The sequence below is a fragment of the Phlebotomus papatasi genome, chromosome 3 (genome assembly GCF_024763615.1).
Source record: "Phlebotomus papatasi isolate M1 chromosome 3, Ppap_2.1, whole genome shotgun sequence".
In the NCBI taxonomy this organism is placed as follows: domain Eukaryota; kingdom Metazoa; phylum Arthropoda; class Insecta; order Diptera; family Psychodidae; genus Phlebotomus; species Phlebotomus papatasi.
The window spans coordinates 66,862,705-67,006,883 of record NC_077224.1 but is presented as its reverse complement, the minus strand read 5'-3'; the positions used below and the strand labels follow the sequence as shown (position 1 = coordinate 67,006,883).

At 33.1% G+C, this 144,179-nt stretch overlaps 1 protein-coding gene across 1 annotated transcript; it reads right to left on the bottom strand.

The window, feature by feature from the left end:
* Positions 1-40,138: 40,138 nt before the first annotated feature.
* On the bottom strand, positions 40,139-109,004 carry LOC129807260 (uncharacterized). The gene is made up of 2 exons (XM_055856407.1): positions 108,390-109,004; positions 40,139-43,284 (listed from the first exon to the last, which is right to left on the bottom strand). The coding sequence occupies exon 2, from the start codon at positions 43,014-43,016 to the stop codon at positions 40,728-40,730; it is 2,289 nt and encodes a 762-aa protein (XP_055712382.1). The 5' UTR covers positions 43,017-43,284; positions 108,390-109,004; the 3' UTR covers positions 40,139-40,727.
* Positions 109,005-144,179: the final 35,175 nt, after the last annotated feature.

The following is a 144,179-nucleotide window of genomic DNA, read 5'->3' as shown; positions in this document are numbered from 1 at the left end:
AATAATTAATTCTCTGTTTTTTTCTTCATTTAGATTACGTAGGGAGACGAAGGGCTACTTTGAGCTGTGGGACTACATTGATATGGAATTTTTCGTGCATTTCTAAAAGAAATTGGATTTTAACAAAATGTAGGTCAACATTAAATTATGGTAAGGCCTAGATTCCTTCAGAAATATGCGAAAAAATTGTATATCGATGTACTCTCACAGCTCAAAGTAAACCCACCTCCCCATACGACGATATAATCGTTAATAATATAAAGCAGTATATAATTTAATATATATATATATATACAGTGGCGGCCAAAAAAATAGAATCAGTTCCGCAAAGACCACTATTTTACCTTTAGCATTTTTGTTTATTCCAATTCGTTGAAGTAATTTTGAAATAGAAATGTTCAAATAATTATCTTACGTCAAATAAGTATTGTTTTGGCCGCTAAAGATCTCTATTTTTTTTCACAGAATACATCAATAGTGAAATTTGGTTTAAACAATACGATAGGATTATTTTCATTTAAATTAAAAAAATGTGGTCTATAAATCGAATAAGTTTAAATAAACCCATATTTAGAAACCAGAAATGACAGTTTTCCAATTTTTTGGCTAAACTAAATTTAACTATTGACGTATTCTGTGTAAAATAGAGAACTCTGGCTGCCGAAACAATCCTTATTACATGATTCTAATAATTACAGAATTATATCAGCAAATTGGGAAAAAATAAAAAAAAATATAAGCTTTGAAAAGTGATTTTATTATTTTGGCCGCTACTGTATATATCGACTTTTTTAAGGGGTCATATTTTGGGTGGAATATTGAAAATTTTAAGTTTCGATTTTTTTTGACGTCACGCTTTTTTGTCCGTGTGTGCGTCTCTTTTCGTCTCTCCGGCCGTTACTACGCTTAGAGGCGAAACCGTTAGAGATAGAAATTGGAATTTTCGAGAGACCCCTCCATAAATCGACCCTGGGACCATTAACATGCCCATCAATTCCTCCTATACCTCCCTTTCTCCACCAAAACTATGTTTCTTTTGGGATTGCTCGAAAAACGTGTCGTGCAATTTTTTTATATCGTCCATATTCGAAAATACCGTTGAATTATTCCTAATAACGGTTTTTCAAGGGAAAAGTCAAGTATTTATAATTTTTCTCAGAATGATATAATATTTGGGCTTATTGAAAAGGTCTTGGAATTTCTGAAAAGTTTGAACCGGTTCGTAACCGACAGCTGATTTTTATCCTAAAATCAATTTTATTAGTCCTAAGATATTTTGAACGATCTATTGAGTGACTTATAAATTGGTTTAAATCGGTTATGAATCGGTAAATGGTAAACGATGCTAAAGTACTTTTGAGGTATAGCATCTAAGTCATGAATTCGAGTATTTTGCAAACCATGCGCTATTTCACCACCCCTTTTTCTTGATTTAACTGACATATTTATTACTTTTTGAAAAAAAAAATGGTAAAGTTTGAGGATTGAAAACTGCCATGTGTACACCTTAAATGTTCAAGTTTGAGCAACTTTAGCGTATATAGTACTCACTTTTAAGTATGCAAATGAGTATTTGTCTGATTCTTCTTACAAAAAGTGAGCATATAAATACAGACTATTTTTTTAACTCAGTTATTTCCCCCTTGGCTATTGTGCACAATTTCAGGTAAAGCAGTATAACTTTGTTCATCTTAAAATTTTTTACTACTTCATATTAGCACAATGAACAGTTTTTCTTGGAGGAAATGGCTAAAAAAGACTAATGGGTAAAATTTCTTTTTAACATTCTCATAGTCGTTATTATTACATTGTTTTGCTCATTGAAAGACAAGAGTAGAGAATAAAACACAAAAATTATGATTAACAAAAAAAGATTAATTTTCAAAAGTTGGTTCACAAGTCTTAAGAAGTGGGATAAGAGAATGAAATAGTAGAAAGTCCCATGGTAAAAACTACTCCAGAGAATTGTTATTGTAGCACAAGAATGAATCAGCAAAGGGTTTTCCATTCTTTGCTTCAATACATAGAATTTCGATTGTCTCTACAAACTTCACTTTGTCACTTTTCGGTATTGTCCTTGTGGTTCGTTTCTATATAGACAGATGCACATAGTCGAAATGTAAACAAAGTGAATATCCATATAAAACCACGGAAGCACATAGCCCCAAAACAATAAACAAACATTAATTGTCGACTTTTTGGGCGTCGATGTCACTTCTTCCTCACCCATTGCATCGCCGAGCTTTTCGGAAGAGCTTTTTTTTCCCTTCATCTTATATATGGATACATACTTACATTCACAGGGCAAACCCGTATTCTTGTCGGTTTTGTGTAAATAAATGGAGACTCAGACTCTTCTTATGCCCTATGTTATAATGTACAAAATTTTAAAATTAAACATGAGACTCTTAAGATGGCAAGAGATAGTGGAAGAGTTTTTGGAGAGGAAAATGCCTCTTTGGTTATATACTCGTTAAGACAGAGACAAGATAGGGACCCAATTTCTGTAAAAGTGTCTTCATGTCCTTCACAAGTTTGTGCTTTGGAATAGTTATCAGTTAGTTAATTGAGAGATATTTAAATTCAGGGCTCTAAAATGAAGATTCTGATGTACTAGACAAGACGGTTTTCTCAAAAAGGGCCATGTTCTTAGCAAAACTCTGTGGTATAGAATTTATAACAGTAAATGCCTGTGTTCCTCAGACCGTAGGCAAGTTTACATGTTCAGGTTGAGGAAGTACAACTTGAACACATTTCATTTCTTACATTCACGCTGAATATTATAGACTTTCTCCATAGCACGAATAAGTCATATGCAGATTATTTCAAAGGTAGTATAAATGTCTCACAAAACTGACAGAAACATTGTATAGTTCTTTGAACACCGAGAGACCATTTCATAAATTCATAAATACATATGATGGCTTAAACACATTTTAAACATTGCTCTGTGATATAAAATACTTTTTTTTATTGCCTAGTATCCAAAGTTTTACAAAATAAATTTTACACATTTCAAAAATTTAAATCACAATTGACGTCCTTTTTCTAAAGACCTCTATTGAGAGCACCTTTTGTCTATAATTGAATTTTTGACAGAATTGTGACGATTTTCTTCAAAAAAGCAATTTTTGACAAAGATTACTCCCAATGTGAGAGAGGCCTTAATTCTGGTACTAAAAAAGTACAATATTAATGTATACCTTTCGTAGATAATCTTTGCGGTAACATTCGAAATTATTGTCATCAATGACAGTTACGACAATTTCATATTGATAATCACCTTGACAATATTATTTGATTTTAGTCCAAATTTAAGAAAACGATCCCTAATGGCCTCTACACATTGGGAGCATTTTTTGTCGAAAATTGCTTTTTTGAAGAAAATTCCCTGCAGCGTTGTAGGGGGGGGGGGAAACGTCAAATTTCTGTCAAAAACGCAATTTTTGACGAAAATTGCTCCCAATGTGTAGACGCCTTAAAAACCTTCGGAGAGAAGTTAGGATATTGGTTAGTAAAAAACCCTGATAGATTGAAATTATTATAGCGCAATTAATTTATTTATTACTCAAAAATAAATTAATTAATTTTTAGAATGGTTTGTTGAATTACAGCGATTTTAAAGCATTTACTTGCTTAAATTCAAAAACAGAGCAGTTGTATAACCCACTTTTTACCATCTTGACACCGCTCTGAAGCTTAAGTGGTAAAAGATATGAACTTCCGGTCTGACTCGCAATAAAAACATTGTCTCCAGACGTTTTTTCCTTTTTCCTCTCACACCACCCCCTACACCATCCAAAACCTTTGTTTTTTGGTTTATTTTGAAAATAGCTCTATCGATTTCTTTTATTATTTCGAATTATTAAAGGTCAAAGGTCAATAACTTTGGAGGGCTCATTATTTAATTGATTTGGTTAAATTTGGATTTTTTTGGAAAGGTATTGAAATTCCGAACACTGCTGCACCGGCGGTTTTCATCGTAATGAATCGGTTAAGTAAGGATAATTGAATCATTTTTTTCGGCAATTATTTTGTAGTTGACTTTATGTTTGTTCCCGAGGTATTCGAATTGCATCAAGTGAGATTAACTACATTTGCTCCCACATAGCTTTGGACTGACAATCCCACCCCTATTTAAAACAAAATGAAATATATATTGCAAATTTAGAAATACAGTGGAACCTCGATAAAGTCAATCCCCGATAGAGTTAATCTGCAATAGAGTTAACAGCAATTTTTTATTCTTCGGACTCTGATAGAGTCAATTTTTCCTTTTATTATTGAACTAATAAATAATATTATATGATTTACTTATGATTTTTTCGAAATTAAAATCAGTGTTTTTGTTGGTTTTGGTGTATTACTGTAACGTTCTTAACACAAGAAAAACATTTATGTAAGTGCATGGTAATATTATGATAAAATTCGTGTATTAGGGCAGAATCACATTGACAGTAAAATACTCACCGTATTTCGTTAATTTACGCATTTTAGTTGCAATTCTTATGCAAATTCTCGATTACCGTATTACCTTTTCTCATACTCAGTGGCACTAGGTGAAGATAATATAAGAAAATTGAAGAAATAAAACGAAAATGCGATAAACGTTGAGCAAAAAAAAACCGTAGGGGAGACCGGGGTAGAATTAGCCAGCAAATTAAGCTTTTTTTTCACGCGTGATTTTTGAAAAAAATGATAAAGTTTGTCTAATGTTTTTATGTTTCATAAGTAGCATTAGGATATTGGCTGTATGAAACAGTGTAGTTCAAAACTTTAAAACCCTTGGCTTTTTCTTAGAGAGGATAATGAAAAAAGTATGACACACTGGCTATACGTACCCCGGCCTGGGTAGATATAGCCACTTTTAAGGTACTAATTGCCACCAGTTTTCCAGACAAAATTTCAAATTGGAGATACCAAATAATGTTTCACTTGATTCACTGAAGCCCACTGATGCTAAATATGTCATTTAAACCTAAATAAAAAGGCTTTAGCCGAATTTTTTATGATATTTTTGTAATTGCGCCAAAATTGATGTAAACATCCTAAAAAATCTATTTCTCAAGTTGCTCATTCAAATGACAATATTGCGTGGAATATCAATAGTACTTTTTCGTCTAACTATTATCCACGTATTAGTGAAAAATCATGAATAGTATTAGACCGCCACGGAAGAGTGGCTACAATTGCCCCGAGGGCTGTTTCAGTGTTTATCATCTTATATAAAAAAGTGGATAATTATTATCCAAGTGAAAAATATTTTTTAATTAGGCTTATTAAACCAGAAACGAAGTAAAACTATGAAATCTTGACTAGAAACTCAGAAAACCAAATGCTGGTCCAAAAACTGTAACATCAAAATTACAATTTTCTACCCACTTTATAAAAATGCTTCTAAATTGTAGGATAACAAATACTTTGCTCGATGTGCATTTTAAGAAAAACGAGAAAGGTCCACTGACTAATTCTACCCCTGGCTATAGGTACCCCGGTCTCCCCTACGATTAATTTGTCTTACAGTTTTTTTTTAAATTTTAATTAAATGCTTTTAAAGAGCATTTTATTGTCAATGTGATTCTGCCCTCAACCGTGTAATCATTTTTCAACAAAAAATTTCTTTTCGTGATTTTAAAGGTTTTGGCCGATTGAAAGTTCTCGTATTTCTTGTCTTAAGATTTTTAGATTTAGCCTATGATCGCAATGTAAGGAAATTTGAGCCATAATGAATTTGGAAGTTAATAATATTATGGAACAAACAAAGAACAAGTAATGAACTCGAATTACAAAAATTACCTACAGTATGCTAGATTTTCGGAGTATAACATAGTGTTGTAACTTTTACTAAATTTAGAGAATTTATTTGTTTAAATAAATGTACATGATAAACAATCTTAAAAATTACCCTACTAAAGAAAACGCGTAAATTTATTTCAAGTTACATTATTAATTTAAAAGATTAGTATCTCAACATACATTTTAATTGATTTTTTTCCGACTCCAACAGAGTCAACGAATCCAATAGAGTCAACAGACCTGAAAATAATTAGTTAACTCTATCGAGGTCCCACTGTATCACTTGCGTGAAAGCTTAGTTTCTCTATGGGATGTTATATCAACATTGTTATTATTCAAAGACCTACATAATAAAAATGACTGTTTAGTAATTTGAAATTGTTGATTGTTGTAATTTGCAACCCTCATACTTAATACATAAAAAAATAATCCTTACTTGTATACTTTAATTTTTTTACGTTTATTTTTACAATTTATTTATTTATTTTGGAAACTTAACTTAAATAAAACCCCTTCAACTAAATTAAGTTGAAGACTAAAGGAAATATTTTTGATTCTATAGACGCTCGTTTATAACACAATTTTACCATTACGGTAATTAAAAATGCCATTAAGCACCGTGATGTGGTACTTGTTCAAATTCTTTTGATGATTTTTGAAATGGTATTTGGTCTGCACAAAAATGTGCATTAGGACTTGAGTGAATTTTCATGCTTTTAATTTCTAAATAAGTCAACTTCTTTGTACAGGACAGGAACTCATGGATGAGAAACAAGCTGTATGGTGCTAGAGTTGATGAAAAAATCGATAAATAAGGAGAGATAGGAAGAGTGAATAGTATTATCTTGGGGCCCCACTGCCACAGGGAAATCCTTCTTGCTGTCTTATTAAAGATCCACCAACTCTTTTTTCTGTCTGAGTGGGATTTGCACACGTATAGAGAATAACGAGAGACGCCCATCACGCTTCTTTCCCTAACATTAGGTATTTCTCCTTAAATAATTGTCACCAGCTGCTAGAGGGTTTCCTTTCTAATTTTTTTTCCCTGGTATTCTACATCCTGCCTCTACGTTTCCACTACTGGGAGATCCTCGGGAGTTTTTCTCGTTCTACTTCTTTCTAGTAATTGTCTTCTTTGCAAATGTACCTTGGTAAATTTCTAGGTGCAGTTTTCATTATATCTCTCTATATACATATAGTTCATACTTATATAGATTTTCTGGGAGCAACTTTTAGTTCTTTGAAGAAAGTCAAATGTATTTATCATATCTCACCATTTCTATCTACGTTCATTTTATACATCTCTAGAGCTTTTGGCGGCTTTGGCTTTAGATATTCTGTATGAAATCGATGTTAAGATTAATGGAAGTTGAGATAGTTAGTTTTTTTTTATCTTTGAAGCAATGCTAAATCATGTATATGGTAATTTTTGTTCTTTGACTCTCTCGTGTGATGATTTTCAATGGGAAACCTGAAGATTCAGTCAATTGGAAATTAGTTTCAGTTGCTGGAGGGAGCTGAAAAAAAACAGAGTAGTGCCAACTTGTCTATGTAGCACAATTTGCCATGTAGAGCTTTCACCAATTTGCGGGAGGAATCTGCTAAGCAGAAAAGTTGTGCTTTCGACATGGGATTTTTCTCATAAAACCAAAAGATAAAAAAGAGGTGGCTGACATGAACAATACTTCGCGGAATGCTTGAACTTATGAGCTTAAGAATACGTCTTATAAAAACTTAGTTTTGCATTAACACACAGAGTTTAAATACTAGAATCAATACTTTTAGTATCGTATAACTTTGATATAAAAAAGCTGCAGTACCACTGCATTGTTGTATTGATTTCTTCATTTTGAAATAAAATTAAAAAAAAAATTATGTCATGGATTCAATATGACATATTTGTTACTGCTCAAATTCTTCCGAGAGAGCAGTCTATATTGCTTCAATTTTTGACCCCTTAAAATTTGAAGCTTCCAGTTTCCAGGAACTATTATCCTTCAACATAATCTTTGGGAACCAGAAAATTTTTGAGAAGTAGGGGAGACTGGGGCAAAAAGTCACAAAACGGATATTATATTTTTTTACAAGCTACTCGAGCGCTTCAAAAATTTTTAATTAGCGCAGTTTTATTGGAAATTTACCGCTCTACAACTTTGTGAAAGTAATCTTGCTCTATTTTGTAAGGAAATACGTTTATCCAGCCAATTTCTAAAAGGTAATTTTGTGACTATTTTAAAAAATGCTGGGGCAAATAGTACCAGACATTGGGTATTAACATATTTTGATTCGCTTCATTACAGGCTTCCGTAAATTTGAAAAAATACCTAGAGGACATATTTTCAAAGAAAATTTATTCATCCACACCTTTGTAAAACACCGTTTTCTCTACGAGAAAAGCGACAAAACGAGGAAAGCGCTTTTCAAGCTATTTTAGAAAAAACACACAAAAGACTGCAAATCGTTTGACCTATGCAAACAACAAGCGGCAAGACATGATAATGACGTTTCTTTTCGCCGTGAGACATCAGAAATTGCTTCGCTTTTTTATTACTTTTTGCTCTATACCTTTTGTTACTTTTTACCCCAAGTGGCCATTTTTTATAAAAGGATTTCTGGAGAAAAGAACTTTTGTGAAATTCTAAAATAGGTAGGGGATTCGTATTCAAAAAATCCAAATTATTTAGAAAATATTCACCAGCCCACCATGATATTTGCTGCAAGGAAAATATTTCAAAAATAGGGCTAAAAATTTCGATATTTTTTATTTTCTAAATTCCTTGTTCGAATTCTAAGAAACTTACGACATTGAAGAGGGTCTATGGAGGTTATCTATAGAAAAAAAATTAAGCCGCTATTTTTTTTACCTTGGAAGATATTGAATTTTGAATTTTTCGATTTGTGACTTTTTGCCCCAGTCTCCCCTAATGTTACGTTTTTTTTCGGTCTGTCCATTCGGTCATAATAAATCCTAGAAATCTAACAATTAGAGATAGTAATTTGTTACATTGGGCGGCTCTTCCCATAAATCGATTCAAGGTCCATTAAACTTACTCCCCTACCATTACTATGTTCCTCCCAAATCAAAATTTTTGTAACCCTCAAACTCGGTCAGAGACTTCCGATCGATCTAATATTCACAGGGTTATCTCTTGAGAGATTGTTCTTTGAAAATTAGATCTTGAAGTAGATTTTACGATTCTGGACGTATAGACGAACATGCACGACGTATTAAAAAAGTTTTAGGTAAGTATTTTTTTGGCTTGCATAATTATTCGCGAATTTTCAAGTCTCATAAAATTTTTCTGTGGTCGTGAAACTTTTCGTGAATTTTTGAGACTCATAACACTGTTCGCGGATCACGAAAGTTACGAATTTCCAGTCTAACGAACCCCATAGGGGAAATATAAATTTGAGATCTTTGTGTTTTTTTTGAACAAAGCAAAAAGACGCTCGTAGAAAAAATTTTGTTTCTGGATCTGGATTACCAGTAACCCAATTGTCATCAACCCTTTAAAGACTAGAACATCGATAATTGAGGGTCAGAAAAAATCACTTTTTTTTAACTTATTAGACCAATACAGTACTTCAGAAGGCCGTAGGAAAAAAATTTGGACACTATTGCCCCAATCGCTCGTAAAGGGTTTAAGACGATTGGAACACTGGTGTCACAAAATAAAATTTTTCGTAAGGAGACTTTTGATTTAGTCTAAAAGAAGTCAAAAAAATGCTCTTTTCTGACTATATTAATCTTCATTAATTTATAGGATTATAAGCCCTGTTTATAAACACCGCTCACGCAAAACCAATCAATTCTCTTTGATCTATATCTACTTTGATTAGGAGAACGAACAGTAAAGTTTATTGTTGGGAGAAATAGCAAAATTTACTGTTCGGAGTAAATTTTCCTGTTCATGAGAACAGTAAAATTTACTTCCCGGAAACTATATTGCATTATTCTAGGCATACTAGGAATAGTAAAATTACGGGAGATTCCTAACAATCTCACCTCCTATTTTACTATTCGGGTCAGACTGCTCGTAGACATAATGGAATTTATAGTGTGCTAGAACAGTAAAAATTTCTCTTCGTAAGGCCAGTGAAATCTACTGTTTACGGAAACAGTTACCTCGGTTACCTCTAATGACCTCTATACTTTCGCCAAGCAATTTTCGAAAAAAAATACTTTGTTAAAAAAAGAATTTGACCTTTCTGTCTACTCTATGGGAAATATTCTTTAAGAAAAAAACATTTTTTTAATAAAAATTGTCACCAGTGTATAGAGGTCTTAATACAGAAAGTAGGGCAACCGAAGTGGAATTTAATGCAAAGGGGAAGGCTTTTCAATTAACTTCCTAAACGTTTTTAGGATCGCTTGAAAATACGTCGTGTGATTTTTTCATTTACGGTTATGTTTTGGAAAAAGATTACCCAAGAGAACGCTTCGATCATATTAAAATAACTGTGCATCAGTTCTAATAAGGATTCTTCAAGGTCAAACGTTAAAAAAGTCTAAAGTGAATGAAAAATGGGATCATGTTTACGTACATTGGAATGTTATTGAAATTTCTTACAATATTGAACTGGTTTCAATCGGTTATGAACCGTAATGAACTGGCAATGAGGAAAGGGGATGTGAATAGGGTAATTGTCCTAATTCAAAACCATTTCCATCAGACGCTTTAACTTTGACAGAAGATTTAACACATTAAGTTCATATTTTTTTCTGAAGAGAACTACATAAATGTGCTCCTTGACTCTTCTGGAATATTATACTGTTTAGTGAAAATTCTTTAGATATAATTTCAAAACTTCTTAAATACAAGAAAAAATTTGAAACATATTAATCCAAATGGAGACAAGGGAAAGTTTCTAAATGGAAACAAACAGTGTATAAGTAAAACCGCGACGAAAAACTTCCAAAATTTTGTTGAGTTGCGCTCTTGTGGGTAGGATTTGTTCTTATTTCTGGTCTTTTCTCCTTTCCCATCAAAAACAACAAGAAAATCTCTCCAAACAAATTATATATCCGGGGTCTCCTTTTGAAGCATTTGCAGACACTTCAGAAAACTCCATTTTGTTTACGAAATAGGTAATTATTTCATTTGAAAACTTCACGTACTGTTAACAATAAAGTTTAGCACTTAATTTAACTAAAATTAGCCAGATATATGACATAAATGTTAAACAAAACAAATAAACAACAGTCACCTTATTGTGTTTTTTCATTGGAAAACATGGTAGATCGATGAAAAATTCGATGGTGAAAGGTACACTACTTTTAAATTTTCTGAGAAATTAACAATTTAAAATTTGTGAATATAAATGGATTTTCGCTTTATTTGGAGTAAAATTAACTAAATAACGAAACTGTGGTATAGAAAATTTATGAATATAGTAATTTAGTACTGTATTTAACATGAAAACAGTAACGTTTCCATTTGGAATAGCGAAAAATTTCCATTTGGAGCAGGTTCTGAATTAGCTTAATTTACCCTAATGAAATCATGTGAATTAACTCCCGAAGATCCTGTGATAACATTTCTTATTATTGGACCTTTAGATTTCAATATATAAACACTAGGGGAAAGTACTCTCCCTTCGAATCTTCATGCCTCCGAATAATGTAAATTTTCTTTAATTTTTCCTGATAAACTTATATAATTTCTATTAAATATTAGTTAGATAATAATCAATTATATTAATAATTACGTGATAATTATGTGTAAATCTGTCAGAGAAGATAAAAGAAATTTACATTATTCGAAGGAATGAACGTTCGCAGGGAGAGTACTTTCCCCTACTGTGTAATTTTTTTCATAAACTACCTGCTGTAATTGTAACACTGCGTATTGTATTCTCTGTAGAGTTCGAGCAAAACAAGGCAGAAGATTGAGTGAAAATTGCGAAGCTTGAGCTTATGGTCACTCTTGTAACTTAAATGCATTTTAGAACTAGTTGCAAGAGACAAGCACTATGGGCCATTGTATTTTTCCCAACTTGTTGCACAGATGCAGTTCCCTGAACGGCTAAAAGTTCTTTCCCTTTTCTTTTCTAGGGCTCAGAGTTACATATTTTATCATCACTTTTGTCGTATGTTGCAGGGAGAAGGTGTTAAAATCAAGTTTAAATAATAAATTCAGAAAAATGTAAAATGCAGGTGTTGGGCGCGAAAGCAAAATATGTATCACATGAAATATTCATAAAAGATGAGATAGAAAATCACAAGATGTTTCTTTTTTGTGGAGGTGATAGCACAAGAGGATAAAAGATGAAACTTGAGGGAAATGCTGAGGCGGAGATTGAGGTTTTCCCGTTCCCTCTTTTCATCGTTTTATTTTTCCCATTCTCCTATATTTCCTTTTTTTTCCTCGTACTATTTCGTGTGATTTTCCCTGGGAAATGTATGAGGCGTTAAATGCTTACAAATATTATTCAAGTGGGAGAAAGATGAGGATGTTGCGGGTGAGACACCGGGTATACAGTTGAAAGAGAAGTAATTTGTGCCCGGTGTTTGTGGGGGGCTCCTTGACAAAATTCTCCAGGGTATTTCACGGATACCCAAGCACCAAAGTCAAAAACTTTTCCTATTGTATTAAAATAATTTTATCATTTATCATGCAGCAACTTTTCTTACATCTCCCCTCCCATCCCATTTGCCCCCACCTCAATGGTTCTTTTTTGATAATTTATATATGCATATTACGTCTATGTATGCATATATCACTTCCCATTTCCTTCCACGAGAATACTCGAAAAAAGAATAACGATAAAAACTTTTGCCACCGTCCAAAGACACCCAGTCTACGAGAAAGAAAAAACACTGAACGGAAGAAAGGGATGAAGTTGAGGGAGAAATATGATTAGACGGTGTGGAAAAAACTGGACATTTCCATTTTCCGACACTGACTCTCATGGCAAATAGAAAAGTTTTACCCCTTATCCCCTTGGCAAAGTATTCTGGACAATTGGAAAAATTCATGCGATCTCAGAGAATTTCTGCTTATGCATGGAAAATAAAATTCTTCAGATGAAAATCCTGCATAAAGACTTGTCCTAAAAATACAAAAGCATTGGAGGAGGGGCAGGACGGTTTCACGCATGTTTTTAAGTCTCTTCTGCTAACTCAACATAAACCATTTTCATGCTAACACCCTATATACCTTGTTTTTGCTGTACATAGATATTGAGGTGGGCTATACAAAAATTTGAACTAAAATTCCAAGATATTAATTAATATTTCCAAGCAGGACATACACGCTGCACGCGTAGACTTCTTAGCTTTCCCTTATCATCAATCTAAAACCTGTGATAAGCTCGGATCAGCTCATACTAGCTGAGATTCTTTACAGAGTGCTTACTACTTCGTGTGCTTGCAATGCGAAATTTGTGAAAAAATTGATTGGGCTTGAATACACTGAAGTAGGGGAGACCGGGGAGAATTGGGACACTTTCTCAAGTTTTGACTTTGAGACACTATTCCAAAAAACCACAATAGTGTATTACAATTTTAAACGGTCTATAGGATACTTATCGGTATTGACTTTATAAAAAGTACTCGATAGAACTTGGAAAACAGCTGAGTTTTCTTGGAGAAGATAAAACATTTTACTTGACGCTTTGTTCCAAACCTCCCCGATGTGGGGCAGTATGGGACGCAAAAGGGGATGTTTGGGACGCGTTTTTTCTTGCATAATTTGCATTATTAGAGCACATTAATTAATTTTAAGTGCTAGATAAAAAATATTTCTAATAGAAATAAAAATGTTTAATCTTTTATTTCATACTTAGAAATTAATATCAATTTTATTTGTACAGTAGAGTCATTTATTGTCAATCAGTAATTCAAAGTATTTTCTTCTTATTTTCCAACCTAGCTCTATTTGCTTTTTTATTCTAAATATGGGAATCATGATCATCAAATTCCTCACGCGAGTAGATTTTCTTGGAATTTTTAGTTATGAACTCATTGACGGATTCCTGTTTGATTTTACGACAACAGCATATTACTTGTTTTTTCCTTATTTCTCTGAAAAAGCTCTCGTCTTGCCTTTTCTGGAGAATTTGCGAGAATTCTAGAGGATATTGCTCGAGAAATTTTCAAGAAATAGTTTTTAACGGGATTGAGCAAAGGTCAAATATCCTCTGGAGAATAAATTATTGATTCCCAAGACATTGATGGTTTAATTGTCCATGTAGGTAACTGCTTAACTGATAAAGTTCGCACAAGAGGTAGATTTCTAGTAGAAACTGGGCATTACTCTCCATTTTGACAATAAAAAATTGCACACCACCTATAATCTTGTTGAAAATCATCGTCCCATTCATCCCCTTTCAGGTGTCCCAGACATCCCCGCATGTAGTTTTGGTATTTAAAACCTTTAAGTAAAAAACAAGAGCGTGTAATCTCTGAAACTTTAATAAAAATATGTTCCCAGATTACATTCCTAGCTATTGAGATAAAAAAGTTTTGATTATATATCGCTGATATAAAATACAAAGAACAAAACTGAGAAATCAAAAATATACTATTTTTTCAATTTTTAAGACAGTGTTCATGGAATTAAAACAATAAAACTGAGGAAATCCATTATTAGTCGAGATACATCTTAATATTGTCTACGATACAGTAATTGTTAAATCTCATTTATTTCGAAAATTAATGAAAAAATCGTCTTGTCCCACACTACCCCTGTCCCAAACCTCCCCGGTCTCCCCTATTACCTTTTTCTGGTATCTGACGGATATTCTGTTCTCTTCAATTCTTCCGGTGTTCGTCAGAATCTACTTTAATTTTCCAAAAATAAAAGGATTCAGCTTTTTCTCCAGAGCTTTCGACCCTTGGTGTGGGTCTTCTTTAGTGGGCTGAGAAAATATTTTTTATTTGAGAATCATTTTAACAATTTTACATCCTCTTCACTTCCTTAATTTTGAAAATTTTGTTTTAAAAATAATAATAAATAAAAAACAAATAAAAAAAATATTTCTTTGACCTGAGAGACCCATGTAACCCCTTAATGAACACTTATCTTTAGGCACTATTTTATTCTTTATTGGCAAGATCTGAGCGAGTGATGAGGAATTCCAGCTAAAAAAATCTATAACTTGTGAAAACGATTATTTGCACTAAATGTTGATCCAGATTGTTTTGTTTTTCGAAAATTTGTAAGACTTTCAAACAGATTTGTGGATTGATTAAAATACCGTATCACTTTCTATGCTACCATTGAATTTCAATGGCCATAAAAGTTTTCCGTAAAACTGTTTGAATTCCTAAAATGTACAATATCACTGATCGCTTTGTTGTCCAAAATTGCTGAAAATAGATGTAGGCAACGCATAGACGACAGAATAATTTCCTAAAACTCCTCTTTTCAACGAAACTTTATCGGGTATTCATGAAGTGGGTGGGATAGAACTGATATTGCGACTAATTCAAAAATCGATCGAAATTAGTATTGCTCTAAGCATGAAGCACCATGAGTTGAAGCAGTAAAAAGTTCACATAACTATAAATAAAACTCCTGCTGAGTCCTTATTTTCCATAAAACATTGGTGGAGGTGGCGGAAAACAAGAATAGAAAAATAAAGAGAGAAATCCATTCGGAGAAAAGGTCGCCACATGCCTTTCATGAATTTAATTCAATTGCCATGTCACTTTAAAAAAAAGAGAAGACAATGGATTTTCTCGAAACACTCTTATTTAAAGTTTTTTCTGTTAAGACATCCCCTTGGAGAACCTCACCTACTTCCACAGTAATTCTCTATTAGCTATTTATTTTTTTCCGAGAATCATCACTTTAGGATTTTTCCTTTTTAGCACTTTTCTCTGAAACAAAAAATACTGACTTGTGCTCACCTTGGTCCTCATTGTTTTCCATCTCTCCCTCTTTGGGAGATTTGCTCCCAATGTTCACGGTTCTGTGGGCTTTGAAGATAAATTTGGGGCTTTGTGAGATCATGACACCTCCATGGAAGGTTATTTCTTTCCTTCATCCATTGCTGAAAACACCTCAAAGGTCCAATGTATTGTTCATTGACAAGAAATACACCTATTTTTGAAGTCATTTCGTTTCTATATAACTATATATTGATAGACATAACACTTCGAGATGATGAAAAACCACTGCAAAATTTTCCCATTGAGGTGTCTCGAAACTTTTCTCCAAATTGCTTTCGTGTATCTCTCAATTATATTGCCTTCTCAGAAGCCCTATTAAATTTCTAATTTAGCCAAAAACATTGAATGAGTTGAACTTGGTGAAAAATCCATCAGGGAATAAATTTATATTTAGAATGAACTCTAAAAAAAATGAATTAATAACTTCTGTCTGAGGGTTTCAGCTGAAATATGATTAATTTATAATTCTGATTCATAATATTATGTAATTAAACCCAAATGTAGCACTAATAGGTTATATCCTTTTGGGTAAGAAGAGCTCTTTGAGCTACATATTTCTTTCGTTAATGAAGGTTTGGGAAAACAGCATAAAACTTTTCTAAAAGTAGTCTTAATTATGAGCAAAACAAACTCTTTTACACAGAAAATTATAAATAAAATAAATTATTAAAATACATAATAGTCCTGTTATAATTAAATAATATAGATAAAGAAATATTTTGACGAATTGATTTTGTAAAATGGATTAGTGGATGATGCCTCTGGGGCACTGAGAAAGATTTGTCAAATCGATGACTATGTAGGGGAAAGTGCTCTCCTTTCGAACGTTCATGGCTTCGAATAATGTGAATTTTCTAAGAGATTTTACTTAATTATTACATAATTATTAATATTTGATAGTAAACTAACTAATATTTAATAGAAATGTGTAAGTCTCCTAGGAAAAGTAACAGAAAATTCACATTATTCGAAGGCATTAACAAAGCAAAATGCAAAATTTCCCACCTGTACGTGATTTTTCCTCCACATTCGAAGTAAGAATGAAAAAGATGAAATGTAAAAATTATCAAATTCTAAAAATTGTTAAAATGTTTTGTAGACCTGATGAAGAGGACATCCATCCTCGAAACGTCGTGAAGAATTAAAGAGAAAAAGTCAAGAAAGGTCTATTTTTCCGTTCACAATCTGCTACAACCTATTAGACCGAAAATTCCTCCAAGAAGGCATTAACATTCGAAGGGAGAGTACTTTCCCCTATTGGAGTCTATAAGGGAATGTAGGCAGGCTTCGCACGTGTGAGCTTTCGAACGATGCGAATTTTCTCTTTATTTCCAAAGAATTGGTTCCGCATTTCTTAGCCATAAGTTAAGTATTTATGAACCTTATCTTCATTGTAAAAATAGGCATCCAAGCCCTTCTTTCCTAGGTGATATAGAAAATTGGCCCAAAATTGGTAATTTTGATGGCGCACATTTCATTTGATTTCTCATAGTTTATCTCATTTCTAAAAAAATCACTAATTTACACAGTGGATGAAGAGTATACTTAAGATGATATTTACGTAATAACTTTTTGCATCGGAAAAAAATTTTTCACGGTGGCGGAAAATTCGCAAGTACTACCCTGTGTGTGGTTTCAAACACTGAATGTGTGAGTATTCGCACATCCATCAGGCAAACCTAAAAGATCAGAGAACTTTTTGGTGTAGTGTGAAATTCATTGTCCATTTTACAGTTTAGTCAGAAAAAAATCTTAAATATGAAGCACGAAAAAATGTGCGAAGGCTGCCTACATTCCTCTATATCTACACGGGGTCGCGGGATTATTCACATACGGTTATGCATATTTGTCTACTAAATATTGGGAGCCAATTCGTAAAACAATTTTTGAAATACGCCCTAATGTTATACTCTATCGTATCACGCCGGAAATTTAAAAACACTTTTCGCTTATTTATCAGAAAAAAATTTTAAAATAATTTTTTTGAATATTTTTACAATTAATTAAAAAAAAACTGAGGCTTGTAATACATTTTTTTTTAACAGTTGCACCTTTTTATTCTAACTACTTTTACTCCTTGCGGAATTCGTACTACGAACGGGTTATTCGAAAGAAATCTCCTGTGAGTGAGTATACAAATGTTGTGAATGCATAGTGGCGTTTCGCGCTGTGTTATCGCTCCCGAAAATGTGCATGATTCCGGAACCCCCTGTATTTGTCATTAGGGAAAGCTTTCAGGGTTCGCACATACTCCGCCATCGAATATTTTCTTATATTGCTTTAATGAATCTGAGTTAAGATTTTCAGGAAATATGTGACTGAAGACTAGCTGTTAAAATATATTTCCATGCCATCAGGTCATATTCATTACAGGAATACAGGAAAAATATAAAGTGTTCGAAGCCAGAGTATATGCAAGGCCTGAAAGACTTGCTCTATATATACATCTATCCCTTTATTTAGCTATTATCAGAATTAAGGACTTTTTATGGCTCACTTAAGTTCAATATTGTAATTGAACGGTAATCTCAGAGCATCATTATGGAGAGGACGTTTGAATAAAAAATCTGTTTCAATTTTTATATAAAATAAGTTTCCTGAAATTGATAAAATGGATGTAACGGGCAATGGTTTTTCGGGCGATTCATGCACTTTTATAACGAATTGAATTACTAAACGCTTTTTTAATTGATAGCTCATTATCAAATAGAGATGTTCAATTGCTTGGGCCTACCAAAAAATCGGGAAAAATATTCTCTTCCTTTTGTAGAAGAACACTGTTCTATAGCGGCCTTCCGTGGTTGGACATCTAAAACGAAAGCTCAAGATGCACTAACTGAAAGAAATCCTCAGATTCGAGCTTTTCACCGATCATGGAAATTTATTTTTACACTCCCTAGCACTGTACTTCAACACTAAATACTATCTATTCCAGCTCTTGACTAAATAGGTCATCCTGGCCTTAAGAACTTTCACCAAATTTTGTTTAAACTCTGAAGAACAATTAAAAAAGCACATGCATTGAGGAAACTCGATTACATTTCAATTTTTGAGATCGTTTCACTTTCTTCTTAAAGGCTGAAAATTAAAAATGGATTAAAAATGAAATTAAAATTAAAATTTTCGTATGTCAAAGAGAAATGATTATAAATATCTGAATTGTCTTTGATACAGTAAAAGGTAAAATTTCAATTCAATGAATTTCTCTGAATATTAAAGGTATGAAGGCACCGTTATTACGGCGTTATCACACTTGCACATTAAAATTTTAATGTGATTCACATTAATATTGTCGCTTGTGAGCGTCCAAATATGTTATTTGTGTATTTGAGTCACTTAATATTTGGAGTTTTCCTATTTATTGATAAAGAAGTGGACTTGGCCTGCAAAAATAAGTTTAAATTTACCTAAAGCATAAATATTTTTCGCATTAAAAAATTAAAGAGAAAATCGCATTAATTTTTCGCATTAATGCTATAAATCAATTTATATCAAATTTTGCGTGCCAAGTCTACCTTTTTATCAACAAATAGATCAAATTTTGAATATAAAATGATTCAAACACACAAATTACACATTTGGACTCTCACCAGCGACAATCAATGTGAATCATATTAAAATTTTAATGTGCAAGTGTGATAACACACTTTCTCTAAATTTAAATTTAAATTAAAAATCTTAGCTAATTATTATTGATTTTAGCAGTTGAACAAACGGAATAAAGACAAGTCTTATTAAAAAATATGTTAATAATACCTTCTCATATGGAATGCTATTAAGAATCCCCTCTATATCTCATACACAATTGAGTCTTTTTAAAAAAAAAATATATATAATGTGGATTGAAGATTAAAATTGAAAAATAGAGATAAAAGTATTGAGATTGATTTTATGGGTTTACCCATTAGTGTAGACTGATTGGATTATGTGAACTGTTAGTTGATTTTCAATATTGTGCTTTTAGTAATACAATTGCGGACTGATTGCTCACCTCAAAAATAACATACAGAGTTGGAGATTGTTTTTACAATATAAAGCGAAGCCTACAGCATTACCATATACAATTCCAAGACAAAGATTTAATCTAGATAGAGCAACAGTCATCAGGTGATTCGAAAATCCACAGAATGTGAACAGAGATGGAGTACTTTGAAGTTTTGTGGTTCAACCATAAATCAATCTATCCAAGTGTGTGAAAATACCCTCAAATACCATAAACCATACTGAAACAGAAACTGCTATTTGAATTTCAAACCCCAAGAACTTTCATCAGTCGCTTCCAATTAAAATTCTTGCTGGATATCACCAGAAGAGCGTTCAAATTGTGTCATTGGTCATCATTGCGAATTAGTATTCACTACCTCAAATGACGTCGCTTTTTTCATCTTTGAGATATTGTTCACCTCTTAGAACTTTCCCAACCATATGATACAATAAAATAAATGTCCTTGCGAAGTATTTCCCATCCACTTGTCCCAGTGAAAGATCACTCTTGAACGGCGCGGGAGATGGTGGAGAAAGATGGGCAACTCTCGTATTTATGATTCTCGTCAATAACTATTTTGGAGAGGTGGTAGGGTAGATGTACGTTTCTCGTATTACGTGCAGACATAAAAAGAATTGTGAAGTCGTCCAAAACACTTGTCCTGTTTCACCTGGTAGTCCTTGCCTAAAAGTGTATATATGAAAAATATTCTTCTATTAGTTGAGATTTCAGAATCAGAAAGAAAACGTGGAAGAAAAAATATTACAGGGGCTGATCAATAATCAAGGACCAATAAAATATGAAAAGTAACTTTTCCAAAGGATTTTTCAATTTCGTTATTAACGTATACAATTTATATTTTGATTGATTGATCAGAATCGGAATTTCTGGACGTTTCAGAACGTTTCTGGACGACACGTAAATTTTCCTAACGTATATACTAAGTAAAGGCGCCGAAATCAAAGTTTACGATTAAGGCTAAAATTCATGTGAGCTACTCGTATATCAATAAGTGAGGCGATTTGGAGGCAAGGGAACAAACTAAGTGAGGAATATTAAACACCTCACGCTACATGAACTTAATCTCGTCTCTGGGGTCCTCCTAATATCAACTCTTTGTGATCCATTTGGCCAAGCTTATTGTTTTTGATAATGCTTCTATATTCGACCTCACGCAACACATTTCGCTTCACTCAACGTCTGTTGTTAGAACATTTTGAAGTGCGGCAATAGCCAATGCTCTCATTTATTTCCTCTTTCCTTGTTCTGGAAGTTTGGGTTTGGGGTACTCATTGATGAAGAATCAGTTTCACTAATCTCGTTTCCTATAAGCCGTGCGTTCACACCTATTGCATACGGCAAAATTTATTGAGCGTCTTGGAACCTGGTTAATAGAATCTCATTCTAGAGAAAATAGTTTTGGAACATTCGATAGCGCGGCTTCAAGTTTAACTTACCAGAAGCACTCAATCTTTCTCAGCTTTTTTTTCCATATGGGATGGACGCTAAAATAATCAGTTCCATTCCCGGATGAACGAGTAGCGTTATAATAAAAGCCTTTGGCTACACTTTTTAGTTAACTTGTACACTGGTAAAAATAAAAGGGTCACTATTTTGACACCTATTTATCTCCGGAATAAACGAATAAAAACCATGAAAAAATCATCTTAGGTGTTTGCTCAGATGAGAGAAATACGATAAGAGTATTAAATTTACGATTAAATACGATTTTTCGTGATAAATATGCATACAAAATTTCAAAAGATTCAAGTGAACCTTTCAAAGGGGCAAATATGATCCATTTTTGTTGAAAAGGGTCAATTTGACCCTTTTATTTTTACCAGTGTAGGTCCTCTTCGTTGAGTCCCGTATGAACTCTCGACAGGAGAATCTTCGAGTTGCTCGTCGCGTATTACCAGTGGATTTAAGCAACGGGAAGCGGTTGTAAAACGTTCCATTCTACACACAAAAAAATTTCATAAAATTGTTTGTAAATATTTGAATTTCTATTGTGGACTTACAAAATGTTCGCAAATCGTATAACCCACCAAAAAAATCGTAAAAGATTGTAGTTTTTCACAAACATTGCCCTCAATTCTAAGACCAAGATCAAGATCAAGAAAATTTCAAGATTTGGTATTCTGAAATCAAAAAAATCAAGATCAAGGTGTCAAATCTGTCAAATGTCTTGGAATCTTGAAATCGAAGACACAAGCCGTGTGGATATCAAGATTTGCAATTCTGGAACCAATACGTAAATTTTCTTGTTTTCTTGACATGTGGATATCAAGATTTGCAATTCTGGAACCAATATTTCAAGATTTCAAAACGTAAATTTTCTTGTTTTCTTGAAAATTCCAAGTACCTCCGAGAGGTTCTTGGAATTTTCAAGAAAACAAGAAAATTTACGTTTTGAAATCTTGAAATATTGGTTCCAGAATTGCAAATCTTGATATCCACACGGCTTGTGTCTTCGATTTCAAGATTCCAAGACATTTGACAGATTTGACACCTTGATCTTGATTTTTGATAGTAGCAATTTGAAGAGTTTCATGAGGAAATAGTTTTTGATGAGGAATATTTCTATAAGAGATGGTACAAAAAGAGAATTACTTTGAAAAATACTGTATTTAACCTTGTAATTTAATCGAAATGGTACGTATTTCTAGATGTACATATCGAAGTACACCACTCTGAGGATACCTGCAAAATTATCATATCTTGCATAAGTATTTCTTGGTTTATCACAAGTTACAAGTTTAGTTTGAACTTCCTGCACTCCCGTTTATGGCCTCTCATTAATTCTTTAATACGTTCTATTAATTAATTTTCCTAATTTATTTGGAGAAGTTTCAACAAATTCAACCGAGAAATGAAGATATTTGTCAGAAGTGACGTTTCGTTAAGTGTGGAAAATCTTGAAATCTTGGTTCTTAACTAAAACATTTTAAGTTCCATAAATACTTCGCGTCAAAATACGAAATCTTGATTGGCTCCGTTCAGAAATAACCTTTCGAAGAGACAAAGCCACTCCAAAGACAAGCCAAACCTGTTCGAAAATCTACCGGAAGCCTAAAGTGCAAGTTAATGTACTCGCCGCTTTAGCTCTGATTGTTCTGCCATTTCGAATTTTGATATTCTTGACACTTCAATCGTCAACAATGTCTTGCTCATTTTTGTGTAACTCGTCGGTTTAAACGTTCGAACTTCCAACGGCTTTTTAGGCAAGTTCTCTCTGATATACCTTCGAATCGGTAAAGGAAAAACCTCAACCGGAGAGAGCTCTCAAATCGGAAAGGTTATTACTGAACGAGAGGATTTTGGACATATCTGACAGCTTGAAATTTTGATTTTGATTTTGGTCTCAGAATTGAGGCCATTGTTCGCATCCTGATCACTTAACAATTTTTTTGTCCTTTACTAACATTTGCTCTTACATGTTCATAAACATACGGAAAATTTTTTGTAAAATTTTGTCATTTTGTTTAGTCAGACAAACAAAATGTGCGAATAGACGGTTGTAAAAGAACAAAAAACAAAAAATGCTTGTCAAGTGTTCATTGAGAAAATGAAAATCCTTGAAAATGCCATCATGGAAACCTCATTTACAATCATATTGCAAAAAAAATGAATCTGATTAATGAAATTAGCATTTAGAAGATTTAGAATTTATCATTTATGATGAATAAATGTCTTTTTATTGTCTATTTTCCAAAAATCTAGGAATTGATTTCTTTGCTTTTAAAATCATGAAATGACTGTAGAGCGTGCGGCCTATTCGACACATGTCAACCCTCGTCGACGGCTGCAACCCACCAATCCCAATTCCTTATTCCTTTAACACGCCCAACCCCTACCATCCCAAGGCGGGTGCTGAAGGTTGCTATATGGTGCTCTTGTTGCTTATGGCAATTAACATCAGTACTTCAGTGAGTGATCATCAGTCGCCGTGGACAGTCACTCTCAGGAAGTTGAAATAAGGGTGGCATACCTCAGTTCCCCATTCTCCCTCTAGAAATTGGTAATTCTATTTTAGGTGAGCCCCGTCTAGGCTTACATGACTTCAATGTGTTTTTTTTTACTTTCATTTAATTTAATTATTATTTTTTTTAATAGCTAAAAGTGAAATATAATACATTCTATTTAGTTACACCTACAGTTGCAAGGCAAAAAATAATAGGAAAGAGTGAAGAATTTTCAGTTTTAGGAACGCCTGATTTTTTAAAATATAAAATTTTAAATATTGGAAAATGTGCTGCATATTTTCAAAGAGCCAATAACTAAGAGAAGCTCCCATAGTTGATTTTGAATATAGGTCAGAAGCATTCCATAAATTAATCTTTAAAAAAAATACAGCGACTTGACTTGGACTGTTCCGTCCATCCCTAATTGCATATTCATGCTCATGAAATATTTTAGACCCATCGTGTTCTCTGATTGGCTGAAAGTTTCAATGCTATCGACTTCCAGTCAATCAGAAAGCGTGGTTGAAGAAAACATTTTATAATATTGATTTTTAATATTATAATATTCATAATATTATAATATTTGCATTGTTAAAAGAGGAAAATGATTATCTTTACAAGTAAATATGTTCAATGAAAATTGAACTTTAAAATTCACCGTCTGTGTAGATTAGTCCTAACAAAATATTTAATGATTTTCATTTTTTTTTGAGCAATTTTCTAAGATTTTTAGCAATAGTTAGGTATATTTCCTCGATTTCCTAATTATTTAATTGTTTAAAAAGTTTAAAGGATTGAGAAATATACCTAAAAATCTTTCATTGCATGCTATTTAAGAGTAAGTATTTATTAAAATTTAATAAAATATTATATGTACAGCCCAATTATTGTACTAATTTTTGTACAGGGACATGAATCAGAAATATATTATTATAATTATAAAGTAATACAGTTATTGGGCATTATCCAGATGTAAATAAATATTTAATTCTATAAAATGTTTGAATACTACCACTTACTTACTTACTTATTTACTTCTTTCCTTCCTTCCTTCCTTCCTTCCTTCCTTCCTTCCTTACTTACTTACTTACTTACTTACTTACTTACTTACTTACTTACTTACTTACTTACTTACTTACTTACTTACTTACTTACTTACTTACTTACTTACTTACTTACTTACTTACTTACTTACTCACTTACTCTGATATTGATCCTTGACAGCCTTGTAGTTAATCATAGAACACATTGCGACTAAAATATTTTATGATATGAAAGTTTTATTTGAATATGTTCATTTATTGTTTAAATTTTTCTGATAAATCTTATAAAGTCGATTTTATCAAAAATTGTTGTATGAACATTTAGCAAGAATTTCATTTTTTTAATTTAGTGAGGTTTTACTACTATAATGTAATTTTTTAAGAATATTGTTTTTTTTGTAAATATTAGTAATAAGTTTTATTTTATTTTCACGTAATTATAAATATTATTTGAATCGCTTTATTATTTATTATTTATTTTATTACAAATGATAATTTTTTTTATTAAAATTGTTAAAGTAAAATACACTTATATTTATATTTTATTAAACAATTGCCGAAATTCCTAAATTTCCATTTAAATCCACAAAATATTTCCCAATTTCCAGCTGCTGATCCCCATAATTCCACATTGAGCAGCCTATGGGTAAGTTCTTGGTTGGGATGCGAGAAGAAACCAAGAGACAGAAGTGTATTTCAATTTTATACTTACAGCTCTATAGCCACTTTTTTTTCCTAACTTGCCTTGTGTCTTCTCCTTGTGAACCGTGCTGAGGATCCCTTTCCACGTGAGTTCATCCTCTTGGCCGTGGCAGAGAGTAAAAGGAGTGTATATATATGGCTGTACCCAGCTAGTCTCTTAGTGATGGGAATCACGTAGAGAGGGGTACCAGGACCATCTCGCGCAGAGCAAAACCATATCACATATATTATAACTACGAATCCACTTGATAGCCTCGTTGTACATGGATTCATTCTAACTTGCTTTCATTCTTAGTCTCTCAACATTTTTAGTAGGTAAGATATTCCCACCAAAGCATAAATGGGGGTGATAGGTAGGAGCAGGGGATGTGGTCTCTGCGTGGTCGAAAGCAGTGTCGAATTCCATGGGTGGGAAGGTGAGATAAACTAAGTTATAATACCCTTTGAAAAATTCATGCGATGTACCATAAGCTCCACGAGCATCTCAAACTTATTGATTCCAGGGAGCTTTTTACACTTTTGCCCATTTCTATCCCGGAGCACATACAACTAGCTATTGTGATTGTCGGGATTCTCTGCAGCAGCCAATATCGCGAATGATTAACTTCTACACCTGACTAGATATTTGAGATGTTTATTTCATGTTCAATATCCATCTTTATGACTTTTTAACCCAAACCTCAGTATTTCTACCGTTTTATCTCTGTCTCTGAATTTCCAATTTTATCCCATATTGACGATGTTCACGTACAATACCCAGTCAGATAATTTATGCTGAAAAACTTTATCATATCGCACTTTAGCAATCGAGTGGGCAACATCAACTTTAATTGCGATTGGTTGATTTTTTTCTTTATTTATTAAGTCTACTTAAAAACATTATTATTTCTTTAATGAGTCATTTAATATATCTTTTGTTTTTAGTTTTTTCGGAGTTTAGCTTAATTTTTGCTATATTTTTTAATAGAAGTGCTGATTTATTACTTCAAGATCACTGAACTTCAAATATTTAAAACTCAAAATTATACTACAAAAACTTTGCGACTAGAAAAAATGGTAAAAATAAACGGATCAAATTCATCAAAATTTGATTCCTTTGAAAAGGATGGATCAAATTCAGAACTTTGAATGCATATTTATCATAATAGAACATGTTAATTTGATCCATCCTTTACAAAAGGTTCAATTTGATCCTTTTATTTTTACCAGTGTATAGATAACAACATATTGACCAATTTTATTGTTATACGGTCTTGCAAAATTGATTTAAATATGACATTATCAAAGTTGCTTGCATTACAGAAGAATATTTGAATGAAAATACTGTTGATGTTGAATTTTGTTGCGACTTTTATTATTTTTGTTCTGAGCTAATGATATGCTCTACATTTAGACATAAATAGTTTATTGAAAATTAAAAAGTTTTATTTATATTTAACTTATAAAGCTACAAGCATTTCGTACAGTAGCCGTACTCACTATGGCGCTGTTATCTTGTAATATCGTTATCTCGTTATCTCGTTATGTTCTCGTAATGTATTTTATAAATGAAAAATTATAACAAGATAACAGATTACGGAGATTACGAGATAACAACGCCATAGTGAGTACGGCTAGTATATATTAAAAAATTGTTAATATATATTTGACAAATAAAAATATAATATAATATTCTAGTCATGCACTGTAAAATATAAAATTTTTACAGAATCAAGCTAATTTTTATTAACCAACAAATTAGGAGTTCATGTGATAAAGTTTCATTAATACAAATTTAATTATTTTGGCACTGTACTATTTAGGGCTGTATTAAAATAAATTCAGCCTGCAAAAAATCAGATTAATTCAGTACTTAATTTAGAGCCTTAAGACCCCTGCACACTTTTTAGATCAGGTTAATTTCATGAAATCAAAATTCACATCCCGTTCATTCTCACATGCTTTGCATAATGTCTGTTTCATTCTTTAACACTACAAATTCGATTGAGCCAATGTGAATTTGTTGTGATGTTTGAAAGAAGAAGTAGAGTGCAAAAGAATGAGATAGACTTACGCAAATCTTTTGAGAAAGATCGGATTTTGAGTTTCAACTTCATGAAATTTTCCTGATCTAAAAGGTATACCGGAGCCATTATGCTTTCGGTACACCTTTAAGTTAAGAAATTTTCATGTAATCAAAAATCGTATTTCTTTCTTTCTTAAATACTTTGCAAAAATACCAAGCTGTGGTACTTAAATTAACCCTTTAACGACGAGACACTTTTTACGGACTGAAAATTAACAAAAAAAAAATTAAACTGAGAAACATAATCAATGATAAGTCTTACATCTACCCTTGGAAAGTCTAACAGGGTCTGATTCGATGTATTTTGTGCTTCTATGAACGATAGGAACAATAATAGCCCAAAAATTTAAGTAATTTTTCTGACAATACCAATGAATAATATTTTTCGCTTTAATGAAAAATATTATGTATGAGTATTGTAGTTTTTATTGCCAGAAGGGTTTTGCTTTAAAAAAATTGTAAGTATAAAAAATAAATAAAATCAATTATGAATTTGAGAATTTAAAAATTCGCCACTTTTGAGCTTAAATATTTATTACATAGCAAATAGCTAGAGACTTGCAAAAAATATTCTAGATTCCTTCAACCTTCTACTTTACAATTATGTACAGACATGAGAAAAAAATAACTTTAGAGGTAGTCAGGAAAAATGATTTTCTTTATGGGACACCGGTGTTTCAATCGTCCTTAAAGACTTTAACTATTTCAATCGATGTATTTTTTCTATAAATATTGTGGCTTGATTAATTTTTTAAAATCCAAATTTGGTATTGGAATTTGGAAAGTTCTGTGGAAAATTTAGCCCAAGTCATTCCATTTATAAAAAACTTCCAAAGTCCGCAAAAAATATGGGAATTTAGACATTGAATTCGGTTTTGAAGGACTACGGTAAACAAAACGTAAAGATGGAGAATGAAAATGACAATTTTAAAATTTTTACAAATATTTATTGACTAAAAGCAAATAAGCATTAGGGAATTAAATTTGGTCTGCTAAATAGTTACAGTCTGTTAAATAAGAGCGTGATCGATATAATATCAGTTGATTTCAAATACCGTACTACAGTAGAGTCTCGCTATAGTCCATATTTGGTTTCAGATTTGACACTATAGTCCATGTCATTTTTTAAAATTTAGTATTGAAATTGTTCGACGGGTTCCACTTTCTTTGCGATTGTGGTACTTGTCCTCGCTCTCTTCATTATAGATCATAATTATCACAACTAACTTAATAAAGTTTGCCAAAAATATTAAAATAATTATGACAACATTGTATTTGTATGTCGCGTACTAAAAAAACATAACCTAACTTAAAATCAGTGTTTTGAAATCAACAGTCGATAAATTGTGGACTATAGAGCGATGGCCTATGGCGGGGTTCTACTGTATTAGGTTAATGTCGAATTCGAACTTTAGAAATACGTTATCAGCCATGTGTCCATGAAAATCATCATGCTAAATAGCTTTTTTTCAGTTTTTATCCGAAATGACCAAAAATTTCACATGTAGTGACCGATAAATACACCGGAAGCTTCCAGCTCTGTGCGTTTCCAAAAAATTATTAGTTTCTAAGCAATTGCAGATAAAAATGTCAATTATTTGTCAGAATGTGACTTAAGTCAAAGTCACATTGGATATGTATAAACAAATTTTTAATTTATTTAAGTGGAACTTAACCTTAACGGTCCGATAAGGAGCAAAAAAAATATTTTGGGAAGTTATAGAAGTATGATACATAAGTCATTCAAACTCATCTCTTTGTACATAACCTCATATATCGAGGCGCAATTAAGAAAAATCGCTAAAAATGACCAAAATGTAAATTTTGAACTTAACCTACTGTTTAATGACCAGTAAGAAATAAATTTCGAATATTCTATAAAGATGGGACGCTTTGTCACTTTTTTTTCTATTCACTAAATTTGAAATTATTATTGGAGTAAATATCGTACAATTTTACATCAATTTATTAAATGGATCATCGTCATTGTAGTTATGGCTGAGTTTGAACGCAACATGAGACCCTGTTCCAAGCAAATTTGCCTGCTCGATTGGAAAAGTTCGATATATCTTTTATCATTATGTCATTTTAGTATACAGAAAATTGATAGATGAAATGAGAGAAGCAAATTGCAGATATTAGTTTAGAATATCTAGTCGCATGAATATTTCGTACGAATAAATAATATGATGTGCATTGAAAGTTTAATGCTCTTAATGCTAGATAACGTTAAAAGTTATACTGAAATGGCATCATTTTTGGCAATTCCACCGTAACCACAGTCCTAAATATACAGACGTGTTTGACAGATTGACGTCATACCCTAAACCAAATTGGCTTCAACTTTCTCTGTTGCTGATGCCAAGGCCATATATCGTTTTTCCTTTACATAAGTGAAAGCAGAAGGGTTTTCCGTGAGGCACAAAGAATGGACTTAAGAGTATGAAAAATTATCTGGTTATTTTTCATAGAAACACCATTTAATATATAAGAAAAAAATTTTATTATTTCTCCAACTGCTACCATTTTCACTCACTTTTCACATGTTAAAACAACACCTACACACAATTGATGTCATATTCTGAAATTCTACGTAGGAGGATAAAATTAAAATTGAATGCCATTTGCCATTGTCAAAGTAATGTAATTGGAAAACACATCTATTTATTTCTGTATATATTTTTTTCTCTCCTTGAAAACCACTTTAGTTTTCCTGGCTTTCCTCAGGATTTATGTATAATTAAAAATTATTAATTGCAAGCTCAATATTTGTGGAGAATGATAGTGTAGTAGGTGGTTATATCTGGTTTATTTAATAAATTAATAAATGAGAATAATTTTGAAAAATAATTGGTTTCAGCCCAATTTTAGAAAATGACGTTTTGCGAAAATTAGTACGAAATCCTATTAAGAACCTCATTTCAATATTAATGGCCCATCGCGAGGATTAGAGTGAATTTGACAAAACATTAATCTTAAATTTTTAATTGTGTAGTTTGACCTAGATTAGGTATTGTATTTATTTGTTTGCTAGAAATCGTTATAGTGGTCATAGTACATGTTAAAAATCAAATGGGAGAATCCTTTAAAATGTTAATAGTGCATCGAATAGCATTCCAATGGAGATGAAATTTAAATAAATTTAAAAGTAAATTCGTTTCAAATTAAATTAGCAATCGATTTTTTAAATTTACTTGAGTGTAAGATAGGAAGAAGATCTATAAAATTGCAAAAGTTAATAGTAATTCTTCATTGGCAATTTTTTCAATTAAAGCACCTTAATTATTCTTTTTCTTTCAATTCCGATCGGGTCATAATATATCGAGACTTTAAAAAGTCTTTAAATTTTTCCTAAAACATATTGCGAAAATAACAAATTAACCGTTTTATTGTATATTTTTATTCGATTAATAAATGTGATATTCCGTATCAGTTTTCGGTAAAAATTGAAGATTTTTGCGGACTGTTCATAAGAATATAAAGTTTATTAAGTCATAACTCCACTCCACACGAAAGTGCAGGCTAATTTTTCAACAGTTTTTCTGTATATTCTTTTATATGTAGTAAAGTAAATGACTTATTTAAGGAGTGTTAAAAATAAATGAGATTCTTAATAATCTCATATTTTCTGTTTTGTGCATTAGTATAATTATAATTATATTAAAACATTTTATTGCCAAAGTTTTAATTCGAAACTCTACGTGAAACTTAAATAACAATAAACTTATTCATTTTCATTATAGTGCATATTATTCAATTCAGCGGAAACATTTTCAAATTTTAGAGCGTTGGAATTAAATTAATTATTAGTTTGTTGTCTCACGATCACGAATATATTCCAGTTTGAAGACATTTATTGTTAATTTCCCACTTTTGGAGGTAAATAATTTAGCTAAATTAAAAGGAAATATATGTACAAATTTATTTAATTTAACAAATTTCGATTTGGAAATTAAAATACAGTCAACTATTTGTTATCTGGATGATTAATGGTAAATTATGACATTTAAAATCCCACGGTCAACGAGGATTTTTTTATTTTGATAGCTCTTATTCGGATGTTGAAGAGTTGAGCGTATGCATTTCTAGTTTTTCATTGAATAATTTTCCAATTTCTATTAATTATGATGTTTTTTTTTCAAATAAAAAACAGGTAGTTTAAAAGAAAGTATTAAAAAACATATTAAAAATTTATAAATATAAAATTTAAAAATAACATTAGTTTTCGGGTCATAAACGGGTCATTGCCGGTTCACAACCGATTTGAACCGATTTATAAATCACTCATAATGTTGTCCTAAATACCTTAAGAGTAATATAATTGAATTTCATATAAAAATGAGTTATTGGTTATGAATCGGTTTATTAGGCCTTAATAGCCGATTGAAATTGGCTCAAATTTGACAAAAATTCCAAGACCTTTCCAATGTGCCCAAAAATGATACTATTTGGTTCAGAAATGCACACTCTGCAGCTTTTTAAATCTTTGACTTTGAAAAACATTTATTAAGAATGATTTATTTCAGAATAGAATGTCCTTGAGGTGAACTATTAAACACACAATGTACTGGAATTTTCGACACCTATCGTGTCTTCCTCAGTGGATCTTGGTTTTTCTTTCTTTCGATTTTAGAAAAGTTTTTGTCCTTATCCTCGCGCATCAGTTTTTGGAAACTAATTAGGTAACAGTAACAACTCTTTTCTTCCTTCTGTTTAGTGAACGGCTTTGCACTGGCTTTTTCTTTATTAGCAATTATTCAACGATATTTTCGTACAAGGAAGAAATGTCCGCCTTGGTAATCTATGAAACATATCCAAAAAAACTGCAAGACGCGTTGTCGAGCAGTCCAAAAACATGTTTTTACAGGGGTCGGGAAGGGATAGGAGAAAATTAGGGGTATGTTAATGGTCCCAGGGTCAATTTATGGGGGGTCCCCGACGGTTACAAGACTCTATCTCTAACCGTTTAGACCCTTGACGTGGTCAAAGGGACAGACGAAAAAACAGCGTGACGTCAAAAAATGCAAAACTTCAGATTTCTAAAATTCTACCGAACACTGAGAAAAAAAGGTGCGATTAACTTTTTTTCGTCATAACTTTAATACTTTTTGGACGTAAAAATATATCAACATTTATTAATGTTAATTTTACACCTTTTAAGGGTAAAATAAACATGAAAGAAGGGTAACTTCAACCCATAATACACCTAAAAAGGGTAATATTAGATAAGATCATATATTCTGTCAGTAGAAGAGGTAAAAAGTTTGGAGTGGTATATCTCAGCTCCTGATGAACATAATTGGATGAGTGAACTATTGTTGAAAAGCTTGGTTCATTAGCTTTCAGAATCTGGTATATGTAATTGGCTATGGGTAAATCATGGTCATCCAGAACCATTTATGTCGAAGAAGACACTTTTTGCAGCGTCATTTTTGACCATCTACTGCTGGGACCAGGAGTGACCCACAATTCTCGCACTTGGACTGTTCGTTAGAGGAACTCAAAGGGTATAATTTGTGGAAGAAACTTTTTTTTTTGGACGTCTTACTTTTTTTTATTCATCGACTTTTGCAAGAATTTTAACATTTTATACGCATAGAAAAAATTGCAGAAATCCTTCTATCTCATTTTCTGGACAAACTAATGAAGATATCGACTTGGAATGTTCTAAGTACTCCCCCATAAGTTGATCCAAGGAATCCAAATATCATATCAATTTCATCCCCACGTCTATCCTTCCCCTCCAGAAACCACTCTTTTAGGATTTTTGTAATTTTTTCCTTGCGTGTAAAATGTTAAAATTCTTGCAAAAGTCGATGAATAAAAAAAAGTAAGACGTCCAAAAAAAAAGTTTCTTCCACAAATTATACCCTTTCAATTCCTCTAACGAACAGTCCAAGTGCGAGAATTGTGGGTCACTCCTGGTCCCAGCAGTAGATGGTAAAAAATGACGCTGCAAAAAGTGTCTTCTTCGACATAAATGGTTCTGGATGACCATGATTTACCCATAGCCAATTACATATACCAGATTCTGAAAGCTAATGAACCAAGCTTTCCAACAATAGTTTACTCATCCAATTATGTTCATCAGGAGCTGAGATATACCACTCCAAACTTTTTACCTCTTCTACTGACAGAATATATGATCTCATCAATATTTACACCGTTTTCGGATCAATACTGCAGGGTAAAATTAACATTTTCGGAATGTTATTTTAACTTTTTTGGATTTCTCTCAGTGAAATACGACCCCCTAGATACTATGGAATAGAAAAATATAACACAATATTGAGGGATTATACATATTGTTCGTTCTATATTAAGTTCGATAAGTAACAGTTTAAGAAAAATTCTTGGTTATCCTTAAAACGAACTTGTGTATGAAACGTAATGGGAAGAGGGGCATCTTTGCGTTGGGAAACCTCTAAAATTAGGCTTTTTTCTCTTATTTTCGTCACAAAGTAAATTGAGCTTCACAATTGGTTTGTCGAGCTAAATTATATCATGGTAAAGTTCCCTTTTATTTCAAAATAGGAGAAAAAGGGCCTATTTCAAAGGTGCACCACTTCCTCCTAAATTTCTTGAAAACTTTGGTTAAATTTATTTAATTTGCGTTTACTACCTAGATTTCAATTTATCAAAATTTTTATAGATAAAAGTGAAATTTTATTTACAAAACTAGGTATTTGATTTTACTAACTTTCTAATCATTAAAAAGCTAGATAAATAAATAAAAACTGTGAAGGTTTAAACCTGAAAACATACAAACTGAGTAAGGCTTTTCTAAAATTTCCGCCTTAGAAGTTGGACACAACGGAAAGACAGCGATTGCCACAAGGTAAGGTGAGTTGTTTTTGAATATTTGCTGATAGGAATGATTATATTAAATTAGAATACAAAATAAATTTTAGAAACACAATATTTTGTGACCTATAGATTAAAAGAAACATCCTAATGTTCTACGAACTTTGATAAAAATTATTTCCTAAGCTATAAAAAAACCTGATTTGGATTTTGCATTTGATATTAGTGGAGTAGAAAACTTTAAAGAAATAAATGCATATAAAATTTTAAAGCTATATTTATTAATAGTAGTTTTATTATTGAGGGATTATAACAAATGAGATTAAGATACTCATCCAGTAGAGCGTAATTTTGAATTCCAGACAAACTAATTTTTAATCTGGATAAGACTCTGAAAACTTGATAAAAATGCAAATAAATAACATTTAAAGTAGGGTAGAAGGAATATTATTGGATGAATAAAAGTGAATAATTACTAAATTATCAAAGTCCGAACGTAAAAACAAATTGGTTTTACCAGAATTATGTTATGCATCATTCAGTATTCAAAATTTTATTTGTCCTATGCCCTTAGCCATGAGAGGCCGTATATCTGGAATAAGGAACGACAGTTATTATTATAAAATTTTTACCATTAAGTGTAGAGCTCGTTCTATACTTCCAAAGTAAATCTCCCCCTTAAGTTGTCGGAGAAAATCCAAATATTTACTCATGACCACTCACCTTTTCCTTCTGCAAGAGTAAACTCCATAATTTCTTTCTCCGACCACATAGAAGATCTTCAACAAGAACACTGGAACTTTATGTTACACTAGTATCAACTTTGAACCCTATTTTTATACATTTTGTTAAAAAGAAGAATGTATTATATAGCGTGTAGCGGAAACAAGAAAACTCTTTCAGGAGAGTAAATAAAATTTATTGTGAGGTCTGAAATATTTCCTCTCACGCCATCGTCTTACAATTGACAATACCATGCAATTCATGCGGTATAGTAATTGGCATTACTTTACAACATTCACACTCTCAGTTTGATGTTTAAAGCGTAATGGATCTTATGTACTTTTCCTTTGAGAGTGCTTTTAATGTGAAAAAGGAAAGACATTAAATCATTAGATCATCAGTTAGAGACAACAATGAGGAAACTTTGAAAATTAATTAGAGGTTTTTGAGAGAAATTATCAGCTTCTCAGAGGAATTATCTTCTAATCTTTAGAGAAATTTCTCGCTAAATTTCGATCCATTTCATTATTTTTCATTTTAGAGCACTATACCATTACCTTTACTCGATCATTTATTATCTCATCAGACAGCATCTTTAGTGGTTGTTTTTTTTTTCATACTTTACCACTCAAGTATCCATTTCCCATCCATATCTCCCAAGTGCAATTGCAAGGATGGAAAAGGGGTCGGAAGGGCAAAGAAAAGGCAACTATTAATTTTTCTATCATTAGTCTTATTTTATTTTCTTTCTCATTTGTCTTGACTCCTTACACAATATACCAATTTTCAACTCTTTACATTCTTCCTACGGGTGTCTTTTTTTTCCAATTAACTCAACAGAAAATGGGTTAACGGAAGGATGTTGGCTTTATTAATTTTTCTTCTACTATAAAATTAAATGCTTTATCGTCTAATTTAGAGACTCAATCCTTAAGAATATACCCCTCTACTATGTACATATCTCTCACTAATTTTCGTACTTCCTTCATGTATATTCATTACTCATAGGTACAAATTACTAATAATAAAAATTATGTTACCACTATTAAAAGTGTTTTCATGTATTACTCTGCCTTTTTACATTTACCATAGCAGTTTCAGTTGGTTTTTTTTTATTATTTGGTTCATAAGTGTCCTCAATATTTCATTGTTTATCGTGTCAACATGTTCCATATTCCGTCGTGCTCTTTTTCCCTTACGCAAGGAAGTGTAATAACAAAAGGAAGTTAGTGTCGATTAAAGCTTTTTTGTCGCCCAAAAAAGAAATCTCAGAGAAGTGCTTGAAGAGAAACAGTGAGGGAAATTAAGTTATATCCACTCCAAAGATTAATCAATTTATCTTTATCGAAACTGTGCATTGACGAAGAACTCCACAGATTTCACAATTTTTCAGTCTGATTCGATGCAATATCACAAAAAAACTAATACTTATTACATAAAAATTATTACGACAGAAGGTTATCTTGAAAAAACTGACGAGTATTTAGAAACCACTGAATATGATACATTTTCAAGACATCTTCTGAAAATTTAGCAAAAATATAAATAACTTTGTTCGATAGTTGACTTTTCTTAAACTAAAAACAACACCTCTTGCGATCGTTCTTACCAATTTTTTTTTATTTTTGAACTTTTAAAACTTCGAAATGTCTTACCTTTTCAGTGTTGGGTAACTTCTTCGTTTTTTTCACACGTAGAAATATTTTAACAATTTAATACAAGTTTTTTTTTGTGCAAATACCCTCAACATTAACATCAAACGCTACATTTAATGAAATTATTGCCTCACGAGAATAAATAAATTTACCCTGTAGATCCAAACTTCTGAATATGGATTAGACATTTCGAAGAATTCCAAATTTTCAAAAATTTTCTACTCAAATTTAGTTAAACTTTTGTTCTTACGGCTATAAGAGAATTCTGATGAGTACGAGAAAATGAGAAAACTTTAAGTAAAATTTAGTTAAACTTTTCACCTGGCGCCTTTGCATTGAAAGATAAAGTTTTAAACTATTTATTGTATTTTGTGGTTTGAAATTTAAGTATTTCCTATGTTTGATATTTCCTTAAAACTTTGGACGCTTGAGGAGGTTCATGAAGGCTACCCAAGGTAACTATTCAAAGTTTCGGTCGCTTTTCTTTTGGAAAGTATTTAATTTTTAAATATTTTGACTTTTCACATTTTGTCCAAGGTTTAAGTTTAAAGTTTGGTTTTGAATGAAAATAAAAATGAAAATAAATCCTTTTGTAACGGTTTCATGGGAAACAAATTCCATGCAACAAAATTTTGGAAAGACCGATTTTTTTCAAAAATGTTCACAAAATATTAAAATTTAATTTATAATAATTTTCAAAGTTATAAAACAAAAAAAGAATGTATTAGAAATAGTAATAGTATTATGAACGTACTGTAAGTGTGGGTGACTATTTTTTGCTATTTCTCATCTTTGCAGATGGATTTTATGCAACAAGTATTTATTTTATGAAATTTTACTACGTTAAAAAAATAAAAAAAAGCTTGCGATGCGGTTCGAATTACTTTTCCCCTCTTAAAGAAATTCCACAAATCAACAATTTCTAATAAAAAACAATATGAAATGTCTTCTAATCTAAGGGTAATTTGTTCGAGTTCTACAAGATGGCGTGGTCGCCATCTTGGTTTGACGTTGTTGTCCGCTATTTTGAATAACTATCAAAATCTAAAACTTATCTAATTGGATTGAAATTTCAGTATGTTATAACTGATGTCAAGACCTTTTCAGAATGTATCTATGTTTCGGTTTTGGTTAAGCAATTACCTAGGTACAGAAGCTCAAATTCTTAAATTTTGAAAATGTCATATTTCCACGGTCTTTATTGTTTAATCTTGAATATTAGAGCTTGAACGAAATGTTTTAACAAGAACTAAAAATAGTTGAGGCATTTTTGTATATTAAATTGCTTTTTAAAATAAAATAAAAATAAAATTAAAGTTTATTTTTTTTTTAATCCTCGTAACAACATTTTGCAGATACACAAATAACATGCTGTTATAAGCAATAACATTAGTTTTCATTTGTTTGTCAGAGCTTATCACATAACGATAACCCTGCTCTTTTCAGTGATAGTTTCAGCAAAGGAAGCGCCCCATATTTCTGTATTCATGAGCTTTTAAAATTTTCAACTTATAGCGCCTGTATCTAGGCAAATATTTGACTACTACCGGAATATAGATATGTTCTGAAAAGGCCTTGACATTAGCTACAACACAACTAAAATTTCAGCTCAAACGGTTGAGTTTTAGGTTTCGACAGTTACACAACATCAAATCAAGCTTTCGAACACACCATCTTATAGATCTTGAGCATTTTCTTATCTTCATATGCAGTAGAGTCTCGCTATAAGCCATCACTCTATAGTCCACAATTTATCGACCGTTGATTTCAAATCACTGAGGTTATGTTTTTTAGTACGCGACATGCAATGTTATCATAATTATTTTAATATTTTTGGCAAACTTAATTAAGTAGTTGTGATAATTGCGATCCTTAATGATGAGAGCGAGCACAAGTACCACAATCACAAAGAAAGTGGAAGTCGTCGAACAATTTCAATACTAAAAGTCGTTGATAATTTAAAAAAAAATGATATGGACTATAGTACGACCCAAGTGTCAAATTTTGAACCAAATATGGACTATAGCGAGACTCTACTGTAATTGGATAATTTTTATTCAACTGTTTTTCTAATAAAACTTTAGAAAGACCATCATGTGCCACCATATGACGTAAATCATGTGTCTATAAGAGAAGAATTGTAAAAAAATATTTTAATATAAAAAATTAGCAAAATCGAAATGGATTAGTTTAATCAGATAAATTTAGAATAGGTTTAGGCAATTTACTCCTCTGAATTCGATTTTGGAATTATGCTTTCAGATAACTTTTCGACGAAGTCGATTCTTGGCAAAATACCAATGTTTGCATTTTACTGATTATTACTTAAACTACAAGTATCCGTGTGCAGATCATTGTATTCTATTTGGTACATAACATATCCCTATTTACTTTAGTATGGTAGTCCAGATCGGCGAAGAAAATTAATAGGTCTTAGAATTAGAGGGGATAAAGTCATACACACTCACGGTAGATGAATATTTCTAAAGTTAAAAATAAAACACGCATTCACTGAAGCTACAATTTAGGAAAATTACTATAATTTTGAAATACAGTAAAATGTAAAATTATAAATATGTGCTATTTTTAGGCTTTTCTATAATATAATTACAATTAAAAAAATAATCAAAAAATAAAAAAAAAAGATTTTTTTTGTAAATTTTGTGAAGTTGATGTTAAAAATTTTCGGTTTATACGAAATGAAGACATAAATCTCTAACTGTTTGTTTTTAGAGCAGAATCACATTGACAATAAAATGCTCGCCGTAGCCTTACCGTATTTCGTTAATTTACGAATTTTCATTGCAATTCTTACGCAAATTCTCGATTACCGTATTACCTTATCTCATACTCGGTGGCACTAGGTGAAAATAATATAAGAAAATTGCAGAAATAAAACAAAAATGCGATAAACGGTGAGCAAGAAAAACTGTAAGAGAAATTAATCGTACAGTTTTTTTGCTCACCGTTTATCGCATTTTCATTTTATTTCCTAAATTTTCTTATATTATTTTCACCTAGTGCCACCGAGTATGAGATAAGGTAATACGGTAATCGAGAATTTGCGTAAGAATTGCAATGAAAATGTGGAAATTAGCGAAATACGGCGAGCATTTTACTGTCAATGTGATTCTGCCCTTAATATTAAAAATTTTTACACATTAAGTTACGGACAAGTTTAAATTTGGAAATGTGTATAACAATTGTGATAAAATGCAAAACTTTCATAGAAATTGATAAGGCTTTGTTGCTCAATGTGATTCTGTCATCGCGCCGTTTTCGCCAGTAAAATAATTAATAAAGTAAAAAAAGAATATGAAAGATAAAGGTTTTACTAGAAAAATAAAAAAATCGTAAATTGAATAACTTTTTTCTATTAAATAATACAAATATTCCGAAAAATATCAAGAAAATCATACGTATACCAGGCGCCTCCACTGCAAATGTTTCAAATTAAAAAAAAAAAATGTTTTGAAAATAATACAATGTTAGTCACGAGGATAACAAAATCATTCAAAATCGTATTCTCTGGAGTATAGAATTAGGTGATTTATCGAGTTTTCTTTTCTACTTTGTTGAAAATCCATTGAATTTGTAGAATCACCAGGCGTCTCCACATGGTAATATGATACGTGACTCTAAAACCACGCGTTTTCACATCATTTTGTTTAGAACATAACAATTGAAAGTCAATATTGTCGGTATGTTCAATAAATATTGATTTCAAAGCCACATTGAAGGCTGCAGGATAATACTGTGTTGTTATTTGAGCATAATTTTATTTTAAACCTGGCGCCTCCACTGGAGCAACCTTACCAGGAATGGCTTTGAGAATTTTGAGCAATCCCAAGAGGTGTGTCCTTGACTATGTTTAATGCTTTTTCTTCTGAGGTGGATTGACATACTTGCTAGGCAGTGTAATTATCGGTGTGTGTGTGTGTATACGTGTGTATAGGGTTGTGTTAGAAAATTAATTACAGTGCCACAGCGTCATCCTCAATAAGGACTCCAGCTGAGTTGCAGTACGAAAAAACATTGAATGATGTGGAAAATTTATTTGAAGTGGAAGTTGTACCATTTCCTTGTGTTCGTCACATTCCCTCTTGACTCATGTCTTCATATCCTTCATCGGGACTATCAGCCAAGGGGAAGTGTTTCAATTTCTCTTCGCCGCATTCACTATCAGTATCCCTCTTCATTTGTGCCTCAGCCCTCTCCTCAGCCTCTTCACTGGGATCTTCGGCAATGGTTTCGGGAGCTGTACACTCAGGCACCTCGGGGGGAGGAATTGTTTGGGCCGAGGCGGAGCGTTTCTCAGTCATATCGCAGGCTTTTACCTTTATTTGGTAGGCTGGCAGGCATGGTGGCCAGGGTTGGGGTGAGGTGGTGTACCAGGCATTGTAGGACACAAGGGGATTGCACAGAGTGCTGTCGTTCTTAAAGGGTTCAGGTGGTGATGGGAAGTGACTGTCGTTTGTCTTGTATGCCACCATTTGAGTGCCGTAGGGATAACCATCTACGGTGCACCGCAGATTGGGTGGTGGGGTATACATATCGAAGGTGCGCTGTTCTGACTGCTTCAGGAATTCTGCCTCCTGGGAATAGCGAAGTGGTGTATAGGTGTGCATTTTAACACGCGATGGATGGGGCATGGTGCCAAAACGACTAAATTCTGTGACCTGGAGAATCTTTTCTGGTGGCACCATTGTAACTTTGGGACAATCTCCATGTGCACTGAACAGATTGATGGGATTGAGATGGACATCTGTGTCGTAGTACATATCGCGATTGACACTACGCACTGACGGTAGACAAGCCATGCGTGACGCATTTAATCGTGCATCATTGCACATCTGACCCTTACTCTCGGCATCATTAATTAAGTCGGGATTTGGATCAGCAGCACCACAGGTACGCCCAGCATTTCCACCAGACTGAGGTGAATCTACCCTACGCATGAAATTATCATCAGTGATTAGGAGCGCTGTTGAACTCTTGATGGTACCATTGGGTGCTACACCACCATTAATGCCATGCTTATTTATTGTATTTGGGTCAGGTGATGAAATATCGTGGTTTGTATGGGTCTTGAGCACTTGATTTTCCGTCGGTGAAGTATCCAAATTCACTTCATTAATGCGGATGTCATTAGGTACCTTGGAGCGTCTAACATATCTACAGATGATAATACATCCAATGATGAATAAAATTCCACCAGCACCACCGCCAATGCTATACATCATGTACAAATGCTCATCTGTGAGGACAGTAGCATCTTCAACCACTTGCTTCTCCTTCACTATGACACGTATTGTATAGTTGGCCTGAGAACGACCAGCCGCATTTTCAGCTAAACAAGCAAATGTACCATTATTCTCAGCATTTGCATTGTAGATGAATAAATCACTGCGCTTCTCCTCAATTCCCTCATCAATATAGTAGTAGAGATGCAAATTGTTTGTTACCATTGATTCATTTTGTAGTATCTGCCCCTGAAACCACCATGACACCGTAGATTCCGGTATTGAGGTTATTTTGCAATATAACGACACATTTCTACCCTCTGCAATCTCCAAGTAGAGCGTTGTTGGTGTTATATGGGGCAGACATGCCAATTCTTCAGTTGAAACACTCTTTATCGGAACGCCCATGAGACGGACCGGGGATGCACATACAGGATCCTCGATCTGCGGGACATTTGTGCTCATGAGCCAACTGTGGATGTCGATGAGGTGGCAGTCACATCGCCATTGATTGCCATGCAAATCAATTCCATGGAGCGATGTCGGGAGGATGTTGTCACCCTGTATTGTGTGCATACGATTCCCATCCAGTCGCAACCACTCCAAATTATCCATCCCGATGAAGGCCTCATTTTCCACCATTTCGATCTGACAGTGACTCAGTTCTAAGGTAGTGAGGTACGACAGGTGCCTAAAAGAAGCTGTCTTGAGTTCCCTAATGGGATTTCGACTGAGTGATAGTCTCATGAGTGACGAGTAGTCCTGAAATGTCTCCGTTGGCACACTCGTCAGCATATTCTCACTGAGATCCAATTCAACCAAATTCGTGAGACCCTTGAAGGCTCTACTATGCACCTTCATGATGTGATTTCGGGATAGGTAGATTTTCTGTAGATTGATCAGTTCCATCCTGAGAAATCTCTCTGCGGGTAAATTTGTAAGGCTGTTCCCCGAGAAGTTGAGCACCTGCGTACCAGGATCCATACGTTCTGGCAGATTGAGGAGATTCCTGCCACCACATTCCACCGTTTGCTTACCACCTTTCCATTTGCATATGCACACCTCTGATGGACATGATGACATTATTCGGCGAATGATGTAGCAGAGGAATAAGATAAACACCAAAATCCACTTCATTTCTTCCTGCCTGTCACACCCTTACACCCCCACACTTTTCCTCTTTTTCTTTCTCACCCCGCCCCACTGGAAATTGTGTGTTCAAATGGAAAATTTACCCCCCAATCAAATATGCAAATTTGCAAACGCTGGAAATCTCCTGTCCATGTTCAATTTACTCCATCCAATTCTATTACTCAATTATTGAAATGTTATGTGCCAGGGCCCTTTTGTTATCCTTCAATGTCCACATTCCCCAAGCACCGAGCCACTCCACGGACTTGGCCACCTAAAGGGGTAGAAAAGAAACGAAATAAAGTTAATAAAAAATTAAGAAATCCAACTGCAGAAAATTAATTAAAGATAAGCTAAGGAGATAGCTTGAAATATATTGAAAATATCTTGATTTATGTAAAGTGTAAAGTGTTAGCAGATGAATTAATGATTAGAGGAAAGTACTCTCCCTTCGAACGTTCATGCCTTCGAATACTGTGAATTTTCTTTTATTTTTCTCAAGAGACTTTACTTAATTATCACATAATTATTAATAATTGATAATAAGCTAAGTATTATTTAATAGAAATGTATAAGGGAAACTGGGGCACCGTGAAAAACACTAATTTGATTTCTAAACTACTTGGACTATCTCTACCATTTCTTTAGTGGACAAGCATCCCCATAATGCCTAAAAATTTCTATAGGTTTTGTCAGCAGAAGTCAAATATCTGATTAAAAAATAACAGTGTTTGGTACTACCCCACCCCGTGATTGATGGTGCCCCAGTTTCCCCTAAGTCTCCTACGAAAAGTAAAGGAAAATTCGCATTATTCGAAGACATGAACGTTCGAAGGGAGAGTACATTCCCCTACTATTTTTTCATACCCTACTTTCGGGTCAGTTGGCTACAAACGTTTTTTTTTTTCACGTAGGGGGAAGTGGTGCGCCTTTGAAATGGGGTACTTTTGAAATTCGGGTAAATTACATCTTGGTTAGCCTCAATTTCTTTTAAAAATATGAGAAAAAGGCTCAATTCCCCAGATATCAATTTATTTTTAAATTGTTACAATATCTGTTGAATAGGTCTGTCAGATGGAGTCCCTTACTAATAAAATCTAAAGTAATTGTGCTACATTGGTGATTAAGATCAGTCTTATTGACTATCAACATAAAAAAGCTATTTCTTCTTACACGTGAAGGGAATTCTCTTCAACAGGTTTTATACCGGCTTCAGACATAAGGTTTAACTAGGGGAAGGCTCTCCAGCTTCGCACGCACTCTGGCTTCAAATACTTCATGTTTGTTCCTATGCTATTTTAATAAATCTCACCCATTGTAATATATTTTAATAGTTAGTATTAAGTAGCACATTTCCTGACAAAAATAAATCAGATTCATTAAAGAAAACAGGAAAAGTATGAAGTGTTCTAAGCCAGAGGATGTGCGAAGCTTCAACTGGTCTAATTTCGTCTCAGTCAAGATTTTTTTTGGAAAAATTTAACTTAGTAAGTTTTAAGGGCAAATCATGTATTAGAATCTGTGAACTCAATAATATTGGTTGCTATTTAGGATTTTGAGAACTTCGGGAACTGGGCCAAATCCCTAATTTGAAGACCGCTATAAGGCCGAGTTGTGAAGTACAAGTTCAAGAGAGATCTATATTTTTTATTGCTTAAATTGGTAGATATACTGTCTAAGAATATACCCTAAAAATTTCAGAAGTCAATTCAAAGTACTTCCGAAGATAGAACACCGAAGCCGAGGGAAAGAAGCGCCGAGAAGATTTGCAAATGGTCGAGAGAATATCCAAAATTTTGAAACACGTTTTATCTACTTATTTTTACAATTTATTAAAATGGGCGGGAAAGATTAAGAGAAAACTGACCACAGGAAATGAATTAAGGCTCATTCTCTGCAGCATTAAATTTTCTTATAGTTGATCTAAAAGAATTATTTGAAAACTTATTTTTCTGATTTTTTATTACATGTTAAAATGACAATTTTTTCCCCAAAAATACATCTTTTTTTCAAAAACCTTGAAGAAAAGTTCCGATTTCGCGATTTTCTGCGATTTTCTTTTAAGTTTATTATTCAAATAAGGATTACGAGGTGTACTTGCACTGCTAAATAAGGAGGACTTTGACGAGGTGTTTTACTAAACTACTGATTAGTCCATCATTTTACATTATTTTTCGAAAACAATTATTTGAGCCCTTTAAATATATTTAAGCACATACCAAGATATCCAAAAAATGTTTTTCATTTCTTTGTTTAAAAAAAAAACACTAAAAATAGATCACTTTTGAATTCATAATTCAGGACATTTTAAAGAATTATGAATTACAATAATAATTTATTTTCTTTTTCAACTTTTGTGGAGAATTTATTGAATTCAAACTCTTAAGCATGTAAAAGACAATATCGGAATATATTTTCTGAAATTTCATTAACAATTTGTAAAACTTAAGCCGCTGCTGGGAAGTGATTTTCTCCTACGAGGTGAGTAAAGCTCACATTTCAGTGAAGGATCTTTTAAAAAATGGAATTTGGAAATTTTGGGAGAATTTCATGCAAAATTAGGGGAATGTAGGAATGGTAGGAATAGTTCGCACAGAGTGAACCTTCAAACAATGCGAATTTTCTCTTTGTTTGCAAAGAGCTGACTTACCATTTCTCACCTCGTCTCATGAGCTTAATAATTATCTATCTTATGGCTAAGAAATGACGAACTAGCTCTTTGCAAACAAAGAGAAAATTTGCGTTGTTTGAAGGTTCACTCAATGCGAACCATGCCAACATTTCCCTAATAATTTGCCTTTATTATTTAATTCTTATACAGTATTCTACCAAAACTTTTATCTCTCAACTTAAAAAACTCATGATTTCTTCTAAATATTTTAAATATTTTAATTTTATTTCTTATTCATTGGGTGTATCATTCACTGAGTTCGCCAAATATTGTATTAGTAGTAGATCTGCATATGCAATTAAAAATAATATTGTACTTTAAAAAAAAAATTTAAAGTGCTTTTGAACTCCTGGTTGGTGGCTATTAAGGGTGTGCCTAAAATCAAAAATTTGTGTAGATATTCTGTTATTCCATGTAATTTCAATCTATTCTGAATGTATGATTCTTACAAAAATAAAATGTAGTTTGTGATTCTGTTTATTTCTGTATTCAAATTTAGAGTATTTTAAAGTTTCCCATATACAGCCGAACAAGAACATTTGATCGTTGATGACTTATCGGTTGCAGTCGATTCTAGAACTATCTATGGCTGCGTGACGGAAGTTGGATCCTTTGTTTCCATTTGATTCGAAAGATTCTGTAATTGATTCCATTTGAGATACTATCAAGCACTCTAGAGTAAATTTATGGTTTCTATGGATTGTGGCAGAAAAAATGTGTTGGTATTCTCTAAAGAAAAAAAATTAAAAACTAGAAAACAATTCAGTAATAATGGGATTAAAAATTATTGCCTCATGTCAAACATTTGTCAATGTCCAAAGCAACACTATAACCATGCAATCACTGCAAGACTAATTCCATGTGATTATATTATGGGAGGAATGCTACACACTTGTGACCAAGAGTTCTGATACGGCGCATTGCCAAAGGAAGAAAATAAATGTGACCTCTGTAGGAGCTTATGTTTGTAAGAAATGAAAAATTGTAGGGATTTTCTTAGAAAATAATACATGTTAGGTAATTATTATGAATTGTCTTCTAATATATTAGTGTCATTTCCAAGCCAGACACCAACCACCCATTAAACACCATCCCAAAGATAGACAGTTTCAAGGAGGGTCATAAAGTGGAATTTGTCCCACTGAATCGATGAACTTGCTGCGAATTATGGCCAGAGAGAGCCGATAAGACGATTTCACGATGTTCAGGATAAGAAAAAGTTGTTTGTGCTTTTGGGGCAAAAGAGAGAGAGGAAAAAAAGCACAAAACCAATGAATCCGCATTGCCATATCGCGGATAATCGCATCTGAAATAGCTTAAAACCTCCTCAACTCACGAAAGAATTTGTATGGAAATTTGCCGAAAAAAGCTCCTACGCAAAAAACATTACGGATAATCTTAATAGGAAATTGACGGAAAAAATTCCAAGTTGGCAATTGCGAGTAGAATGATTTTCCAAAATAAAACCCAATATAGGCGAAAGGATTACCAGTGACAATAATTCTAAAAAGTTTCAAACATTTTATATTTCGAAAGTTTAATTTCTCTCTCTTTCGTTTCAATTTTATACTGAATCTATGTATGTTGGATGGTTATGAAAAAAAATGTTGGAAAAAATTAGGAACAAGGAAATTATTAAACATTGAAAATATTTTCAATGTTTGTATTTGCAAAATATTTGCAGAACATTCATACAAATTTCTAATATTCTGTGATATTTTGATTGTTTGCAGTTTTCACGAAGTATTTCTAATATTAACGATATATTACTCTATATTTGAAAACAAATTCTAAATTTATATCATAATAAAGTCAGTTTATCTATTTTGTAGAAAACTTATTTCATTTATAGTTTAATAATACTTAAATGTTATACTAATTTCAACATAAAGCATTACAATTTAATTACCACGCAAATAAACTGAAGATTTTATAGGAGTAAATGCGTATCAAATTAAAGAAAAATTTCATATATACATAAAGAGTAGTATGACCCATTTCAAATTGCGCATAAAATGAAATACAATGTTGATAATTAATAAAATAAATTCTAAAATTTAATTTAGCAGCGCAGGCAGTCAAAGCAATATTCTGCACAATGCGGTATATAGTTTACCAAAAGCAGAAGGGATTTTCTCAAGCTCAAATGTTGTCCATAAATAGGAATTTGTTGTTCGAATTGGTGAATATTAATTTCATTTGTATTTGAAATGAGTCAAATGGAACAAATTTCGGGAAATCATTGGTTATTATGGAACTAATTGAAAGATTCATTAATTGAGTTAATTTATAAATGAGCATTTTACTCGTTTCCATTTTAGATAAATATTTAATTTCTTTAATTTGCCGACATTTAGCTAAATTTTACTGCTCGAACTCCATTGAGAGAGCACTATATAATCCCTTGATTTTGAGTTATATTTGTTATCGACTGCATCCTAAGGCGTCATATTTTTGTAGAATTTTGGAAATCTGCGTGTCGAGTTTTTTAATGTCACGCTGTTTGTCCGTGTGATCCTTCCGGATTTAGACAGCTTTGGACGCTAAACGATAGAAACGATTGAGTTTTAAGGATACACCCCCCAACCGCCCTCTCAATAGATCAAACCAAGAAACTAACATTGCTTTCAAATTTTATCAAGTTCCATAATGTACAAGTAATATATTTAATTAATATCGAGAAGCTAGTGAAACTCATCTTTTGAAAAAAAAAAAACTATTTCGTAAATGTTCATAAATTTTTGTGAATTTTTACTGAGGGCTTACAAAATGCTCGTAAATCGTGTAATCCACTACAAAGTTCGTAAAAGTTTGTACTTTTTCACAAACATTTCTCGAAACAAGATCACTTACTGGGCATATTTTGTTTGGCTAGTGATAAACAGTGGGCCTATTCTGCTGTTGAAACGGAGCTTATCACGCCTAAAAATCACGATTTTGCGTGATGCAAATACACATCATACACAGAGCTTTGGCTCTGTGTGCGTGGAGATTTGGCGCTTTCAGCGACATAGCATGTGTAGTAGTGAGGAAAAATCGTGAAAATGGCTGTTATTTTAAAAATCACGCAAATTTTATCTCGCGAGCTCCTGGAGGTCCCGAGATGAAAAATTAAATGCATTTGAGGTGGAAAATTGCTGTTTAACGCAAAGAAATAGTTAATAATATTCTTTCTATTAATTTTAAGAAATATATAATTCCCAAGTTTTCCAATTTTCCATATAAGTTCCATATTAGTAGTTATATTTCGATTTCAACGTTAATGTATGTTCAAAGAAAAGTCCTAATTTGTGACAATATGTTTCGTAAAAAACATGGTTGTTTTGTAAATAAAGGAGAAGGAGTCAAAGGGCAAATCCGTGTTCATTTTTTATCTAAAATATAAACTATGAAAATCATGGTTAATTCCACCAAGTTGATAAATAATTTCAAAGAAAATAAGCCAAGCTTATTTTAACAGAACAATACCTTGTGGAAAGTGGTGAAAATTTATAATATTGTATTTTCATACAATGCAATGATCGGAACCATCTTATAGAGTAAATTCTACAGAATTCAGCAAAATTTGCTGGATGGGTGACTTTGTAATTAACTTTTGCGATGGTGGCGACGGTAGATGCTTCGATCTGACTACTTACTCCGGGAAAACAAATTTTCTTTCACAAAATCTACGAAATTTCAGACCAATCACTCCATAAACAATACCCATCAAAACTTCGTTCTACAATTCCGTGTTTTTTCTTCTTTTTTTTCCAGCGACATACTCAAGAGCATAAGTTTCATGCTGTGAAAAAATTACTGCTAAATTTATGAATACTAATTCTGACACATCCGTCTAAAATATTTGCGACAATTCATAATTTATATGAATTACTTTCAAAATTTGTACACCATTTCCATCTTAATATTTCCTCCTTGCCTGTGATTTCTCGAGGTTTTACAGAAACACATAGTGAAAACTATAGATTAAAAGAGAAAATCATTGAAAATTTGAATTTTCTTGCTTGGCACAGTAGTTGCAAGAAAACTTATTAAAATTGGCTAAATTTATGAAATAGAATGTCCAACGGTAATTATTTTGAAATTTCATCACGCAGCTAAAGAGCGAATGAGAGAGTGCGAGCGAAAGCAAGAGTGTGCTCAAGATTGACAACTGCAGTGGAGTTAAATGTAGTTGACGGATTTTTCCAGAGTTTTTCGCGAATTTTCTTAGTTGGTAAGTCAAAGGACAACAATTTTAGTCTCGTGAAAGGTGTTTGTGTGCTTTACTGTGATTATTTTGTTCACAATTTCATTTAATGTGGGCCGAAGCCAGCCTCACACACACAAGCACTATCACGAAATTAGTGATAAATCTGCGTTTCACAGCAGAATAAGGGCCCAGATGTCTAATCAATATTTTGATTATAATTACGTTAAGTCGTCTCTTAGCTTAAGTCGTAATTGTGTCTAGGGCATAAAACTCGCATTTCTTAACCAATTTTCGATTTCGGAATGCTTTAATAATTAATGAATTAGTTTAATCAGTAGTAAACCATTGTTATACTCAAGACCCATGTAAAAGACTAATTCATGGAGACTAATGGGAACCGGTCAACGTCGGAGAAAAAAGAGGTCAGCTTAGAAAATTCTCGATTTTTCCCAAAGCTTTCGGCTCAGACTCCAGGCCTTTCTCAGACAAAGCAAGAAAAGACAAGATTTAAGTGAGTGGATGCTTACAAAATTGTAAAATGAATTGAGAAATAAAAAAAGTGCTCTTTCCCGCCAGCCACTGAGGAGGGTTTGGAGTCTGAGCCAAAAGCTTTGGGAAAAATGCAGAATTTTCTAAGCTGACCTGACCCCTTTTTCCCCGACATTTACCGGTTTCCATTAGTATTAGATAACCCGTCGGATATCACTTTCAATAATTCATGGAGAGTTCTTTATCGCAAAATCGTGTATTCCGCAGAGCTGGGATGTTTTGCCATCATCTTTTTTTCACTGAAAATCCATTGTAATTCCTAAGTTATGGGTGATATTTTTATTGATTTAAACATTAAAATTTGTGAGTGCCTTTGAAGACTTGAATAGGAATAACTTTAAATGTAGAATGAAACCTTAATGGACGAACAAAGAGCTTGATGTTTTTTTTCGGAAGTCGTCCGGTTTTGGAAATTGTTTCTAAGTAAGGGTTCAAAATGGTTAATACGTGTATTATCTAATATGTAGCTGCCGCATAAAGTGGATACCTCTTGGAAGAGAAGCTATTCTCAATAACAGTGGGATTTGGAATATTCGTTTAATCGTGAAATTGCACTGACCATTTAAATCTATAAAAGATCTTTTCTGTCAATGCTTCAGTCAAGTGTGATTGTTTAAATTTCAGTATGGATGCAAAATTAGTTTTATCAGACAAAAGCTTTTCTGGTATATTTGGAAATTCCAAAATGGAATTTCTAGTGAATTGTAAATTCAATTGAAAATGAAATTTTAATTGAAAATTGTTACTCGAAAAAGTCGACTAAATTGTTCTAATTGCTTTTGCCATTGGTGTCCCTTTTTTGGCGAATGAGTTTTATGTAGGTATTAATTAATGTTAACTCTTTCATAGCCATTGATTTATTGTTATAATCTATTTCAATGCGTTTTATTTTGATATTTTAGATTTATTGTACTGCAGAAATAAAATGTTTATTGTGATGCTGCTTGGTAAAAGTTTATCAAAAAGTCGTGCTTTCCGTCAATTTGATAAAGTTTTTCATATTTGGCAAAAGTTTTTTTTTATTGCCTGACGAATAACATTTTTCTTTACTTTTAAGAAATAACACTAAAAAACTTTTTCACAGCAAGAATTTCAACAGCTATAATGTGTTTGTAAACTTGTCAATCAACTTGTCATCAATCTGGAGCTTAAACAATAAAATATATTTATTTCCGTTCTTCTTTATTCAGAATATGCTCGAACTCTCTATAAATAAATATTTTGAAAAGGTTAAACATGTATTACGGAATAAGAGCTATGTTGTTCTTAAATTGAACATTGAAAAAGAATATCAAGTTATATTGACAATTGCCTTGACAAGTGCCCAATTGGAGAGTGACCTAAAATTGCTTTCGGGTTAAACGTATTTTATAAACCTTACAAAATCTTTAATTAACAGTTTACAAATCTATTTATTAATTCTCGTAACTAGGAGATACTATCGGAAAATTGTTGCAAGCCGAGTAAGTAAGTTGCAACATTAAGGCTGCCCACTAAAAAGTTCGTCAAAGTTTGTACTTTTTCACAAACATTGTTCGTAACATGATCACTTGACGGACGTTTTTTGTTCTTTTACAAACCTTTGTTCGTATATTTTGATTTATCTAGAAGAAAATCAAGAAAAAATGACAAAATATTACGAAATTTTTGTTTGTTTTCAGACATTTACAAACAAATTTTGGTAAAAGGACCAGAAATGCTCATCAAGTAATCATGTTACAAACAATGCGAAAAGTACGAACTTTTACGAAGTTTTTTGTGAGCTATACTATTTTCAAAGATTTCGTAAGTTCCCAGTAGAAATTCACAAACATTTACGAACAATTTTACGAGATATTTTTTCTGTGTAGGAAAAGCTGTAAAAATATTTTTTAATACTGCCAAATATAGGGGGAAGTGGGGCCACTTTGAAAGTGGGGCACTTTTGAAATTGGGATTTCGTTCTATATCCCCTACATAAAGTGGAACCAAGCCATATTATAATTCAATTTAGCTTCTCAATCTGTTTTAGCAACCAAATCATATCACGATAAGGCTCAATTTTATTTAAAAATAGGTAAAAAATCCCAATATCAAAGGTGCCCCATTTTCAAATATGTCCCATTTTCAAAGCTGCCCCACTTCCCCCTACGGATTAATTTCACAAGTATCTGAGAGCCATTGTGTGTTACATGCAAAAGCGTTCAAAGTTTTATGATATTTAAGCAAAGATTGCTAAAAATAGAACAATGGAAAATTGTACGAGTTCCCTTTTTAAAATATTTCCCATACAAGAGATATCATTTTTAATTAACTTATTTTTGACAATATTTATGAATTAATGAGAATATATATTCTTAAATTACGCAAATAAATAATTTTCAGGATTGACTATCTCTGTTCCTGTAATCCACGAAGGGTTAACATGCAAAAAAATTGTATTTCTGTGTGTGAAATTTCTCTGACTGGATATGTTGTCCCCATGTGATACGCTCTAGAGCGGTAAATATTTGCAATCTTCTACCCATGTCAAGTCCATGTATATGTATTGAATGGTTAGGCTATATATAAATAGGGTTTTTCGTTTTATAAAAGACAGGGGAGAAAAAAATGTCCAACGGGGGTGAGTGTGTGTCTTATGGCAAAAGCCAGAAAATATTTCCGGAAACCTCAGATTTCCTCAATCCTGACATCTTCAAACAATCAACATGAAATTCGTTCACTTCCTCAGCATTTTTAGGCCTAGTTTGCATTTGATTTTTCTTCTTATCCCTCACTCACAACCTCAATTCACCCAGGAAAATGTATCCCCCTCACAAAAATGAAGGTTATTTGAACATCATTCTACTCCAGAGGGGTTCATCACTTTTAATATGGGATAGACATTTCAATCAAAAGTATAATTCTAAATGGGGATATAAATTGGTTGCAGGGCGGAAAACGTGACCGATTTTGCTTTAAATTTTGGGCTTTCATTGAAATTGGATTTAGGGTATTTACCATGATACTTAAAAAAGTTCAATAAAGTTTTTTTTGCAGTATTGAATAAATTTTGTATTGAAAACATCCTGAAAACCCCTGATACTTTATTCTTAATTTATTTATTTTTGCTCTAACTTAAAATGAAAGGAGAAATATTTATCTAGAAATTTACTTTTTAATTTACTTAAAGTCATATATCTTTGGTTTAAATTACTTTATTTCAGTTTTATTATCTTGACTGTCGAGTTTTACGGATAACGTTAATCATTGGTGCACATTTTTTCGTTTGGTTTGGTCAGAACCAATAAATTAAATTATTTACTATCAATACTTTACTCAATGGATCCATGTGAAATTGCTTTTTTTTAGGGAATCATTAACAAATTTAATGATTATTTTTATTACCGACTGGATAATCATCACACTTTTACAATATTATATGTATTTTTAAATGCTCTAAACAATTGAGCAGTAAAAAAATCGGTCAGATATAATTTAATGAGTAGTACTCAATTTAGAACTCTAAAAGTATTAATTTACTACTTTTAGGGTTCTAAATTGAGTACTACTAATTAAACTCAATTTTGAGACCGGTACAATAAAGAATATTTTATTTTACTTGCAACCATGTGAGATACTAATAAATATTAGACCCTTTTTTGCGCAGATTTGGTTAATTTACTGATCAAAATTTAATATTTTGCTGACGAAATTTATTTTTTTTGTGCATTTTGTATAAATTTTATCTTTATCTTTATTTTACTTATTTTATTTAACTCCATGCTATTTCCTTTAATTGAAAATTGTATTGAACTAAATTAAAATTCTTGTGACATTCAATAGGAGAAGAAGAGTTGAAATGAGTGGAATGGATATACATTTGGTGTCAAAAGTTTGTTGCCTTATGGATTTTTAGGAAACCTTGTGGGAAAAATGATAGAAAAATATTGTAAAAGTAATCAAACAGGCTTCTGTTCGCTTGGTACGTAATCCCAAGAAATTTTGTGTTTGTGCACAGGGAGCGATAAATCAGAACAAGTAATTCTCAATCCACAAATTTAACTCTATAAAATAAGGAAAAAAATCCTGCCTTCATCCAGGCTTGAACTGAGGGCCTTTCGCTATCTAATCGAATAGTCTACCAACTGAGCTATGGGGGCACTAGCTCTGATTACCTTTGCCACTAAACTCAACCAATTGCCATGTGCACTTCAACTCGTTTTCGACTCACTACGAGCCTTGAGAAACGGTATCATGCGTACAATTGAACCAGAAGTCCATTTTTTCCAGAGAATTAATGGATGGATGGAGAATTAATTAATTAAATTAATTCTCCATCTAAATTAATTCTCCATGGAAAACATGAGCTGCTGGTTCAATTGTACGCATGATACCGTTTCTCAAGGCTCGTAGTGGATCGAAAACGAGTTGAAGTGCACATGGCAATTGGTTGAGATCAGTGCCAAAGATAATCAGAGCCAGTGCCCCCATAGCTCAGTTGATAGACCATTCGCTGCTGGTTCAATTGTACGCAATTTCAGAATTGTTTCCGATTTTCGGAAACCTTTTTGAAAGAGAAACATACTTTTTGGTAGAAAAGATAGTTTGAAATTGGTTTTTCTTTTTAAATTCAATAAATCAAATATTTCCTGTTATCTGACGAGTTGAACTCGTAAGGTAAAGTTCCCTCAAGTGTACCGGTTCCTCAATTCGACCGGTAGAGTTATTTATTCAATTTATTTGTATTTGCACTAATATTTAGCGTATGATCTAACATTAATAGGTAAATTATTCCATAAATAAATACGAATCAGTGACAAATTTATAGAAATTCACCATTAAAACATTTAAATACTGACCGCTGGTCGAGTCGAGGAACCGGTCGACTCGAGGGCACCTTACCTTACTTTAATAAAACATTTTTGAAAAATATGAAATTTGATTGTTTTGGGAGGGTTTAATACAAAAATACCATTTTTGACGCATTTTACACCACGTTTCGTCTTATAAAGTAAAGTTGTGTTAAAGTAAAAATTAAGTCCTTCGTTTAAGAACGAGCTAACAGTAAATATTTGGTTTTTGGAGTCCATAAACCAATTCCAAGAAACCTTGTTCACTGTAAAGTAATTGTTTTTTCAAAAAATCTTCAAAAATCAGGCCTTAATGGCTTAACAATAAAAATTTTATATGAACATTTTAGAAAATATATAGTTTGTTGTGCCTTCATATTTCTGAGAGATTGAAATAATTAAACTTCTAAACTGCTAAAACAATAGAGAAAATATTTTGTTTTTTTTTGTCTTCTTGACCCATGAAATCCTTTAACGCCTCTACACATTAGGAGCTATTTAAAAAAAATGCTTTTTTCTGGAAATTTTCCCCTATCTTTGTGAGCAGAAACTTCAATTTTTTTTGTTAAAAAGGCAATTTTTGACTAAAATTGTTTCTAGTGTGTAAACGTCATTAAGAAAACCAAAGACATGACATTTCCTATGTTTCCCATATGTTTCTAGCGAGCCGAGAAAACTATTCAATTTATTAGCTGTTTTCTGTCATTGTATAATGCATTGTACTGTCATTGTAGAATGAATTAGCAAAAAATACTAATACCAAATAAGAGCCAATTTAATATAGAATAGGCAACCGAAAACCCTAAATTTGCAACCTGCGTAGTTTCGGAGATATCTCGTAAAATGTGTACGAAAACAAGGAAAAAATTACACTAAACTGGTAGCATTTTTCAGAGCTAATGTCACCCCCTTGAAGAAAACAACAACATCCCTGTGACTACACCCCTGGCTAATTCTGCCCCTGCTTCTTCTATATCTCTTTCGACATCGAGCATTCAGCAAAGTCTCTCATACTGTTTTTAAATGTTCACCCTAGGCTCGTCTACCTGCCAATCTTTCTCTGTAACAAATGTCGGATCTATTGTGAAAATTCTCTAATAAATATTTAATTAAGCCAAATCTCGGGTACTCTGTGTCAAGAGGACTCCAGCTTGAATAATGTAATATGATCAAAAGTTGATGGATTTGTGAGGTGTTCTGTGAAATGTTATGTGCAGTTTCAGCTGAAATTTACAACCTAGTGATCTCTTTCTGCTGCATTTTGTACAAACCTAACCCCGAAAATCCATCTAGTTCATGAGGATTACGTGGTCATGGCTTTAAAACCCACCCCATGGATTGGGTTTTGGAATTGGAGGTTATTATGTCAATATTTATGAAAGTTCCCATATAAAAGTTAGTCATGTGGGGGAGATTTTTGTTACAATGGTGCGGTGTACGGAAACCATTGATTAATTTGCGAGTTTCGAAGTGTACCAATGTGTTTGGCATGCCTAATAAGGCTCTCTGGGTATGCTACTAGTATCCCAAAAGCACAAAATTCCTTCGTTGCAGCGATAAATAGTTTTCTAGTTATATATGTATAAACAATGTAATAATTTTCGACAGTTTTCGATGTTGGTGTGAGGATTGTAACATGATGCATTGCCCCATAGCAATGTTGCTGGCAAGTTACAGAGGGTTCTTTGTAGAATAGATAGTTTGGTGAACGTGTATCCGCATTAATGTTAATTGAAGAAACCCAATTTTGTCAAATAATATCACTGGTTATAACAATATTAATTATGAAAACCTCAAGATTACAAGTATAAGTACATAACTACGGTGGGCACTAATAAAAGCTCGGATCCTAATGGAACTTGAGAGAGAGCATGTAGCATTTCACATGCTTGTTATTTGCGAATAGGCATGCTTCCATATTGAGGGATATCCGTGGGACCAAAAAGGGGGCATATCCCCATGTTATATAACGCAATATAAATTGAGGAAATTCATACATGCAGGACGTCGTTAGAAATATTAGGGTGATTTCTGCTTTTATTTCATTTCGACACATTTTCTCCCACATCCCTAATAAACTTTCTAAAAGCAAATTGAAAAGTCCATTGTCAGCTAGTTACAAAATTAAATCACAAACTTCCGCACAGAAATTCACACGCATATTCTTCCTTAGGATTATTTTTGTCTATCATGCATTGACCCATTTTCTGGCAATACTTTTGCCTTAAGTATTTCCTCTGTAAATAAATTTCTCATTGTATAAAATAAAAGATTATTAAGGCGTAACATTGTAGTAATAATAAGAATACGGACGCAATATCCCGTGGAATAACTTGGGCTTTTCATAAGCGAAATTTCTAGAAATATATGATATTATTTATTTTTTTTAGGAGATGGAGTAGGATTCAAGCCTTGGAAAGTTACATGCAGTAAAGTCTACTAAATGTTATTTTAACATCTAACACAAAATGTAATGACCTTTAGGAAATTTATACCTAAGGCCTTAATTTGAATTATATTAATATTAATTGTGTTGGGAGATTCATGAGTTGAGATAGTTCATTAATGTATTGCCCCAGGTGCTCTGCATTTTAAAACTCCAAGATTTCCTTACTGGTCAAATCTTAAGTTTTTCTAGCTTTTCCAGGAAGTCTGGAGCTTCAAAAGATATGGGATTCAGGGACTGACCTATAAAACATAAAAATAAAAGGGTGAAAAAATGGATCATATTTGATCCTTTAAAAGGATCACTAGTGTTTTTAGTAATTTAGTATGGACATTTTTCTTTTCACGGTAAAACCTGTTTTATCCCAAACTTCCTATTCACAACGTATTTCTTAAATAAGTTAAATAAGTGTCAAAACAGGGACACTTTCAAGGGATCCTCAACGATCTTCATTTTTAAAAGTACAAATCTACTTTATTATTAATTTTTTGGTGGTATAATTTCTTTCCTTTCTTCTTTTGACTTCTTTGTGAGACCAAAGAAGCTAGGATTATTAAGAAAATTATTTTAAAGCGCAGTTTACAAATCCCAAGCTCTGTGAGGCCTAAGACTTCTTGACAAAGCAAGAAAATCTTAATATTGTATTGAATATTTAACCGTTAAGTCAAGCTTGGAATCCTAGCCGGAAGCTTTGGGAAAAATCTCCTTTTTCTGAGCTACTTCACACACTTGCTAACCGGTTCTTATTGGGCAACTGAATCAAATTTCGTCCGGCTTCTAATTTCGGCCATTTCTTGTGTTCCTCAAATTACCATAAATTTTTAGTTGTTGCGTACTTTAGAGATTATACAATGCAAAAATGACGAAAACTGTCGATTTGACGAAGGAGATAATGTGAAAAAGACTTTAAAAAAAATTCCGGAAGGACAGAATCTATGAAAATCAAGGTGTTCGAAATATTACCCAAAGTTTGAGAGGGACTTTCCGGTGTTCGCCAGTGAAAAAAAGTTCACCCTAAGATGAAAACACTTTTTTCGTCTTGTCCAGAGCTTTCGGTCCCGATGTGGACCTTCTTCAGTGGTCGACTAAACAATGTTCTCGTAATTACTCTTAGGGATTGTGACGTTCAAGTGGTACGTATCACCCATCACTATCAGGATGTCAATGTGGGTTTGGTTTTTTGCTTTTACGAGAACTTTTTCCCTAATTTTTTTCAACTAATTTTCATGAATTTTAGGAAGGAAAATTTGATTGAAACTCTGGCGTCTGTTACATAACTGTCTGTTACAAATTATTGTAACAGACGCCAAAGTTTCCCATCAAATTTTCCTTCCTAAAATTCGTGAAAATTGGTTGAAAAATTAGGGAAAAAGTTCTCCTAAAAGCAAAAAACCAAACCCACATTGACATCCTGATAGTGATGAGTGATATGTACCACTTGAACGTCACGTTGCCTAAGAGTAATTACGAGAACATTGTTTAGTCGACCACTTAAGAAGGTCCACATCGGGACCGAAAGCTCTGGGCAAGACGAAAAAAGTGTTTTCATCTTAGGGTGACCTTTTTTTCACTGGCGAACACCAGAAAGTCCCTCTCAAAGTACATTCCGCCAGTCTTTCATCATTTATTACCCAAAGCTTTATCTATATTTTTATTCATTTTAAAATGTATTAAGATTAACAATGACTTTAGAGCAAACAAAGACCATAAACTATATACAAGGTTCCAAGCAACAGTTTCTAGAAATAAAGTATCGAAAAAATTCAATTTGTATTAAAAATATTGTTATTACAGTTGCACTAGGATTGAATTATTCATCGTAATTCTCTAAGGGAAGATTTTCAAGCTTCTCACACACTCAGACCTCGAACACTTTCTTAAAGGACTAAAGGAGAAATATGAAGTGTACAAAGCCTTAACGCCTTATGAGATTAATTTAAAAATAAACTGAAATAACACAAAAGTTTTGTTCGAGAATAAGGGCATTACCAGGTTCACTAATGAGCCTTAGAAATATTTTGGGAAAATGCTATTCAAGCTCTGTGGTTTGGAAAATATTTCGGAAACTACTCTTCGAATTCTACAATATGATATAGTCTTTAGATTTAGACCATAAATTTCAACAATATCTCTCTTTAATGGACTTAATGTAAGCTTTTATTCGTGGAAAACGAATAAATCCTTATTGAGTTGAAATTCATATTTCTACGCATTTGGGACGTAATAGGAAAATTTCTAACTAAAATATCACATTTCTGCAGAAGCATATGATTTGAATGAACAAATACCTCGCTTCGAAAAGGTCAATAGTTAAATATGAAAAATATATGAAATGGTGCATACCAAGGTTTAAAAAGGAAGGAAACGCATAATGGATTTTTGTGCGATTTTTAAATTAAGCCTAATTTCTCACACTTACCCTGGGCTTTAAATATAAAATGGTTTCCCTATCAAACAACAATAGAAGGTTCGGCCTTATTTTTCGGCGAATTATTAAACAAAACAATATTCCACTCTTAAAATCGTGCAAAACATTTTTTTCCATTTCTGTGTTTTTCTCTCGTCTTGTATTTTTAGGCAATTTATAATTTCGAAACAGAATTTGTATTTATATTTCTATTACAAAACACAATATTACTACGCTACAGCTTTAAGTATATATGTATTATGTTGGAAAATTGTTTCAATACATAATAAATAATAACATATTTGGTTTATTTATTTAAATATTTCTTATGTATTTCTCCATTGAGTGTGGAAAATTTAACAGGAATAGTGAATCTCAACAATTGCTGTAGTTTGCAATGAGGAGTGAAGGAAAACTTTAGGAAAATCTCTAACAAATGAAAGGAATATGCTGAATGCTTGTTTGCATTTTCTGTACAGCAACTCTATCCACTGCATTGCATTAATTGCAAGCAAAGAGATTTCAGAACAAATATAAAAGCAGTATTAAGTATTGTTGTGCTTGTTAAATCAGTGATTCTCGAATTGTTAATTCATTTACAAAATCCTAAGAATGGCATGATATTCCAATAGAGAACGATGTCTCAAAAAAATAGACGAAACTTTAATATAATAAGATTTGCAGTTGAATAATAGGGTTAGTGTAATTAACCTTAGTTTTGAGAATTTCAAACTTGAGACTTTTTTAGATATAGGTTTGTATAAACTATTCGTTGATCTGAAATATTTTCGAAATATTTTTTAAAAAGTTGTCACGAGGTAAAGAGGGGTCACTGGAAAATGGAGGTAGATATCTCAAACATTTTAATCTCTAGACCGATAATGACAGACAGAAGTACAGTAAAAATAAACTCGAAACTTTGTGAAGTAAGAAATAAAATCGTGTATTTCAAAATCAATGGGTTGTATATAAAACTTTTCATTAAATGTTACTCTTCCGAAAATAATTATCGAAAAAGTATTTTCAAGATAAAAAAAAGTGAACAGTTTAGTACCTCAAAATTAGGCTTTTCAGTTAATCTTTTTGACGATATAAAAATTCTAGGTCTTCTTAGCTTTTATCTCAATAAAAAAGAGATGGTAAAGCGTCCCAGATTTGCGGAATGCTCGAAGTCACGAGTTAGAGCTCTCCGTGAATTTTTTTTTTTGCATGGTTCTTTGGCGCTTACTGGTTTACTAACGATTTAATTGACTCATAAATAAAAATAGCATTTCAAAATCGAAAATTGCTTAATAAAAAAAGCATGTTCTGGCATGAGTTACAAGCATAAGAACAAATAAAAACAAATACAAATAAAAGATAAGTCGTTCACGAATATTTATCCGATTCATTACCGTTTTCAATACCTTTATTAAAAATAGGCCTTTGGTATGTATGGATGAAATGTTCACCTATAGGGGAATTCTTTAATCGTCTGACATTATCATATGATAAATTTAGAATTTTTCTGTGTTAAATTCGGGAAAACTATTCGAAAATGTAATTCATATAATTATCGAAAGCTTTACAGAGATCCTTGCAATAGCGATTTGATGTTTTCTGGCCTTTAGTGTGCTCAAATTTACCACCAAAATTTGTCATATGACAATGTCATATCGTTAAAGAATTCCCCTACTGGACTACTCCCGATTGAAGGGGGCTACTGGCATTGAAGGGGGATGGACTGAAAGAGGGTGTATGGGAACACAGAAAAAAACGTCAGAGATAATATTTTTTATAGGAGGTTACCGAAGATCGGAAGCTGATATCTCTTACCGTTTAAACTTTAGGACGGTGACAAGTGGAATAAAGTCAACTATACAGCTGCTCTCTCTTTGAGTTCAAGCACTAAATTTAATTTAATTAGTAATCAATTTTTATTTTAAATAACAAAATTAGGAAAAGTCTTTGACAGTCATCTAGGAATAACATATCGAGCTTCCTTTTAGTGAATGTTAATTTCTTTCACCAAATGTGTGATCCAAAGGGTTTCGGGATAGTAAATTGTCCTCTCTACGCGACCCATGACTACAACATCAGAAGTGGGATAAATATCATGCATAGGTGGAAAGTAAAAAAAGAGTGAGGAGAGTTTAATATAGAGTTACGGTGGAACTACGGAAAGAGTACCATCGAGCTATATGTTCTGTTCCGCATAGAAAGGGTAATTTTTTGTTCCCAGAAAGAGAGAACCTTGCATACATGTAAATGGAAAGCCAAAAAATGACGAAAGTTTAATGTAAAGTTTTAGTTGACCCAGGAGAAACGAAGCATCGAACCCCGTGTCCTGAGTCACGTAGACAGGATAATTTGTCGTCCCGAGACCCAGACTACAAATATGTAAGTTATATAATGTCCTTCTAATAGAAGTCCTTAAGCTTCAGAATGCTACGAAATTGCTTTATAGATCTTTTGCATAATTTCTGTGACCAATGCTATTTGCCAATTTCTAATGCCATCTGTCTGAATATGTATCGATAATTCCTTGGTGAAATTTAAATAATTCAGTTGATGATGGTTCTTCAGATTTAGAGTAGATGCCATAATGGATGTGCAAATTGTCCATTTGCACTTGTGTAACGCAATAAACATTAAAATTTGAATGAATTGATGAAATTACTTTGAATTATTATGAATAATATTTTGCTAAATTCCTAAAGCTATCAGAAGTATTTTACGAAGGATATTATTCAAAATTGAGTTACTTTTTGTGAAATTTCATCTCCAAACAGACTCTATGTCTCATTCTGAGTGAGATAATGCAGTGAAGGTGATAACACAATATCTCCTTCAAGAACAAAAATTTTCTGCGAAGAAAGCTGAAGAGAGAGCTTTTCTCAGGCATTTCCAAGAAGTCCAATAATCATTGTAATAATTGCCTAAGACTTTTCGCAACGTCTTTGCTCAAGGTGTTCTTCTCTAATTGGATATATTTTAATTTTTTTTCATCACAAGACGGATTTCTCTTCAATATAATTAAAGTCTCTTGCCCTATTAAATTCTGAATTCTTTATTGTCAATACACTCAAAAGAGAAAGTTTAATTGATAGAGGTGAGTGCATAAGGTAAAGTACCCTATGTCGAGCACTTAAGGATAGACTTTGTGAAAAACTTATGAAGAAACAGTTATAATTTGTGTTTTTTGATAAGGTTTTTACCTATAACTATAGAATAGATCTCTGTCTATCTAATTTTGAACTTCATTTAGCCATAATATAATTTAAAATTAGAAAAAAATAAAATATTTCAAAAATGCGAAGTATTCCTCTACTCGACCATTTTGATATCAATGTGCCTCTACTCGACCGCCTGGGGTTTCTCTACTCGACTACAAAGTTTTACTGAAAATTAAATAAATCATAAAACTAAAGGAATTATTTTAACTTAGGATTTTTGTATACTTCACGGACAACACTTAAAATTAAGAATTCATTAAAATAAAATAGAAAAACGCACTTTTAGGAATTGTTGCAAAATAGAACAATATTTCAGTGAAATTCGACCGGTCGAATTGTGGAACATCATATTTGAAATACACCTTAAATTTTAAGACTCAAAATGAATATTTAACTTAATCATAGAACTAAAATTGATGCACAGTAACATAGATAAAGTCCTTTGACTTGCGATTAGACTGAAAATTGAATTTTCTTCTAATCTTTAAGGGTAATAATTGAAATAATTCTTTAAGAAAAAAGTCAAGGATTTTAAGAAGCATGCCATAATTTACTGAAATTTACTGAAAATTATTTTCACGTTTCGCATTTTTTTATTATTTTTTCAGTTTTTAATGGTCATTTTTTACAAATTTCCAACTGATTCGTATTATTTATGAAATACTTGACTCAATGATGTTAAACCATTCGCTAAATATTATTGCAAAAATAAATTAACTGAATACATATTTCCACCGGTCGACTTAAGGAACCCAGAGTTGTCGAGTCGAGAGTCGATCGACTCGAGGATACTTTACCTTAAAAATGTCACAAAAGTTTTCTTCAAATTTAATTTCCATTCGATTTGTGTTACTTCAATATGTATAAAAAGGATATTGAATTACACAAATGGTCAAGAAGGTCGAATGTCAAAAGTGTTAGAAGACCAAGTATATCAAACCATTCAAGTTATCCACGAAAGTATCGTCTTTCTCTGAAGTTGATGAATAAAGTTTGAAAGTTAATTTAGCTCCTTTTTTCTTCAACAAAATTTGATGCAAGAATACGTTTTCCCTTTTATAATCCTTAACTCAAATAACCTTCACAACTTAACCTGTTATCTTGCATCACTCAGACAAGACTTTAAGTAAATTTAATGTTTTCTTTGAACTTTATCCATTGTTATTAGAGATGTAAGAAGTGTAGAGATTTATCATTTATACTTTATACACACAAACATTTTAGCTGATTCTTTCTTCAGTTTAAATGCGCGTAGTCTTCAGAGATTGCAGCATATAATAACTCGTAGTCTTTCAATTATGTTTCATTTACAGATTTCCATTTCTTATTTATTCTCTAATTAATCTTTAAAAATCATTTTTAAAAATCTTACTGTTTGAAAAATATTTTGAAAATATATTTGTCTGTCCATCTGGTCTTTATTTAAAGCTATAAGCTAAACGTAAAGAGTTAGCAACTTAAGGTGTTGGAAGGCCCCTGTGTAAGTTGATTCTTATGTAAGTTGATACGTAATAGGTGGTCCTCTTTCCAATCGGTAATTCAGCTTTTGTTCGAAAAACAATTGTATTACATTTAGAGCAGAATCACATTGACAATAAAATGATTTCCGTAGTATCACCGTATTTCGTTAATTTACGCATTTTCATTGCAATTCTTACACAGAGTGAGAGAAATCCGAAAAAGTTAAAATAACATTCCAGAAATGTTAATTTTACCCTGCAGTATTGATCCGAAAACGGTGTAAATATTATACTTTTTAGGTGTATTGGGGGTTAAAGGTACCTTTTTTCATGTCAATTTTACCCTCAAAAGGTGTATAATTAACATTAAAAAATGTTGATATATTTTTACACCCAACAAGTGTTAAAGTAATGACGAAAAAAAGTTAATCGCAGCCTCTTTTTTTCTCATTGTACGCATATTCTCGATTACCGTATTACCTTATCTCATACTCGGTGGCACTAGGTGAAAATAATATAAGAAAATTGAAGAAATAAAACGAAAATTCGATAGACGGTGAGCAATAAAAATTGTACGATACAGTTGTTTTTGCTCACCGTTTATCGAATTTTCGTTTTATTTCTTCAATTTTTTTATATTATTTTCACCTAGTGCCACCGAGTATGAGATAAGGTAATACGGTAATCAAGAATTTGCGTAAAAATTTCAATGAAAGTGCGTAAATTAACGAAATACGGTGAGCATTTTACTGTCAATGTGATTCTGCCCTTATGCTATTTTGGACAAGCTTTTTAGTCAGCTATAGGGGGAAATGGGGCACCTTTGAAAGTGGGGCATCTTTGAAATTGATATTTTTCTCCTATGTTTAAGTGGAACTGAGCCATATCATAATCTAATTTAGATTCTCAATCTGTTTGTGTAGCTAAATTATATCACGATAGGGCTCAATTTTATTTAAAAATAGGTGAAAATCCAAATTTCAAAGGTGCCCCACTTCACATTATAGATATAGATTGTGAAAAAAAAACTATAATAAAATACTGCAGTAGAAGAAAATTTAGTGAAATGCTCTAACACGTGAACATGAGGCTTCTGTTTACGAGTTGGATCACTAAACAACTTCAAGAAAAATCTAGATAAATGATGTGATGCTGTGTAGGGGTATATCAAGCGAGTGGCTCAGTCAAGTGTTCGAGCATTCCGCAAAGCTTGGACGCTCTGTCAGCCCTTTTTCATTCAATAAAGAAATAAAGTGTAAAGTTATAGCGAAGTGTTTTTTAACTCATGCTGTGTTCCTTTCGTAATTATTATGTTAATAGTTTGCGAACATTGTGGAAAAAACGTTGCTGAAGACCGACATTTACCATTCTTTCCAGTTGATTTAACTAAAGATCTCACAGAGTGCAGAGACAAGTATTCAAAAGAGGTTCTTTTGACTTTTTTTTACCCTCACAATATGCTTAATGCTCATGCAAATAGACCTCAAAGCGTCAAGGGGCTTGTAATTGTGGTGGCAACGGACGCAATTTTCTATTCGCAATTCAAATGGGTTCGTGTCTCCTTCCCCATAAATTCTTTTTCTCCGCTCTATACCCCGCACAAAGCAATTGCACCTCCACTTGTGGTTTATTTAATGTGCTATTTTTCTGGTATCTGACACCCACTCTTTTGTATTTTGATCCCCTTTGTTCCATGTTGTGACCATTTAAAATGTAACCCAAAGTGGAGTAATCCTTAAATTGCCTTTTTTGCCATTCATGCCCACCTATTAAACGTGATGGTTTTGTTTGGTCAGTGAAAATATTTCCGTTTGATTCAAATGAATCCCAATCCCTCCTACACTCCAGCTTTTAACCATGCGGCATTTGAGCTCCAACTTATCACACTGCAATTGATCCACTATTGTTCACCATTCATGTGCACTATCATACTTTAAATTCAGCTGAATACGAAGATTTTTCTCTCTGTGTCACTTTCATTAAAAGCACAAAAATATGCTGACAGTGAAAGAGGAAAATATCATACAATTCTCATCCACACCACGCACAAATAATGATGATCCAGGAATATTTTAATTTATACCCCATTCCTAGTAAATATTAAAGATGGGTTCTGGGGCTATGAAATCAATAAGTGCGATAGCACCGATAGCATAAGAAACTGAAATGTGACAAACATAAGCATCTTTAGGGTATGATAGCTTTGCGTTGAGATTCGAGAAAGAAATCAAATTTGTCAGCAATGTCAATCACGGCCATTTAAGCGAAAGATTAGCTCAAAATCACCCAAAAATAACTTCGAAGCTACAAAGTTGATTTTTAACTTTCAATTTGATGATATTTACAAGGATTTACACATGAATAAATTTTGAACAAACACTGAATTCGAGGAGTGGTTTGATAGTATTTGAAGGGACGATTGAAGGTCATTTGAATATAAGAACAAATAAGTCATCTAAAAAAAATATTTCGATTACGTGTTTATTTGAAAGTATTCTTAAATTCACTTTAAGATTTGTCTATGGGTCGGTTTTTTCGGAACCGCTGCACCCAGATCTCTTATTTGGGCCCATTATGTACTCCCTATTCTCCTGTTCTATCTTAACCCCCAAGGCGGGTAAATTTGTTTTATGTCACAGTTCTATGTGTGTGTTCTGATACACACAGTACCGCGTTATGTCACGGTAGACCAGCTTCGGTTTGTGGATCTGGGCAGTGAATGTGTATTTGTATTCGACTGTACTCTGCTTGTCGAAACTTATTTCCTATACCAATCTCTCATTTTTATAGGCGGTTCATTGTCAATGCATTGGTATTACTTTTCCATTCATTTTCCAGGCTCGAACCCGAGACCTCACAGTCATAGAGTCACTACTCTATCCACTGATCTACTGAGGCCCCCTATCTCCGGTTCTAATTATCGGAATTTGAAAAATTTTGGTGTTTTGGAAAGCTCTTGTGGAGTACTAAAACCCTTTTGATACTCCAACTTCATTCGATTTAATCGAATGTCCGATTGATCTACTTTATATTCACTGATCCACTGAAGCCCCTTAAATTGAATTTAGCAATTTTACATTTTCCATGTGTATCAATAAAGTCCAATCAAATTAAAGCATATGCACGACAAGATGGTTCGAAATGATTTGATATTTTTATGACAAATGTCACTAGCTTCGCATTTTCGTTGTATGTAAAAATTGTAACACGTGTTTTTACCTTTCTTTTGGTGAAACTCTCATCAAATTCTGTTCAATTTTCACTGAGATACGAAATAATAATGGAAAAGATAAGGGAACTGATCGTGTACACGCAACCCCCTGGAAGTTTCCTGAAATTTGAAGTCACTTTCTCATACTTTGATTTAACTTTATATGGGAATTTTTTTGTATTCGCTACCGTTATGCTAAATATTTAAAAAGTGAGAAGTTTTCCGGTATTATAAGATACCTTTCCGTATGGAGGGATAAATATACTAAATTTTTGTTTAAATAAATGTTTTCCTCGGAGCATTGTGAGCTGAGTCCGAGATCAATTTAGGAATTGGCTTCAATTAGCTCCATATAAAAAGGCCAACTTGCCAGGGGGTTGTGTACACGTATCTAAAAAAAATCCTGGAATCAATTATGCGGACCTTAGAAAACTTACAAATACCTCGCGCCAGACCGTCTGGAAGGTGATTCTTCGATTCCTGGACAGTAAAACCACTGCCCAGAAACCTGGATGTGGAAAAAATCGGGGTACTGGAGGTCGAGATTTGGAGAAAAAGGTGATTATGAGCTACAAGAACAATCCTTTGACATCTGTGAGGGATATGGCTAAAGAACTTAAATGTTCTCCTAGTCTTGTGTACAAAATCAAATAGAGGAATGGACTGAACACTTTTTTTTAATACTATGTAGACTTCATTTCTAAAGCATTATTCTTGGGTACATTCTTAACATGCACACGCTTTAAGAGAGTAAAGTAGTTTCAGGGAGTTGAAACTTTATTCATGCTTAGGAAAACTTTGTAATTTGGGACAGTTTATAATTTTGGACACCACAAAGAAATCGATTAAAATGATCGATTTTTCTTCCAATATTCAATCTATAAGGCATTCTATCTAAATATTTATTCTTTTTAGAAGATATTAACACTAAACGTTGAATTTGGAGTATAATTTGAATTAAAAATTCTTTATTGAAACTTTAGTGTGAGCAGTTTCTTACGAGAAATATCACAGAACTTTTTGTTTAGGGGAGGTGGGACTAAATTGAACTGGGTCTATATTGAAAACGCTATTTTTTCGCATTTTTATGAGTGAAGCTGTTTAACATAATGTGATTTTGATAGAGAAAACAATTGTGGATCTACAATAAATTAAATTATGCCTAAGTTCAGCTTTCTTTAGAAATATGCAAGAAATAGCGTTTTCAATGTAGCCCCACCACCTCTTATTTCAGTCTTACTTTTCTGTAGAAAAGCATTAATTTACTTCAATATTATTAAGTGATATTAATAAAAAATCATGGAACATTTTGCTGTGAACATCGGCGCGTCCTGGAGTGTCAAAGTTAACTCTCTTTAATAAATGTAAAGTTTCTTAACTCTTTGGGACATCTTACGGGTTCCTTCTCATAAATAGAAAAGAGACTTCGTAAGTTCATTTCTTAAAATGGACAACAATGGCCACCCTATTGAGGCGGATTAGTTGTCCAAAATTACAAACAGTGTCCAAAATTACAAGCAAAGTGTCTAAAATTACAGACAAATTCATCTCTATAGAATTTATTCATTTTTAAAGTGATTTTCTTAAATTTGGATTTTTTTTTAAAGATCTTGAAACTTTCACTTAATCGATAATGAATCGGTAATATACCCGTAAATGATACCTTTCTATGATTTACTTTTTTTTTATTAGTCTATATGTTTGTTACTCATGCTAAAATATTCTAAAATGTTCTTTTGTTAAGCAAGTTTTTATTTCGGAATGTTTCTTTTTCAAATTTATGAATCAATTTAACCGATAGTAAACTGGTGTGCACCCAAAAGCCATGCGAAAAGATAATACAAGATAATACAATGCCCAAAGTTAGAACGCTTTGCCATCTCTTTTCCATTAGTCTTTAAAATTTTTACGAGTTAACACTATTGGAGTCGTACTGTATAGAATATGAATTATATTGAGTTCTTTTCATGAGACCAAAATCTCTAATTTACCGGGTATCTAATTCTTTGGCTTTTATTTTATAAAAAAAAATTTAATAAGTTTTAAAAATATAAATAAAGTAAATGTAATAAATTTCAGAATATCGCCTGAAGTATTTTTTTGTCTGTAAATGCTTTTAATCGCAAAACCCAAGCAATTAAATATTTTGAGCAATTAAATTTTGTACAATATAATATGATTGATGTTCGATATCTTCATTTTTGTCAGCTCAATTTTAGGCTATGGGCGTCAAATTAAATTAAAATATGGCACCGTCGATATATAACAAAATGGATGAGTGGCATCAGCACTCATGATGCTGGATTTTTGCATGTTTTTTTTTCATCCTGGCAGTAAAACAATTTTTACGACTTAATTCCAATGGTATTAATCTCAATAGAAATCGTACACTTCGAAATGAAAAAGAAGCACAAGTATTTTTTATAGTACTACTGTTTCATGTGTCAAAAAAAAGTATATTTCCCGAAGAGACGGATAGAAAAGAGTATAAAAGAAATTTGGATGTTTTAAACAAATATTGATCTTACAGTTGTTGTCGGGGAGTGGTTTTATGCCATTTTATTACCATCCACAGTTTTTTTTCTGTTTTTGTGTCCGTCCCCCAAAAATTATACAATTTTATGTTTTTTTCACTTTCCATAATTCCCCCTTCTTGTATTTATTAAGAATCCCCCATTTTTTCACCAACCCGCGTAACGTCTTTCACGACGCCAATATTCAAAGGGGGAAGTCATTTGTATGGAATACGTACCAGCTTTTTTTTTTTTTTGGTTTTCACCATCGTAATTTGTTTCCGCAATCCATTTCCAATCACTTCGGCATATTTTTTATGTCCTTCCCTGTTTCTATTGTTACGCCTGTTAGCTGAGTATAGTATTGCAGAGAAAATTTCTGTATAGAGCTTTTGAGAGGGAGTTCCAAAAATTTTTTACTATTGTTCTTCTTATGGCCTTTACATATTGTGATAAATTTTTGTCAAAATGGAGCATTTGGATACGATTTACGTGCTTATGGTCAAACAGTTTACTTCATAATGCTCCAATTGAAGGAGAAAGAGAAAGAAGACCAATTTATTTTCAATGCAAGGTGCAGAAGCCCTTCAGAGCTTTTTATGCTTTTGAATTTGACATGCATTTCTAGGTATTTAAGTTAATGTTAATATCTGAACATTTGATTTAAAGTCATTTTTAAATATGTGAAAACCTAATTTACTGGCTAATTCTGTCCCGGCTACTCATGATATGATCTTCATCTTCTTCATCATTTTAACGTTCCCAACAAAATCTTAAAAGAAACCTCAAGCGCGATGATGACCTTTCATCTTGTCAAAGTAAAGTAAAGTATAACAATTTAAACAAATATTTTAGGCAGTATTTTTAAATTAGGGGAGCTGGGGCTACTTTGAGCTATGGGGCTACATTAATATGCGATATTTTCGAATGTTTCTAAAACAAACTAGGTTTTAACTCTTTAAGGACCAGAGGGTCAAAAATTGTAGGTCAGAAAAATATTTTTTTCTGACTTCTTGAAGCAAGACAGGACTTTAAATGACCGTAGGAACAATTTCATTTTTGGGTCACTGGTGACCCAATGGTCCTTAAAGGGTTAAAGTAATGTAATTTAGATAGACAAAACAATTATGGAACTAAATAAAATAATTGTAAAGCCCTGCTTCCTTTAGAAATATGCGAAAAACACGTATATCAATTTGGGCCTACGGCTCAAAATAACTCCACTTCCCCCTAGCAAAATAAAAGACAAACATGAAACAATAAATTACATCTATTAAGGGGTCCCGGTCAAAATCCCGAAAGCCAAAATCCCGAAAGCCAAAATCCCGAATGGGCCAAAATCCCGAAAGCCAAAATCCCGAATTCTTAAAAGTGTCATAACTATTCCCACGATTGCACACGCGTTTTCTGGAGGCAAAGGGAAATCTTCTGTGTCTTAGAAAATTATTCTAAATGTTTTCCCCCATATAATTTTATCCCTTAGGATTTCGAACATTCGGGATTTTGGTTTTCGAGATTTTGGCTTTCGGTATTTTGACCTTTTCGGGATTTTGGCGTTCGGGATTTTGACTTTCGGGGTTTTGGCTGCCACCGCTATTAAGATATAGTAAACATTTTTAAAAGTTTGCCACTATCAGTATTCGATCTCATGATATACATAAGTTTCGACTCACAACATTCTGTGGTCACGCTTTTTAGGTAATAAGGCCAATAGCAGTTCCATTTTATTACTGACAATATTGATAAGTTAAAAAATTTTAATTATCATAATTTAAAGTAGAATTATATGGTCAAAATAAACAAACACTTTAGAATTAATTAATTCTTATATCATACGAACTGTGGGCTAAATGTTAAATGTCGGAAACTTCAGAATTAGATGTCCTTCAAGATAAAGTAAATCAAGGTTTTAAATATGCTACACAATTAAGAAGCTGAAAAGGACAATGGAATGTGGAAATGAATGAAAACGTAATTTAGAGCTTTCTTTTTTAATGTTTGCATTAAAGAAGATATCACTAACTAATTTTCCATCTGTATTATGATCTCTAAACAGTGTATTACATATAGATATGGTCAATTTTAAGATTTCTTTGAAGGATTTTCTTTCCAGAAATTATATTAATTAAAAAATGTCACGGTATATAAAGCAGAAAATATCTTCACAAAACTGACATTAATTCGACCAACTTCTTCTCCAGGTCATCTTACCGCATTTATAGAGCAGCGAAGAAGCTTTCCTTGCCAAGATTAGCTTTTGGAAACTTTTGTAAAATTAGTACAATACATTAACAAATTATCATATAAAAATATGTCAACTGCATATTATATTCACAATTTTCACTTATACGAGACGAGAGCCCATTAATAAGCTAATCAAAATGTCATAAATCTACCAAACGAACTTTAAGAGAAAAAAAACTTAAAAAACATATTTCTTTTTAAATAGGGGAAAGTGCGCTACTTTCGAACGACACAAGCTTCGAGCAATTAATTTTTTTTTCAATAAGGTTTTAATGAATTTGAACCATTTATAATATCATATTTTAATAGCTAGTCCCATGCTTCAAGTTTCCTGATAAGAACCCTGAGTCAAATCCATCAGGAACATTGAAAAAAAGAATGTTGTCTCCTAAACTTGAGTTGTCCGAAGATACCACGATTTGCTCTATAGGAAAAAGGATGATAAAGCGTACTATACTTTGCGAAATTCTCGAATTCGTAACATTAGATGCAAAACCTCAAAATAATTTTTTCTTACGACTAATCGGTTAACAACTGATTTGAAACAGTTCATATTACTCGAAAGATCGTTCAAAATGGTTTAGGAGTAATGAAATTGATTTTCGGACAAAATCTGCTTATCCGTTCTTATGGCTCTGGCACACCTTTTAGACCAGGAAAATTTCATGAAATCGAAATTCGAAACCCTTTCTTTCTTACATGTTTTGCATATGACTATCTCATACTTTCGCATACCAAATTCGATTGAGCTGAATTGAATTTGGAGTGATGTTTAAGAGAAGAAGAAGAGTGCGAGAGAATGAGATAGACATATGCAAAATATGTGAAAAAGAAAGGGATTCGAATTTCGACTTTATGAAATTTTCCTGATCTAAAAGGTGTGCCGGATTCATTATAACCGATTTAACATAAATTTGAACTGGTTTTAAACGGTTATACGAAACATGGTTTTGGAAGGAAAGGGTAAAGGTGGAGGAAATGAGGGGCATGCCAATTTCTCCTTGAGTCAAATATGGAAATTGATGATTCTGTAAAAATTCGAAAATACAAAAACTTGCGGTAATTGTCTGAAATAAGAGTTCGCTTCTTTTCTTAAATCCAATCTATTAAATAAACAAATAGGATAAACTGTCATCTGTACAATAATTGTCCCTGTGCAATTATTGCCTATTAATGTCCCTATACAATGCAATGTTAATCACATTTCCAGAAATCGTGGAGAATGAGAACCACTTAATAATCTTTGGAGAACTTAAACTTTCAATGAGGGTGTGGTCTATTATTCAAAGATGTGATTTTTTCGGTTCTGTCGAATGAAATTTGGAAATTGAATATTATGGAATTGTTTTGTAGTAATTATTTATTTGTTCCATATTTAATTAAAAAGAAATACGTTTTAAATTCATTTTTGGGCGTAGCTAACCCTAGAAGCTAATAACTTTGTATTGTATAAAAATATGGAAATAATTTTAAAGTTACGTTATTAGGACTACCCAAATCTTTGTCAAATGATATTCCTTTCTCAGTATTCTATCTCAACGAATAATCTGATATTTGTCGAATGTGGTTGTAGTGTGGCACAAAATGAAATTAGGAGCAGGTGTCTATTTTAAAGGAATATGATTTTAGTTGTGTGTTCAATTTCAATTTGACGCAATGCTATATCCTTTTTCTTATCCCAAAACTCACACACGTGACACCACTTTGATGTGTACCTCTTTTATCCTTTCCCACCCATCGAGTCATCTCCTGGGTAAACCATTTTTTCCCTTCGGTCTGAAGAAGCCCCCCAAAAGAAAAGGGATAAATAGCATGGGGAGACATGTGGGTGAAAGTATATGTGCGTGGTGAGGAAAAATTGGAAAAATGCGTATCCGAAGAGAGAAAATATATGAATCTATTTGACAGAGTGTAAGATTTATCACAGAGAAAAAGTGTATCGACGCAAGTTTTATGCCATCATTCATATCCCACGAAGAAATAATTTTCACTTGTGACAGACTAAAGTGTTTGGCTGACAATGGACTCATTTATAAATTACAGCACTATGTGGGGGTATCTTTAACCCTTGTCCCAAGAAAGAACATTCAGTACCCCATAAACATTTTCTTCCAAATTAGAAATTTTACGTCATGGAAAAGTAACTCTTACGTGAGGAAAATTATAATCAATTTAAGTCTGCTAAAGCAAATCTTGCGTTTTTTTTTACATCAATATTTAATATTTACTTGATTCAATAGCATAAGTTTCATGAAATCTGCACTATGAACTTTATGTAATAAATACTTGATAGCCACTTATGTACCAGTTTTGTGTTACAAACAACAACAATGGCTTTGTACAAAAAAGCGTTTCTGGATATAATTTATGTTAATATTTTGTTCTAACAGGATCTCACATAATAAGTTTTTTTTAATAAATTATAAGTCTTCTTGCCCAAGGGGTAATTTAAGGTGGTGGCATTCACTGGTAAAAATAAAAGGATCAAATTGGTCTAAATTTGATCCTTTTGCAAAGGATGAATCAAATTTCAAACTGAGAATGCACATTTAGGAGAAGTGTGCCAAATTTCGGCCACCTTCTAATTTAGGCCACTTTGAGTGTAATTTTGGCCATGTATATAATTTAATTAAAATTATGTATGTTATCTTCGAATAGTCAATGAATTCATTTTGCTTTTAAATATTTATTTATTTTTGGATATATTAACACAAAGACCGTTAAATTTTCCTTCGGTGTTTTTCATGAAAATTGATTAGTTTTCATTAAAGATTGTTTCTGTTTATGTTAATAGTGAATCAATCTTTAAATTTCGGGGGAAATTTCCCAGCTGGATCCTGTATTTCGCGTGAAAAAGTATATACTTTGTGAGCGCCTCTCCGGTGAGGTAGTGTTGCCTATTCCAGCAACATATTGTGCTTTCCTAAATTTCTTATTCATTTTATGTTTTTTTTTTTAATTTCTGAGTTCTACAGTGTCTAACAGAATTTTGGAAATGTAAAATTTGAAAAAGATGTTATCATGATGTTTGTTAATTCGTTCGTTCGTTCGGTTACAGATAGCATGTTGGGGTCTTCGAAGGAACCTCCCTTGTGTCTATTTTCCCTTTACCTTTCCAAAACCAAATTAGTACCTATATATTTCTGTTTAGATTTCTATGTAGATTTCTTTCACACGATTTTTTGTTATTCTACATATATTAGAGATTATCTGGATAGATATTCGTCTGTATACGTAACGAAAATTGGCTTGAATTAATTCTTAATGATTGTGTTCCAAGGCCAAAGATTAAACAGCTCTAGAAAGCGTATTTATCATCAAATTTGAGTAAGTTTGGGTTTGTTGTAAAGGTCTTTGAATTCTAGTTAAGTCTGAATCACTTCCAAACGATTATAAATAAAATGTGATTAATTCAAACTTCATAACCCCTAAACCTCATGCCCTGTGAACCCCTAGACCAAACGACAAAGCAGGAAAATTCTAGACTTGGCCGTTGAAGAAGGCTTGGAGCAAGACTTGCAGTCTGATTAGAAAACTTTGGGGAAAATCGTCCTTATAAGCCACCCCATTCCCTGATAACACTCACCGGTCCCCCTATATTAATCTTCTTTAAGATATTCTATTTCCTAATTAATAACATGCTGTCAATGAAAAAATTTCTTGAGAGTTATAACTTAATGTCGTTATTAATTAATGTAAAGGCTTTCGTAACTTTTTCGTAAGTATTACAGTCTTTTTTTTCTATTAACTAATGTGCTACTAAAGTTATTAGTGGCTTATTTTGTTTCATGGGTATGTTACATTTTGTGGGGTGTCAACAAAATATTCTTATATATTCAGTCGTATCCAAATGGTACAATTTTCGACTTTTCCCATCATCTTTAGCACATCCCTTTCCATATACACGTTTTCCAGTTAACGAGTGGCAGAGACAAGAAAATGTTCTTTGAGATGGGCTCACACACTTGAAGCACATCCCACAAATTTCACCACAATAAATATACACTTTATTGTAATGTGTTTGATATTACTATTAAAGAGCGAGACTTTGCCTTCACATATAAAAGAGTAAATGGCTCGGGGAAAAGTTTCTTTGCAATGCGTGGTACAATTTACGAATACGGAAGTTCGACTAGTAGACGCCATCACGAGACCATTTCTTATAATATAAATTATGTAGAAAATACTAGAGACTTCATAATACACTTTCATTAAAGTGCTTGAGGGGTGGCTGAGGCGAAAATTGTGATATTGGAGAAAGAGAAGAGGCGAATTGAGATAAATACCCTTACTGAGGGTGAGTTTTTCATGTTCTCTTGTTATTCTTTTTTTTTACCTACCATACTTGCTACCATAGCTCCCTTAGTGGAAGTCTATCGATCTGTGCAGTACACTCGAAAGTCATCAATTAGAGATGGGTACACAGTGCAGTGTTATCATGTGGAAAAATTCAAACGGGAAAAGTGTGTATGACGCGAGTAAAACCTGTGCACTTAACACTACTCGAAAGCCACCAACCTCAAAAGCATCTACTTGAAATTGTGTTGGTAAAATTGGTGTACATGTATGGTCGTGGATGTTGATGTAATTGATAACAACAGCATAATATCCAGCAAATATGTTTGTAACAACTTCATTAAATACCATGGAGTTTTATTTCGATGCCCATCTCTCGAATTGCCACAGAACATTGGATGACTAATTAACTCAACTACGTGCATAGCAAATTTCAAAGGTACTCTAACATTACGTATCCATACAAATTCCATATATATAATCCCTGCATTTTCAAGTTAAAGTTTAAAGGAAAATTAACATATTCATTACATATCTGTGCCACATAATAAGGTACGAGTAAATAGACCCCTTAACGCTTAAGAACGCGAGGGTTAAAAACTGAGGGTAAGAAGAGTTTTTAAAGCAAAAAATAAGATGGCCGAAGGAAAAAAATAGGTTAGTGACCAATCGTCTTTAAAAGGTTACAATTGAATTGAAAGGAATCAAAGAGAAACTTAATTGAAAATTTTAAATTTTAAAAATATAAATAGGGTAAAGTGGTACAAGTTAGACAATGGTACAAGTTGGACAGGGCTTTTTTCTTGATAAATTTAGTACTTAATTTTTATTTGTATATTTTTAATGCTTTAGTTTTATAATTTGATTCCTTGTGCTTAAAAAAAATGTAGTATCAAGAAAAAATCCCTGTCCAACTTGTACCGGCGAATTGTCCAACTTGTAACACTATCTCCAATTGTATCACTACCCTAAATTTAAGTTCGACCTCAGTTTATAATTGTCACATTGATCAATAAATTTGTGACAAATTACGATGCATAATATGACACTAACCGATTTTAAAGGTTTATTACCGTTTCTAAAACTCAAAGAAAATTATATATAAGAATTTTTTTGAACTTGTCATTGGTGTGAAGTTAAAACGATAAATTACAGAAGGTTCCAGGATTATGTATATTTTCGGGACCAAGAAAAACCGGAAAGATGGATTTACTAGGTCCCCATCTAAGTTCTTTTCTTTTTTATATTTGAGTTATGAAAGTAAGGGCTTCCAGCATCGAATTGGCACAAATAATGAGAAATGGATATAGTTTGAATATCCTAAATTCAATAAATTGTAGTTTTCCATTGGTCAAGCAACAAAAACGACAGAACGGCTAAATCACATGAAATCATGCGAAATTATTAATGGACATCGATAAGAACAACAACTGATCAATTTGGACCACACAATACTGAAAACATGATCACCCATAAGTACGGTAGATTGGGGCCGTCGACATACGACCATCGACTGGGTTGACATGTGTCGAATAGGTCGCGCGCTCTATAAATTTACCACCACAAAAAATTGCATAATAATGGTAGGCAAAAATGCATAAGTATGTTTGCTTAATCTCATTATATGCATAATCCCGGAACCCCCCGGTATATTGACTTCGGTAATAATGTCCTATAAGTCGATATTCTGTGTGTTTACAAATGGATTTTAGAATGATGATCACTGTCAAAAAATTTTGTCTTCTGAATAATTTCGCTAGGTGTCTCGTGTAATTTTCTATCCTAATTTCGAAGTATGGAATGTAAAGTACTTCGAATGTTAACACGTATCAGTGTTGCATAATGTTGTGAGGAAAATGAAAGCAACTTGGTTTATTGGTGCCGCGTTATAATTTCCCTCATAATAACTAAGGGAATAACTCTTTTAAGAGCACAGTAAAACAAGTTGAAATGTCCTATTTGGATTCAACCAGTTGAATCCTATATTGGTTGATGAATCAATGAGATAGCAAAGTTTAAATTTCAACTTTCTGTTTGAATATTACAAAGATTATTATGTGTAATGGGGACGATTCTTTCTTTTTCACATGATTAACGTAGTATAATATTTAACTAAATATTTGAAACTTATACAATCTCATATATAGATGGATTTCATTCATCATTAATACATTTTCCAACCGAGAATTGAATCTTACAATTTCTGTTATTTAATTGCTTTATTTACAGCTGGAGTTTCAAAAATTCAAAGATCGTTTTCGAAATGATAGATTTAAAATTTTATCCATGGGTCAGTTATACCCCTTTCGGAACCGATGTATCCAGGCCATTTATTTAGGCCAAAGAAAAGATATTTTTACTTCTACACTGAGAAAAAAGAGGGTGCGATTAACTTTTTTTCCTCATAACTTTAACACTTTTTAGGTGTAAAAATATATCAACATTTTTTAATGTTAATTTTACACCTTTTTAAGGGTAAAATTAACATGTAAAAGGGTAATTTTAACCCTTAATACACTTGAAAAGGGTAATATTTACACCGATTTTGGATCAATACTGCAGGGTAAGATTAACATTTCCGGAATGTTATTTTAACTTTTTCGGATTTCTCTCAGTGATCCTTTATAATTTCCTCTATAATCATTGGCTAATTCTTTTGAAAGCTTCTTGATATGGTAATTTTTTTTTAATTTTCTCAATTTTTTGTGAAAATTTGTCTGAAGTTTCGAAATTGGGTTTGACTTCATCGAGAATCAACAACATTTTGTGCAAATAGAGTTCCATTTACCTTATAACTAAGACAGTATTGGACAGGTTCAAATCAATACCGGAATGTCGTAAAATCGATACTTCAATGGGATAGGATTAACACCAGACCACCCTAAAATCAATACACTCAGTCCCGGCATTATGCACTTCGGGATTATGCATCTGACGAGATTGTACACATACAATTATGCAAGTTTGCCTACTTTTGGGAGTCAATTTACTAAATCAGTTTTGAAATACGCCTGAATGTATGCTATTTTGCGACGCGGAAAACTTGAAAACATTGTGCTACTTTTTCAGTATAAAACTATAATTTCTTTTATCAAGGAAAAATTTTAAATAATCTAACCATTTATTGAAGAAGTCTGGCCAAAAAGTACTGTTTGTTAATGCAATTCTATTAAAAAGTTGAATCTTTTTGTTTTTACTGCTTTTACTCCGCGCGATATTCGTTCTACGGCCGATTTATTCAAAACAATGCCCCTGCGGGTATGCAATTTTTATCGATGCATAATGCCATTTCGCGTGTTTTTTTCGGTCCCGAAAATGTGCATAATCCCGGGACTGAGTGTACCTCAATGAGATAGAATCAATACCATGAATGCCCAAAAATTAATACCCCAGGGATAAAATCAATACCGGAACACCATATTCTCAATTCTATTTCTCCTTAGAAAACGGATTTCTAAAAATCAATACTGCAGTAGGATAAAATTAATTCCACTATTTCTAAAAATCAATCCCAATTTGAGGTAGAATCTATACTATTTTGTTCCTAGAAAATAGATTTTATAAAATTATTGCCACAATTTCCTAAAAACTATCCAAATATTTCTTGAATTTATTCCAAAATTGAAAGTCAATCCAAATTCATTCCAACATTTTTGGAAAAATTTACTAAGGTTTTGGTATTAAAATCGTGGTATTAAAAGCAATACCAAGGGTATTGAATCTGGATATTTCAAACAATTTCTCTGTGTCGGTGCCCCAAAAATTTTGCGTAAAGATAATTCACGAAGAGCTTATATCTTCTGCATTCGAGCACTCTGCAATGTTGGGAAGGTTTGCCATCTCTTTTGGGTTTATCATTTGAAACTTTTGGTATACCTAAAAGCATTTTCTTGAAGAACACATGAACGAAAGAAAACATTTAAATTATTTTGTGTGTACATACATCAGATGTTTCGTTATGTTTCACCAATGAAGTGGTTGAGATAAAATAGTTTTGACGTGCTATTCTACTATTGTTGCAATATCTTGAAACATGCTTCAGGAATAGTTAACAGAAAACTTTCATGGAGATACTTGTGGTTTAATTCTTTTGATCATAAAATATCTTTTTGCAACTTTTTCTGTGAACAGGAGAGAATATTTGTGTATCCAGGGGTGTTTCTACATTTCAATACAGAATCAAATACTTCAGTTTCTGTTAAATATTTCATTGCAAATTTGTGTTTGCATTCTCCTTCAGAAAGAGTCAGTCAAGAATGTTATACCATTAAAACAAATAACATTGCTTTTAATGCTTGAGGATAAATTTGTAAAAAGTTTCCGGTATATAGATGATAGGAAGTATGTGTATTGAGAGATAAATAAAAAAATTGATGGTGTATTCTATAAAATAACTTTCCATTCTATTGCTAGAATTCACAAAAAATGTTCTGTCATTCGCATTATTTTCTCTTTTTCAACAAAAATAGTTATAATAAATGCATATCGCACTGAAAAATACAAACCTTTACAAAAAAAATTTTGCATCGTAAATCAGATGCTATTAAATAAGTTTGGTGACTTCTATTAGAAAAATATATATAGGGGTGAAAAAGCATTCCAACTTTGCACAATGTTTAAATTTGCAACATTGAAGCTGTACTCCATAAATCGGTAGCGTTAATTGTTATGTTTATGTTTAACAGTTTGCAATCGATTTCAAACAAATTAGGGTAAATGTCCTAATTTAAAACCATTTCCAGACGCTTTAACTTTGAAAGAAGATTGAGCACATAAAGTTCATTTTTTTTCTGAAAAAATTACATAAATTTGCTTCTCAACTCTTCTATAATGTTACTGTTTAATAAAAATTCTTTAAATGGAATTTGAAAACTTCTTAAATACAAAAAATACACGAGTGCAAAATGCTTCTATTGGAAACAAATTAATCCAAATGGAGACGAGGGAAATTTTCTAATTGGAGACAAACAGTGTAAGTGAAACCACGACGAAAAGTTTCCAAAACCTTGTTAATTTGCTCTTGAGTGTAGGATTTGTTCTTATTCCTAGTTTTTTCTCCTTTTCCATCGGATACAATAACAAAATCTCTTTAAAACAAATCATATTACCGGTGTTTCCATTTAAACCATTTGCAGACACTTCAGAAAAACCCTTTTTTTTCACGAAATAGGTAATTATTTCCTTTGAAAACCTCACGTACTGTTAACAATAAAAATTAACACATAATTTCACATAATTTTGGCAGAAATATTACATAAATTTAAAAAAAAATCGAATAAGGAACAATCACCTTTTTGTTTTTCATTTGAAAACATGGTTGATTAATGAAAAATTCGATGATGAAAAGGTACACTTTTAATTTTTCTGAAAAATTTATAAATTAAAATTTGTGAATATGTATGAATTTTCGCTTTATTTGGAGCAAAATTAACTAAATAATGAAACTAAGGTATAGAAAATATATAAATTAAAATTTAATACTGTATTTATCATGGAAAAAATTATGTTTCCATTTGGAGTAGCGAAAAGTTTCCATTTGGAACAGGTTTTGAATTAGCTTAATTTACCCTATAGTCTATGTGGAAAATTTATTCAAATAGTGTGGGAGTAGTACAATACAAGTTCGAGAAAAATATTATTTAGTTTAGAGACATTTAACCTTTGTCCTTTGTTTAACATTTGAGATCCTTTGGGGAGGGGTCAGGAAACAAAAAGTCTAGTAGTTATGCCAAAGTCGAATAAGGTTTATTGGTAAAAGTAAAAGGATCAAATTGATCCAAATTTTATCCTTTTGCAAAGGATGGATCAAGTTTCAAACTCTGAATGCACATTTAATAATAATAATAATAATAATAATGTTGGCACAGTATTCCATGAAGGAACTAGGCCTTCCCGCAAGGGGATTTCTAGACATGCATTATTATTTTTTCTTGTACGGGATGAGGTTGTCAGTCCCATGCCCGTGGAATCAAGTGCAGTGAAGCTCACTGGATGCAATTCAAACACCTTTAACGCCAGAAGAATTCCTGGTGACCTAAAGAGGATTCGAACCCGGGACACTTGCATCATAGAGCGAGTGCTCTACCACATGACCCATTGAGTGCCCATTTATCCTAATAGAACATGTTAATTTGATCCATCCTTTCCAAAAGGATCAAATTTGGATCAATTTGATCCTTTTATTTTTCCCAGTGTTAGTGTGCGTTAAAAACCCCAAGTCGTTCTCTTTAACTGTCTGGTTTCCGACTCTCCGCATGATCCAACGGATATAGCCAAAGGGCGAATGAATAAGCCACCGAATGACGAAACAAATTTACTCTTTTTATGAACGTTAAAAAATAAGGGGATTGTGACCCAGTGTATTGATCTATCTGTGAAGTTTTAGCAATAAAATTACAAAAAAAGTGTCCTCCAAATGATTCTTTTTGTTATTTAAAAATGTTAATTGTACATTTGAATATCGCAAACCAGTCAGCGATTATTAAATATTTCAGCGCAAATTGTCCACTTGAGTGTCATCCACAGAACCCGCATACACCTCGTATGTTTTTAAGTAATCTGGAAACTAAATTTGTATGGCATCCCCTTCAGGGTTTATTTTAATTTTCTGCAGAGAAACATATTTTTGAATTAACTGGGGCTTAAAATCCAATCGGCTTTGAGCTATTTTTGCAACTAAGAGGCAACTTTGCAGTTTTATGTAACTTAGTACTTTTAAAGCTCTATAAGTGCGATGGAGCTTTTAAATAATGGTCTATCACACTTTTAATTTACCGATAAATAGATTGAGAAATTAATCATTTTTTAGGGAAAACAAGTCGAACATACAAAGTTGTTATTTTTTCATTTGAATTTTTTTCTCCTATACAGTATGGCAGAGCCTTTTATTTACGCCTCTTACGAGAAATTTATGGACTTTCGAAGAACGTGTGAAAAATACATCGTCTAAAGTTTCACAAGCTGCAGAGAAATTTTTCACACTCTCTGTGCAAGTTTATGCCACAGCGGTACTGTGTAGAAAGTTTAATAAAAAAATCTTTTACACCTTTCATTTAGCACTTTTACGATATTTTAAGCCAGCTTCTGCGGTAATGACTTAAATTTTAATTGAAGTGACTTCAAAGGCAAACAATGGGTGTGGAATTCAATAAAATTTTGAGGGTGTTTCCCAAATGGATTTTTATTTTCAGAGGCCTCTTCAAATATCGTGGCCGGAAAATGCTTTTGAATGAAGAATGGTTATACAAGCAAACCCCCTTACAATCCTTTTCCCGCATAAATTTCTCAAAAATTCACAGTTGAGAGACAATATAAGGGATGTGCTATTAAAAGTGTTGGAAATTCACTCTGTTTCTTTTTTTCTCATCATCAGATCGGATATTAAACCGGCATATATATATCTCGAATTTATATATCTATGAGGTAGAAGTTGAAAATGCAATTCAGTTGGAAATTTCATTTTCGGGTACTACTGTGACAGTTATGTATAAGCCTGAAAAAAAATGAAATGGTTGCACACCTGACTCCAAAAAAGCTGTTCCTCGACATGACATGAAAATTATCCAATGTACTGCATTCATTTTCTCAGAGCAGAGACAGAAACATGAAGGAGAATATGAAAAATTGGACAGCAGTGATTCTAACAAAGAACAATTATATAATAAACCACACCTTATGAATTATTCTCTTGTTCTTACGACTAGTGCTTTACTTTTATTGTCCCTTTATTTAGGTAAAGACGGGGAGAGTTTAAAATGTTGTTAGACTAAGGTTTTGACACTTTAAATTAACATTACTCTCTTGTTCTAGAAAAAAACAACATATTTTTAATTAATGTATGAAGGACTGGGAAGATAGTAGAGCTTTGCAAATATTAAGGTCAGAGAGATTTTACTTTTTTCGCCAAAAGCACTTGCGTATCCATGTAAAGGTACACTGGAGAAAAATGAATGTAACTTTAATTAGTTTGCAGTTTGCATAAATCTCGTTGCACTTATACACAAAATTAACCATAAATTTACACTGTAGTAATTTATTTTATCTTGTATAAATAATTTTTGATTTGATCACTTGTGGAACACAATTGAAACATAGCCTATGAGCAAGTAGTTTTAAGGATTTTAAATCTTACAAAATAGCCTACACTGGGGACTAATGAAATACTCGTAAACCTCGTAAATTATGTAACCCATCAAAAAGTTCGTGAAAGTGTGTACTTTTTTTACAAACATTATTATTAATGATCACTAGACGAGAATTGTTTGTTTTTTTTACAAACGTCTGTTTTCCTACATTTTTGTTTGTCTGAAAAAAAATTACGAAAAAGTAACAAAATTTTACAAATATTTTTAATGTGTTTATGAACATTTACGAACAAATGTTTGTAAATGAACAAACAATTCTCGTCAAATGATCGTAACGAATAGGGTTTGTGAAAAAAAAACATTAGCTTCTACGACCTTTTCAGTGAGTTACACATGTTCCAAGCATTTTACAAGTCCCAATTATTTTCGTATTTTGTATTATTTTATCGTTAGTAAAATTAAAATTTGAATAGTATCAATATAAAACTAAAATCGTAGATTTAAAATGGCAAAAAGGAGTGAAACATTCGTTGCAAGGGAAAATTAAGAGGTTATGAACCATCTTGGAATGAGTTACTTGACTTAGAGAGATTTATGATCAAGCTTTAGTTTTTAAATCACTAAAATGGATTATTTTACAGACCAAAAATGTTTTTTTTATTAACCATTTGTAAGTTCAGATGGTCCCCATTTTCATTTTATTAACTATTTTAACGGAAAATGAGTCACTAAAAATGCTACATATCTATAAACTCATCGCTCAGCGAAATACGGGAACGATTGATTCTAAAAAGCCCTACAATCCTCAGAACCTTTCAATGGTTGAAGATTTCCATATGCTATAGAAATGTAGAATTACGATGTGGTTCGACCGTTGAATTCGGTTAACGTTTGCCAAATGTCGCTCTACAATTTTCAATTTTATATTGATGGATCCGAATTCTTTTAGTCATCAATCTACTAATTACTTGTTGAAAAGTTTTTTTTCTTTTCTAAATGGTTTAATTCAATAATTGGTATAAATGAATGGATCATTTCTGGACCAGCAACTGATTAATTGTATGACATCTCACTCATAAAATATAATGGGTCGCGGTCAAAATACTGAAAGCCAAAATTTCGAAAAACCAAAATTCCAGAAAAGCCAAAATCCTGAAGGCCGAAATCTCGAAAGCCAAAATCCCAAAAGCCAGAATTGCGAACTCTTAAACGTTTTGGGAGGACCTCCCAAAATTGTACTTACGCAATGCTAGGGTCAAAGGAAGATTTTTTTTTTGTGTTTTGGAAATTTTCCACACATTGTCCATTAAACCTTTCAGGATTTTTACCATTCAGGATCTGGGCTTTCAGGATTTTAGTCCTCTCGGAATTTAGCCTTCCGCCGAAATATTTAATATTAAACTCATTCATTCATTAAATATTAAGAGTTGTGATCTTTTTGCGGATTTTTCGCGAGATACGAATTTTTTTGCGGATTTTTGCGAGACAGGAAATCTTTTACGAATCTTTGAGGGTCGTGAAATTTTTTGTGGAACACGAAATTTTTCGCAGATTTTTGTGAGATACGATATTTTTTGCGGAATCATTTTTTCACGGATTTTCACGGGTCGTGAAACTTATCACGGATTTGCGCTATATGAGATTTTTTAGGGATTTTCGTGGGAACCGAAATGTTTTGAGGATCGGTAGAATACCCTCCGGTGATGGACAGTGGATTTGAAGTCACTTCACAAAGAAAAGTGCTTATTCAATCTTGCCCAGAGCCTTCGGTCCTGGATATGGACCTTCTTCAGTGATCGACTAAACAAAAACATAAATAAAAAAAGTGCCAAATCACATCATATTAAAACCGTACCTAAAAGAAAGTTGCTAAAAAAAAAAGTTGAAAATCAGTGAAAAAAATTCCCAAACAAACCTTCCCAATTGATAACTTGAAAGTGATGATATTTCCCAATCCCACACAAAATAACGATCCTCATAAAATACAAAAAACATAGTTTAGTCTACCACTGAAGAAGGCCCATATCCAGGATCGAAAGCCCTGGGCAAGATTGAAGAAGTGTTTTTCTTTGTGAAGTGACTTCAATTCTCTATCGCGCTAGTTCATCATCCAATTATGTTTTGCGGATTTTCGCGGGACACGAAATTTTTTGCAGATTTTTCTCGAACCGTGGATTTTTCACACACATAATTCACGCACACAACTTTTTTTTTTTTAAATAGAGCAAGGTAGCTAGAAGCTTTCATAGGATATAAAGTTTGAGTATTCTATCAGTGATAAATTCAGAGATAATCGACTGTAAATTTTTCAGATAGTATTGAACATTTTGAAGTCTCGTGCAATTTAGGAGATAGATGCCTCAAATTTGTAATTTGACTTTTTCAAATTATGGTTCTTTATAAAAGCATCAAGATCTAATTTTGAATGTCTATATAACACTTCACTTTACTTGTAATTGAGTGGTATGTTTCAGATAACTAGTGGCGCATCAAGTAACACATGCATGTGTAGGGGGAAGAGGGACACCTTTGAAATTGGGATTTTTCTCCTATGTTCAAGTGGAACTGAGCCATATTATAATGTAATTTAGCTTCTCAATCTGTTTGTGTAGCTAAGTTATATCACGATAAGGCGCAATTTTATTTAAAAAGATGTGAAAAATCCCAATTTCAAAGCTGCCCCACTTTAAAAGGTGCCCCACTTCCCCATAAGGTTAAATAACCTTTTAATTAAAATGTTCAAACTTTAAATAGTATTCCTCCTTAACTTTTGCGGTTATTTTAAAATCTCACAAGAAGTGGATATTGTAGTCCATATAGTTTCTTTTTTACTGTGTGACCTCTATAATGTTAAGATTCATACTTGCTCTTCACTATGTCTGTTCATCCCCAACTGAATCTCAAATCCCATTCAAACACTTAACCCAGAAAAATTTCCGAAAAAAGGAGCTCTTCAAGATATACCCCAGCTGAATGTCATCAAAGGAAAGCACAAGCATTGGGAGATAACAAGGAAGTAACGAAGAAAGAAGAAGGAAATGAAGACGACGATGAAGCTCACCAAGAACCTTGTAAATGAAAATAGTGTGTGGAAATAAAATGGATAATTTATTCAATACTATGCGGGAATTAGGTTGAAAAGCTCTCCACACGGCAGTTCAGGTTGAGAACAAAAAAAAATACATTTACTTTTATGTGGCTCTATCGTCTGGAGCATATGAGATTGTTACCTTTTCTGGATGGTGAATCATATCTTTCCATCTTCTCCAGATGGCTAAAAATGCAAATGCTTCATTCCTTTCATATTCACCACGGTAATGGTAATGGTGTTTTAACTTTTTCAAATATTTTCCTTTTCAATCTTCTCCTCATTTATTGCGCTTTCGCATTTTTGGGCATGTATAAATTGGTAAAATACATTTTGTGCTTTTTCACACCAACACAGTGAGAAAATCACTTTTAGGAATACATGGGTGTTGCTAAATATTGCAACAACGGTTAATGGTACTAAGTTATAACACATTCTTTATACCAATTCACTTAACGTTGGGGTAATCGACTTTATATGTATTTCTCTCCCAAAAATGGTGAACGTACATTGAATGCTGTATAATTAAAAGTAAGACTCATCTAGCCACACTATTTACTCTTATACTTAAAACAATATGTTGAGTGCTCAACAATGCGGAAGTACATTTTGGGGGTTGGTAAAATATATGGGGGGATGACGAGCAAGGGGATCTCAGAAAATGGCAAATTCAGCTCACTGAAAAATCTGTTAGCTCTCCTTCTACACTGAGAAAAATTTGAATAGTATTTTCTACAAGTAATCTCTGTAGAATTTCTCCGAACCAACATTTACAAGAAGAAAATTAAAATTACCATGATTTAAAAGGCGTTTTGTATTAAATAAAACTAATATATAAATTAAATAATAAAAAAATCATGTTGAGAATTCATTTCATTAGCATCCGGATAGCTAGAATGTAAAATTAAGACCTGGGGTTACCTGTCTGGTAAGGAAATTGGGTAAGGGGATAACAACCTCAGTAAAATGCTATAGCACTATCCTAATTTGAATATCAAATATTATCAGAACAAAGAGACGCCTCTTTTGTCTTTTATTTAAAAATATATTTTCATTTAATTTTATCATATTGATCATCATTAACTGTATTAAACTCGTATCCGTTTAAGGAAGCTTTTTATTGTGTGTTAAGTTACCAGTACACTAAACGAGTGCTGGCACTGACCCAAACTCAATCTTTATCTAAATTAAACCTCAAGGAGAATGTGCAGCTACACTTGAATATTGAGACAATTCTAATTGAACTTTGTATGTTGTAGTATAATTAAGAAGCAAAATGATTAGATACCATACGAGAGCCAAGATTTTTAAAAGTATTTTTTAAAGTTTTATAAATTTTGTGTCAAAATGCTTATAAAAGCTCTTAAACCCCTTATCAGTGAACCATTTTAATTATCAAGATAACAATTTCAGACAAAGGAGTGATAAAAAAAGACTAAGAATCCTCCAGTGCGAACGTCACCAGTTTGAGGCGAAAGAGCTAGAGTTAGTGACTTGGGGTTTCAGGGGATCCTTAATGAGTTGTTCTTCATATCCTTTGTTGTAAATTATGAGCAATCAAAATAACGGTTCTTTCGGCCAAAAGTTCAAAGTCACAAAGCCTATTTCTTAACCAAAATCGCTTTATAAAGCACAAGCCTTTTGAACTTATTTCGCTACTTGTCGTATTTTGTTTGAAGACTTGTTAAGATACGAGAAGCACATATCGACCATGGACCTTGTATCGGCCAGTTTGCAGAAGATATCGACCACCAAGATAAAATTAATGTTTAAAAATTACTAACTACGTTTTAGCAATTATCAGGGGGATGACATTAGCTATGAAAAATGTGACCGGTTTTAGTGTAAATTTTTCCCTGTTTTCGTACATATTTCACAAAATATCTCCAAAATTATGTAAGTTACTAATTTGTAGTTTTCGGTTGCCTATTCAATATTAAGTTGGCTTTAATTTTGTGTTTATATCTTTTGCTAATTCAGTCTACACTGACCGAACACAGCTAATAAACCCAAAAGTTGTTTCGGCATGCCAGAAACATAGGAAATGTCATGCCCCTGCCAATTATCATGCAAAATATATTGCGTTTGTTCATATATAATCTTCTGAATTGAGTTTTTCGTTGACTTTTTAAGAAAATGTAATTATTTATCTAATTTATTGAATCCACTGCATCGGAGTCTTAATCATAAAGCAACCATTTCTCAAGTTCTTATGATTTTTACTAGAATTTCACTGACACAAAATAAGGAATTACACCTTATTTAAATGATTTATGAATCAGTCTGAATCAAAAAAATACTACTCAATTATTCTACTTTTAGTATTCGAACTTTTTTAATTGTCTCGCTACGAATAATCAGAATAAATTTGTTAATTGAGAACAAGTATGTTTTATTCCAAGTATAGATCTCATCGACCATTTTTCATCGCATTTCGATGTTATTTTCGCGAGAAGTATAGATTATGTTTTTGTTGTGAAGACGAATATCCTCAATGTGTATTTTGCATTTTATCAATGTTAAACATTTTGAATGATGTCTTAGAAATTGCAATATTCAGAGGAAGGCTTGAAAAATGTGCTGGATGCCATGACGGCAGATGATTCCTTTAAAAAACGTCTGTTAAGTATGGAGTGCCCAGAATGACTCTGCATGATAAACTTTCCGGAAGACAATCAAAAGGAAAATCACTGGTAAGCATGCACAAAGTCAAGAAAAAGAATGGTCTACGCTTGTGGAGGATCATGAAACAAGCCGAAACTAGATTTCTTGTCGTTAAATCCAAGCTCCAGAATTGGGTAAGAATTATGGTGAAAAATTAGAAGATGCAGGCAGCCTTCACCAAACAATCTCCCTGAAAAGTGATAAAAACTGCTCCTGATGGAAGGCCAATTATCTGTTCTGATAAGGGTTGGATGACAGAGAGTGATTCTTGGAGTACATCTCAATTAAATTAGAAAAATCTTCAAATTTGCATTATTTTTAAAGGGTTTTATTTGTAGGCAGATACGTGCTTTACTCCTGGCCGATGTCTCCTTTATCTAATTTTATATGGCCGAGTTATATGCACAGTTCATGGTTGCAATTTTACCTATTTTTTTTTTACTAATTTCTCTAAATATTAAGAAATCAAATGTAGAGATGATTATTAGACTTCCAATTGGCATATACAAAAATGCCAAAAATTGGTTTAGAGCTTTTATTTTAAGCAAATTATGCAGCATTTTTTCTTAACAGGTCCATAGCTACTTCCCTTATCTTATATAAATTTTAAAAATTATCATGTGATGGTTTTATTATAAAATTGGTAACGTGTTGGGTATTCTAAAATATTACGTTTAAAATAGGTTGACATAAGGCCTTGAATCGGTTAAAATCAAAACGCTAGATTTCCGTTGTTCAATTTAAAAAAATTATATTTTTGTTAAAAGTTATATTTCAAAAGCAAAAGAGGTGGCAAATCGTTCCAAGGATTGTGAAATGCTCGAACTCTTGACTGAGATGCTATATCTCAAAAGCGCTGTCATAACCGTTTACCGGTTCAGCTAAAATCGTGCGACGCGTTTTCGAGCAATCCAAAGAAAACTTGGTTTTGGCGGGGAAGGAGAGGAGTTGGAGAAAAAATCAGGGACATGTTAATGATGCGGAGGCCGACTTATGTGAGGGTTCCTTGAAGGTTCTAAGACTCTATCTTTAATCGTTTGGTCTCTAGATGTGTTAACATACAGACGAACGGACAAATAGCGTGACGTCGTTGCTCATAAATCGTTTGTTAGTCGAAGATTATGTTGATAAAATTTGGGCTCCTGGGGGTGGAAGGTGAATATATTGCGTAATGGAAAAATCGAGCGATTAAATATACTTCTCTCTTTATAGAATTCAAGCTGTAAAGGTATTTTAAGAAAAGAAAACTCATAAAAAGGTTTTAACATAAACTAAACACAAGGTTTTAAAATAAACCATCTTCTCTAAATTCATGACTCAAAGCTATCGACTAGACACTGGTTTTTAATATCTTGGTTAATAAAATTCGCCATTAATTTTTATATGGTCAAATTTAAAAAGCCATATGTTTTTGCTGGATATTTAGTTGGATTTTCTATGAGTGTTGGTTGGCTGAAAATTTTTACTATACTATTTTCTCCGTATACTCCCCCTTAAAAGTCCTTCTTAAATATTAAATGTGTGACTGTATAGAAAAGCTGAGATAAAACTCTAAAAATTTCATGGGTATTTCACGGAAATTGCTGAAAAGTTCGCCACGTGACGAGATAGAAGCAGTCGTTTACGTGAAAATATCCAATAATTTCTGGCCTGTGAAAGTATTTTCCACACGCTATTTAATAAATCATTTAATCTACTGAAACTTTTATGAGGTGAAAAAGCTCTTCCCATTACGCTAATCGAAAAGGGAAACGACATTTCCCGAGTGTGATTTGTCACATAAGATTCGATGCTTCCAATGTTATTGAGCCACAATCGATGGCAAAGAATAGCAAATGAGCTCGATATTTTCGTCTCCTTCGGCACAAATAATATTTTTTTTCCTTCCCTTTCGTACTGGCAAATTAATCTCTATGGCAATGAATATGGAAAGTTAAACAATTCAATAAATCTGCGTATTCAGCAACAAAAGTGGAACAATATGTGGAATACCCATTCTTTACCATGAACCCAGTGACAAATTCATTAACAATCTCACTATGCAATTGGGTTAGCTAATTTTCCAGAATGAGAATTTCAATCTTGTCATCATTAAATTCCAATTCTACTTCTGTGAGTTTTACCATAGAATTAATTGAGAGTAAAAGGGTTGCATTTGAAAAAGCTTATCTCAACTGTAAAATAAGAGTTCGGTAATTGCAAACTAAGGGATTTATTTTAATTGGAATAGCATGAATTTTGTTCATTTTCCTAAATTGTTTCTTTATCACAGGAGATGCAATCTTTAAAATTCAACACAATCAGTGGCAAATATATTATCATACAGCAGGAACCATGCAGAGTAAAAGTAAATTTGACGTTATTAAAATGTCTTCGAGCGAAAGTAACTCTACAACCGTATCTTACATGTTTACCACGTTTATGAGTTACGTTAAGATTTAATTAACTCAATTACACAATATTTCAAGTGTACTCCTAAAGCTTGCGTAAAGATAGTGTTCAGTTTTAGAAATACAAATTTTAAAAGGTTTTTTTATTGGGCAAATTTCCAGAACAAAATTTTTCAGTTTTTTTTTAAATTTTCTTCAAAGACTTTCCTTCCCACAATCGTTGAAAATTTTTTATTCGTTTGATAAAAATTTATGCGATATGTTATAAAAATTTGAATATCCAGCAAATAAATTCTGTTTTTGAACTGAAGTTCTTGAAAGCAAATTTGTCAGGTAGATGTTTTACAGGAATTCATGTTTGCTTAAGGGGTTACGTGGATCTTGCAGACTAAAAACACAGCATATTCCTTTTACAGCATATTTTCTTTTAATACGAACCCTTAAGCATACAAAAGCGCAATATATTAATTCAACTATATTTTCTGATATTTTCATTTCAAAATTTTAAAACTTCAGCCTATAAGACTCATTCCGGGTACTGGGTGAAAACACCTTTTTCACAAATGCCGGTGATCTTTCCTCTCCGAAAATAAAGATCTCTTTGGATATTTCATGGCAAGCCAACCTCCCTTCCTTACCTTTAATCCTACACCCGATACTCTCTTCTCCTTCCACCACCCGATTCCCATGAAACATTAGTTCTCCACACAGACATTTCTTCAGACTTATCTATCTCCCACTTTCCCCTTTTATTCACCAGATTCCCCTCCATCGGCCCCGATCACTTCACTCTCCACAGAGGAAAACCCCTTATTTTGGCTCATATAAACATGAATTTAATTAGTTCATTTTTCCGGGGTTTATAACATGCATGGGGGGGGGGTACTTATGATTTTTCCGGTAATCCAGCTGATCTGATGAGTCCGCCGGGAGATACTTCTTTGCCTGACAGCTGATTGTGTTATCAAGACGTCTAGGGGCGCAAAACTCCAATAAAGTCCTCAGAACTCCATATCTGGGTGTCCCGATTAATCCCAGGCATATTCTCAGAATTCCGATGACTAATTCCTCCGGTAGTGAAAGGGAAAGATCTCTCTTCGTGGTGCTGCGGCATTCTTCCACTTGCCAAGCGGTGTCGGTGGTAACCAGGCTTCCTTCCGTGGGAAATCTAGCTGGTTTCCGGAAGACAGATGTCCTCCAGGATAGAGGATCCTCCTCTCGTGAACTTTCCATCGGCACTCCACCACTTCTCTTTTCCTGAAGGGAAAAGAGGTATTAGCCACAACACTCTGTGCCAAGTGCACTCTAACTCAATCTCACCCAGACTGCCCCGTCCACTGCTGGAGGGGACACTTAAATCCCGATGGCGACACATAAAAACCCACACACTTACAACGCCACAAAACATCGAATCTTGTAGATCGAGCGAAAATGGTACTAGATTCTCCGTGATTTGTATTTTTTAAATCTCCCAACCGAAAACGACCGTAATAAGCCGTTGGAATTTGATTTTTGAAGACGGTTTTTCAAAAAAAACCTAATTCTTAGTGGACCAAGTATATTCGTTTGACGTCAACAAACAAAATATTTCCTGTTAAATGATAAGTTAAACGGGTCCCGGTAAAAATCCTAGAAGCCAAAATCCCGAAAGCTAAAATCCCGAATTCTTAAAAGTGTCATAGCTACTCCCACGATTGCACCCGTGTTTGCTGGAGGCAAAAGGAAATTATTCTGCACATCATCCTCCATATAATTTTATCCCTATCAGGATTTTGAAGATTCGGGATTTTGGCGTTCGAGATTTTGGCTTTCGGGATTGTGGCTGCTTTCGAATTTAAACTCGTACTTGGACAGTATAATTTTTTTACCTTGATCATAACTTATTTTAAAAGAGAAAATGTGGTGTAAAAAACGCAAAAAAATCTATTTTTTTGCATACATTTCTGCTGAAAATCTAAATTCCATTTTAGCCGCCACACCTAGCAGAAAGCCAGATTCCCCCGAAAGACCCAAGGCCATACATCCCTCTTGTCTGATGTTCTAGACCGGATTGACTCTCTCAGCTCTCTAACTTAAAGGTTCAGTGACAAAAGACCCAGAAAGTTATGACACCGGAAAGGCTTATATTAGCGGCACTGGAACGGATTTGAATAGTAACGTTTATAACAGTTAGTTTTTTAGCAAATTTCTGCAATTAATTGGTAATACGTATACACATAAGAATAAAAATTATTTAGATAAGATGCCGTTTAATTTCTCTAGGAAGCTTATACTGAGGGTCATGCCCTAGAAACACTTATGAGTTAATTTCCATCACTTTTTGACTAAATCGTCTATCGGCTTAATCAGAGAAACGGCTTAGTTAATGGGAAACTGATAGTTATTTAGCCTAATTATTATTTTGATAATTACGTTAAGTCGATTATGCTAAATTTTATAGCACAAATATTTTCGAAGATCAGCCTGAATCTAATTGGGCCCTTACTTCTTCAATGGACTCTACTTAGAACACCGGGTTGGTAACATCGGTATGACGTTTTCTAATTTTCTCTGCTAAAATAAAATTTAAAAATATTAAGAAACTTAACAAGATGCAAACATATTAAAAATGAAGATTAAAAATTTTATCAGAAATTGCTACATTTTAATTCCATTTAACAAATTTTCTTTTTGAAAAGTTTAAAATAGTTTTAAATAGTTAAATAGCTATGTAGCTTTCAATAGTTATCAGTGGAAAAGTAAGTTATTAGTATCGGAAAATATTTAGTGAAGATTCATAAAATAAAAATAATGGAAATTTTAAAAATATTGAGTAAAGGTATCAAATTCTTTACTATTAATTATTATTATAGAATGACATCAGCACAATGTCGTATTTTTATTTTGAATTATCAAAAAAAAACCAAAATTAAACAAATCACATTTAAATGATTATTGCGCTGGCACACCTTTTCAATTGAGTGAAATTCAATCGATTGAAATTTTACTTGTTACTCATTCAAATTAAAATAAGATATGTTTGATAATTTTATTTTCAATTTCAATTTCAATTTTCATTTGACAGATAGGGACAGCTACGTCTGATTTCAGTTTGAAAGAGTAAGAGGTAAAATTTCAATCCACTGAATTTCACTCAATTTAAAAGGTGTGCCAGTACCATTATAATTTAAATATGACTTCTTGCAAACTTTTAGAAATTGTGGTATATAAATTTTCAATTTAAATTTTTAATGCAACATAAAGAATTGGATGATTCCCTCTTACAAGTTTGTAGCAGGTCAATGAAAAACAAAAAAAAGGAATGGTGATAATAGCAAAAAGTAATAAGAAGAGAAGAAAAATTGAATGTTGAAAAATTATGGAATTCTGAATTTTTCTTTTGCATCTTTTTACTACACTATTGTATCTAATTTCAAACACTTCCACACTTCGGGAAGTGCCATTTGTGACTTTACTTTCTGCATTTTTTGCACTTGTTGTACTTCCTTCACTTGTATTTAAAAGAAACGACTGAAAATCTAATGTGATTTTGGTATATTTAACTGTTTATATAATTTTAAATCAATCCGAAGCTGAAAAACTAAAGAACTGGGGTTTCATTATATTAAATTATATATCAACAAGTTCTTTGCATCTTTTTAAATTGTTCATTTTACCTAAAAGCAGTAGGATAAAATATCACCCAGATAAATGTAATATATATCCTGTAATATTTACTTATTCTTAATAGTTTTGAGTAGCTAATCGAGCAAAACCATCTCACAGAATCAAGTATTATTTGTCTCGATTATTTTCCAAGCAAAAATCCTAATTTCAATCAATCATTGAATTGCACTTAAATTCACGAACATGTCTGAATTATACTTGAAAAGTATATAAAGTGCATGTTATTAAGTTGAATATATGAATATATGGATAATATGTTTAAGACTATAAATCAAGATTTGTAGAAGCTGAAGCATAGAAATTATTTTCAATAATTTTATTTGAACTTGTACTTAAAACTGTCATACAAAGAGCCAACTTTATTAGAGTTTGCGCTAAGGTAAAGCTATAAAGTGAAGACCTTAATACATATAGCTCAAGCGATTAAAACTGTACCTATAAATTTATTAAAGTTTCAGGATCCTTTAATTGGTGCCTCATACTATCAAAGAGTAGTAATATATCTACATGGATATGAAGAGGAAAACAACTGAACATTAATCTTCTCAATATCGAATTTGATATCTTTGTAACAGAAAGACATTGTTCATACTCTTATGATTCAAAGAATCAAAACAATATATGTTCGATGTATCATTTACCCTGTCAATCAATAAAAGAATAAAAATAAGAGTATTTTCCAAGATTTATCAATTATTGAGGGTTCATTAGCCCTTTTTCTTGGAAATATATGGCTTTATTATTTTTAGATAATTTTTTTTACAGATATTCAACGCTTCTTCTATGAAGAGACTTCATCAAATTCAGGCAAATATAATATCTACATTGGTATCATTTTTGCTGTTACGTCAAGGCTTCATTTATACTTTTTGGCAGTACCAATTGGTTTTAGATATATTGTATTACTGAAACTTTCAAATTGGCCTGCTTTTTGGCATATAATCCCATAGGGATATGATATATACTTTCACAGATTTTTCTTTTCAAAGCATGAAATATTTGAGAAACTTTTCTTTCTTATAGTGACTAAAACTTTAAAGAAAACTTTTTTTTTGGCAGGAAATACCAACTTTGATTGTTGGATGACAAGGTAAGACATTGATCCATTATATTGCACTTTGACCATTATTTAGCAAAAGGTATGACTTTTCGGAACTTTGGCTCATTTATAACTATCATTACTTTACCAAGATTCATTAAAGACCTTTTGCTAGTGACTGTGACGTCTGTCAATCTAGTTGAAATGTGACCACCGACCTCGACCAGATGCTTAATTAATCTACACTAATATATAAATGAAATTTATCAAGACAGAACCATTTCTGCCAAGACCATTTTCTCAGCTACTAGTTCTTTACTAATTGACGTAAGTTAGTTAATCAATATTCGATGTTCTATTTGGAATCAACTTACTCCTATAAAAAATAACGAATGAGACCCTTGAGTCCTATATCCAGCTATCATACATTATAAATAAAGAAATCTTGCTCAATGGCAATTTTGCTTATAGAAAATCTTATGGGTCTATTTATTTTAATGATTTTCTCAATCTGTTATAAAAGAGATTTTTTTTTATTTGACATTGAATATTCTATTATACGTTTATCCAGGTGAAAGATATTTAATTGATTGTTTTTTGCGAAAATTGTTAATTAGAAGAACTTTAGAACTATTTTGAGGTAGGCTATATCTATTTTCCCGAATTTTTCAACTAAAACTTAGAAAATAGGAAGTGACAACAGTTATTAGCGCCACTCGCGGGAGAAGATAGTGCTCTCACGTGGACAAAAGCTTGCCAGTGTCACTGAATTTAGTTAGTTCAATCAATCAATTAATAAATTAAATATATTCATCTCATTTTGATATTTTTGCCTCCTTCCCATGCGGATATCGCCGTCTTAACGTCGATTGAGTTAGTTATGCCTCTAACACACCTTTTCGATTAGGACAATTTCATAAAGTCAAAATTCAGATCCCTCTCCTTCGTAAAAGTTTCGCATATATCTATCATATTTTTTTGCATACTTGTTCTTCTTTTCAACACCACACCAAATTAAATTCAGTTCAGTTCCTTAGGACCTCATATGTATCCTAGGTCTTCATAGAATTAATGAGTCTTAGCATTAGTTGAGATTCTTTACATTCTAAGCTTTTGTGGTGGGAGGTGGAATCCGACCTTATCAGATCAGACTCAAATGTTGGATTTACACGTTTTGATACTCATAGATTACGAATATCATATATGCTAAAAGTCAATTTTCGTGGATGTCCTGTACATCACCTAAATGCTTTTAGAGAGAGAATGGAAAGAGATATCGACAAGAGGTTTTCGGAAAAAGTTAAATGTCGATGGAATGCGAGAAATAGATGATCAGATCCCGGAGGCAGCCAAAAACCTGAACGCTAACATCCTGAAAGCCAAAATCCCTAAAGGACCAAAATCTCGAAAGCCAAAATCCCAAATGCCAAAATTCCATGAGCCAAAATCCCGAAAGAGCCGAAATTCCGAAAGCCAGAAACCCGAAAAGGCCTAAATCCCGACTGTTCTAAATCCTGAAAGGGATAAAATTATATGGAGGATGTGTAGAATAACTTACCATGAAACAGAAAATTTCCCTTTGCCTCCAGCAAGCGCGGGTGCAATTGTGGGAGTAGCTATGACACTTTTAAGAATTCGAGATTTTGGCCCATTTGGGATTTTGACCAGGACCCGTCAGATCCACCCCTTTCCCAACCTCCCTTCCAGCATTTTGGAATCCTCACAAATTTTTGTTTTTTTCATTAAATCAGCACCTATGGCATATGAATCAATCTCAAATTTTAGTATTTTATAGCTTAGCCTAAGAGCTCATGGTTAAGAAAAACAATTTAAACCTTTCGACCCTCCTGACCTGAGTCGAAAATTTAATTTTCAAATGGCTATGTCTCCGGTTGTGGTGCTTAGAATTTTACCATTTTTTGTGATTTGGAAAGCTCTCATTAAATTATTGAAGTCAAAACACGGTAAAGACCTTTAAGAAATCTCCTCTATTTCCTCCTCTTACAACGTTTCGGAGATGGGTTGTCTCCTTCCTCAGGTATGGGTAGGTATGGGGAAGATTTTGTCAAGGTACAATTAGCACTACACAATACATGCACTTGGACTTGGACTTTTTTCTGCACCAACAAATTCACCATAGGACGGTTTGTGTAGTGCTAATTGTACCTTGACAAAATCTTCCCCATACCTACCCATACCTGAGGAAGGAGACAACCCATCTCCGAAACGTTGTAAGAGGAGGAAATAGAGGAGATTTCTTAAAGGTCTTTACCGTGTTTTGACTTCAATAATCCATTGATAGACCGAAAGATCCACTCTTATTAAATGTTACAACTGTTTTAACACCCCATTATCATCCGATTTTATCGAAGGTCAGATTTTCAAAAATTCAATTTCGAATTTACTTTTATAGGTAAAATTTAATAAAGAGTAGAAAGGGGTGTCAGAGCATCCCATACCTTGAAAAATGCTCAAACTCGTGCCTTAGATACTATACCTCAAAAGTACTTTTGCATCTCTCACCGTTTACCGGTTCTTAACCGATTTAACTGTATTCATAAATCACTTTAAAGATTTTAAGAGTAATAGAATTGATTTTCGGATTTTCGGACAAAAATTACTTATCGGTTCAAAACTGGTTCATTATCAGTTCAAAATCGATTTAAACCGATTTATAAATCGCTCAAAACGTTTCCCAAAATACCTTAAGAGTATTACAAATGGAATTTCGAATAAAAATTAGTTATCAGTTATGAACCGGTTCATAACCGATGGGAATCGGTTTAGAATTGTCAAGAATTCCAATTATGATACAGAGCCTTTTTGACCTTTGATTTGAAAAACCGTAATCAGGAATGATTCAATGATATTTTCATATAAGGGCGAAATGTGAACTTTCCGAGCTATCCTCAAAAAATATAGTTTTAGAGAGGAAGGGAGAGGTGGGAAAAAATGAAGGGCACGTTAACGATCCTTTAGTCGACATAGGGGAAACTGGGGCACCACCAAAAACTGCGATTTTTTAATCGGATATTCGACTTCAGAGGTTAAGACCTATAGGAATTTATAGGCACTATAGGGATGCTTTTCCACTGAAGGAATGGTCGAAATAGTCGAAGTAGTTTAGAAATAAAAATTACTGTTTGGTGGTACCCTTGTTTGGTGGTGCCCCAGTTTCCCCTATAGTGAAGTTTTCCAAAGGTTCCAAGACTCTATCTCTAATAGTTTGGCCTCTAGAGCTGGCGATATTCGAACGGACTAATGAATCAGACGGCCAAACAGCGTGACATCATTTCAGTTGATTGGGAAATAGTAGTATTAATAAGAAATTCTGGTATAGTAGACTGTCTCTCAATCGGGCATATGGGGCAAAATGTCATCTAAATTTTCAAGAGATTTGGGCGTCAAAGTCATAGTTAATTCCACAAAAAGCGTTCAATTATAAAATATGTTTCAAAATGAAACATGAAAATTGTCTACAAATTTTTTCGCCCGATTGAAAAAGAACCGACTGAGCGAGAGTCTCCTGTATTTCGGTAGAACCTGAAGTTATTTTCCAACTTATTTTCTGAGGGTACTCGTTAGGACATATGTCATTAAAAGCAATATATCGCTAGTTGAAAACCAAGAGTTTATATCTATTTTAGTTTATGAAGTACTAAGTTCCTATAGGAAAGCTTTCAACAGTATAATTAAGTTTGTGACCAGGAAATTGCGATAAACACTTTAAAGGAGTCTAAGCTGGATCCGGAAATATAAAGTTTCGTGACCAACACCATAGGTGAAATTAATTAAGTATCTCACCAAATAAGCAAACTTTTGAAAATCGATACAGCAATTTCAGAGTTATTCACTTTCTTTTTCTTTTAAAATTTTATTTTTGGATACAAGACGACCTCGATAAGGAATAATGAGCGTTAATTGATTTAATTATTATGCTTAATTCATTTATAAAGAAATCAAAGGATCTTGTGGAGTTTTGGCATTAGGAACTGAGGCGTGTATAATATGTTTGAAATTTCAGAAAATTGTACAGGTATTAAAGGACTACCCCTAAAACTTGAGCCTATTTTCCCATTTGGAACGTTTTTCTCAAAGTGTAGCAAATCTCGGGCATAAGTCCTCTTAATTCCTAGTACAATGTCTCTTCATCAAGTAATTGGTATTCTTGCGCACTTGCAGGACTTTGGGGAAATGCCCTAAATTATTCTCTCAATGTCTTCATGAGACAATTTTGCTTCTTGCAGAAGAATGAAGGGAAAAAAAAAGTGTTTTTGGGGTGTTTTGAGATTGGATATTTGAATCTGAAATTTTCTCTTGCTTTAATAAAATTTCATCAGGGTGGTTCATCATCGAAACATCCACTAGAAAGTTCATGACTGGTGGAGAACTCTTGAAACTCCTCGATTTTATGTAGTTAGGCAGAATTTCTGGCTTATATTGATTTTATACTTTTATCATGTATAACACGGTGCTCACACTTAAATACATAAACACACTGAAACTCCCCATATTTATTTATGCTCTCCTCACCCATTGTATCAAGCTTGAGAGACGTAAAGAAATCACTAAATTATTCAATTGATTGATGACGTTTTACTTGGGAAATTCCTCCAAAGCACCAAACATCCCAAAGATATCTTTCCCAATAAAATTAAAGCTGCTGGAGATACGGTAAGTTGCCTATATACCGACTGGAGGATGAATTTCCCCTTTCCTAGATCTCTTTTGACTTAACTTAGATGCTATGTTTCCCTTCTTCAAGTCCAAGTTAAGCTTTTGGGAGGAGGGGTTAGGAAGAAAAAGTTTCAGATACTTCTGTTTTGGTAAACACTATACGAAAATCATTTATATTGAAAACTTTCTTCTATTGCCAATTGAAGTGCAATAATCTCGAATACAGCACATTTTTTTCGCACTATTCTCTCCCCATTCTATAATAGAGGTTTCTGCCCAGGGCAGGATGGACACACAGGAATATTTTGAGAGGGCTTTTATTGCTCGAACTTTATAGAAACAGCTATATATTATTGATACAATCTCTCAATTTTTCGGTTCCTAAAAATTTCTACCTCCACCTCTTAAACTCTAAGAACAGATACTTTGACACAATTTTGTGAGTCTAATGACCTTCGAAAAATAGCATTATGGTTTTAAACACTTGAATATTTTAAGGGTTATGAGAAATATAGAGGGCAAACGGTTATAGATAGGAACATTCCAAATAAATTCAGGCTGATTTACAGAATGGCCCGTATGTCCTCTCGGAAATAAAGTATAATGGAGTTATTGTAAATAAAGTATACAAGAGGAATACTGGACTTTTCCTGTACCTGGGAGCTCATCTTCGCCATCTCTTCGACCGTGAGACATTTGAGGGTGGGTGCGAGAAAGTGGAAGTTTCAACCCCATCCCCAGAATCGTAACACTATTATTTATTAAGAGTAAATACTTCCTTTGCGATTGATTGAAGTCATTTGATTTGATTTAAAGTCATTTCTAAATACGTAAAAACTTAATTTACTGGCTAATTCTGTCCAGGTTTCTCATGATATGATCTTCATCTTCTCCAACCGTTCAGCGGTCCCAAAAAAATCATAAAAAAGACCTCTAGCGCGATGATGACCTCTTATCTTGTAAAAGTAAAGCAAAATATAACAATTTAAACAAATATTTTATGCTGTATTTTTAAATTAGGGGAGCTGGGGCTACTTTGAGCTGTGGGGCTACATTGATATACAATTTTTTCATATATTTCTAAAAGAAAATAATTGAAATGCCCAGCTTCCTTTGGAAAAATGAAAGAAAGTCGTGTAACAATCTAACTCACAGTTCAAAGTAGCCCCACTTCTCTCTATAAAGCAAGAAAACTTACTAAAAGAATTCTATTAGAATGGAATTATTCATTTTGCACATTACTTAATCAGGAAATGGGGTCATAATCTTACCTAGCATTATTTCTATTAAATGTATTCAACATCTTTTCTTGACCTTCTCAAGTATTCCCGGCACTTTCACAATTTATATGAAAATCATCTAGATCTTTGCCCAATTTCCGACTATAGCTGTCACTTATATTCTGCACTATCCTTTAACGTTTCTTGGGTCATCTTGATAAACTATTGCAAGTTTTTTCATACATAAATACGCTTTGCGAATCTTCAAAGTAGATACTTTGACTATAAAGTACATTAATGGCCTTGACTAAGTCATTTTTCGTCGGTATAAAATATTATATAGTGTATTTCTTAATCTAATGGGATAAATATTGATTAATTTAAAAGGTCTTAGATGACTAAACAGTAATGGCGATTTTTCTATAATTTCGACTGATTTTATTCACCTATGAATCGTTAGTTAATCGATTTCCTACATAACTTAAGGCGGTAATTTCATACTTTAACTAATTATTGAAAAAATATTAATTCCCTGAATGAATAATGATTTTTTATAAAATTCATAATATTTTTTTCATTACGAAGAATATTTTCCAAAATTTTGCTATATTAGTGTCACGGCAGATCCAAAATAATTTTGAAGTTCTTATTCTTTTTTTCAAAAAGGACGGAATATGTGATGCCCTATTGCTTTCACAAAAAAAAAACAAGTTATCAAATAATCAATTTTAATATAACGCTTTGAATAATAACTCTAAAATTCTTTTTTTTTTAAATATTAATTTAATTTAGATTCTTGGAAAGTGAAGTGTAGATTATTCTAGAACATCACAAAATACTTTCCGAGACTAACTAATTAAATAACAATATTTTCCATTATTACTATTTTTAGATATCGTTATAAATTTATTTTATAAGATAGCTATATGTGCCTTGCACTACCGAGTTTATAGTCAGAAAATCAATATTACACGATTTAGCTTTAATGGAGTAGTATTCTAATAAAACTTCGTTGCTTGGATCAGAATTTATCGTAATTTAGAGAAATCTGGGGCAATAGTAAACATGGGTTAGTTATAAACACTGACATTTTTTAAGTTAGGGTTCCTTATTCACTGAAGAAATTGTCGAAATAAGACCAAGCCGTAGAGAGAAGTAAGGCACCATATTATTGTGGCAGATTTGAAATTGTTTTTTTCTCTTACTTTTAAATGAAACTGGAACATACTGTGATATATCTAATTGTTGCATTATGATAAAATTTAGTTTTATTTCAAAATAAGACAAAAAATTTCAAAAGTGCCCCACTTCCCCCTACAGAAATAAAAATCAGAGTTTGCAAAACCACTCTATATTTATACTACCGCCCCGGTTTCCCCTTCTCATCGCCCAAATCAACACTGTATTCAATTCAATTCAATTTCAATTCAATTTATTCATTAGATTACACTAAGAATTACATCACCAGAGTCTATAGATTGTTTAGTTGGATTAAACAAACAAGTCAAAATCAATTGCATTTGGAGACAAGAAATCCTTTTAAAGTATCATGATCACAGTTATGCAAGAATCTATCAACCTAACTCCGCGTAAAGCATGGCAAAAGTTAGTAGAGATGATTTAGTTTTAGAGGATAAGATAGTTGAATGATCTATTAAATACTTCGGCCATGGGCCACTGAACATCCAGAATGTCATCGATCTCACGAAAGCATGAGAGTTTTCAATTAAAATGCTAGACTGTATGCTTTCTTTAATAAATAGTAAAAAGAATTCTCTGAACATACAAATGGATCAGAGGTTTAAGTAAAAATTATGTAGCAAGAATTACTAATTTACAGGTCGATTAGTTAAGAAAATTGCAGCTCCAAGCGATGACTTATCAATTCAATCTTTTACTGTAACAGTATGTTTTGCCTTAAGTTTGTTTTGAAATAAGGAATGATAAATAAAAACACCATTTTTTTTTCAATCAAATAAAAATATTAAAAGTTTCTTCACTAAAACCTCTGTTAACCTTTGATAACCTAATAATCAGATTATCAATAAGTTGTGACATAAGGAACCCATCCTTCGTATCCTTCGTATGATCTCAAGCTTCGTAATGAGTAAATTTTTCTTATGTTTTTTTTTTAATAAATGTGACTACGCAATATATTTTAAAAATTGAACACTGTCCTCTAGATTTAAAAACATGGGTGCGATGAGCCACATTTATTGAGAAACATCAGAAAAATTTAGTTATTACGAAGTTTGGGGTCATATGAAGCATGAGCAGAGTACTTTCCCATAACAGCTTAAAGCATGATACAGTACAGTCCCTCAAATCTGAATCTTTTAAATTCGAATGATGGTTGAATTCAAGATGTCAAGTGTGAAGTTATGTTAAAAAATCGTATTGTTAATGGTTGAGAACTATTTTCCTCTGCTGTTTTCAGAATCTTTACACGCATTATAATAGTTTAAAATTCAAAGTAAATACATCACTTCGAAGATTTAAGGGAAAATATGGGAATTTAACTTAAAGTATAATTTAGTCACATAAAATCCGGTATTTTTCAAAATATTGCTCGAATTTGGGAGGTAAGAAATGTAATTCATACCCCTAAAGTGTTACAATTTGAAAAAACTTTATTGCACTTTCTATAAATTAGAGGAAAAGGAACTACCTTCGGACGACTGAAGCTTCGGACAACACAATTTTTTCTATATTCTTAATTGATTTAATAAATGGTTCTTTTCGGAAAATTTGAGGAATTTTACTAGCATTTCACTATTAAAAATATATGAAAAAAAAAGAATTGTTCCCTTATATGGATTTGTCACTGTTGGAGCCATCTATGTCAGCTACAAGACTAATTGGCTTTTTAAAGACTTAATACCATTTCTATTCTTTTTGACAACGCATTCAATTTGATTTAAATAATTCTTAAAATAAATTTAAATAATTATTCAAAATTAAGTCCTTCTACTAAAAAATAAATTTTTTAACGTTTTTTCTGAAGATTGAGGTCAACAGTAAGACGGAGAAGGTCGCGGCTAAAATCAAATTCTAAATTTACACATGAAGAAATAAAAATTGAATACTTAAATTTAATTTAAAATATATTTCTGAAATGATTCTAAGTACGGAAAAGATAAGAAAAAAAAACCAAACACAACGGAAGAAATTTTGTGAAATACAAATACCCTAACTCGTGAATAAAATGCTGTGCATATGGAAGTTATTGACCTTTGAATTGGAAAAAAATCGTCTATAGTATAAGATGGAGTAATTTGGAATAATGTCTAATTTGAAACTATGAGATTTCCTAATACGATTTTACGATGGCAAAAGGAAAAACAACGAAGAAGTACTCTCGGATGTAAAGTCTTATAGGGTAAGTGTGTCAAATTCCGGCCACTTTTTTCGTTCTTCGAATTTCCCTGAATTTCTAGTTTTTACATACTCCAGAGATTATACAATGCAAAACAATAACTAAAAATGTAGCTTCGACAAACGAGATGACGTGAAAAAGACATTTGAAGAATTCCCGAAAGGCAAGGAACTATGAGAATGAAAGTGGCCGAAATAGGGTACCAAAGCTATGTCTGTATTTTTATTCATTTTAAAATGTATTAAGAACGATTTTGAAGTAAATAAAGACTATAAACTGTCTACAAGGTTCTAAGCAACACTCCTTAAGTAGAAGGAATAAAAAAATCAATTTCTATTAAAGATATTACATCTTGAGACTTTGGCGCTTGCATGGAACTATGCCGAAATTTGGCACACTTACCCTACTTATTCGTGGTTTTCTTTTTCTCTTTGATCAATTGATACGGTGAGAAGATTAGAAAATTCCAAAATAGATATGATTTCGAATTATCTACTATCGAGAAGTGTCAAAATTCTATAAAAAAAAACATTTTTTGAAAAAAATGCTCTGAATATAGGCCTTAAGTTAGATCACTATACAACTTTATTAATCCAAACAATTAAAGAAATACCATTGAATGTTAGATCAAAATATGAAACCCATGAATTCGAGCAATCAGTGAAGTGTTTTTCATTTGACCAGTTTCGTTTTTCCGGCACAAAACCTTTCAGTTGGAATACATCGAGTCCCAAATGCGAGAAACAAGGAGAACAAAAAAATACCAACATATTATACCCAAAGGTGCAATACTTTTGCAGAGCTTTAAAAGCTAAATTGAAAAGAACTTCTAACGGTTTTTGTGGTGGGAGTGGATGGTGGTAGGTGGGGTGTGGTAGAGGTATAGGGCAAATATTGCTGAACTTAATCGCTTTGTTTGGGAGCCGCAACGGGGTTTTTGGGGGGAGGATGGGAGAAAAAGGATTGAAAAATTACTTTCCCATCAACTTTCTCTCACTCTTTGATACAATTGTTCAACTGAAGAGGTATGGAGTGGGTGGGTTTTTGGCAAATTTTCCACAACAATAGCCCAAGATGAGATGGGGGAATGGATGAAAATGGCAAATGAAAATTCAACACCAAGAATGTGTTAATTGAAAATTCTTGAGCATTATTCTTACATATTTTTTTTGTCCTTGGATTTCGGAGTTGTCGTTGAATGCCTTCTATTATAACCCAAAGTCTCCTCGTTAAACTTGAGGTGTCATTAATCCAAATTTGATTTGCATAATCGTTATTTGGAATTAAAGTATAAGCTTTTGTCACTGTTTCACTCAATTATCCTCTCTTGTGCACTTCTTCACGAGTTATCACGAAGACAGTTTATCCACCACAAGAAGGGTGGGATAAATTTATATTTGTGCTTACACCCAGACAACACGATCCATAGAGATGAGGGTGCCACTTTATAGCACTCACATAATTTAATAAACGACCAAATATGAAAAACTCTATTAACTTTAATATTTTGCACTTTGTTTTTTTGGGGGTGGAGGAATATAGGCGGCTTTAGTAACTGAGCAAATATTTTAAATTGTCCACCCCGATTTTTAGTCAATTCCAGCGTATTTTGTAATGTAATTTAGGTATTAGACACAATGTCACCGTTTAGGCAATTTCATGCAGACTGTTTGGCACACAATTTGGATGCGAACGGAAAAGCGAAAATATGAAATGAGGCAAAAAAGTGTTTCTATGAGTCTCTATGGTGCGACGACCTCCGTACATTTAGAAGAGATGCTTGGGAACTAGTCGGGTGAGCTGAGATTCTGTCCGAAGGGAGGCTTTGTGGACTGATGTTGTTTTGGAGATGATGTGCGCCGGCTCGATGGAGACGCCAATTTTCTCAGTGACGGGAAAATCTGCAAACACCAAGATCCTTTGCCACTCTCCTCCAATTCAACATCTCCCTGGCTAGAGACATTTCCCCACAAATTTTTCCATACCCAACATAGCAGATTTTTTTGTTGTTGGTGGTAAGGGATGAAGCTGCGAAGCTCATGCGATATTTCCATAATATTGGGGTTTGTTACCCAACAGCTCACTACTGCCAATTTTCCTGGTGCGCTTTCTGTTTTTTTTTTTTGTGCTTCACCCCTCTGCTAGGTGTCATCCCATGAATTCCCAGACCTAACCACCTCTGCGCTCCTCTTATGCCTAAGATCCAGGACTGTCTAAGTGCCTCCTTGAAATATATCCACCCACTGTGTCGCCGAATTTCTCAAGAAAAGAGACACACGCTTCTGGGAAAATAAGTAAAGGAGACAGCTTCCCCCATGTCGCACTGGTCCATATATAACATGCGTTCATAAATAAAATTGATGTATTAATTCAAGGGGACAAGGACTTAATTACACTTTTAATGAAGTCATTCGGATCATTTAAGAATTTTTCCTTCTAATTTATGAGCATTTTTCCCATATTTCTGGCTTCATTCTCCCACATCTCGCCGCATGTTTCTCCCAAACCCCTTCGCACATTGTCCGCTTGAGAAAAACAAATTACCATTTTCATCATTTTCCCTACGTGGAAAATTGTGTAAACTCTTCTGACTTTTTGATAACTCTGTCACGCCATCAGACGAATGGTGTGAAATGCTATTGTTTTCACACTCTTTGCATTTTTATTGTGAAATTTTTTGGCGTAAAAGACAGAAGACTTTCCCTTCTTACACCACAGAAAGACTTGGCAGTAATATTTGAGAAAGTTTTGCCGGATATCATTTTAGAACTAATTTTCCATCCACTTTTCTTGTCCACTTTACAGGACAGTGACAGCAAAGTTATAACACACTGCACCAAATAATAAAACCAGTGATAAGCCTAGATCAGCTTATAGAGGTGTGATTCCTTCGCTGCAAATTCGGATTGTGGCAAACTTGAACGATATTTATATATAAATAATGCAAATTTCGTTTAAATATCCCTCAGAATATAATCTGAACAACTCGATTTTTTGCAAAATTCGTTTTTTTTGCTTTTCGGGTACTCCTTGACACCCATTACCTTTCCGGTGAATATTATACCGAAAAGTTAATTATTTCTAAAGTTATATGGGTTTCAAATCCTAAAAATCCTATTATTAGCATGTAAAATCTCAGCTTTAAATCGCTCTCCTGAAAAGTTGGCCATTCGCGAGTTGTTCGGTTTATATTCTGAGGGATCGAAATTGTATGTAACTTATTATCGTTATTAATGAGGAAAATTGGATGAGAAATGCATAAAAGTGTCTAATCTTTAAAGTCGATTATCTCGGAAACTATGAAAGATAGAGGCCTCAAACTTTACATACACTTACAGCTTCCTTTAGGCTTGATATGTGCAAAATTTTACTGGAAAATTAAGAAAATTGGACGAGAAATGCATAAAAGTGTCTGAAAATCTTTAAAGTCGATTATCTCGGAAACTATGCGAGATAGAGGCCTCAACTTTACATTCATTGAGAGCCTCTGTCAGCGACCCGAGAAAATCGCGGCCCGCGAAAATCCGCGAAAAAAATACGCGCACTGTGAAAATCCGCGAAAAATTCGCGCCCCGCGAAAATCAGAGAAAGAATTCGCGCCCAGCGAAAATCATTGAAAAAATTCGTGCCCCTCGAAAATTCGCGAAAAAATACTCGACCCGCGAGACTCTGCGAAAAATTATGCGCCCCGCGAATATCCGCGAAAAAATTCGCGCCCAGGGAAAATCCGCGAAAAAATCGCGCCCCGCGAAAATTCGCGAAAAATACGCGACCCGCGAAAAATTTTACGCCCCACGAAAAATTTTACGCCCCGCGAAAAAATATGCGAATACCCCGCGAAAATCCGCGAAAAAATTCGTGTCTCGCGAAGATCCGCGAAAGACATCGCGTATCGTGAATTGTATATGCCACCTTACAAATCTTCGAATATAGACTCACTATGTAGAGAGGGAGAGTAAGAGAGTTCTATATATATAGGGAAAGCTTGTCCGACGCCGTTTCTCCCGCTTTTTTTCCCGCTGAAATATCTCGAGAACCGCTCGACGAAAGTCTATTTTTTTTTTAAATTGGTCTAAATTTTCTGGACTACAACATAAACATAAAAAATTCAAAATCGCATACCTAGATTTCGAGATAAACTACAAAACGTGATTTTTAATCGGTTTAGAACCGGTTTTTCAAAAAACTAATAGCACAGAAATCGTCGTACGCGCGCGTAGATATATTTAAAAAAAAATTATGAAGATATCTCTATCCAAACCAGAGATATTGCGTACTACGGACGGCTGGACGGCCGGCTGGACCCGAAATTACCTGCTCATGATTTTAAACATCAGGGATGTTCAAAACATATACCCTGTGAATTTCAACTCGATCGGAGCACTTTTAGAAAATCCGAGGATTACAATAGGTGTGATTAGAAGGAATCACACCTAAAAAAAAGTTGTCAATTGAATTGATGAATTGGTAGATAAGTGCTGCCATTGAAGCTTCGATCGATAAGTTTTTTTTTTAATTTTAATATTGTAAAAATTTTTGTTGTACTGTCAATAGAAAAAATTCATTATTATTTAGAAGTACACATCATTCACTAATAAAATTGTAGGCAATATATTTGAATTTTAAACACTGATGAATCTGATATATAGTAAAGAGAGGTAATCCGGATACTTTTCATTGAGTGCGACTTTAATGCTTGTTTTTGGACTGATGAAATATTTTTTTCGCCATTCCAAATCAATAGAATTATTCTTTGTTTAATTTAGAATCATAATAGAAATAGAATTTTAGCAATAATATTGATGAAAATTAATAAAATTACGATAATATTAATATATGCGCAAGAATGTTACTGCGATGCTTTTTTGTAACTCCGTTGAATTCGATGAAACTCGGATGCTCATTTTAAGGAAAAGTTTAATGCATAAAAATGAGAAGATATTATTTCAAAAACATTTTTTAGAGTTTTATTCCATCAATTAATTTCATTAATTTATTATTTAATTATATATATTTTTATTTATTTTAAGATTGCACTCAATTCTTTGATTTTTCCTCGGTTTTCTTGGCTGACTTCCTTCCACGTTTTTTCTTTTCAGCTTCAATTGGCATTTGAGCCTTTTCCTTTACCATGTGCTTCTCCTTTAGTTTTATCTCCTTTTCTTCTGCCCTTATATTTTTGTTCCTCTCTCTGGTCAACTTCCGTTCAGCAATTTCTTTCTTTTTTTGTAAATCCTGCCTCAATTTTTCCTCCTGTTCCGCGATAATTTCCTCGGAAGATACAATATACTGGTGTTTGACATTGCTGGCTTTGACCCTCTTCTTCTGACGACGTTTTGGAATTTCTCCTGGCCAGAAATAGCATTGTTTTAGTGTGTCGAAGATCGGTTGAGTCTCAGAAGTTGCAGAGAGTTGGTTTCCAGGGATGACTGGATCATTTGAAGGATTATTGTCGGTGGCCTGATCGTGCTGGTTATTGATAATGGACTCCTCTGAATGTTGGAAAACAATTTTCGGGAAATAAAGACCAGCATAGAAAAGTGGCTCATCTATCCAGCCACTCTGTGGTGACGTTACCATTTTCCATCCTTCTGCGTTATGAATGGCAATTTTTGGAGTAATGTCAGTTTTATGAACAGCCATTGGAGGAGCAAGTTCGCCAGTAGCTGACACCCTGAGGAGTACTGTGATACATTGCTTCGGTCCTGAATTTTTAAGAGATGGAACTACACGTGAACCTCTCCTGGACAGGACATTTCCATCTTCCGGTGTCAAAAAGAAGGCACTTTCGTCGCAATTAAAAACACGGTCTGGTGAAATGCTCAGAAGGTTGTGTTCTGTGAAATATTTAAGACAATTCTGAAACCATTCCGTGAGGTCTTCAGCAGTAACAGTAGCTCTTTCCAATGAGAAGGATTTTGGCTTGCGCATGCTGAGCTCTGGATGACGCTTAAGAAAATTCCTGAACTAAACGTCTCCGGGTCTTCCAGCTGTAAAATGGTTTGGAATTTTGTAGACCTCACAGATGAGTTTAACGCTGTCCAGAACTTGTTCCTTCCCGATGGGATGCCAGCCATCCGCACATCCCAGGATCCATTTGACAAGTTCTTTTTCCTGTTCTTTTGAAAGAATTGTTGGCCTGCCATTGGGGCACTCCTCTGGGTATTTGCCGGTCAATTTGTTGTGCAGTGTTGTTCTTGGGACATTAAATGTTTTGGATGCATATGCTATGGTAGAACCATCTCGTACACACTGCAAGGCATTCCTAATACCTTCCTTAGAGTCGGGCTTGTCCTTATAGGTCTTTTCTTTTGTTCCCTTTGGCATCTGAAACAGAAAAAGAGTCCTGAACAATGCAAATTCTGAACCAAAACATTGACTTTCACCGCATCCGACATGCATCGAAATGTAAACATTCACAAAAATCACTTATTTCTGTATGAATTATTTATATTATCAATAAACTCTTACTCACCTTGTAGATCAATAACTACACTAACTTTTATTGATAATTTTGATTGCAAATAATGTTTTATTATATAGAAAAAACACTAAACTTTTTCCAGCGACGAGCTGTCAACAGCAAAATTTTCTCAGAAATTAAATTTTTAGTACACAACCCAGCTGACCCGAGCTTAAAAAATATTTCTTTTACCCACTTATTAAACCGATAAAAATATAATTTCTGGTTTTTCTTAAAGTAGAATAGTTATAATATGATACTTCAGTAATTAATTACAGAAATAAAAATATAAATTATATTTTAAGTGGATGTATCGGAGTTAAATCGGTCGCGGCATCCGAGTTTTGCAATCGTCGGAGTTACATGGCCTTACTATACCAAAAATACTTTCAAAATAAAAGTTTTTTGAAAAAATAATATAATAAAGAAAAATGGAGATATAACCACTGTAAAACGATCAGACAAATTTTGGCTAGTTATTTTTGAAACCATTTTTTTTAAAAATATCTTGCGAATATGCAGTTCATTAAACCAATCAGTGATTTTTGATCAAAACGGAACATTGCATTAGCTGTGATTTTAAAAGAGTCGCAAATACAATCATAAAACATAATTTCATGATTTTTATTGTATTTATATTAAATCTAATTTTTGGGAATTCTTGTTAAACGATATTGTGAATATTGTACAGTGGTTGTGTGGTTAGATACATCGTTTAGAGTATGTGGTTTTTATACCTTAAGGCCACTGCACAGCTAATCTACTAAAATATGCTTTTTGAATTTGCAGAACAACACTGGCAAATGTATGGATGGGATGCGTACATAGCGTACATATATCCATTCCAAGTCCAAAGGATATTATTTCACCATCATCACACTCTTTTATCTCGCGCAAAAGCACTCGCAAAATATTTTAGCAAAAGCCTTTTCATCGTATTTTTGGGTCAGTATGTGATTAATTACCCTGTTAAGAGGTAATTTTAATGTCATAAACTGGGCTTTACGGGAATGCTCTCCAAATCAAATGGCCTATGCAAATCAAATCAAATTGACTGATGAAAACGATATTAATATGCGAGAGCAATTAATAAATCTTTCTTTCATGTAGATTGTATATAATTGATGGACTACGAGGAAAAATACAGCAAAATTGAATGAGTTAAAAGCTTCCTTTGTGCCGAAGTATATACTATATACTATAGTATGAAATACTATTTTGCAAGACTATAAAACATGTAGGATATATTACTGAAAGGGCTATATTGAGCACTTTACTCTTCAAGCCTTTAAGGGCAACTAAATTAATATAATAGAAATTTTTTTTATTTAATCGAATTTATCATTATATAGTTTCGGATTGCATAACGTTATTAACAAATGGGATATTGATACTGATAAGTTCTTTATTTAATGCGGAAATGCGATAAACAATGGATAAATAAGCAGATTTTTCCTCATCATCGAATTTGAGATAATGGTATTTCCATATGACAAAAGTATGATGACAAAGAATTCCAGATTTTCATATTGCTCTTTACAAGTGACTTTGATTTAATACTTAGAGATAGTGCTCTATCTCTATGCTACATCCCAAAAATAGTATCGCAATACTCACTAAATAAATAAAGTTCTTTAGCAGAGACAAAGGGGCCCAAGTTATATAAAAGCCTCATATTCAATTTTTTCACCGTGAAATTCTTTAATGTTTCAATTGAAAATTCATTTTAATTTTTTTCCTTTCAATTTTCTTCAAGCAAACCCGTTTTGTAAAAATAAACTAGAATACTGAAACGTAATATTTTTCATTAGAGTGAAAATTATCATTCATTGGTATTGTTATAAAAATTACTTAAATTTTGGGCTATTTTTGTCCCTATCGTCCATAGTAAAGTAAAGAATACACCGAAATCAGACTCTTGGATTTTCTAATGTTGGATGTATAACCTTTTACTGATTTTGTTTATCGGTTTCATTTTTATTGCTGATTTTCGGTCAGTGAAAACTGTCTCGTCGTTGAAGGGTTAAGAAGCATTCCGTAGAAGTATACAATAGAATAAAAGAAAAATTTTGTTTGAAATTTACAACCGTTTTATTACTAATTCCCAACTTCAATTGAAAACGGTCCAGGGTTTTTAGGAATCCCAAGCCCTCAAAATAAATATTTCAACTGGGTTTTGTTATCTAGATAGGCATGTTTACTGTATAATGTACTAGTAAGGTTATAAAGACGCTATTTGAACGTCATTGATGTAACTTGGGGTAACCCTGTGCTTTATTTGATCTCTTACCCTAATATTACTTTATTTTTACCTGACAAAAATTCGTTGGAATCAAATCAGAAAGATAATGCTAGTCTTTTGAAAGTTTCCATGTTATGATCGAGAAGAAATATCTACGTTAGAAGAGCATTAGTTTTATTATTGCAATTACTACCCAAGAAGCAAAATAGCTGCCTTAAAGAACCAAGCATTAGACAGGTCTTTTAGTGCACTTTTAAAAGACTTATAGTGAAAATTAACTGTTGAAGTTCCTATAGCAGCTCATAAAATCCTTAAAAGTGCGCCACTTTACTTGTAGTAATCTCAGTGATGGAAGCAGGAGCGTTATAAGTGAATAAATAGGTTTTTGGTTCTATAGTGCATTACTTAGGGAATTCCACAAGACTTTTTTAAGAAATAATTGCTGCTTGGGTACTATTCCCAATCGTAGTGCCTCCATTAAATTTTTCTAAACGCGAATATTTTGCTTAATTATAACATTGTACTTCATTAAAACTTTTAAGGTGGATAATTTTACTATTCTTTTTTGTAAATATTCAAGAAGATTTCAATAATTTTACCAATAAAAAGTAGTGAAAAAGAGATTAAAAATGATTTTTTATTGCTATTTAACTAAAGTAAACCTCATAAATGTGGCTATTTGTACTCTCGCACGTCATGGTTACGAGAGTGGTTTATTTATCGGTCTGTTAGAAATGATTTTCTTCAATAACAGCTAGCATAATACACATCCTGGAAAAAAACACATGAAGGTGTAAAACCTATTGCAACTATGTAATTTCAACAGCTATCTACATTGCATTAAGCTATTAGTTGTAAGCTTTGTAGGATTCCAGGAATATTAACTTTGTGCTATACCGAGACGTGACAAAAATCTTACGGCAGATAAGTAGGGGAAGGCTTTCGGATTTCACACATCGAATAAACAGCGTGAAGTGAAAAAATTCGAAACTTTAGATTTCTAACTTCAGATCCTCAAGAGCGAGGAATTACATATTGTTAGAGGGGGCCAGGACCGTCAAGGAGGACTGGCAACCCGTCAAATCATTGCTCTACCTGCCGATTTTACTCGGAGGTTTTTTGAATTTTAACGGTATATTCTAGTACATTCAGAGAAAATCTGCAGATTCTCGGCAGAATTTCTCCCTAGAAAATCTGCATAACCTCCATTACTTCACAAAAATATTGTTGATTTATGAAGAAACTGTAGAAGTTATAAAGAAAATTGTATGCTCTGCTTAACAAGCATTACCGAGTACACATTTTAGATAAGTAAAAAAACTGCGAGCAAAAATACTAATTTCTTAAAAATCACCAATCGAATGATACAAAAACACGAAATTTTGATCGACACTCTGTTTAAAGTTTTCACTTCACTTTTCTCTACTTGTAACACGGCGTCGCAGAATTCTTTATTTTATATAAACACCGTGATATCACTAAGAATAACTCTATAGAATTTTGCAAACTTCAGTGAAAAATTTTTCCATCTCTTCTGACACATCTTGTCTGGAAAGTCTGGAATGTAGAAAAAATCTACAGAATATCTACAGAAATTCATCAGAGATTCGTCATAAATCTGCCGAAATATTCTGACGAATTTTGTCCCAAGCCCAAATAAAATTCGTAAGAATATCTACAGAATTTATCTGCAGATATTCTGTAGAGGTGTAGATTTTCTCTACAGAAATCTTAAAGATATCTGCAGATATTATTTGACGGGAACCGTCTAAAGAAATACCATGCCAGTGGCCGCCATATTAATTCTATCTCCATTCTCGTTCAGATTTAGACGCTCTTACTTAACTCTCACATTTGTCATTTTTAATTGAAGTTTTTTATTTAATAAATTCTATAAAATATATATACACAGGAAAAAATATTTTGTAAAAATGTTCGTAAATGTTTGTGAATTCCTATGGAGGACTTACGAAGTGCTCGTAAATCGTATAGCCCAAAAAACAAGTTCGTAAATGTTTGTACTTCTTTCACAAACATTGTTCGTAACATGATCACTTGACGAGCATTTTTTGTACTTTTACAAACATTTATTCGTAAATGTTCGTAAAGACACAAAAAATGTTCGTAAAATTTTGTCATTTCTTCGTAAATGTTCCTGAAATGTTCGTCAGGCAAACAAAAAATTGAAAGTGGCCCAAGAAGCAATTTTTCCTTAATATAGTCTTGTAGAATTCCTTAAGTAAGGCACTATAGAACCATAAATCTTTTTATTTGCTTATACCGCTCTTGGTTCCATCACTGAGATTACTACAAGTAAAGTGGCGCACTCTTAAGGATTTTAAGAGCTTCTATAGGAATTTCAACAGAAAATTCTCACTTTAAGTCTTTTAAAAGTGGACTAAAAGACTTGTTTAATACTTGGTTCTATATGGCAGCTATTTTGCTTTTTGGAGGGGCACCTTTGAAAGTGGGGCATCTTTGAAATTGGGATTTTTCTCCTATGTTTAAGTGGAACTGACCCATATCATAAAATAACTTTGAGGTGACAAAATTAGAGAATTTATTGAATTGAACCCAAAGTCAAAATTTTTCAAATTAACTTTTTGTTCAACAATATTGCACTATTTTGTCTGACTCACATTAATACACGTTTGAAATTCCAACTGTGAATTTATAATTACATTGCTCTCTCTGTGAGTTCGTAATAAAATACAATAATTATATTATTAAAAAAAATAACTTTGCCTAGCGCTGTATTTATAAATTTTTAGACGAATTTTTCTTTATTAACTTTCATCTGAACAACAAGAGCGAATATTTCCAGAATAGCTAACAACCTAACTCGCTGGTAATAGAGGAGAAATAATTTGTGTAGTGCAAAACCATTAAAATCCAGCAAAATAAATCTCGGCAAATCGAGCAATATTTCTCATGTGTTTCAGTTTTTGGGTGGCATGGCTAAAAGTTCTACTTGGAAATTAATGAAAATTCTCCCAATAAAACTTTATAGAGCCACCCTGAAACTTATTATAGAAAGCAACATGATCGATATTGCTTCCTAATCAAATAAATTTTAATCAATTAAAATTTATTTTGCTGCCTCATGTTGATGGAAACTGTGAGGCAGGCTGTTTTTACTGCAAAGTGCCTGATTGATTTTGGCAAAAAGGGATGAAAAGGGTGGCCCCTGTTTTTTTTTAACAGTATCGATAGCCTAGAGAAATAATTAACAAAGCCGAATTGGAGTATTAAAAGCAGAAATTAAAATTTTTTTCAGATGATATTTCACTTAAAATCCCTTCGCAGTTCATGCATCCGATAAAGTGTATTTAATGTGATAATTTTTTAATGATATAACAAGGGGCTTAAATATAGCATGAGAGAGTGTTTACAGGAATAAAAAAAAATAAAGAGATTACTTACCATACAGGGTCATACGCAAAAGCTGCAATGTCCTCTATGTAATATTAATAATTCATTTTTTTTTGTTCAGTATAGGATGCTGAGTTGTGCTGGAGCACATAGCGAACATTGAGTAGAATTTTTGCTTTGATTTACTGTATATGTTTATCATATATTCGTGTAACCAATTGGGTAAATATATACCACAAAATATTCCATGTATTAGGGGCTTATGTGGCAAAGAGAGGGACAACTGAGAAAAAAAATTGATTTCCCCCAAGATCGATATGATCTGACGTTTCTGGTTGAGAAAAGTGCCTATCCCGTATTGCCAAAAAGTGTCAGTAGGAAGTGACATGGAGAGAGCGAGAGAGCATTGAATAAACATCCATCAAGAGGTATTTGAGAGCACTATCGTTGAGTTTGATCTCACTCTCGCAAAATCCACCTAAAGAATTTTTGGCATTTACATCTCCTCCACCATCCCATCCTACAACTTCCGAACCCATCCTCCCACAGCTGGATTGCCTCTGTGGTGGAGGGAGAAAATGTGTCCTCGATGTCAGGATGCGATGGTTCGTATGGGGTAGGGATGAGAGGCAGAATGTTGACAGATATTGCCTAAGCGCAGGCTCAACTGTCAGCGCCGTGGCGCCTTCTGTGTCCGTTCCCAGCAACTAACCACGGACCAGGTATCAATAATTACCCTTAACGCCGCCTCGTGGATGGTCGTGATGGCAGAGAAAAAGGATTTATGTACTGTTGAAATGCGAAAAGTGCAATAAATTTGGGCTGCCATTCAGGATAATGGGTAATTGATAAATGGACATTGTATATGTGTATGCCCTTATAAACACATGATTACGTGGACGGGTAATAAATAGCTCTTTCACGCCCTCTACACTCTCCTCCTTTTTTTTGATACCACAATGTTCTTTGGGTATATTGTTTCGAGGGGTACAAAAAAAAGGGGTGATATGGGGTATTTTGAAACATTCACTCAACCCCCCTAAAATTTTCTGGTGAAATATCGTGGGAGTGGATGGTGCCTTTTTTTGCGTAGGACCCTCCTGAGTGTTCGTTTAATATGATAATTTCCCCTGATTTCTTTTCAGCGCGCCTTGAGTAAACATTACACCCCTGGCAATTGGTTTTATACAAACACGTAATATTATTAGGTGTGTCAGAAAGGGAGTCATCTCGTGGGATCTGAGAGAGCGTCTAAATTTTCAGCATATATTATAAATTTATTTCATGATGAGTTAAATTTATAATAAGGATTCTGGTGCCGCGCACACTTCTTGATCAGCAAAGAACACTGTACCCATATTTCTCATGTTAAATATCAAATCCCAGACCAAGTTTATTATGTGATTTAAATTTAAAGCTCACACTACACTTGACTACTAATGAATTGACCTAGTTGATACAGTTTCTTGACAGATTTTCAGTAAATTTATGAACCTATATCGCAACCACAAGAGTCACCCAACGTCTCAAATTATAACCCATTGACTCTCGGCACCAATCAACCTCCTTTGTGGTTTCAATAGTCCATCGAAAGCTCTTGCAGAGAGGAATCTTGCTTTATTGTAAATTAAAACCACCTTTCCACGGTATTTCACCCTTAAGATTCCAAGCCCATTGTGAGATAATTAATCCTCCAAGATTAGAATAGATATTAATTGGCGTCTAAATAGGGTTACTATGTACTATAATGCTTCTCAATTGACCAAACATCTCGAGGCAACTTTGCCCTGTTTGTTTACGTGTTCCATCCCTAATCCAATACTCATTGCACGGATTTCCACCCATGCACTGTAAACATAATTCCATGATTCAAGCCCTCCAAAGTCCTTCAGAACGGACTCAAACACTTTTCTTGCAGTTTGCCTACATTATCGATAGTGTATCAGCTAAAGAAAGGACGTGTGAGCTGAATGGTTTATCAGTTCACAACGGACTGAGTAAGTTTATATAAGTTAAAATTAATTTTTAATTCCACAACACAAACTTAAAGACAAATCAACATTAACAATCCATTAATTGGTTTAGGGTATGATTTTTTGTGTAGGGGGAAGTGGGGCAACTTTGAATTGGGGCAACTTTGAACTTGGGTTTTTTCTCCTATTTTTAAATGAAATCAGGTCTTATATAATTTAGTTCAAAAAATCAATTGCGAAGCTAGATTACCTCATAATTAGGATGAACTATATTTAAAAATAGAAGAAAAAGCCCAATTTGAAAATTGCCCTAATTCAAATATGCCCCACTTCTCTTTTTTATTTATTAATTATTTTGTTGATGTCTTGAATGTAAAATTTGGTGTAAAAGCTAGTGATGAGCCTAGATCAGCTTATTGTACACTGAGAGAAATCCGAAAAAGTTAAAATAACATTCCGAAAATGTTAATTTTACCCTGCAGTATTGATCCAAAATCGGTGTAAATATTACACTTTTTAGGTGTATTAGGGGTTAAAAGTACCCTTTTTTATGTTAATTTTACCGTTAATAAGGTGTAAAATTAACATTAAAAAATGTTGATATATTTTTACAGGGGGGTGACATTAGCTCTGAAAAATGCGACCGATTTTAGTGTAAATTTTTCCCTGTTTTCGTACACATTTTACGAGACATCTACAAAACTACGTAGGTTGCCAGTTTGGGGTTTTCGGTTGCCTCTTCAATATTAAGTTAGCTTTTACCTTCCATTTATATTTTTTGCTAATTCATTCTACACTGACAGAAAACAGCTAATAAACGCAAAAGTTTTTTCGGCGTGCTAGAGACATATGGGAAACATAGGTAATGTCATGCCCCTGTATTTTTACATCTAAAAATTGTTAAAGTTCTGAGGAAAAAATGTTAATCGCACCCTCTTTTTTTCTCTCAGTGTAGGTAAGATTCTTAACGTAAGCCAACTCGGAATGCATGCAAATTCGATTAAAAGCTGAAGTTGGGCGACGCCATTCAGTTATCTTGAATCAAATTCGTAAAATTATACAAATTTTGTATTTAAACCAAGATAGGATGGCGGCATTACTTATGGCCAGTCTATACTTGTGGCCACCTCGCAGATATCTTCAATTTTTTAATGATGGTTTATAAATGTCTTATTAAATTATTCAAAATGGTTTATAAATGTCTTATAAAATGTATAGAATGATTTATGAAAAGTGTGTCTGACCTAATTGATTTTTTTCCATAAACTTGCATTTTATTGTAAATAACCTAACTTTTTCTCTTCTTTCCCACTTAGGACAATAAGAAATACGAAAAAAGCCTTATTTGAACTCAAAGGATGCAAGGCGTATTGAGAAGCATTGAAAACAGAATGACCACGACCAAAGTATTCCAGTCATTTTAGTTTTACCACAATCCTCACACGAGTTCTGCATTAAAGTCTCCGGAAACTCTCCGGGAGAAACATTTGATCACGGAGTCCTACATAATGCCCAAAAGAGAACAGACAGAGGAGGATATGGTGAGGTAGGTTCCTCAGGCAGCCAAACGTGGATTTTTCATCACGAAAGACAGGTTACATTACTGATCACTACTGTGCGGAGAACCAATGTTAGTAGTATGCTACTATTATGAGTAAAATGTATGAAAAACTATTAAAAATTTGTTAAAAAAAATAATACAAACATATGATAGTGCCTAAAATGCTTTTTTTTTTGTATTAAAATTATTTTATTACTAAGATTGTTTTGTATCATTTGAAATTGTGGCCATAAGTTATTCCACGAGTGGCCATAAGTTGCCACAAGTTATGAATTTTACATGGTTGGGTTAATTACATATTTTCCGGGGTTTTAGAGAAGAAATTACTCTTAAAATTGTGCTTTAATTGGTCAAAAAGATATATAGCTGTAAGGAGATATGTCCTTAATGTAGCGATAAGTCATTTCTGAACCCTATAAGGGATTTGGATGGACTAACAGAAAAGTGATATATGTGTGAAATGTAAACCAGAATATTCTTTATAATTTTGCCGAAGAAGTTGATCTCATCGAATACTTAGAAGCCAAGCGGGTCAGGAGAGTCAGGGTACATTAAGTTTGGTACTGATCGAAACCTCTAAGAACCAGCTATACTAAAATTTGAGCCCTATCGGTGCCATCCATTGGGTGCCATTGCCAACAAAAAAGGGGGTATTCAAAATGGAAGATGGCGGGGTGGAGGGTGGAGGGTCAATGCACCAGGTTGCAATTTTCACCCGATATATAACCTTTGCCGAAAACCGCAAGTCGATATCTCTCTTAGTTTAGGAGATATTAAGCTGTGAAGTTTTACACTGAAGGTTGGTAGTCGACGCTAAGACGGCGATGGACGCGTGGGGGGTGGGTGATATCTCAAGATGAAAATAAATACATACATACTACATAAAGAGCGGACGAACGGACGGACAGACGGGAACCATTTTTAACTATCCATATATTCGTAATCAGGGAGTGTCCACACACATTTTGGCAAAATTTGGGACCTATCGCAGGAAATGAGATTTTGTTGGGATTATAGTAGATGAGATTGTTAAGAATCTCACCTAATACCTGTTTAGACGTAGGTATTCATTCTTCATCTGAAATAGCGCCTTATTTTCCTGCATACTGTTACAAAGATCTGCTTCTTGATTACGCCATGACGGATCTTAATGTATATTTGTTTCATTGCATGGATTTGGTAACCATTTCATCCTTGTGATCCTTGGTCCTACCAGGGGCTGTATTACTGCTGGGCTGTCTCTTCGGATTGGTGAAAGATCAGCAACATCTCGATTTTGCGCTCCTTAATTCTTGATCTTATACATCCTTCCGCTTTAGATATAGTATGGCTTAACTTTAGTTTCTTCTTTAGTCTTATTCGTTCTATCAAAAGCTTTTATGTTTTATTCTGCAAACGATTGCAAATAATTTCTATTCTATTTCCAAGCTACCCCAATTCAAAGGAGACTCACATCCCCCTACAGACAGGGGGTACCACAAGTTGTATCCCGCGATGTCGTGCGGAGATGTTCTTCTTGAGTATGTAATTTGAGAGAAAAAAACAATAACCGTACTTCCCTGGTACAATTTATACCTTTCGGTTTTTTTTTAATATTCTGCGCCAGGTCTTTAAGAGGCCATGTACCAGCGAGAAAACCACGTGATTTGGTATAGGACAATTAGATTTAATTAAACATAATCCACTGGATTTTAAAATGACAATTTCTTAAACTTATAAATTTCGCGGACTTCACATAGAGAAATTTTAGTGGCATAACAACTCCAAATGGTGTTGTCGGACACACCAACCTCAACCCCAAAATCAACTAACCCCAATTCGGTGTTCAGAATACACCAAGTGGTGTCACAAAGTAACTAACACCGGCTTTGGGTTTCTGATTACACCAATTTTACACCAATTATTAACACCAAATTTAGCGTTGTTGGAACACCATTGTGGATTTTGTATCACACCATCTCAAGAAAATATAGGTGTTCCTTTTACACCAATAAATGAAAAATGTCTACAGATTTGCAACTAAAACTAAATGATCAAAGGATTTAGAATTAGGGCATTGGCATTCATTGGATGGGATTTGAAATTAAATTCCTGGGTGTTTCTGTTTAAGAATTTTTCATTTTTCTGTGTGTGTGGTCGATGGTGAGCGACGAACACCGTTTGGCGTTGCAACAGCACTATTTAGAAAATTGATGGTGTTACTTTTGCACCATTTCAGAGATTTCTGTGGCGGAGTTAATACAACACCGCCAAAGCATTTCATAGAACACCATTGATTCAAAACTAGGTGTTAATTTGGTGTGAATGCTACTACGTTTGGTGTTCAAGCAACACCAACACCAAATTCAACCCCAAATTCAACACCGCTTTCTCAAAATCACTTCTCTGTGTGTTGGAAGAAGCACCCATACCACGGCAAGTTTCTCCTGGGCGGTCTACAAAGGACTTAGCAGATTCTTCCACTACGGAGAATTGACATTGTAAAAATGATTACCTTGTAATACAATATCCCGATATGATTAATAATAATGATATATGGGTGAAATATGAAGTGTTTGAAGCCACTGTATGTGCAAAGCCTAAAAGCCTTCCCCTACTGCTCTTGTTGCTTCCAATATTCGTACAATAACCGGTACTAAAACCATTTGGTACATGAAATATCGTTGAGGCCTTAAATATTAAAGCTTTAGCGCAAAGCCCCCTTATCCTGTGTGCCCTGAGTCAGACGGAGCATTTTTTGAATCTAACATTTTTCAAACCTTTAAGTAGTTTTCAGTCAACAGTAAAATTCTAGAAAAGTAGAGGAACAAATTAATAATGTTATTGAGAAAAAATTTATATTTAATGTTTTGAATTTTAGATTAAAATTTATGCCTCAGGAAATGATTTGGATTAGCGGAAAGCGCGTTACTTTCGGACGATTCATGCTTCGCACAAATCATTTTTTTCAATGTGTTATAAATGAATTTTGTCCATTATAATATTATATTTTAGTAGTCAGTCCAATGCCTCAAATTTTAAGAAAAGAGTTATGGGTCAAATCCGTTACAGAGAGAAAAAAATTAAATTGTCCGAAGCTTGAGTCGTCCGAAGACAGCGCGCTTTCCCCTATATTCCACCCAACTAAATATAACTAAAAGTCTTACTTTAAGTTGATTTGATCACCAATCTTTCTAAATGACAATTAATCAACTAAGATGGCTGGTGATCAATTTTTAATTTTATCTTTGCCTTTGTCAGGAATATCTCATTCCAAGCGACATTTATTTCCATTTTTCTTAACAAAGAGATTCGGGTTTCACGAAACGCTTCTGTAAGAAATTGACAAGGGTTCTGCAATAAGATATCTCTTAAATAATTGATAAGCATTATATATTTGCATTTTTTATTAATAATTTAGATTTATTTAAATATACTCGATTCCATAACTTTTGATATAGACAATTCTCTTGGAAATTAATTTTTATCATGATGGAACTTGTTCGATACGACACCTTTCTTCTGTTTGAGCAAAGACCAAAGACAACTTCTACGGTGATCCAGAGTTTTGGATATTTATTGGATAGCTTTGGACAAAATTCATTTTTTTTAACTGTAATTTTATTCGTGATTTATCAAAACAAAGCTTATTCTCAAACGACTTTAGTTCAATTGGACAAAGTCGATGAATCCGATTTGACAAAATCAGTAATTGTAAAAAATTTCATTTCCCACGTATAGAATATTCACCAATAAATGCTTTATCATATAGTTATTAGATGGTTCTTAATTCCCTTTCATATACTTGGTTGGTACATTATAATATAAAATTAGCCAATACAACCCTTGCATAATGAATGAATTAATTAAATTTTAAGCGACAAAATGAGCCTCATTGGAAATTTGCACAACCATTCTACCAAACCTTATTTTAAATGCATCATTGCACTTTTCGGCATCGAATTGGACCACATTTTATTATATGGTACATTCTATAAAATAATAATTAACTAACCAACGAATTGTTCTGATAACTATCATTTGCTATGCCATTTGTTCATGCGGTTATTTTAGGGAAAATGTTTTCGTGAGAATTTCATTTTGGTGCACATCAATAACACTGATATTTATTCCATGTGAGTGAACATATCCAATGTAATATAAAGTGATTAAGTTGTATGTGCTTTATTGAGCCCTAAACTGAACCATCTAATTAATTTTACAAATATGTTCCATGTCCTATCAAAGCAATTAACACCTGGACATAACCAATACAGTCGTTATGACCGATTTTATTAGAGCAAAAGGCATACTGATAATTTTCTGAACATTAATTTATGCTATAAATTTTCTATTGGGTCATAATTTTGGAAGTATGATGGATTTATAGATAATTTGATGTATTTTCTAAATCATAAATTATACATCTTATGCTATTTAATGTTGACAGATTTAGAAGAGTAATATTTATATATAATACGTGTATTTGTATTTATCTTTTTCAGGAACTATTTCACTATTAAAAAATCCCGTTTGTGTACTGCAGGATGAATATTGCAAATTCCATGATTTATTTATTGGTACATTTACATTAGAACATGTTAAGAAATTTATTGCTGGGGATAAAAGCAGCAATAATAATAAGGTTGTTCTCTAGAATTTCCCTTGTGTCATGGATTTCATTTTTGTAACCTGAGAAATATGGGTGAATTGATGAGAACAAGAAGAGGCAAGTAGCACTGAAATATGTCCACAAATATAACCCCTCAAGAAATATTATGCAGATTTCAATGGGACTGCATAATTTCATCTTTCTCTTTTTTTTATATATCTACCCCACACTAGGGGATTGTATTTTCAGGCCAAAACAACTTTCCTCACGATGATTTAGTTTATTGTGCCATTTCACCAGAGAAAACATAGCAAAATGTTCTCAGTGTTCTTTGCTATGTTTATTCAAATCATATAAGGAGAAAATTTAAGGACCCCCCGATTCATGTGAAAACGGAAAGGATTTAAATTTTGTGACTTCATAAGTGCACAATTTATGTTATTTATTTACATGGAATGGGCTTATTTCTTCCTACTAGGAGAAAGATGGCAAATCATTTAGCATTTTGTTTTTCACAACATAAAATGTTCAAGAATGAGGAGAAAATTTGCATATACTGTCAAATGTTTCTTGAAAATTTCTCTTTACCGAAAAACAGAGATATAAATTCTTACAAATTCCGGGTCTCCCCATCCCTATATTGCCCTTCGTGAACTCGGTCCAAGAGTACTCAATGATGCTAATTGAACATTACATATTCATAAGTTTGTAATATTTTGCTATTTACGTGTGCTGTACTAGAGTGAGTGAATCACTGTCGACCATTCTGACTGCACACATTATAATTGAAATACGAATGGTAATTGTTTGTATCGTACTGAACTATATTTCTCTATTTCTGTATGGACGGACTAACATTAGATACCTCCTCTCTCTCTCACTCACTGTATAAAATACCTATATTAGGATATATTATAGGGGATGTTTTAAAATTTTCCCAATACCAAACAAATTGATTTTCTAGAGTTTGAAATTGGCAATATCATCAGGTGACACTCTTTATAATCTCACCTATTGGAATCGTTACAGAATTTTACCACCTTGGATCAGGCTCAAAGGGTTTAAATTTGAAGATTTCAGAGCTCCAAGTATATTTTCTTAACTATAGTAAAGAGCGATAATTCCGATGCTTTGCATGGAGTGCGACTTTAACGCTTATTTTTGGACTGATGAAATATTTTTTCTCCATTCCAAATCAATAGAATTATTCTTTGTTTCATTTTTGAACCTTACTGCGATGCTCTTTTCTAACTCCGTTGAATTCGATCAAACTCGGATGCTCATTTTAAGGAAAAGTTCAATGCATAAAAATGAGAAGATATTATTTCAAAGAATTTTTTTTATAGTTTTATTCCATCAATTCGTATTGCTGACTTTAACCCTCTTCTTCTGGCGACGTTTCTGGAATTTCTCCTCGCCAGAAATAGCACTGTTTTAGTGTGTCGAAAATCGGTTGAGTTTCAGGAGGATCGAGAGTCTCAGAAGTTGCAGAGAGTTGATTTCCAGAGGTGACTGGATTATTTGAAATTCAATTTTGTTAAATCCAAATTTAACAAAATCGGTTATGAGCCCTCCAAAGTGATTGACCTTTGGCCTTCAATATTTCAAAATAACGAATTTTCCGGTCCTAGGTATGTTTGAATGAAATGTTCCAACATATCCATTATGATGGGTCAATTTGGAGAAAAACAAAAAAAACCATGGTTTGGGAGGGTTTGGAGGGCTGTGGACAGAAAAAGGAAGAAACGCCTGGTGATATTTTTTTTTATTGGAAGTCACCGAAAACCGGAAGTTGATAGCTTTTACCGTTTAAGATCCAGAGCGGTGACAAGTTAGAAAAAAAACGATTATATAACTGGCTCGCTTTTTGAGTTCGAGCAGTAAAAAACAAGGTTTTAGAAGGGTTATAGGGGTGAAGAATAAGAGAAATAAGTCTGGAGATAATGTTTTTTAGGGGGCAAGGAAGACCGGAAGTCTATATCTCTTACCGTATAAGAGCGATGAAAATTTGGAAAACGAGCGGATTATATACAGTGTCGGCCAAAAGTTTCCTGACAAATATTTATGTTTCAGAAACCAGATGAAAATGACAGAAAACATAACTTTTTAAAATTTTTCATTTCTCAAATGAATTGTTTGTAATCCATAGATGTTATTTCATGTATTAAAAAAAATAATTTTATTTTATATCAAAAATAAATGTGTTCCAAAAGTTTGTTAATTTTTCATCAACCAAAGATAAGATAAGATTTTGCCAGGGGTCAGTTCTCCATTTCGGATATTCCGATGCATCCAGGCCACCAATTGGGCCCCTTATGCTTCCCCACTCCTATTCTATCTTATCCCCCGATACGGGTAGCCGCTCAATATCGCAGCTCTGTGAGCAGTCAGTGCCGTTACTATGTCACAGCATCCCTTCTCGGTGTGTGTTTGGGATCAGTGACAGCGAATACTTGTATCGACTGAAGTACCACTTTCACATCGAAACTCGTTCTCGTACCAGCCTCTATTGTTTAGGCGGTTCACTTTTTTGCCAATATGCACCATTGACATTACTATTCATTCATTCACTGGACGAATTCAAAGCCGATATGGCATGAGAAATCTTTTTCTGCTGCTGCTCAGCTTTGAACCCCAGACCTCGCAGTTATAGAGCTACTACTCTATCCACTGAACCACTCGAGGCCCCTTCATCAACCAAAAGTTTCTTGACATATTTGTGAAACTTACTCAAAATGGTCAAAAACGTGCAAATAACTTATTTTAGCTTAGTTATATTTTGAAATTATCTCATTTGATAACTTCATTTGACCTCATTTGATGATCAATTTAAGCACATAAAAACGATAATAAATACCTACTAACGAAAAAAATATGTTTTTGCTACTTTAAAATTTAGGTTAAAATGGAAAAAAGGAAAATTATAAAATATTCTAAAAAACATGATCCATATATACTGCCGGAATGAATCTGCGTCGTCAATCGTTGTCAGTTTGCGGTTATTATTATTAATCGTATCGAGATTATATTCATAACAAAGATAATCATTTTTACAATGTCCATATCCCGTGTTAGAAGAATCTGCTAGTCCGTTTGTAGACTCGCCCAGGAGCGCCTTCCCCGCATTGTCGATGCTTCTTCCATGCTCCCGGAGTTGTTGGGCGTAGGCGGTGCATTATACACCCAGCGAAATTTAATTAAGAAGTTTGCATTAATTGGCTGGTGTGGGTCATCTATACATCCGATCAGCCTAAAATTTTTTTGTACAATATAGGTCTGTATAACAACTTTTTTTATGGTAGTGAGCCGCTCACTACCATAAAAAAAGTTGTTATACAGACCTATATTGTACAAAAAAATTTTAGGCTGATCGGATGTATAGATGACCCACACCAGCCAATTAATGCAAACTTCTTAATTAAATTTCGCTGGGTGTATTACGTTATTAACATATGAAAATTGTCTAAATTAGAAATTCATTCAGATTTTTGCACCGGGCGGGACTCGAACTCATAACAGTAAGTCGAGCCGGGGAATCGATCCGCCCAAGAGCCAACGGTCTTTTCTATTGCGCCACTGATTCCCCGGTTTATGGTAATAAGGCACGAGGGGCACGAGTATCTGGTAAACTTTACTGACAGACCCAAGGTTTCGATTCATAAGGTTGATAATTGCATTGTAATTAACCCAATTAATTCTGTTAGTGATCTCATGATATCTTTTCCACAAATTCAAAGTAGGTTGATTGATGAAGGAACAAGTGGACCAGGGGCCTCTCGACATTTCATTTCTCCATACGTTTTTGCATTGAGACACTGAAGACTGGGTAATGACCGAAAGGGTAAGATCGCGAGTACAAGCTGCCGAGATGAGGTACCTTCGAGCGGTAAAGGGAATCACTCGTAGAGATCGAGTGAGGAATGTGGCCGTTCGTGAGGAACTAAGAGTCGAGGAGCTGCTTCTTCGGGTTGAGAGATCACAACTTCGATGGTATGGACATGTTCAACGCATGAATGAAGAAAGATTCCCCAGAAAAGCTATGCAAGCCATTGTGAGGAGACCTCGGCCTCGAGGCAGACCTAGGACAAGGTGGCTGAATCAAATTCAGAATCTTGCCTTGGAACGCCTCGGGATCGAACCCGAACATCTTCCTGAAGTGGCGGAGGACCGACAGGCGTGGGCTGCTAGATTGGATGTCATGGGCCCGCGACCCCAATAGGGATAAGCGGTTGAAAATGAATGAATGAATGAATGACACTGAAGACTATTGGCAAGTTTTTTCCTAAAGAGAATTGACTTATTAGTCTCATATATTTCGAAATAATGCATTAAAAGCTATTTATAAATACATATTTCATAATGGTCGCCGAAATAATACAAGAACCAGGAGCAAATTTGTTTAAGTCACAGTGCAATATTTGCAAATTTTTAGAAGGAAAAGTGAAAAATAGATTCACTTTTTATTAGGCTTGATGGGCCCCTGAAGTGGACACTAAGTCACTGGTAAAAATAAAAGGATCAAATGGATCAAATTTCTATCAATTTGTTCCTTTTATATTTACCAGTGGTCCAAACTAGCTAAAATATTGCGGTTTTACTTGAAACATGTCAAAAGTTAATCCTTTAAGAACAAGTGGGACACCACTGTCCCAAAAAAATCTATTTTATCGGACTATTTAGAGGACAAAATAATTTTCTATAGTCAAAAAAATTGTTTTTTTTTTTTTTTTGGGATATCGGTGCCCCACTCGTCATTAAAGGGTTAATAGTAGAAGAGAAAAAAATATGGAATGCCCTCTTTGGTTTACTTTTGTTCTTACTAACATCTTTGTGCAAAATATCTGGTCCATTTTCTGTACAAAATTGGACTTTCGAATCATTCAGGATTAAAAGTCATTTCTAATCAATCCAGAATATTTATTCAATCTCTTTGAAGTTTTTTTTAGATATTTGACTTTCACTACTAATTGTTCAAAATGATTTAAGAACATTCAAGACTACAATAAATAAAATGTTTTAAATTCTAGGTTTAGCATGTGAAGAATAGATAATTTAGTGTTTATTGATGTATTATTTTGTTTATTTGGAACTATTCAGAAATTTTATCTTCGTTTTTTTCAATTGGTTATAGCTTTCGATTTGGTTCATATTTAGAATCTTTCCTGCCATAAGTTTTAGTGCATGTGTACCCTTACACATGTGCTCAAAATTATCATTTTCAATTGTAATGTTGAACCACAGAAAGCTCTAAACTGTTACACAATCCAATTATCAGAATGATTGTACAGCTTTCTCCAATATTATCCGTTTGTATAACCGTATAAATTTTTGCCTTCTGCTTCATGCTAAAGCACATCATTGTAATGGTCGACCGAAGCTTATAGAGACCAAATAAGGTTTTATATGCTAATTATGCTTCCACTAATTTACACTTCATTCATTTACACGTTAATGTTTATTATTATTTGAATGTGGTTAATGTGTTATTTGTTAAATTTTCTCCGAATAGTACACCTCAATGGAGATGCAATCAACGCCCATATTAGGCAATAAAGCATTTCAGTTCATCTCTAGAGACTATTTATTTAGTATACGTAAATGTGCAATTTAAAACAATTCACTAATCAACAATGATGATCATAAAAAAATCTCAGTGATTAAAAATTCACCCGGTGAGAATTAATTGATAAACTGATTTTATATAATTTTCAGGTGCGATTGCTAAAATAACATGAATTATTAATGACTTATATATTTATGAATTTAATTTTTATTTATTTATGTGCGCCAATTATACTAATGAAAACTCATATGTATGGACTTTTTTCGGGAAAGACTATTTAAGGTTATAGAGAAGTGGGACACGCTTTTTGCTAAATGCTTTAAAATTGGAATTGATTTAAAAATTTAGATTGATAAAGCTATTTGTAGATTTTAGTGATGTAACAGTGCAACTTGATTTTGAATTTCGAGCATTACACAAAGTTTTATTCACTTCTTTAATATTCTTAGTGGTATTTCTAAATTTAATTATTTGTCTTTCATGACTTCCAAATTTGCAGCCCATGCTGATCGATCCTTCGCCACTTCAGGAAGATGTTCGAGTTCGATCCCAAGGCGTTCCAAGGCAAGATCCTGAATTTGATTAAGCCACCTTGTCCTAGGTCTGACTCGAGGTCGACGTCTTCTCGCAATCAATGGCTTGCATAGCTTTTCTGGGGATAAAATTTATTTCCAATAATAAATTCTCCAAATAATAATTTTTATACTATAAATAAATTATATGCAGTTGATCTAGCAAATTAACTCAAAAACTTAGATTATTCAAAATTGTTCAGTTGCTCTTGTGGATTTTGTTTTACCGTACTTACTATATTATGAAAAAAATGAAACATACGCATTTCGAAATAGCACTAAATTATGCATTAGAACTAAATAAAATTTGCTGCAAATAAATGATATTCGAATGTCTCTTCAATAATTCATGAGTCGTATAATTTGATGTTTAAAATAAAAACTACAAGTCCTTCTAACTATATTCAGTTTTGATGCGCTTTTTTGACATAATTCTGTAGTTATTGCACTGAAAATAATATGAATATTAATTTCATCTATAAAACTGTTTATTTATTTAACGAGTTATTAAAAATTAATTCACACTCGTTTTGGCATTTCGCTGAATCAATTAAGAAGATCGGGCGGAAAAACCACGTCCAGCAATTAAACATCACGCAAATTTTCAATTGCATAATTAATTATACTTGTGTAAACACTGAATTACAGATAGAAAAAAAAAATATTGGACAAGTTTAATTGATTTAGTATCTGCCTGGATGATTTTGCTTGATTGCGAGAAAGACAGGAATTATGAAAAAAGCGAGACTTTTTAAATTCAATAAAATTTCGCATTTACAATTCAAAGCATATATAAAGTCCATTTTATGTCGTTGAAATGAATGTGATGTAGGGGCTACAGGGGAAATGTAGATGAAAAGCCAGTGATAAGGGTTTTTAAATTCGTAGGACATGTGATTTGTACATTGAGAATTGATTTTATTTGTAAACCTGAACGGTATAATGTCGTGGATTGTGATATTAGTATTGGCTCATCCACTGTTTTATTTATTATTTTTTTTTTAAATTTTTATTATTTGTATTTATTTATTTTTTTAATATAAAATATTTAATAAAAATTAAGTTATGATGATGGTACAATATCTCGTAGAGGATCGGGATCTTCTAGGCGAATGAGATTTCTAGAGATGCAATGTTTTGTTAATCTCAATCACCATAATTGACTTGAATACCATAATTAATTGAATAGATTCCGTCCACAGCCTAATAATAAATTGTCACAGACGTTGGTCAATTCTGGAAACATTGGATCCGTTCAGTTGTAATCTTTCGAAGAGACAAGGCCACTTCAAAGCCAAGCCAAACCTATTCCAAAATCCCCCCAGTTTTCCCTAAGCAATTTGGAGATCCGGATATCAAACAGTGATAGTTAGTGGCTTTGGGTTTTTTGGTTAAACCCAATGGCTCCGTTCAATAAAAAACATTTTGAAGAGACAAAGCCACTCCAAAGCCAAGCTTAACCTATTCGAAAATCAACTCGAAACCTAAAGTTCGAGTTCATGTACTCGCTGCTTTAGCGCTGATTTCCTGCCATTTAGAATGTCGGTATTCTTGATACTTCTAGCATCAACAATGTCTACAAGAGTGTGTAAACGTTTGCTACAAAAAGTGATTTTTTAAATAGTTTTCTGGAATTTCAGGATGGCAGAACGTTTGAATTGTAATTTCATTAAAATAAGTGACCTTTTGATGAACTTGTTCATTTTAGTGTAACTACTACGTAGTTTGTGTAATTACAACGGATTTTTAGGTAAGTTCTCTCTGATGTACCTTCGAATCGGTAGATAAAAAACCTGAACCAGTGATCTCTCAAATCGGGAAGGTAATTACTGAACGAGAGGATTGGGTCACATCCTTGGAGTATGTTTCCATACCAAAAGAAGACGCATTGATCGCCACAACAGGATACGTGATTTCGTCATCATGGAAATTACGTGTGCAGATCCTGAAACCGTAATTACCAAAGAAGCACCGATCACCTTAATAATAATAATAAATTCTGCCACAACATTCCATGAAGGAACAAGGCCTTCCCGCAAGGGGATTTCTAGATATGCATTATTATTTTTTTCTTGTACGGGATGAGGTTGTCAGTCCTATGACAGTGGAATCAAGTGCAGCGTAGTGGAGTTCACTGGATGCAATCCGAACACCTTTAAAGCCAGAAAAATTCCTAAAGGGGAATCGCACCCGGGACACTTGCATACCGATCACCTCACCGTCCGATAAATTACAGAGGATAACCTTATAGTATTTGCCCCACGTTGTGGTGATTCTCTTCCTGAGAATTAAACCTCTAGGGAAGGGTGTTACAATATTTAACTGGTGCAAGTGTACTCCTCATTTTTTTTTAATTTTCGTAGGGCGACAGTCCTTTAAGAGACCTCGCTCTAGGCACTCCAGGCAAATATTATTTTTTTAGTGGATGAAATTTAATTAAACAAACACTATTACCAACTGGAAAAATTACGCGGATACTATCACGAGATGTTGATGGGATAGTGGTCGCAGACCATGAGACCAAACATTTCTCTATATCACCCTATATCATAATGTAAAAGATTTTTCCGCCATACAACGGCAAAGTAGCGATCGTGTCGTTACGCTCCTCGCCGTTGGCAATCCTCCCCTATTGCGATCTCAAGGTTGTCTCCCTGACCTGCTTAAGAGTGAGTTGGTATGACACCCTAGCGCCATGTGTGGTTGAGTTAGTGTGTCATGGGAAGGCTCAGAGTATGGACGTTGAGCCTGCGAATCCTAAAAAGAGGGCCACTGCCTGTTGAGTGTAAGTGTCAGTAGTTCCGGAAGGGCTACAATATACATTTAATTCATCTCTACACGGACTATCGATCATGCATTTTGTTGCTTAAAGTTTTAGAACCTGTTTGACCGATAAGAGTATATGAAGCACATCTACCATGTATGTTAATTTTTAAAAAGTGGACGTACAGGGTAAATATGCGGTGTACCACAAAATACATAATAAAAATTTTTTGTTCACATTGAAAAAACACAGTCCCTGAGCGCACCATAATGCTGTTTTCATTTTCATATTTAAAGTTTACTAATATGTCTTTACTACTTTAAATATAAGAGGTTTTATATAACATTTCGTTAAAGTTTAGTTTCTTTTAGAACAGAGCCCCACCACACCCTATTTAAGACTTTATCAATTCCGGAGAATTTTCGCTTATTCCAAGTTAATTTTTGACTTGTGGCCTCTACACACTATAGAGGAAAATATGTTCATATTTTACAGTTTTTTCTTCACAAACTTAGGGAATTTGTATCAATATGTACATAAATTTCTTTAGTGTGTAGAGGTCATTACAGAGAATTAATAATTCAATCAAAATCACTTTTTAAGCTTTTTAAGTGATTTTGAAACACAAATAATAGGTATTTCAAAACTGGTATTTTTAAAAAAAAAATCATAACCGCAACTTGATAAGCTAAAAGGCTAAAATACATGTGTTATATTATAGGGTCGAAGCAACACCTCTTCGACAGCCAACCCTCATTGACATATTTGTCAAAATGTTGAAAATTATTTAATGTATTTAATAAAATGGAAGCAATGGAAGTTGGGGCATCTTTAAAATGGGGTAACTTTAAAATTGGGAGTTTTTTTCTTTTTTTAAAATGGAACTAGACTTTATTGTGATATAAATCAATTTTAATGATTTTCATTTAATTTCTCAATTTCAATTTATTTTAATTTTTTCAATCTTAATTTATTTATCAACAATTTCAAAAAATTTTCAAGTTTTATTTATTTTTTACTACAAAATAATTGTGAAGGTTACTTATACTAAAATAAGACTCAATTCGTTTTAAAAATAGAAGAAAAATATTATTTTAAAAGTAACCCAATTCAAAGGTGCCCTACTTTCCCCTAATATGACGTTTCCCATTAATCTAGGTTTTCCGATAGAGATAGGTGTCTACTAAACTTTGTATTCCAAATGGTGCAGAGTAGGGTGCCAACAGGTCTTGACAAAAACAAAACCATTTTTACGTCTGGTATTTTTCACACATTTTTCCGTAGTACAGCATCACTATAGCTGTGATTGTGAAGGAATAACATCTACTACTATATGGTAAATATTTTTTAGCATTGGCAGAACAAATAATATGATTGTTGGTAAATTTTTATTCGCTATTTGTAGAGCTCTCACCCTCGATGGTGCGTCTCTTTTAATGTAATTTGCATAAAATCCATTTGTTTTGGCCCATCCAAAGTCAACCTCACAGACTTATCATGAGGCATCATTATGCATAATCCAAGTATCAAAATCTTTAGCATTTACTTGATATTGAATGAGTAACACAATAGGGATTTGAGGGTAGAAATACTTAAGGTTGGATAGCATGAGCATTACAAATTCAACGTTTCTTATGCATTTTTAACTTTTCAATGATAAAAGCCGCTTTTGTGTACACACACAAATATCTTTAGGAGTATAAATCTTGGTGAAACGGAAAACCATTTTCCTCAAATGGTTTTCACTTATTCGGTTCTCTCTCTGTGCGATTGTACCATTCTTTTCCGTTTTGGAGTATATACTTGATATAAAATGGGGTAGATGGTATTATATATCCCAGGACCAGTGTCCTTCAGGGTTCATTAAACATAGAGCAGCAAGCCAAGTTGAGCTCATTCAACATCATCGGCTAAATCTAAAGTGAAAAGCACAGAATGGATAAAATGGGCAAGAAACGATACGGAGCTGAGAGTTGGGGCTATGATATAAAAGGATCAAGCAACATAAACATACACCATTCATTCTTACAAAAATCCTGGCTCATTGTATCTGGCAGGATGGAAAAGCGTCAGCCAAGAATTGTACGAGGAAAAATGTGATGAAAACTTGTGCATATTTACATCCTCATTCGACACCATTTGCATCCGTTGAGGTATGGGGTTGAGAGGGGGGGGCGGTGGGCTTGTGCATTCATTAAAGTGAGAAATCATCGGTAAAATTTATTCGACAGTATCCTACAGATAATGGTGCCTTTTGCTTCCACTTGCAAATTTATGCATCTTCCGGCAAGAGTTGAAACACTTGCTTCTTCACTCCTTCGACATTTCCTTTCGTATTCCATAGGGGTAAATGTCTGTCATAAATTTTGGGGCAAAAGTTTGCAAAAGTAAGAGGATCAGGCAATTAAGGCTGCTGCAGTGCGATGTTCCAAAAGGACAAAGACTTGTTTGTTAACCCCGTAATTATCGCAATCTCAAAGGCATCATGCAAACTTACAATGTAAGTTTAACTTGAGGATTTGCAATAACTTTCCTAGGACAGGATATTAAACCATGGAACATTGAAAAATCTGCTGAATTACTGCATATTGAGTGAGGCTTTTTACTATTCATGGATTAACTTTATCTTTTCATTTTATTATCTCAATGACAAAATTTATATGAAATATCAAATAGAATTAGGCTTTAAGGGTATTTTGTAAAGAGGCGTGCACGCGAATCACATATTGCAAGACTTTCGCAGTCAAGAGCATCGAGTCCAAAAAAAAATTAATAAATTATTTAAAGAAAAAAATAATAAAAAAGGAAATTTATTCATCATTCGAATAATTTTGTCGTACAAATGTATTTATTTAAAAGAGAATTAATGGGATTTCAAAACAGAAAAGCATTAGGGGAAACTGGGGCACCACCAAGCATGGGGTAGCACTAAACACTATTTTTTATTTCTAAACTACTTGGACTATCTCGACCATTTCTTCAGTGGACAAGCATCCCTATAAATGCTTATAAATTTCTATAAGTCTTGTCCTTTGAAGTCGAATATCTGATTAAAAAATTGCAGTGTTTGGTACTACCCCGTGTTTGGTGATACCCCAGTTTCCCCTAATTGTATATCGCTTTCTGTAATCGATTCAGGCTTTCAAGAAGTTTTAGATTTAGATAGATGTATCTGTAACAAAAAATCTATAAAATGGTTAAAAAGGAATATTGAGAATTTGGTAAATTTAGATACTAACAGAATTTATATAGATTTTATAAAAAGAAAAGAATTTACAGAATTTGAGAGTGTTTTGGCGCAAATTTACAATTTGGAAAAACTACAGAGTGAGTCAATTGAACTGCAATTTTTAAAAGTGCTATATTTTTGCATGACCTCTCCGTGTAGACACAATCATTTCACTACTTTATGGCTTTTCTTAATAGCGAAATACGATAGAATTATTGTTTTCCAAAATCTTAATAATCTCTTCAATTGGATAATTTTTTTTCCACTCGAATACTCCCAATATTGTCACCAATGTTAGAGACCGTCTAAAATAAAATTGATCTTTTCAATAATAAATCCTTAAATCGAAATTTTCTAAGCCATTCTTCAATCATTTAAACGCGATCTAAATAAACCCCCAAAATGCTTTCTTTTGTGGAAGTCCATCACTTAGACCTTTCAAAAATTCGACGAATATTAAATACTACAAAAGCACATTTTCGTTCTTTATGTATTTTGTAATAGTTCTTCAAAGGAAGGATACTTAGCATTAGAGGAATGTAAGACAATATTATAATCTTATCAGCAAAAGCAAAAATATAACATAAATGCTCGAGGAAACCTACGGGATACGCATTAAGTTACGATATTCGCGAAAAAGTCCCACGAACTTATGCAATCATCCAATATACATTACATATTTACAATAAATTACAAAAAAATCAAATTGTTTCAAAATCAACTGAAACTGCTAAATCATTTTTTCCGAGCAACTACATGAATTTGAAACTCGTGTGAAAATTAAGAAAAATTATATTGTAATGAAGACACATTTTTCATAAATCATGAATATTGTGGATAAATTTATAACCTTAATCTGAATATTTCTTCGGAGAAATTACAACACAAATTAATCTATAATAAATTTTAGCATTATTTACTCCGTTTTATTTTCATAACCGAACTTGTAAAGTGTTAACAAACTTTTTCGGCCGCTCGAATTTAATATCTGAGCTAAAAGTAACGTAGAGCCTGCAAAATTCGGAATTAGGCAGAGAAGATTTTATTTTCGGGTACTCCCACTTCCAGACTTTCAAGCACTTCATTTTTAGCTGTACACCACTTCCGAGTCTAATATCTCCCCCTTGTTTAATATTAAATTTGTTGAATTAAATTTATTCTAGGACAAATTAAGAATATTTGGATACGTATTGTTTATGATATAACTTTTATAGTATATTTCAAATTTTGACATATCTTAAATATAGCATTTTGATTATTAAATAAATTGTTTTTGTTCAATATTCATAGTTTAATGGATTTTTCAATTTAAAGTTGAGAGAAAGCTTTCAACCACACGCTTGCACTTTAGTGCATAGATTTATTCATTCTTTTTCCACTCTTATGTTAGAGAAGAGTATCTTGACAGAAGCGTCGTTAAACAATTCATCCAATATCAAAAAGTTGCATCTTTCATAATACCTTTAGATGTCAAAATGGAAGCATTTATAAAACATGAACTCATTTCTTGTTTTCTTCATTAATTGAAGTTTAATAATTCATAAACTGCTAAGGATGAATCTTCTATCACTTTTAAGAGGTACATTTCGGGCTTATGAGCGTGTCTTCTCTTGGTTCAGGTGCTGGAGAAAGACCTGCTCCATTTTCCATCTTTTCTAAACATACGCAAGTTAATTGAAAATTTCTCACTGACAATCAGAGAAAATTTTACGATGTATAGTCTGTTGGATGGGGTGAAAAAAAGTTGCTGAATTTTGTGGTTGGTTTAAACTGGTAAAATTTTCCACCAGTGAATGTGGGGAAAAACAGATGCTCATTAATTGGAAAAGTTGAGATTTTCCAACTGCAACCTCATTTAAAAGGGGTGTCATGTTGAAAAAGGTGTTAAAGAAGTTGGTTTTCCATCCTATTAAAGAAAAAAAGTTCACCCCTTTTTTTCAACACTATTAATTCACCGGAGCATAATTAATCATTTCAACATTCATTTATTTTATCAATATGACCAGTCGACGAAGATTAAGGAAGTAATTATAACTAAGTATTTGTTGAAATAAATGGTAGAAGTTTTAAAGTTTAATTGGGATCTACTTAAACTGAAATTTAATTTTATATGCGAAATCCACACCCAAAATCGTTTGACTTTGTGTGCCCTCCATTGACTCCTCAATCCTTTGTCTCAACTTGCCTCTCTTTTACACTCTAAGGGTGCTATAATACGAATAATTAATGAAAAGGTTATAGGGTCAGATATAGAAGAGAATTGTGTATTGCAAAGTGGTTGAGCATAAAGGGGTAAGTGTATGTAGAAAAGGTTTGGGAATTGATGAGGGATATGTACTGTAATTGGGTTAGACCACTGTAATCATTCTTATTGAGGTCCATGTGGCAATGATACGAGGTGGTCATAATTTGAATTGATATTGTTGCAAAATTCTAAGATACATTCTCCTACCAAATCATCAATGTTAAATGAGGATTGGGACTCTAACAAGGACTTAAATGATATTCCGATAAATTTATATAGTTCCAAATCGTCCAAATCCATACATACGACTTCTTTCTCAGATAGTGAAGTATGAGCAATTTCTGTTTGGTATATTGTTAATATTCACGTTTATGAAGTATAGGTAAGAATGTATTCTTTGTCAGTTTCGATTAGGATTGCGTCTTCTAGACTGATTTTAAGTATTTCGTGTTAATTTCAACTGCCATGTAGAGTAAATAAAAAAAGATGTGGCAATGTACATTACTATGTAAATTCTATTCAGTTTCTTCCGGTGTTCGTCAGAGGATTGTCTTCTTCTCAAATCAAAGACTAAATTTTTTTTTCTCCAAAGCTTTCAACCCTCAGTATGGGTCTTCCTCAGTGGGTCAATTATAATCTTTCGAATGATTTGGAATCGTCTTTCGTCCTCTTAACACTACACATAGCCACAAAAACTTACTTTTCTTCTTGCAAATAGAAATTTTTAGATATTATTAGTACTTTTTAATTTAGTTTATTTTTTTGTCTGTCTGCTGCTTTCTCTTCAGTAGTGCAGTGGTTTTGTTTCAACCTTGAAACTATGGGTAATAAAGGGAAAATTGGGAACTGAAGGTGCCACCCATCTTTTAATTTCCTCGGTGACTGACGTTCACCCACTGAAGTACAGAGACAGCTGACTCAAACGAAAACCCTAGTAACCTTCAGCACTCACCTAGGGATGGTATGTTGGAGGGGTTGGAGGTATCATAGGAATGAAGGATTGTTATTGGTGGTTTTGGCCGTCGACTGGGTTAACAATTGTCAAATGGGTCTTACGCTCTACACGAATGAAGGGCCAAACTTTTCGGAAAAGAATTTAATACTCTGCGTTTGGTAGAATTAATAAAGACGTAGGGTCAAAGGAACACCTGTTAGACAATGAACACTTGTTCTCAGTTTCAAAAATATTAAAACTTATTTATTATCTAAGTAATAAAGTGTAAATAATATTATGCTTTTTTTTATTAATGTACCTTTTCATGATAAGTTTTCAAATGATACATAATAGGGTGCCAAAAGGGTCATGAAGTTCTTAAGAAGCCAATAGATGTATCATCGACCGTATTACAAGCTGCGTAACAGGGAGAAATTGACAATCATTGGTTAATTTTTATGTTGCGGTGGTAGAAAACGGACAGAATAAGAGTAGAGACTCGAACATACCATTACTACACAACAACACTTCATGTTGTTAAATCTTTTTGCGTGTGAAACCGTTTTTGCTGAGTGTACTGGATATATTGGAGGAATTTTCGGTCTAATAGGTTGTAGCAGATTGTGAACGGAAAAATAGACCTTTCTTGACTTTTTCTCTTTAATTCTTCACGACGTTTCGAGGATGGATGTCCTCTTCATCAGGTCTACAAAACATTTTAACAATTTTTAGAATTTGATAATTTTTACATTCATCTTTTTCATTCTTACTTCGAATGTGGAGGAAAAATCACGTACAGGTGGGAAATTTTGCTGCTGCAATGCACTTGAACTTTTTTACAAATCTTCACTCTGTAGTTCACCATCCAATGGACTGACACCGAATGACTCATCCTCTGGGATCAGCTCTCATCACAGCTCTGGAACTCATCATCTATTGTGGTGTACAGCACACCAACACCACAATAGATGATGAGTTCCAGAGCTGTGATGAGAGCTGATCCCAGAGGATGAGTCATTCGGTGTCAGTCCATTGGATGGTGAACTACAGAGTGAAGATTTGTAAAAAAGTTCAAGTGCATTGCAGCAGCAAAATTTCCCACCTGTACGTGATTTTTCCTCCACATTCGAAGTAAGAATGAAAAAGATGAAATGTAAAAATTATCAAATTCTAAAAATTGTTAAAATGTTTTGTAGACCTGATGAAGAGGACATCCATCCTCGAAACGTCGTGAAGAATTAAAGAGAAAAAGTCAAGAAAGGTCTATTTTTCCGTTCACAATCTGGTACTGGATATATTGATCTATCGAGAACAGGGGCATGACATGTGTTTTCCATATGTTTCTAGCGAGCCGAAAAAACTTTTGAGTTTATTAGCTGTTTTCTGTCATTGTAGAATGAATTAGCAAAAAATACTAATACAAAATAAAAGCCAATTTAAT

Coding starts and splice junctions, on each gene's coding strand:
- LOC129807260 (XM_055856407.1), bottom strand. CDS start 43,016: ATGAAGTGGATTTTGGTGTTTATCTTATTCCTCTGCTACATCATTCGC.